Below are 143,416 nucleotides of genomic sequence, written 5' to 3'. Positions count from 1 at the left end.
TGTGACATATCCAGGTATCCAACCAGAGAGGTGTGGGCAGTGCCAGAGTCCATCCAGGGCCTCCACTGTGGGAAGCAGAGACCACGTTATCAAGAATTCTAGTCTGATCAACATAGTTTTATGACAGTTTGGCCAGGTAGAGGAGAGAACTTACCAGCATCCTGAGTCTAGAATTGCCAGATAAAAATCCAGGATGTCCAGTTGAACTTGAATTTAGCCATTTTAAACTACTGTCAACATTATAGATATACTCGGAGTTCCCATCGTGGCTCAGTGGTTAACGAATCCGACTGGGAACCATGAGGTTGCGGGTTCGCTCCCTGGACTTGCTCAGTGGGTTAAGGATCCATTGTTGCCATGAGCTGTGGTGTAGGTCGCAGACATGGCTTGGATCCTGTGTTGCTGTGGCTGTGGTGTAGGCTGGCAGCTACAGCTCCGATTGGACCCCTAGCCTGGGAAATCTCTGCGTGCCGCAGGTACGGCTCTAGAAAAGACAAAAAGACCAAAAAAAAAAAAATTATAGATATACTCATATGTCTAATTATGGAGATTGATTATTTTAAAATATTATTTGTTCTTAGTCTGCAATTGAAATTTACCTGGCCATATTTGGACAAAGTTTTACTAAAAATTATCATTTTCTGAATTTTTAATTTAACTGGGTGTTCTGTATTTTTATCTGTAAAATATGTCAAATATGAAAAAGCTCCCTTTTTAATTTTGACTTTACTTTTTCCTTTTCCCTTCATCTTATATTTCCTTTTCTATTCTTCCCCACTCTAAGCACCCAAATTGATGTTATTTAAGTCCATCTAATTTACCATCCATTTATTTTTATATACGTGTAAATTTGAAACAGAATCCTACTGATTTTTTTATTCACATAAATGGAATTGTACTGTCAATCTCACTGGGTTCCTACTTGTTTCCTCAACACTTTCTTTTTGTTTGTTTTGTTTTGTTTTGTTTCTTTTTGGGGCTGTACCTGCAGCATATGGAGGTTCCCCAGGCTAGGCATCAAATTGGAGTGGCAACTGCCAGCCTGTAGCCACAGAAATGCCAGATTGAAGCCACATGTGCAACTTATGCCACAACTTGCGGCATCGCCTGATCCTTAACCCACCAAGAGTGGCCAAGGATCGAGCCCTCATCCTCATAGATACTATGATACTACCTGGATACTATCATACTACAACTCGGGTTCTTAACCCACTGAGCCACAGCAGGAACTCCAATGCTTTCTTCTTGAGATCTATCCATATTACTACATATACATCTAGATTATTAGTTCATTAGTTCTGGATTCTATGTGATATGTCACAGAATGCTTAGACCAGGTTTTACCTAATAGTACCCCAGTAGTTAACACCTAGGTAGCTTCTACCTCCTGGTTCCACAAAATTCTGGGTCAAACTGTGTGCACATTTGATAGATGTCAATCAACGATGTTGTGTGTATTTGCATTTTTCTGGTTATCTTACATTCATGCATGAAAGAGCTTCTCTGGGGGGCATTCTTAGGAATGAACCAGCTGGTTTGTAGGGGATAAACCTGTATGATATTCAAAGTATTTAACAATCAGTCATCAAGATGCAAGCACTAACCTCTCAGAACAAACATAGCCTGTGAGCCATATTGGTGCCCACAAACTGAATATCTGCCTCACATATCCACAAACATGGGTTCATGAGGCACCTAGAGTTGCTCAGAACCAGCTCTGCTAGTCTACACTGCACAGCAGTGCATGAAGCTCCTCTTTTTTTATATGCTGTCTCCATTTGAAACTTTTTTTTTCCAGTCTTTTTAGGGCCACACCACCCTCAGCATATGGAGGTTCCCAGGCTAGGGTCCAATTGGAGCTGTAGCCACCAGCCTATGCCACAGCCACAGAAACGCCAGATCCAAGCCATGTCTGTGACCTACACCACAGCTCATGGCAACGCCAGATCCTTAACCCACTGAGGGAGGTCAGGGATCAAACTTGCATCCTCATGGATACTAGTTGGTTTTGATACCACTGAGCCATGACAGGAATGCCTTTCTTTTTACTTTGCTGTTGTTCCTGTTGTTTGTTTGTCTTTTTAGGGCTGCACCTGTGGCACATGGGTATTCCCAGGCTAGGGATTTAATTGAAGCTACAGCTGCTGGCCTATGCTACAGCCACAGCAATGCAGGATCCGAGCTGCATCTGTGACCTACACCACAGCTCATGGCAATGCCGGATCCTTAACCCAGTGAGCAAGACCAGGGATCGAACCTGCATCCTCATAGTTACTAGTCAGATTCGTTTCCACCGAGCCATGACGGGAACTCCCTCTTTTTACTTTTTAAATGTGGCCATTAGAAAAAAAAATTAAGGAGTTTACTTTTTTAAGTAAAAGAAATATAAAGATTGTCATATGAATCAAAGTCTGTGTTTATATAATGTGTGTGCATTGCACTCCCTGGAGAAAGAAAATGCTCGTTCTCTCTTCTTACTCTTTCATGCTTGCGCATGAGGAAGTTCCTAGGCCAGAGATCAAACCCTCACCACAGCAGTGACAACGCCAGGTCCTTAACCATTAGGCTTCCAGAGAACTCCAAAATGCTGACTCTCTAGTTCAACTAATGAACCCCGACCTGCCTGGCTACCCAGAAATTCCATCTCAGTCATGTTTGGGGAGGCCCTCCTCTCTCCAGGTTTTGCAAAAGTCTTTGGGACCTTGTGCAATCAAGAACATTTGGGGAGAGACTCTCTGATTATGAGCTCACACTGGTCTCCGCCAGGTCCACTGCCCCAGCCTGTCTTGATGGTGGCATTTATATTGCCTTGGAGCCAAGCTTAAGCACAGGGGGTCGTGGCCCAGGTGGAACGTCTCTGTACCTGTGGGGCCAGAACTCTCTCTGCTCAGCCCATCCGAGGCCTTGCCAGTCCATTTATCTGGAACACATAACATCTCTCGGTCCTACCAATCCTAACCTCTGAGCAAGCTCTCAGGTCCTCCTCTCCCTTCCTGCTAAGGGCTGCCCCTCCCAGCCCCAGGAAACCTTTCCTCTTCGACCATCCCACTCTGATCACCCAGGAGAACCCAAGTTTGGGGCAGGGGTGGCTCTGATTTAAGGGGGCGTGGAAACTTCTGCTCTGGGCACCCTCTCAGAATGAAGAAGGGGAAACTCCACAACGACGAGAACAAAACCACAAAATTAATATCTCACTAAATGATCACTAATACGCACACCTTCACACGCCTTAGACAAAGCTTTAAGGTGACTGAGTTTATTTTCCTTTTAATTAAGAGATCCCATTTGTTCGGCCAGCAAATTGGGCCACCGGCAGACAACGTATACTGCCGACGGTATGCTCTGATCTCGGTCCCAACCCCCAAAGGACTAAGGTCTCCCTAGCTGCTGGCTTGGTTGTTTTAGGAGTCATTTAAATTCCTCGAAGATGAATCGGCAACACTGGCCCCATAGTGTGAAGACATTCCCGCAGAAGGTGCACAAAGAAAGGAAAATACTCCAAAGCCCACGCTTTGCCCCTCACAGTCTTTCTTACACTTGGAAAAGATCCTTTCTCTCCTTCCTCCTCGTTTTGGGTCACAGCTGTTTATTTTAGAGCACAAGGTCACTGTCAAGGAACAGCGGAACAACCCTGGTGATTTTTCCTGTGACGTGGGGCCAAGGCTGGGGCCAAGGCTACAAACCAGGACTTTACTCTGAGATGGAAAGATGTTTTCTGGAGGCCTCTGTACAGAGGAGGGTGTCTTGATTGCTCAGGAGATGACTTTATGCCTTTTTTTATGAAAGAAAGGAGGAAAATCAAACTTGACCGAGAGAAGAGCAGGAGAAGGTGAGTGGCGTTCCCGGCTGGAAAAACATGAATGCTTCAGGCTTGTCAGAGCTGGCCACGAATCGCCATCCAGAGGGAAACACAGATACACTGAAACAGGTCTTCGGGAGGAAAACGAATTGATACAAGAGGCTACCCCTTTAGAAGGGATGGCGTGGGAGCCATGGAAGGGGCCGTAAAGGTTGTCAAGGAGAAGTTAGGCTTATCTATATTGCCTTAAGGTTCAGGATGATTATATTCATGCGATCCTTGTGTAATTAAAATTAATGTTTCAAAGTTTGATTTAACAGAAAAAACTCTGTGAGACTTGGAGTTGTAAACTTTGGCTTTTTTTTTTTTTTTTTTTTTTTAGGGCCACACCCATGGCATCTGGAGGTTCCCAGGCTAGGAAGCAAATCTGAGCTACAGCTGCTGGCCTACACCACAGCCACAGCAACGCCAGATCCAAGTCGCATCTGCCACCTATATCACAGCTCACGGCAACGCTGGGTCCTTAACCTACTGAGCAAGGCCAGGGATCACACCTGAAACCTCATGGTTCCTAGTCGGATTCGTTTCCACTGTGCCACAACGGGAACTCCTGGAGTTGTAAATTTTGGATTTGAGACTTATCTTTTCTACTTAGAGATGTTCTGCCATCTTTTTTTTTTCTTTTTTTTTTTTGAGAAATCATTGTATGCCAAGGAATATGCCAGGCACTGAATGTACAAAGATGAAGAAAAAGAGTCATTGTCCTAAAGTCTAAGAACATGACTTATGTAGATCTCAATTTACTTAACTCTAAAATGGGTATGATAATTTCTACTTCAAAGGGTTGTCAAGAATATTAAATGAAAGTATGGAAATATACTTCTGTTAACTATAAAACACTACAGAAATGCTTTTTTTTTTTTAATTGGCTGCACCCGCAGTTTGTGAAAGTTCCCAGACCAGGGATCCAACCCGTGCCACAGCAGCAACCTGAGTCACAGCAGTGACAACACCAGATCCTTAACTTGCTGAGCCACCGGGGACCCCCACAAATGTTTTCTATAGATTTACTGCAGTCCTTGTTCAAAGGAGGGTTTGTGGAGTTCCCATTATGGCTCAGTGGTAATGAACCTGACTAGTATCCATGAGGTCATGGGTTCAATCCCTGGCCTTGGTCAGTGGGTTAAGGATCCGGTGTTGCCGTGAGCTTTGGTGTAGGTCGCAGATTTGGCTTGGATCATGCTTTGCTGTGGCTGTGGTGTAGGTCAGCAGCTGCAGCTCTGATTCAACCCGTTAGCCTGGGAGTTTCCATATGCCAAGGATGTGATCCTAAAAAAAAAAGGAAGGTTTGAGACCGTACCTTATGATTACATCTTTTCTTTTTTTTTGGAGTTCCCGCTGTGGTGCAACTGGATTGGTGGTGTCTTTGAACTCCTGAAATGCAGGTTTGAGTCCCCAGCCGGGCACAGAGGACTAAGGAACTCCATAGGCCTAGGGGATATGGAACAAAAAAGAAAAATAAAAACTTTTCTCTTTTTTAATTGAATAATTTTTGAAACAATAAAAAATTTAATAAAGAAGTTGGAAAGGAGCTGCAAAGAATGCCGATACCTTCGCTCTCAGAGTCTATGGTATGTGTTTCCCCCAAACACAGACATTTCCTCATGCAACCACATTAAAACTGTAAAATGGAAAATGAATACCACTACTCAGAGACCCCCATGCGAGTTTCACCAATTGTCCTTTATACCAAACAGGATCCAGCTCAGAATCATATCCTCTACTTAGATGTCAAGTCTCATTAGATACCTTAAAGCTGGGACACTTCTTTGATTTTTCTTTTTCCTTTTTTTTTTTTTTTTTTTTTTTTTGCTTTTTAGGGCTTCACACATGGCATATGGAAGTTCCTAGGCTAGGGGATCAAATTGGAACTACAACTGCCAGGCTACACCACAACCACAGCAATGCCAGATCCCAGCCACGTCGGCAACTATACCACAGCTCACGACAACAGCAGATCCCCCATCCACTAAGGAGGCCAGGGATCAAACTTGAATCCTTGTGGATAAGAGTTGGGTTTGTTTGCGCTGTGCCACCATGGGAACTCTGGTTTTTCCTTGCCTTTAATGATCTTGACATTTTTTTAAAGATTACAGGCATTTATTTTATAGACTGTCCTCCCTCGATATGGATTTGACTGATATTTCCTCCTGATTCTTTTTTTTTTTTTTTTTTTTTTTGGTCTTTTTAGGGCCCAACCCTCAGCATATGGAGGTACCCAGCCTAGGGGTCGAATCAGAGCTGCAGCCACCTGCCTATGCCATAGCCACAGCCACATCAGATCCCAGCTGCGTCTGCAACCTACACCACAGCGCACAGTAATGCCAGATCTTAACCCACTGAGCAAGGCCAGGGATCGAACCTGCGTCCTCATGGATACTAGTCAGATTCGTTTCCATTGAGCCACGACGGGAACTCCCTCCTTGTGATTCTATCCAGGCTTTGCCTCATTGGCAGGAATACTAATGAAGCAGTGCTGAGTTCTCATTGCATCCTATCAGGTGGAGCATCATTGAGTTCTATCCCTTTATTGATGATGTTCACTTTAATCTCTTGATTAAGGTGGTGTCTGCCAGGGTTTTATTCTTTTTCCTTTGGTCACTGGTTAAGTATGATGTAGAGAGGTACTTTAACACGATGCTTCTCATGACATTTTCAAATTATTCTGATGTTGACTGAGATCTATATGGACGCATAGTTTCCCATTTTATTTTATTTTTTTTCTTTTTCAGGCAGCACCCATGGCATACGGAGGTTCCCAGGCACAGGTGAGGGGTCGAATTGGAGCTGTAGCTGCAGGTCTACACGCCACAGCCACAGCCACGTAGGACCTGAGCCGCGTCTGTGACCCACACCACAGCTCACGACAACGTGGATCCTTAACCCACTGAGTGAGGCCAGGGATCGAACCTGTGTCTTCATGGATACTATGCAGATTTGTTTCCACCGAGCCGCAACAGGAACTCCACGTTCTTTAATTTAGAATAGTGTTTTCAAGGTGTATCCATGGTGCAGCATGTGTCATGATTTTATTCATTGTTATAGTTGAACGATTTGCCATTGTGTGGATATTCTGCCTTTTGTCTAACTATTGACCTGTTAATGGACAGTTGGCTGTTTTCACTTTTTTGGCTATTATGAATAAAATGCTGCAACGATCATCATTTATAGGTTTTTAGGTAAACATGTTTTTTTATTTTCTTGAGTACTACCTAGGTATGCAATTTCTGCATCATCGGATAATTCTGTATTTTATTTTTTGAAGAACTGCCAAAATGTTTTCCGAACTATCTGCATAATTTTCCTTTCTCACCAGCAAGGTAGCAGCAGGGCTTCAGTTTCTCCACATCTTCCCCAAACAGTTATTGTCTGTTTTTTTTTTTTTTTTTTTTTTTAATTACAGTCAGAATGACTACAATAGTGGCTGTGAAGTGGTATCTCTGTCATTCTGGTTTATGTTTTGCTAACAGCTAATGCTATTAAATATCTTTTCATGTGCTTATTGGGCAGTTATCTATCTTTGGGAAAATGTCTATTTAAATCCTTTTCCCATTTTTTCGACTAAGTTATTTGTCTTTTTACTGTTGAATTACAAGTGTTTTGTCTGTTCTAGGTACTAGACCCTTATCAGATGTAGAATTTGCAGATTATTTTTCCTCTTCTGTGGGTTGTCTTTTCACTTTTGTGAGGTGTCGTTGAGAGAGGTATACTCTGAAGGGCTCCAGCCTTACTGGCTGCCTAGCTGCTGGTTTTCACTGAGACTGTGAGCTGTTAATTTTCAAGGCTACCACAGCTGGAGAGAGAGAGATGAGGATAGTACATATTAAAACACCATAAAGCTTATTGTTCTTACCAAGATTTAGTCATTTTCTTTTAAAAAAAAAAATTTAGGACCACACCTATGACATATGTAAGTTCCCAGGCTAGGGGTCAAATTGGAGCTGCAGCTTCTGTCCTAAGCTACAGCCATAACAACACTGCATCTGAACCACATCTGCAACCTACACTGCAGCTTGCAGCAACACTGTATCCTTAACCCACTGAGCGAGAGACCTCATGTCGGGTTCATTACCACTGAGTCATGACGGGAACTCCCAGAAACCAATTTTAATGACGCCTTGATTCTAGCCTCCTAGCCTCCAGAATTCTGAGAAAATAAATTTCTGCAATTTGAGCCCCTCAGTCTGTGGTATTCTATTATGCCAGTTTAATATAACTTCTTTTTTCTTTTTTTCTTTTTTAGTCTTTTTATCTTTTCTAGGGCGGAACCAGAGGCATATGGAGGTTCCCAGACTAGGCGTCTAATCGGAGCTATAGCCACCGGCCTACACCACAGCCACAGCAACGCGGGATCCGAGCCACATCTGGGACCTACACCACACTCACAGCAGTGCCAGATCCTTAACCCACTGATCGAGGCCAGGGATTGAACCCACAACCTCATGGTTCCTAGTTGGATTCGGTAACCACTGAGCCGCAGCGGGAACTCCAGATTTTTTTTTAAAGATGCTCCTGGGAATGATCCAGAAGACAGCAAAAGGAGTGATGCTATAGAAAAAAAGAGAATCACCTGTGCAATGTCCCTGACCAGACCCAAGGGGATGGACTCTTGTCCACAAGGGGAAGGGTTGGCAGAAACACAGAAGTTCATCCATGGAAACAAGATGGGAGGCAGAAAATGTGGGGGTAGATCCCGGTGGGTGGGAAGAGGGGTAGCAGGAGACAAGGGAAGTTCTCCTCTGATTGATTCAGTATCTCAATGAATGAGCAACAAGGGGCACAGTTGACAGTAAGGATAGGGAGGAGATGGTGGTTTAAGGAGAGAGCAGAAGGTGTGAACTAGCCATTCTGGAGGGGGAGAATGATGGACTAAGGACATTGCAGGTCCTTGCCTGGCAGCATTAGAGCCCCATTGGAAGATCATGGTCAGCATGGTGATATGTTTTTCTCCAGCCATGTTCAGCTTCACTGAAGCAGGCAGAGAATAGGTAGAGAATTGGATATTATCAAGGAGTCAAATGATGGTAATAACTGATCACAGAATTGGAGCTGGGGAAGGAGAGGGGTAAGGATAGGACATTAGGGGCCATGAAATGTTGGTAAGACCACGGGTGGTTCTAACTTCTAAGGAATGTCCCAGTTGGATCCAAAAGGGAGTGAGCTAGAGAACAAGAAATGGCAGCTAGAGAGTTGTATGCATGAAATTGATACCGTGGTTCATTGGTAAAGACAAAATGTGGTCAGGTGAGTAAGGGCTGAGATTGGGTGGAAGTCAAGATCATGGGAGGAGGTGTGGTCAGGAAACCAAGAGCCCTGGGGCTTGGAAATATCATCCACACATACGTTGCCATCATATGAACTCGGACTGAGTCGGAACAAGCAGCAGTGAGCCAGGAGCCCAGATCGCTGGGAAATGCGGGGCCATAAGCCAGAAGTTAGTGGGAGACAGTGGCCATGAGGAGCAGTAGAATGCAGACTGTGATGACACGAGGTCACAAACAAAGAGGTCTTGGAGTTCCCATTGTGGCTCAGCAGTAAGGAACCTGACTAGGATCCATGAGGACATAGGTTCGATCCCTGGCCTCACTCAGTGGGTTAAAGATCTGGTATTGCCAGGATCTGACATTGCAATGAGCTGTGCTGTAGGTCACAGAGGTGGCTGGGATCTTGTCGCTGTGGCTGTGGTGTAGGCTGACAGCTACAGCTCCCATTCGACCCCTACCCTGGCAACTCCCAGGTGCCTTGGGTACAGCTCTAAAAAAAAGAAAAAAAAAAAAAAAAGCAAATAGGTCTTGGATGAGGGGCGGGAGAAGGGTCTGCACGTGGCAGTCAGGATTCAGAGGAAAGCTGGAAGACGGTGGCTCCCTTCCAGGCCTGGCAGCATAAGGATGATGGGAGGAAAAGTAACCACAGGTCCAGAGGGCGGGCAGCAGGGGCAACAGTGTCCCAAGGGGGAGTGAGGGTCTTGTGAGAGCACGTGTGATGGGAGCTTCGTGGAAGAAGTCAAGATACAGGGATTTTTTTTTTTTTTTTTTTAATGGCCGCATCCGAGACACGTGGAAGTTCTTGGGCCAGGGGTTGAATCCAAGCCACAGCTGCCACCTATGCCGCAACTATGGCAATACTGGATCCTTAACCCACTGCAGTGAACCAGGGTTCAAACCCATGCCTCCACAGCAACCCAAGCCACTGTAGCTGGATTCTTAACCCACTGTGTCACAGTGGGAATTCCAAGATAGCGGGATTCAACCATGAATTCCAGAAGGCACAGTGGGAGGTTTGGGGAGTTGGGGAGGGTAGAAAAGGAGACAGACTTGGGCATGAGAAAGTCTTTTGGAGACTGATGAGCCCAAGATGGGGGGCGGGGGGAACCTGGGAGTCTGGGGTCCCAGTGGTTATCGACAAACACCAGGATAAAGGGCCTTGGGGGATAAGTCCTGGGGCTCAAGGCAGATCACGGAGGCCAGGTAGGAAAGTCGAGAGAGGGGCAGGTCAGGTGTCTGGGGCTCCCTCTTTCTGAGAGGGCCAGATGTCAGCAAAGGAGGACTCTAATTCAGCATGGTGTAGTGGTTAGAGTCCTGCTTCAGGAGCCAGATTCCCTCAGATTGCCTCCTTGCCGCCCCCTCGCCAGCCTTGTAATGTCACTTCACCTCTCTGTGCCCTAGCTTCCCACTCACAGGGTAGAAATGATACTTATCTCCTAGGTGTGTGGTGAGGAGTGAGTGACTAACCCACACAAACCTGCTGAAAAAAGGTAGCTCTTATGAGAGCCACGTGCTCCAGCTCCCATAAAGCCAGGCCACCCCTGGACTGAAATCAAATCAAGAAATACTCTTTCTTTGCGGGCTGTGCTAGCTTAAGTTCCACTTTCTGACTCTTATGACCAAAAGATTCTGGCACGACACTATTTTTGTAAAAAGGAGGAACAAAGCTGACTCCATATTGGATCTATTTCTTTTTACTTTACAAGGTAATCACTAAAGGGATGTTGCCAATGGGCCTAAATTCTACAGAGTGGCTCATGTCTGCGAATTCTGCCCCCCAGATAATGAGCATCAAGCAAAAATACCTTTGTTTAGCTCACTGGAAATATCCCGACCAGGCTCACCTGTGAATGGCTATAGGAACTAAAAAATTAACACATCCCCTCTGGAGGCTGACTGGAACCAGGAAATGTTTGGCTTTACTCCCTCCCACCTACCCCCCATCCCCCCTTATCTTGTGCTTTTTAAGGCCACACCTACGGCATATGGAATTTTCCTGGCTAGGGGTCGAATCAGAGCTGCAGCTACCGGCCTACACCACAGCCACAGCAACACCTGATCCCTGACCAACTGAGTGAGACGAGGGATTGAACCTGCATCTTCACGGATACTAGTCAGATTCGTTTCTGTTTTGCCACAATGGGAACTCCTCTCCCTCCCCTTTTAGTATAAAAGAAGCCTGAATTCTAACTCAGGGAAGATGGTTCTTTCAGACACAAGTCCACCATCTTCTTGGTCTACTGGCTTTCTGAATAAAGTCTCTATATTTCTTTTATTTTTTGGCTTTTGTCCTTTTAGGGCCGCACCCGCGGCATATGGAGGTTCACAGGCTAGGGGTCTAATCGGAATTGTTGCTGCCGGTCTATACCAGAGCCATAGCAACACCAGATCCGAGCTGCGTCTGCAACCAACACCACAGCTCACGGCAATGCCAAATCCTTAACCCACTGAGCGAGGCCAGGGATCGAACCTGCAACCTCCTGGTTCCCAGTCGGATTCGTTTCTACTGCGCCACGACGGGAACTCCTAAAGTCTCTACTTCTTGCCCCAATATCTTGTGTTTCCTTTCATAGGCCAATCATGGGGCAAGCTTGTATTTACCAATCACTGAACTTAGTAACATTTGATCTCCACTAGGCAGATAAGGAAACTAAGAATCAGAGAGGTTAAGTTGGTTGCTCAGAGACACACAACAAAGAGTTGAACACGGATCAGTCTGACCTGCAGTCTGCTCAAAAACACCCAGACCCCCACTGACTCAAAGCCCAAGTGCCCAGGACTCTCCATTATTTCTAATGGAGTGTCTTCCCCCCGGGGGGACCCTGCAAAGCTAGGACTGGACATTTAGGGCTGGTTTGGCCACACCTTACCTTTCGGCAGAGCTCCCTAGAGAGCAGTTTAATGAGTCACAGGCCATGCCCAGGAGGTTTAATTTTCACACGGCCCAGTGGTCCAGATCCCAGGATCATGCTGGAATGTGGCGAGCAGAGGACAAGTAGAGAGGGATTTTAATAGGCACACATTGTTAACAAGACTCCAGTAGCCAGGACAGCATGAGGCAAAGGAGGCAAGAGCCCCAGGATTTAATCTCAAGAAAGGGATGCCAAGTTACATGCCCATACTCTCCCCACCACCTACGACCTCCATCCTCTGCAGGTGTAACACATGATATTGCACTTCGGTTATGTGCTTCGCAGATAATTCATTTCTTAAAAATGGAAGGTTTGCGGCAACCCTGGGTCAAGCAATTCTATCCGCACCATTTTTCCAACAGTGGTTTTTCTGGGTTTTTTTTTTTTTTTTTTTTTTTTTTTTGGTCTATTTAGGGCCGCACCCACAGCATATGGAGGTTCCCAGGCTAGGGGTCAAATCAGAGCTACAGCTGCCAGCCTAGGCCACAGCCACAGCAACGCAGAATCTGAGCTGTGTCTGCGACCTACACCACAGCTCACAGCAACACTGGATCCTTAACCCACTGAGTGAGGCCAGGGATTGAACCAGCAACCTCCTGGTTCCTAGTCAGATTCGTTTCCTCTGCATCATGACGGGACCTCCCCAACAGTGTTTTTTGTTTCGTTTTCTTTTCTTTTTTTTTTTTTTTTTTTTGTCTTTTTGCCATTTTCTTGGGCTGCTCCCGCGGCATATGGAGGTTCCCAGGCTAGGGGTCGAATTGGAGCTGTAGCCACCGACCTACGCCAGAGCCACAGCAACTCGGGATCCAAGCCGCGTCTGCAACCTACACCACAGTTCACAGTAACACCGTATCCTTAACCCACTGAGCAAGGCCAGGGATCGAACCCACAATCTCATGGTTCCTAGTCGGATTCGTTAACCACTGAGCCACCACGGGAAATCCTTTGTTTCGTTTTCGCTTTTTACAGCCGAACTCGTGGCATATGGAAGTTCCCAGGCTAGGGGTCAAAGCAGAGCTATAGCTGCTGGCCTACACTACAGCCACAGCAACATGGGGTCCGAGCCCCATCTGTGACTTACATCATAGCTCACGAGAGTACTGGATCCTTAACCCACTGAGCAAGGCCAGGGATCGAGCCTGAGTCTTCACGGATACTAGTTGGTTTCATTACGGCTGAGCCACAATGGGAACACCCCAACCGTGTTATTTTTTAATTAAGTTATGTGCATTGTTTTTCTTAGACATAATGCTATTGCATTGTGCTTAATAGACCACAGCAGAGTGTAAACATAACTTTTATACCACTAGGGAACCAAAAGTTCATGTGACTCACTCTATTATCATATTGGTTTTATTACAGTGGTCTGGAACTGAACCCCCAATATCTCCAATTCTTCCTTTATTATTCTATCTTCATTTCTTTTCCTTTTTTCTTTCTACTTCTCCTCTTTCCACAAACATTTTGGAATCATTTACAGAAAATATATAAAAGTGAAGTATAAATACAAAGATAAAACAGCAGACTTCAGGACTAGGTAAACTGTTAACTAGACGTAGGGGAGAGGATGGTCTGCAGCACCACATGCCAAACGTGATATTCCACAGTTGCCATGGTTGAGATCCCTGGTGGCCAAAGCAAAATGGGAAACTGTAATTATGTAGTTCAAAATATCTGAGTCATGTGGACAGGCAAATGAGGAGACAAAGCTTTTCCTAGCACTTAGGCCCAAAAGAAAATTTTCATACATGTATACAAGTGACACTGACTAGTGTCATGCATAGGTGTCCCTGGCTACATCCTGGCTACATCCTTGAATGTACATGCAGTAAGAGGTTTCTTAAGTCTATTTCTTGGAGTATCCTTTGAAGAAGCCAACAAAACAACCCCAAAATACAACTCAGTGAAAGCCTTTAGAAAGCAGAGTCAGATACAGCTTTCTAGGGAGTTCCCTTGTGGCACAGGAAATTAAGGATCTAGCGTTGTCACTGCTGCAGCCCAGATTGCTGCTGTGGCACGGTTTCAATCCCTGGCCCAGGAAATTCCGCTATAGGTGCAGCAAAAAAATTACAACGTTCTAATGGCTTAGCTTGATCCAGTAGCATTTCCCAAACTGTGTTCCTTAGACCCCTAGACTTATGCATAGCATTAGTAAGTGTTCTGGAGTTCCCACTGTGGCCCAGTGGGTTAAGAACCTGCAGTAGTCTCTGTGAGGATGCAGGTTCGATCCCTGGCCTCGCTCAGTGGATTAAGGATCCAGCATTGCCACAAGCTGCAGCAGAGTTTGCAGATGTAGCTCAGATCTGGTGTTGCTATGGCCGTGGCGTAGGCCTGCAGGTGCTGCTCCAATCCGACCCCTTGCCCAGGAACCTCCATATGCCCAGGTGCAGCCATAAAAAAGAAAAAAAAAATTTAAATAAGTGTTCTGTAAGAAAAGAGTTCCACATAAATTGGAGATAAAATCAGGATTAACCAAAATCAAGCAAGTTTTTCTAGCAGCATGTAATACTCACACGTCTATGAGAATCTCTGGTTTCAGGTGAAGGATGCGTTATTTCCTAAATTCATCTATGGAAGTCGCCTCTCTGCCTACCCCCAGTTTTCTCAGGAGAACCTTTTAGAAACTCACAGAAAGCGGGACAATTTGAGAAATGTTGATCTGGTGGCATGGATGAGCTAAATTCCTCCAAATCAAACAGCTCTCAGCCAGGCATTTGACAAAGTTCACCATCTGAGAGGCTGAAGCCAATGGTAACTGACATGGCCCAGACTTCAAGTCTCCGTATACGCTCGTGGTGAGATAAGAATGCCTCTTCCTTCGACTCCTCTTTTCCAGGGCTCATATTCTTAGTCCCAACAACTAGAGGCCAGGAAAGAGCTTAAGAGGATGAAGATGAGACCCTTTCACAACCTGTGAGCTGTTCCATCTCCTCCGAGGGGACCAGGCATGGGCTCCCCGGGGGCCTGGACCAGCAGCAAAGGTCGGGTTCCCTGTGCCCACCAGCTCAGCCACCTGGAATCGAGGGAGCTTTTGAGGGAATGCAGTCTCAAAGACACACCAGATGGGTCCCAGCAGAGAGTCAGAAGGGGGTCAATGGAGAATTCCAAGTTGAAGGGTTACCTAGAGCTAGCCAGATGGCTGGGGGAGAGGGACAGGAAAGGAAGTTTAAACGCGGCAGTGAAAAACGGGTCTAGACTCTAGAATCATTCCAAATTCAAAGACAGTGTGGTCTTCAGGGCTCATTATCTGATTTCTATAATCCCAGGCATAATCACATTGGGATAATCCTGAGTCAGACAGAAGTGGTCTCATCTATTGCTCATCTGCTGATAGGTCCAAATTTCATGGCTTAAATCAGGTTCATAAACAACTCAGCATAGATCCAAGTTTGGGACCTGAACCGGTAGGCGCTCCTTAGCCAAAAAGGTAGCTTGAGAAGATGTCATATATACTGCAACTTCGAAAGGACCGGCTATAAAAAGTGCATGTGCAAGGATGCTGGTCATAGGACTGTGAGTAATGGTGCCAAATGGGAAAAAAAACCTTAAATATGCCATTCATAGAAACTGATTAACAAAAATATAATACATAACAGAATACCATACGACCTTCATGAAGGATTTGAAGTATGCTTATTCATCTGGAAAAAGATGTATGGAAAACCATTCTTTAAAAATGAAGATTACCAAAATATAAAGAGCAGGGTCCCATTTTAATGGGGCGGGGGGAACAGTTTTGCCTAAGTGTGCACAGAAAGAAGTCTAAAGAGAGATATCCAAAATTAAAACAGATTCTTAGGCGTTCCTGTCATGGCTCAGTGGAAACGAATCTGGCTAGCATCCACAAGGACGCAGGTTTGAAACCTGTCCTCTCTCAGTGGGTTAAGGATCTGGTGTTACTGTGAGCTGTGGTGTAAGTCACAGACGCAGCTTGGATCTGACATGGCTGTGGCTGTGGCTGTGGCCAGCAGCTACAGTTCCAATTCGACCCCTAGCCTGGGAACTGCATGTGTGGCCCTAAAAAGCAAACAAACAAAGCAAAAACAGAAAACAGATTTTCTATGGGCTGAGAGATTGCGGACAACTGATGTCTTTTTCTTTATGCTCAGCAGTGATTTCCCTTTTTTTTTTTTTTCACAATAAGCATGGATTTTTTTTAAATTCAATGGATTTTATTACATTTTTAGTTGTACAATGATCATCCCAACCCAATTTTATAGCATTTCCATTCCAAACCCCCAGCCCACCCCCGCCCCCACCTCCAACCTGTCTCCTTTGGAAACCAGAAGTTTTTCAAAGTCTGCGAGTCAGTATCTGTTATGCAAAGCATGGCTTTTTTTTACATAAGTTTTTTGGCTGCATCTGTGGCATGCGGAATTTCCCTGACCAGGGAACAGACTTACACCACACCAGTAACCAGAACCACTGCAGTGACGACCCTAGGTCCTTAGCCCACTGAGTCACCAGAGAACTCCCCATAATTATTTTTTTTAAAGCAGTGGGAAAAGAGCTATTTTCAACCTCCTGTGGTTGGTGCCTGAAGCCCTCACTTTTTCCCTTGCACCATCTCTGCCCCTCTGTCCATATCTACATCATCCTGTTATTGTCATTTTGGTTCCAAGTCCTGTTTCCTCCCTCTGCTTGACCAGTCAGTCCACCCTCAGACACACAGACACTTTAAGAAGGATGGAGACATAGCCACTTTGGTTCTAGGGAGCCCAGAGGCAGGAATTCTGGAGTGAGAGTGTGAGCTAAGACATCAGCTACCTGGGACAAGGAGGGGAGCTGGGTGGTGATAGGGTATTTGGCTGGGACATGGCCCTCTGGGGCCACTGGAGTGTGGAACGAGGGTGAGTTGGCCAAGATCAGAGGCCAGGCAAGGATCAGGCAGTTTGACCTCATGACATCACTGCTCTCTTACACCTTCGCCTCTGAGGTTGATACACAGCCTAAAGCTCACATAGGAAATGTCTTTGGGAGTTCTTATCATGGCCCAGCGGAAACAAATCTGACTAGTATCCATGAAGCTGCAGGTTCGATCCCCAGCCTTGCTCAGTGGATTAAGGATCTGGCTTTGCCGTGAGCTATGGTGTAGGCTGTAGACGTGGCTTGGATCTGGCATTGCTGCTGCTGTAGTGTAGGCTGGCAGCTGTAGCTCCGATTGGACCCCTAGCCTGGGAACCTCTGTATGCCTTGGGCATGGCCCTAAAAAAAAAAAGAAAAAAAGAAAAAGAAACGTCTTTGTAGGACATAGGTTACCTGCACCGTGGGATTCCCAAGGTGGTCCATCAGGAGACCAGGCTCTGGTTTCCCCGCTGGCAGCAGGCTACGAAATTCTAACCTCCCTGAGGCTATGTTTCTCAAACTCCTTACACCCCTGGGGCTGGGCGAAGCCACAGGATGGAAGAAACTGCTTTTCAAAGGGAAAAAATAAAAAGTTCTACTGAATATTAATGAGTTCATATTTGTACAGTAATGAATACATTTTTGAAGATTTGGAAAAACTCTAAATTTTTGAATTCTAGCATCACAAGCACAAATATGACAGAAGAATGAATAACCTAGATGAAGGCAACATTTTTTAAGCTCCAGACACATTTCCTACCCCCCCCCATAGATCTGCCTCAGGCTATGCTCCAGATCCTGCCCACTTTCACTTCTCTTTCAGAGGCACTGGCTAAACACATCACCAGTGTCTTATCTCTGTGTTCCCAGCTAAGATCAATTACATTGAGGTCAGTTACATAGCAAGGTGTATAAATTACTAAGTCTCCCCTGAGCAGTGTCTTAGGTAATCTCCCACAATTTCCTACAGTGTAATTGTTTCCGTTTTATCAAACGAAAAACCAAGCTTCAGTGAAGTTGCAAAGACTCGCCTAAGGTGACTCAGTGAAGGGACAGGAGTGGAATGTCTAACTAAAAGCCAGTGCAGGAGATAGTTAAATCAAGTCATCTTTAAGAAACAAAGTAGCTGGAGTTCCTGCAGTGGCACAAGGGATTGGCAGCATCTCTGCAGTGCCAGGATGCAGGCTTGATCCCTGGCCCAGCAAAGTGGGTTAAATGATCTGGTGTTGCCCCAGCTGTGGCAGAGGTTGCAACAGCAGCTCAGATCTGATCTCTGGCCTGAGAACTCCATAGGCCATGAGGTAGCCAAAAAAAGAATAAAAATTGGGGTGGATTTTATATGTTATTATAATTTTAAAAGTCCAAAGAGCTCTGGCTTCAGGTATGGTTGGATCCAGGCATTCAATGTCATGAGGCCTTTTTCGGATACTTACTTTATTTTTCTTTTGTGCTGCATGCTGTGGATCCTAACAGCTCCAGTGTTCCATCGTCTATCTTGGAAACCCAGCAGTAAGAGAAACTTGTCAGTCCTTCCAACAGAAGACCCAGAATTAAATTTCATTAGTTTGACTTCGATCACATACCTATGTTGAAATCAATTTTCATAGCTGGGGGGGGTGGAAGACGCTGATTGGTCTGCACTGAATCACATCATCTCACCTCTTTCACAGAGCTGGGAACCTGGGAACCGTACAAATGAGATGGGGAGCCAGTGGTTCTGAAAGGAGAACAGGCCACTGTAGAAGGAGAGATGGATGCTGGGCAGGGGGGAAGACGGATGCCCAGGGATAGACCTGGACGCCCTTCAGCTTGATCGGGGGAAAACAGAATGGAAAGAAACACCTGATTGGTAAGCTGAAGGCTGAGGAAGAGAAGAGAAGTGATGGTGGGGACAGAGGATGGGGAATTGGAGTTCAGAGACGGGGGATCCAGGGAAGGGTAAAGCAAAAGAGCAGAGCTACCCCTTGGAGTGGGGGAAAGCGCTGAGTCAGGAGAGCTGGGCTCTGTGGATCTCAGCAGGTGAGGAGCAGCAAAGGATGGTGCAGCTCATCCTTTGGGATTCAGTGTGGCCCCAGTGAGGCATTATTTTGAAGAAATCGACTGTGTCATCCCCCTAGACATTCAGGGCAAGGTAAGGGAATCTCATTTTCTTTCTTTTCTTTTCTTTTTTTTTTAATTAAGAAACTTTTTTTTTTTTTTCTTTTTTGACCACCCTGCAGCATATGGAGTTCCTGGACCAGGAATCAGATCCAAGCTGTAGTTTCGATCTAAGCCGTAGTTTGATCTGCGGCAACGCCAGATCCTTAACCCACTATGCCCGGCTGGGGATCGAATCTGTGTCCAGCGCTCCCAAGATGCCACCGATCCCATTGCACCACAGTGGGAACACTAATGTTTATTTTTTTATTAAAGTATAGTTGATATACAATGTCATGTTTGTTTCTGGTGCACAGCAAAGTGATTCATTTATATGTATTCTTTTTCAGATTCTTTTCCACTAGGGGAAGCACACTTTCCTAACCACCCCACCACGTATATCTCTCAGTCCCACATGAGTCCTGTTACCTGGCATGTCAGCTGCCTGAAGGCCAATCACCTCCACACCAGTGGATGAGACTGAGTTCCTGGGCCCAGGAGGCCAGGAACCTGACCTTGGACGCTAGCAGATTCCATGGGGTCTTGGTCCTACAGAAGGCCCGTTGGCGGCCACCAGCAGGCCTGCCCGGACCACACCCTGCCTTTGCTTCCATGCCTCGGCAGCACATTCCTTGCAGGGCTGTACCAGGATGCAGGGAGATGGCAGGTAAGGACTCTGTCATGTGGCTTAGCTCCTAGCAGGCCCAAATAAACAGCAGCTGTTTTTATTACAGTTGGGTATGCAGTGTGCCTGGCACACTATTATTAGGTATGTGAAGTGCACAGCAGGAGGGCAATGAGATGCTTGGGACTCGATAACGGTTAATACAAGTCATGACTCTAAAGGAACGGATGGCAGTAGCAGATGCTAAACACCTGTGGGTGGTTTGGGTTTTACTATGTGTGGCTGGACTTTCTCCCCCAGCTACTCAGGATACTTTTCCCATCACTTCTCTCTTCTTCACGAGGCCACCTGCTTGCAAATGTGTTCAAAGCCCAAATGAAATGTTTTCTGCCATCCCGACATCCAGCTGGTTTTGTCTGAAACCCACCAGTGCAGGTCCACCTGTGTTCAAATCGTGATGATGTTTGTCAACTGTGCACGTTCTGAGATCCCATCCAGACCTTGCTGAATCTCCATCGCTGGGGCTGAGACCTAGAAATCTGCATCTTAAAAAGTTCCTGGGTCGGGTGGGAGAGGGGCGGGATTCTAAACATCCCAAAGCTCACAAGCCCTGGTCCCCAGGGCACTCATAAGGCACAGGCCCCAACAGGAAAATCCTGATTCATGCCCTGGCCCTGCCCCCTTGGCCCTTCTATCAGGCAATTCAAAGTCTCCAGGCCCGCAAGTTACTGATTAACCCTGGGTTTCAAGGAAAGAAATAATAATAACTGAAGGGACAACGTGAGCCAAGAAACAAGCTGAGCAGCCCTGGGAGAGTGGAGCCAGACGGCTGATGACGAGAAGGAAAAGAGACTTGAGACGCCCAGCCTGAGGTCAGACCACATCCACGTCCCACGGACAGCAGCGGACACTCCCTGTCAATGTTCAGGCCCTGAGCTGCTGCGTCCCAGTGGCCACCGTGCCCAGAATGGCCAGCACTGGGTTTCCGCAGCAGCCCCAGCTTCTCTCCAAAGAAGCCACCACCTCCAACACCGAGGGCCCCGCTGGGGGTCATCGTGGCTCCACAGATTGCGACCTGGAGTGCCTGGTGTGCCGGGAGCCCTACAGCAGTGCCCGGCCACCAAAGCTCCTGGGCTGCCAGCATGCTTTCTGTGCTGTCTGCCTGAAGCTGCTGCTGTACGTGCAGGATGACACCTGGTCCATCACCTGCCCACTGTGCCGCCAGTCCACTGCCGTCCCCGGGGGCCTCGTCTGTACCCTGCGTGACCAGGAGGCCGTGCTGGGGCGGCTGGCCCGGCCAGGCCCCGAGGTGCGGCTCTGTCCTCAGGGGCTGGCAAATGGGGCCACCTTGACTGCAGGACACCCCAGCTTAGCAGAAGATGAGCAGGACGTGGCGAGTGCCAACAGCATGGCAGCCCGGCGCCTGGCGCACACCTGCTCCTCCTGGTCTTGCTCATCGCCCTCATCCTGCCCTTCATCTACCCAGGCGTCATCCGATGGGTGCTCAGCTTCCTCGTCGCCCTGGCCCTGCTGCTGTCTATGATTTTTTGCTGTCACCCCAACAGCCAGGGCAACTGCTGCTGGCCCTCCGCCAGGACCCTCTTCTGCAGAGAGCGGAAACACAGAGAGATCGCCTCCATTGCCTGAGCACGCTCTGACGGGTGGTCCCTGCACCACCTTCTGCCTCTGCGGCCCGCTTACTGGCACAGGGAACAGGGTAAGGGGCTACACCTCTGACCGGCTCCCTTGGGAGATGAAAGCAGGACTTGCAAGCCAAAGCCAGAATGGCTGTCTTGGGTCAAGAACTGTGTGCTTGGACGACAGACTTTTGCCGGCCCAGGCTACAGCACAGCTAGCTGGGGATGAAGGAGGGGACACAAGGGACTTGAATGCCTCAAGGGGGGAGGATCCTCTTCCTCTTTTCCCAATGCTCCTGGTTTGCACCTTGATGAAAGTATTGCAGATATTGATGTTATTGCAGAACAAATAGAACAGAACTTTTTTTTTTTTTGCAATTTATGTATCTGGCCTTTTCTTGGTTTGCTTTGGTTTGGTTGGGGGGGGTGCAGTTTGTTATATTTCTGGCTGGTGTGCATTTCCCTCCTGGAAAGCCAGAGCCCACAGGAAGTCCTCCCGAGTCCCCCGATTCTGCCTGTCTCATGCCCATCCCACCTCCCCAAAGGTCCTGGTGGTTCAGATCTCTCTTTAGACTGCCCCCAAGGATGAAGGGAGAGAATTGTGTGCAGGACTGGTACCTCTGCTGCGGCGGGGTGGGTGACCACCTTTGGTTGGCAAGCTGGGGAGGACTGGAGAGGACACAAGTGGATCTGGGAATTTATTCCCAGCAGCTCCACCAGGATTTCTCAGCTCCATGTCATCAGAAAATCTCAGGGTTACAAGGAATCCCCCCACCCCCGCCCACCAGGGGTCCAGCTGCCCATCTGATGCATACAGCCCCACACTCTTGAACCAAAACTTTATGGGTGTTGATTTCTTCATTATTGCATCTCAGTGCCCATCTGAGCTTTTGCCATAAAGATAAGAGGCTCCATAAATGCAACGGTCCTCTCCAATAACCCCACCTTTCCTGCCTCCCCCTGAGAGTCCTGGTCATCTGAAAGGCTTATATGTCTTCTCTCCACCATTTCTGCTCCATAAAGAGAGGAAGCTTCTGCAAGAGGGATTGACCTTCTATGGCTGCCAAGGTCAGGCATCAGCCATGGGGGACCCATGGAGTGCAGGGGAGTGAAAGGTGAGAAATGTCACGTTTTTTTCTTCCAAAGACCCCATAATTGGGAAGCAGACCGAAACCTCGGACAGGCTCGCTGGGCACAATCCATTGTCCCTCCCGCCCCCCTTTCTTTCTGGTGGAATGACAGGTGCAGGCTGGATGCTTGTTCAGGGCGATGGTACCTTTGCCAGGAAAGGATGGGAGAATACCACCACCACATCACGGGGAGGGAGGGATCATTGGCCCTGGCCCAGTGGTTGGGTGTGTGTTGCTGAGCAATGCCTTTCAGCTCTCTGCGCCTCATTTCCCCAAAATGAGCTAGTAGGACTGGATTATTCCTAAGTCCCCTGAAGCAAAGAAGCTGAGGGCACTGCTGGGTCCCTACACAATGAGCATGAGTCACATCCCCTGTGGAGTCCCACAAAGAAAAGTCAAAATATGCCATTAGCTGTTCTTGCAATCTGAAAAAAAAAGGAAAAAGGTCTTACTTTTTTGGGGATGGGGGCTGCACCTATGCCATGCAAAAGTCCCCTGCCCATGCCACAGCTGTAACCAGAGCCACAGCAGTGACCACACCAGATCCTTAACCCGCTGAGCCGAAAGGGAACTCCTTTCTTTTTCCTATAAGGTACTTCCAGGGCAACTTTGTGACATCCACGCTATTGGCCTTACTAATTCCTGGTGCTGGAAGGGCGAGTGGCCAATGCGTGTGGGCTTACCTGTGCTGACGTCTCAAGCCAAGGCCAAGGGGCCTGGAGAACACCCTGTCTCCCTGGGATGAATAAATGACGAGAATTATTTGGCATTTCCAGACCTGGCCTCAGGCATGTGCAGTTTGGGATGGTTGCCAGCATGACAGGGAATGACCTTCTCTCCTCGTTCCCCTCCACTCCCACCCATCTAGTTCTTGGACCCTCCAGCAAGCAGATAACTTCCACCGAGGTTTCAGTTACAAATGACAACACCCATCTACCAAAGCAATGGTGGATTCATGTTTCCTGAGTGCTCACTATGTGCCAAGCATTGCATTAACCACTTTTTTTAATTTATTTTTTATTTTTTTGTCTTTTCTAGGGCCGCACCCGTGGCATATGGAGGTTCCCAGGCTAGGGGTCAGATTGGAGCTACAGCCGCCAGCCTACACCACAGCCACAGCAATTCAGGATCCGAGCCGCGTCTGCGACCTACACCACAGCTCACAGCAACACTGGACCCTTAACCCACTGAGCAAGGCCAGGGATTGAACCTGCAACCTCATGGTTCCTAGTCGGATTCATTAACCACTGAGCCATGACGGGAACTCCTTCTTTATGTCCATTGTCTAGCCAAGTCTTCATAACAACCTTATGACATAGAGACCATCTTGCCAATGAAGAGATAGGATCAGAGAGATGAATTCATCTGCCTAAGGTTACACAGCCAGCCACAGCCAGAGCCCCCAGGAAATCAATTCAGGGTTCTTTCTGCTCCAACATGCTGCCTCCTTTGTCTGCCATTCCAGAACAACCCGGAAGCTGGTCACTGCTTGGGGGCTTGTGTGGGAGAATAGGAGACTAACCTGAGAAGCCTGCAAATATCAGTAGTCAGGGGCTCAGAGAGGCCAAAGAATTCTAGAATCTGTTGTCTATGCTAAGAGAAAGAAAAGAGAGTGATGAAATGAAATGGCTTTCCTGATTTTTACCACCCCTTCCCAGCCTCCTTGAAGTGTGCCCTTTGTCCCCATGGGGCCAAGATGTTCTGACACTTCTGTCCCATTATCTTAAAGCCCATCCAGTCCTGGGTACCTTCTGGCTCCTGCCAGTGCTGGGACAGAGAGCACCAGAGGCCAGTTTGGGCCAGGGCTGCCCTGGAGAGGAGCAGAGGAAATAGGCACTGCTGCAAACAGGTGCGAGTGGAAGAAACTAGAGAGGCAGGGAGTTCTCGCTGTGGCAAAATGGGATTGGCGGCAGCATCTTGGGAGTTAAATCAATGCCAAGTTTGCTCCCCAGCCCAGCACAGTGGGTTAAGGATACGGCCTTGCCACAGCTGCGGCATAGTTGCAACTGCAGCTTGAATCTGATCCCTGAACTCCTTATGCTGTGGGGTGGCGAAGAAAGAGAGAGAGAGAGGGAGGGAGGGGAGAGAGAGAGAGAGAGAGAGAGAGAGAGAGAGAAGAGAGAGAGGGAAAGAGAGAAAGAGAAAGGAAGGAAGGAAGGAAGAAAAGAAAGAAAGGAAGGAAGGAAGGAAGGAAAGAAAGAAGGAAGGAAGGAAGGAAAGAAAAAGGAAAGAAAGAAAAAGGAAGGAAAGAAAGAGAAGGAAAGGAAGGAAGGAAGAAAGAAGGAAAGAAAAAAGGAAAGAAAGAGCGGAAGAGAGAAGAAAGGAGAGAGAGAGAGAGAGAGGGAGGGAAGCAGGGAGGAAGGAAGGAAGAAGAGAGGCAGGCCAAGGTTCTGACTCAGTATGTGACCAGTAGAAGCCATAGAATTTCTCTGAGCCTTAATTCGCTCCCCAGTAAAGTGGGGGAGGATGCCACGCCCCTCCCGGGCCTCCACAAGGATTCATAATGCTACCGGACGAGACTCCCAGGTCCCAACAGGCTGCCTTTACCATCAGTCCTTAACCCCCTTGGGTGAGCAGGTTCCCCAGGGCCTGCAGGGTTTGACAGAGAGCAGGGGGCCAGCCTGGGGATGGGATGGAGAAGCCAGTGAGAGTGGGACCCTTGTCCAGGGTGGGCCAACGTGGTGGAGAACTCTGTGCTTAGGTCCTAAGGAGGGAGAGGAAGTGTGAGGAGAGCCCAAGTTTCATCCCCATCAGCCCATCTCACTAGTCGTGGCCTTGGAGTCGGACTGAGTTGGCTTGAATTCTATTCTCACCGCTTAGAAGTCACCGTGCCTCTCTGCGTCTCAGATTCCTTGGCCATGAAACAGGTTGGAAGACGTATCTCATAGGGTTGTGGGGGAATTAGTGAAATAATCCCTGGAAGAGCACTTGGGATGCTAAGGAGGTAAAGAAGGAAGGGAGAGGACAAGGACAGAGAGATAGGCTGGGTTTTAGAAAGCCCTTCTAGGAATAATGAGAACAGACAGACCCACCCTATTTTATTCAATCTTTTTTTTTCTTTTTTTCTTTTTTTCTTTTTAGGGCTAGCACCTGTGGCGTAATGGAAAGGGGTCTAATCAGAACTGTAGCTGCAGGCCTACACCACAGCCACAGCAACACCAGATCCGAGCTGCATCTGTGATCAAGGCCCCAGCTTGCAGCCACATCGGATCCTCAACCCACTGATCGAGGCCAGGGATGGAACCCACCTCCTCATAGATGCTACGTCGGGTTCTTAACCCACTGAGCCGCAATAGGAGCCCCTATTCAATCTTATTAATAAGGAAACATTAAAACCTGGATGCTAGAATTTACCCGTTCCATCATCAGCTTCCACATCCGCAATGTTTTCAGTAATATAAGAAAACAATAGTGGCTAACATGATTTGAATGCACAGTGTGAAGTGCATTACATAGTTAACACATAAGTTATAAAGTAGGTTATGATTACCTCCAAATTACCAGCAGCGATGCTGAGGCACAGAGAGGTTAAGTAACTGGCTCAGCGAGGCAGCGCTGGCGCCAAGAGCAGACTGCAGAAGTCCAACTGCAGAGCTGAGACTTTGAGGCATGTTGCAGTGTCAGATGAAACAGTCCCAGCACATTGCAAGTGCTCACGGTATGTGGGCCTCCTGGCCTGAGGGTGGAGAATGAAGAAGAGATGGGATCCCCCCACTTTGGGTGGGAACTCAGAGAGTGCCTATGGCAGAAGATCGTGGGAGTTCGCCTGTCCCATTACCCACAGCCCTGTTCTCAGCTCACCCTCCAGCACCTGTTCATCTTTGGGACTTCTTTTCAAATGACTGGAGGAAGTTTTCCAGTTTTTGCTGGAACAATTAATTCTTTGTGGCAATGGAAAACATTTCCAGGAATAAGGGACCTTCTTGCAATCTCTCAGGCTCTGGGAAAGGCCAAGCGCACATTCAAAGAGAAATGAGATCTGGGCTCTTGAATCTGCCTGGAGCTATTCTTACGAATTTTAAATTATGGTCTGAGGAGTTCCCGTCGTGGCGCAGTGGTTAACGAATCCGACTAGGAACCATGGGGTTGCGGGTTCGGTCCCTGCCCTTGCTCAGTGGGTTAACGATCCGGCGTTGCCGTGAGCTGTGGTGTAGGTTGCAGACACGGCTCGGATCCCGCGTTGCTGTGGCTCTGGCGTAGGCCGGTGGCTACAGCTCCAATTCAACCCCTGGCCTGGGAACCTCCATATGCTGCAGGAGCGGCCCAAGATAGCAACAACAACAACAACAACAACAAAAAAAAAGACAAAAAAGACAAAAAGCCAAAAAAAAAAAAAAAAAAAAAAAAACCCAAAAAATAAATAAATAAATAAATTATGGTCTGAGAAACCTGAAGTCACTTTTGTTTTCTTTTTAGGCACGAATCCAAGCCATATGGAAGTTCCAGTCTAGCGGTCAAATTGGAGTTACAGCTGCTGGCCTACACCACAGCCACAGCAACGAGGGATCCAAGCCTCATCTGCCACCTGCACCACAGCTCACGGCAATGCCAGATCCTTAACCCACTGAGAGAGGCCTCATGGATACTAGTCAGATTTGTTTCTGTTGAGCCACAGTGGGAACTCCTGAAGTCACTTTATTTTTTTATCTTTAAATTTTTTTTTGTCTTTTCACCTTTTCTAGGGCCACTCCTGCGGCATATGGAGGTTCCTAGGCGAGCGGTCAAATTGGAGCTGTAGCCTCTGGCCTATGCCAGAGCCCCAGCAACGCCAGATCCAAGCGTGTCTGCAACCTACACCACAGCTCATGGCAACGCCAGATCCTTAACCCACTGAGCAAGGCCAGGGATCGAACCCACAACCTCATGGTTCCTAGTCAGATTCGTTAACCACTGAGCCATGATGGGAACTCCCTGCAGTCACTTTTTTTAAGGGAGAATATTTCTTGGGTCAGGAGAGAACTCTGAAAAATTCAGGACCCCATGGAATCTAAAATCTAGCCATGAATTTATTCAACAAATATTTATTGAGGTTCTGCTCTGTGCCAGGTACTAGACAAGGTATTTAATCTTATTTGATAAAGAACCTTGATAAAGAAGGAAAATTAATAAGTGCAAAGCACTGTTATATGTCGCAAAAGCTATGTCAAAGCCTAACCCACACTATCTCAGAATGTGACCTTATTTGGAAATAGGGTTTTACGAAGATAATTAAAATGAGGTCATTGGGAGTGGGTCCTAATCCAATAGGACTGGTGTCCTTATAAAAAGGGTAAGTTTAGACGTGTAGACAAACACATGTGAAGAAAGACAGCAGAAGGTACACAGCAAGAACACAGCCACATGAAGGTGAAGGCAGCAACCAGGGTTATGTTTCTATAAACCAAGGAATGCCAACGATGACCAGAAAACAACCAGAATGGAGGAGAGAGTCCCAGAATAGATTCTCCCTCAGGGCTCTCAGCAGGAAGCAACCTGGCTGACACCTTGATCTTGGATTTGTAGCCTCCAGAACTGTGTGAGAAAAGAAGTTTTTGTTGCCTAAGGGACAAGGGATTGTGACACCTGCATCTGCAGTCCTAGGAACCAATACAGCATTTATCCTATGCTGGTGCTTGCCCCAGGTCCCTTGGCAGGGCTACTTCGAGTTCAGGTAATAAACTTGACCAGAGTCTTGTAGCATATATGTAGCAATGTCAAGCTCAAAGTCAAGTCTGATTGATTCCCAAGATCAAGTCCTACTCCCATTTGGTAGATGTGAAATCGAGGCTCAGAAAAACCCTATGATTTCCCCCCAAACAGTGCCCAATGTAGAGTTGGAATCAGAGTCCACAGTTCCGAAATTATCCTTAGTCTTTGCAACAACCATGTGAGAATTACTGAATCATTATTCCCATTTCACAGATTAAAGAGTCAAAACCCAAGTCATTGAGATCCCTGGCCTTAAGGTTAGAAGCAATTGAGTAACGTACCAGAATTTGAACCTACTTTTTGACTCTAAAGCGGTGTCTGCATTTCCTACTGCCCTACGCTGCTCTCTGGCAGCCTGTCTGCATTGAGAAGCAGGAAGGCATGTCTTGAGGAACCCACCATAAGAGCGTGTTTGCTCAAAGTCAACGGGACAATAGTGAACATTGTCTTCTTTCTTTTGACTGTCTTATATTTAGCTGTCCCCCCATGCCCCCTACCTCCATCCCCCTTACTGAGGAAACGGCCCTGTGGCTAATCTTTTCGAGGGGAGACTTCCACCACCGACCACTACTCCAGCTGGGAAACGTGGTCCTTCCTCTACCCACTTCTTCAGAGGCATCTCTATCTCATACATATCACCTCTTCAGAGGCATACATATCACATGCTATAGATTATATGATCTTTGCAAAAACTGGAATCTGGGGCTAGTGATAAAGGTGAGATGAAATGTTTATCTCACCTTTATCACTAGGTTTTTTGGGTTTTTGTGTGTGTGTGTGTGTGTCTTTCTAGGGCCGCACCCGCAGCATATGGAGGTTCCAAGGCTAAGGGTCCAATCGGAGCTGTTGCCTCCAGTCTACACCACAGCCACAGCAACACCAGATCTGAGCAGCGTCTACAACCTACACCATAGATCATGGCAACGCCAGATCCTTAACCTGCTGAGTGAGGCCAGGGATCGAACCCGATACCTCATGGTTCCTAGTCGGATGCGTTTCCACTGTGCCACGACGGGAACTCCCAGAGATGAATGTTTTAAAGTGGCAGCAACAGAGCAGATTGTCCCCAAAGCTCTAGTCCTTGAGCCATTTATTCATTGAGTGAACCCTCAGGTCCCTTCCCTACAATTATTATTGTTTTTCTTTAGCCAGCCAAAATCATTTTCTGTTGCTTGCAGCCCATATTCCTGATACAGGAGCTGTATCAGGAATACAGAAGCTGACCAAGTTTCTGGTTGCTAAAAATTCCCATGATGAATCTCAGCCCCTCCGAAGCCTGGGAAAGGAAAGCTGCAATGCCGCAGCCCAGGAATGGGAGCCCTCTTGCACCCCTGCCCCCAGTGCTCCTGAGAGCCAGCCTGACTTTGCAGTGAGGCTGCCCTGATGTCAGACCCCGGAGGGTGGTACCTGGGTCAGTTCTGCTCAGATAGGGGGGTCAGACAGGAAAACATGGCACTGGATCTCAGGCCAGCCACTGTTGGAGGAGGCTAGGCTCCTGTCTATTGACTTCATAATCCCCAGAAGAAGCGAATTCTGGATTTGCAAAGACATCCAGCCAGAGGCCCTGCACCAGACAACAGCCCCCAAAGTGGCTGTGGGTGCAGCAGTTCCAAAAGAGCTACAGCAATCACGTTGGCTAATGTTTGTCAAGTTGCTTACTACATTCAGGCTACGGTTCAGAAGAGCTCCTGGTGCCAACTTAACCCTTTTGTTCCTCACAACACGTCTATGATTCATTTAGCGAGGCATTTGACACGTCATCTCAATGCATCAACCCAAAGCCCCTATTCAGGTAGGAAGCGGAGGCATAAAGAAGGTAAGTCATTTGCTTGAGTGGCAGAGCTGGGGTTTGAAAGCAGGCAGAGCAACCAAGCTCTGAGCCTTCTCAGTCACTGCTCTTCTCAGCCCCTCCTCCGCCCTCCCTCTCCCTTCCTTCCTCACCTTACCTGCACCCACTGAAACAAACCAGGAAAAAAACAGGGCCAAGTCTTACCATTTATTCTCTGCGTGACCTTGGGGGTGCTATCTGTCTTCCTTGAACCTTAGGGTCCTTGTTTGGAAAGGCAGGCTAATCAAGCCTACAGATAGAGGTTTTTGTGAAAATTTGATGAGATAATGTGCAAAACTCCTGGCGTAATTTCCAACCCATGGTAGATTCTCACTCATCCCAGTCAACCTGTCAACAACACCCATCAACAGGTGTGTTTCAGCACCTATTATTCACCTGGCAAGTGGGGGAGGCAAAGAAATACAGTGGAAGAAATGGTCCTTACCACACCCCTCCATCAGCCTCTGCCTAGCTAGGGAAACAAGATATACACATATACACTAGAACGACCCCAGCGGGTGGACTCACACAATATCAGACGGGAGAGCTCTAGAGGAGAAAGAGGTTCTGACTGGAAAGAGGCACCCAGTGGGGCTTCTGGAATGCTGGTCATTTCTTGTTTCTTTTTTCTTGCCCCCCCCCTTTCTTTTTCTTTTTTTTTTTTTTTAGTGGCCACACCCACAGCTATGGAAGTTCCCAAGCCAGGAATTGAATCTGAGCTGCTTCAGCAAATGCTGGATCCTTTAATCCACCATGCCAGGCTGGGGATCAAATCTGAGCTGCTGCAGTCGGATTCTTAACCTGCTGTGCCTTGGTGGGAACTCCATGTTCTATTTCTTAATTTAGGTGGTAGTTACATAGGTGAGTGTATATTTTCTAATTATTTATCAACATTGTCCACATCTTACATGTGCCTTTCTGTACGTATTTCATAGTGAAAAAAAATATCACTTTAAGCCTCACCTAACAATGCTCTAAAGTCTAAGTAACTTGAGGGTAAAGGCTGGGCATCAGACTGGTCCCCAGTGCTAATCTCACACTGGGATGCCTGCCCAGTCCACACCAAACTCAGGGTTTTGGAGCTTTGTGGGTTGCTCTGGAGGCAGTCTGTCTGTTTTGAATCTTGACTCTGCTACTTACTGGCTGCTATGTAGGCCAACCTCTCTGATCCTCATTTCTGCATCTATAAAATGGAGAAATAGTCATGGAGTTATGGGCATCGAAAGAGACCACTTGTAGAGACCCTTTAGCACAGTGTAACCAGCACACGACATGCGCAAGAAACACCCCCTGTCCAAGTTAGGCAAAAAGATGAATATATTGGCTTGTTCAACCAAATGGTGGCCAAAGCAGGTTCCTGTTGGGCCTTGGCAATGATGAAACGAAGGCATGTGCCTTCGTTAAGACGTTTTCTCTCCATTTCCATTTCCTTCTCTGTATTTGGTCTCGTTCTCTCCAACCAGCTTCTTCCACGACTTTGGAAAGTTGACCAGCTCCTACTCATGTCTTCCTAGCTTCACCTCCAGAAAGAAAGGAACAGACTTTCTTCCTTTTGTTAAATGATTAAAAAAAAAAATACCAAGGAAGGACTCTGGTCACCTTGGGTCACATGCCCTCCTCTGTGACCAGCAGGGCTGTGATTGGCAGCCCCAGGAGAATCTTATGATTGGGCAGAAGGACCTCACACAAAAGAGGATGCAATTCACAGAAGAATGAGGGGCGATGAGCAGACAGAGAGTAGTTGATCACCCTGCAGAGAGGCTAGGTGAGAAGCAGGTGTGTGAACCAATCTCCAGCCCACCACAGCTAATTAGAGGTGAACTCCAACTTGATTGGGGCCCTCTTTGAGGGGCTTGCCTCCTCCCCACCCAATCTCAGTCCAAGTGGGTTCTGATAGTAATTATACTATTTTTGCCTTTTGTGGGTAGAGTATGTATCCCAAACCTGCTGATCAAAGCATCATGTCCCCTGGCCACAGAGTCTGGTTCAAAGCTAAACCAATGAGAGCTCTACCCAGGAATATTATTGAAGCTACCTGGAGGAAGTGTTTTCTCTGCCAGAGCTGCTAAACTGGTAGACTGTTTCGCTGGACTTTCCAGTGACCATCTTGCCAACCAAAGGAAGTCTTTTCCTATGGGTGAAGCCAACCCAGTGATAAGAGTTTCCTAATCGTATACTTTGAGTACCTAGATCTGGCCATGCCTGAAACCTGATTTCTTCTGGACTTTTCAACAGTTCCATGACTTAACAAAGTTCCTTTCTTTGCTTAAACAATTTTGACTGTGCTGTTTCATTTGTAGGCAAAGGAGCCCTGAACCATTTGTGGATGCTTGAGTCCCGAGGTCACATAGAGTGAAAGCTAAGATAGCCATTATGGAGCCAGCTGCATGTCAAAGTAGGAAGCTGGGAGTGAGCTGATACTCACAGAGGCAGACAAGAGGGTGGCCTTGTGGCCTCTGAGAGGCAAAGAGAGAAGTCTCCCAGGTCCTGACTCCCCAACTCACCAATCTCAGTGAGGTCTGGCTCTTTGCCTGTCCCACCTGTCCATGACGCTGCCTGTCACTTCCTTCAATATCCCTCCCTTAAATAAGCTAGCTACCCAGAGGATGCTGAGAGCTCCGCATCCCTTCCCCTAAGACCTAGTGCTCCATGGGGCTTACAACCTCCATTGAATGTTAAATGGAAGAGCGCCCCAGGGAAGGACATGGCCTCTGTGAATTCCTAGGGAAGACTCCAGGAAGGGGGTTTGGGGAGCCAGGGCAAGCCTCAGGAAGGATACAGGCTGGGTTCTGAAGCAAAGGTTTGATTTGAATAACCGGAAAGAACAGGATGAATGAGAGCATTGCCAGAAGAGTGGGGAAAAAGCATGGAAGTTGGAAAATGCATAGCAGGTTCCGGGGAAGAGAGTGGGCCTGTCAAGATCAGGAATAGCGAGTTCCCATTGTGGCGCAGCAGAAACGGATCTGACTGGGAACCCCAAGGATGCAGGTTCTATCCTGGTCTCTTCAGTGGGTTAAGGATCCGGCGTTGCCATGAGCTGTGGTGTAGGTTGCAAACGTGACTCAGATCTGGCGTGGCTGTGGCTGTGGCGTAGGCCGGCAGCTGTAGTTCTGATTCGACCCCTAGCCTGGGAACCTCCATACGCTACAGGTGCGGCCCTAAAAAGCAAAAAAAAAAAAAAAAAAAAAAAAGATCAGGAATATGTCAGGAACAGGGAAGAAGGCTGGGCCTGATGGTGGAGGGGTCTTATACGCCAGGCTGTGGACTCCCTCCTGCATGTGTGAAAGGCTTCGCTTGGAAATGTTCAGTTACCTAGCAGCCCTCATATTCTAAAATAGCCATAGCAGACTTGCCGGCTGATCCCGAGGGGGAAGCCTGTGGCTGTGACAGGAAAAGATGTGTCCACTGGGGGTGGGCATGGCGGGGAGTGGGGTACCGCGGGAATGGTGTCAAGAGTTATGGCTTTGCCCTATGATGGACCTTGAACAAAATTTCCTTGGGACTTGGCCTCAAACAGCTCGCATCCCTGTGTGAGGGGATGCAGGAGTTTCAACAGTACTAATAGAGATATGCATTCATTCATTCACTCACTCACTCATTCAATAACTATTTATTGAACACCTAACCCTATGGGGCCCTATATTCACTAGCCATTGGGTCAGGCCCCAGGGAGATGAGGGTCACTAAGATCTAAGACCCCTGGCCCTACGGAGCTTACCCTGGAGCAAACACCTGCTCAATGGCCTTTCCACCTCTGCCCTCAGAGAAACCTGGTTTTGTCTGTGCAGCAATGTGTCCAGTCAATACTGGTGAGAGTAGACTCTGTTCTGGGTCCCACCCTTTAGAGGGCCCTGTGGCCTCCTGCAGCTATGCCCATCCTGATGGATAGAGGAGTCTACAAGGCCAAGAGGATGGGCCCACCTAAGGCCTCTGCATGCCTAGTACCCCAATATTCCCTGTCCAAACAGCCCCAAGCCCACTTCCAGCCTATAGGAGGGAGCACTTCCTTGACCCACATCCCTAAGGAGTGGCCCAGGGGCAGCTGTTTGCAAGAGGGGTAGGCAGAACCTGGATGCGTGGGCTGGAGTATCCACACACCTGCGTGTAAGACCTTAAGTGGCACAGGATGGAACTGGAGATGGAAAGGAAGGAAGATGGCCAGGGAGCCAGGATCCACGAGCCACATGCTGGCGTGGAAGTCCGAAAAGCTGAAGGATTCTACATTCACACCTGATCTACCACAAGCTTTTAAAGGTGTGTCTGTCAGGCTGGAAGATCAGATTATGTTTTATTTACCACTTTGTGTTCTTGCCCCTATCTCTGCAAAGACCTGGACTGTTCCTGCCCTGGGGATCTGAGCCAGTCCCCTCTGCCAAATTCCTGGCTTTCCCAGATTCCTTGCAGTCAGGGGTGGTCATGTGACCCCAACGTGTGATCCACATTTCTGGGAAATCATTTGCACCTTGACCATGGGAGAGGAACCCAGGAGGCAAGGCTCATGAGGAGAGCTCCCCTTTTTTCTGCTCTTGAGCACGAGTGCTAAAGGATGCTTGCCACTGAGGGAGCCATCCTTGGGCCATAGGATAATACAGTGAAAGACGACAGCCAACATGCTGGTGATGATGAAAGATGGAAGGGGCTTAGACCTTGCGCTTTGGGGCCGACTGGATTTTATGTGCCATAAATCATCATTGTCATTCCGATTTGGGCCACACATTTGACACAGCAATGAGCAGTCATCCTAAAGGAAATGTGCCTTCTAATGACTAGTGGGGGAAACCAGTTTGGCTGGTGACCATCTTGCCAGCCAGGGGGAGAATTTTTCCACAGATGAAGTTAACCCAGGGGAAAATTTTTTGCTGTATTTACATACCATTTTGCTGTATTTACATACCATTTTTACTATCACTGTTTTTTTGAAGTAATCTCATTTTGCTTCGTGTTTTTAATATTGTATCAGGAGTTCCTTTTGTGGCTCAGCAGATTAATGACCCAACATCGTCTCTGTGATGATGCAGGTCCAAACCTGGCCTTGCTCAGTGGGTTAAGGATGTGGCGTTGCCTCAAGCTGCAGTGTAGATCACAGATGCAGCTTGGATCCAGTGTTGCCATGGCTGTGGTGTAGGCTGCAGCTGCGGCTCTTATTCGACCCCTGGCCCAGGAACTTCCATATGCCACAGGTGTGACCATAAAAAGAAAAAAATAATAAAAAATAAAATAAAAGGAACCATATCACTGTCATAAATTTTTTAAAAGGATCATTTGCCATCATAGAAAGTAATAAAAGAATTCTCTCATGGCACCGTGGGTTAAGGATCCAGCATTGTCATTGGAGCAGCTAGGGTTGCTGCTGTGGCGCAGGTTCTATCCCTGGTCCAAGAATTTCTACATGCTGCAGGTGTGGCTTTAAAAAAAAAAAGGTAGTAAAAGATATATATATATATATATATATATACACATATATATATATAATTTTTTTTTTTTTAACGGCCACACCTGTGGTGTCTGAAAGTTCCCAGGCTAGGGGTCGAATCAGAGCTGTAGCCGGCCTACACCACAGCTACAGAAATGTGGGATCCAAGCTGAGTCTGCAGTCTACACCACAGCTCATGGCAACGCCTGATCCTTAACCCACTGAGTGAGGCCAGGGATCGAAACTGCATCCTCAAGGAGACTAAACAGATTTGTTTCCGCTGAACCATGACAGGAACTGCTAAAAGATTTTAAAAATGAAAACAAAAAATAAATAACACTAAGTGCAGAGTGGTATCCCAGACTGGATTCTGGACTGTAAAAGGACATTAGAAGAAAAATCAATGAATAAAGTCTGTAACTTAGTTAATAGTATATACCAGTGTTGGTTTCTCAGTCTTGAAAAAAAGTACAATGGTTATTATGTAAGATGTTAACACTGGGGAGTTTAATTAACAGCCTTGATTTTTAGTTTATAAGAAACCAATAAAAACTGTACCTCAAAAAAAGGAGTTTTCTGGTGGCCTAGCAGTTAAGGACTTGGTGTTGTCATGGCTGTGGCTCAGATCACTGCTGTGGCTCAGGCTCAGTCCCTGGCCTGGGAATTTCTACATGCTGTGGGCACAGCCAAAAAAACCCAAAAAATTGTACCTTATAAAAAAAAAGATTCAGGGCATCGACCTGTGTTCTCAGTAGAATGAAGATGGAAGGGGGTAACTTTCTCATGTATGATTCAAGGTGATTTAATGTAAGTTCATGTACCAACTAAAAAGATATCACGAACCACCAGTGATATGGATTTCATGCATATCCATATCTTATTTTTTGGCCATTCCCACAGCATTCCTGGGCCAGGGATGGGACCCATGCCACAGTACCCACCAGAGCCCTAGCAGTGACAATGCCAGATCCTTAACCTGATGTAGCACCAGGGAACCCCAACTAGAAAATATCAGATCAGGGGCAAGTGCCAAGCCTTCTCAGATGAGAAGCAGATAGGGGTCGTCACTCAAGTCTCATAAGAGATAAGGCAGAGAACTACAAAGTGATTACCTAACACACAAGAACAATGAGGGAAAATATTAACCCAAGTGGCTTTGACCCTAAATGGCTGTTGCTAACCCAATCCTAGTTGATGGTCCCATTAGATGTTCAGTTCTTTGGGTCAAAGACTGCCTTGGAAACACAAACAAGAAATTGCTCAGCAATGTAACAATATCCATGGCAACCAGAAACCATCCACAGCACTCTCCACCCTGGCCTTCCTCTGCAGGTGTGTCCGGTCTGTCCCCATGGTAGCCCTGTTTATTTCTGAGCGTTGTTAGGAAAGAAGTGACCATAAACGATCTTCTGGGTCATTCGGTCTCAAGTTCAGAACAACGGCATCACAAGGATACTCTACAGGAAGGGATGTGACACCATCCCCAGAACTCAGTACCATTCAACAAACACCCATGCCAGGCCAGCCCCAACTCACATTCTGGGAGAACTGACATTGTGTGACATAGAGAAGGAGTTTCTTTTGCTGGGGAGCCATCGTCCAAACTCATCTCAATATCTTTGAACCTGTATTGATGGTTGAGCCTGTGGGATGGGAGGATAGCAGAATCATCGAGATCTGGGGTTAAATCCAGGCTCTGCCATCTTGTACCTCAGTGATCTTGGCCAAGTTTTTTTTTTTTTTTTTTTTTTTTTTTTTTGTCTTTTTGTTGTTGTTGCTATCTCTTGGGCCGCTTCCGCGACATATGGAGGTTCCCAGGCTAGGGGTTGAATCGGAGCTGTAGCCACCGGCCTACGCCAGAGCCACAGCAACGTGGGATCCGAGCCGCGTCTGCAACCTACACCACAGCTCACAGCAACGCCGGATCGTTAACCCACTGAGCAAGGGCAGGGACCGAACCCGCGACCTCATGGTTCCTAGTCGGATTCGTTAACCACTGCGCCACGACGGGAACTCCATTGGCCAAGTTTTTAACACCTCCTGAACCTGAGTCCCTTCCTCTGGGAAGTGGGGCCAATAATAGTATAAACTGGGAGCTCTCTTGTGGTGCAATAGGTTCAGGATCTGTCGTTGTCACTGCAGTGGCTTGGGTTGCTGCTGTGGTACGGATTTAATCCCTGGCCTGGGAACTTCCACATGCCTCAGGCACAAGCAAAAGAAAAAAAAAATATGTATATATATAATGCATACGATTAAAAAGGATTAAATGGTATACAATAGATATGGGACATGAAGAGCCAGCCGCAAGGATAATAGTCCTTGAACAATATTTATGGTTATTTCTCTAATTTCTGGGAGAATCAAATCCAATCATTTAGTTGTTCCAAACCTGATTGAGGGAGTTCCCGTCGTGGCGCACAGTGGTTAACGAATCCGACTAGGAACCATGAGGTTGCGGGTTTGATCCCTGCCCTTGCTCAGTGGGTTAACCATCTGGCGTTGCCATGAGCTGTGGTGTAGGTTGCAGATGCGGCTCGGATCCCACGTTGCTGTGGCTCTGGCGTAGGCCGGCAGCTACAACTCCGATTAGACCCCTAGCCTGGGAACCTCCATATGCCACGGGAGCGGCCCAAGAAATGGCAAAAAAAACCCTGATTGATCATCAGAATCATAGGGAACTTCTTAAAATTTAAATTCCTAGGCTTCCACCCCCCTGAGAAATTCTAAATTGAGTGGTCTGGGGCAGGATACAAGAACTTACGTCCTCACGAAACACTTTTATTGTGCTTAGCCCATAGCAGGCACTCCATAAATACAGGTCCCTTCCCCAGCCTGGGCTATTGGGACAGCTTCCTAATTGGTTGCCTGTGTCCACTCTAATCCCCTATTCTCCAACACCAAATCTCGAAGGCCTACACCCAGAGGGTAATACACTTCCTCCACCTCTCCTTCCCGTAGCTTTGCTTACAGATTGGGTCCTGGGTGCTGTTCAGTGAGGGGGCAATGGGGCGAAGTTTGGGCACTGAGCATGGCTGTAACTGATCCACTGTCCAGAGTCAAGAGGGTGTAACACAGGGTCTTTCACAGAACTAGAGATAGGGTAAGGCTGTTGTAGAGAGTGGTGCCTGGTCCAACAAAGCCTACCTGGCTGGAAAGGGCCATCAGACACTGAGCAAAGGAGGGCTGCCTGGAGGTTTTCTGTGGGCATCCACTTTCATGCGGTTATTAAGACTGCGTCTTGACAAGGCTCACGTGCTCAGATATAACACCCTATGCCCCTGAAGGATGAACTCTATTAACTCATTTGCCCCTCACAATGCCCAGTCGGTAGGTGGAACTGCACTTCTTGGTCCTGAGTGGCCAGTGGGGAGATGAGACACTGTGGCCTAGAGCATTCCATGAGGAGTATGAGTTATGGGCTTTGCACTGGAAGCTGGTCTCTGACCCCGGCCTTGTCCGTTCATGGTACTGGGTTGTCTTCACCTGGAGGAAGAGTAATAACCTTTTGGCCACAATGATCCAAGCTCTGGCTCTGGCGCTTATCATTATTAGCTCTGTGGCTTCTGCAGCCGTGACCTGAGCCTCAGTTTCCTTCTCCTGTAGAACAGGTATGATGGAGGAGTTCCCGTTGTGGCTCAGCAGGTTTAGATTCAGACATAGTGTCCATGAAGATGCAGGGTCTATCCCTGGCCTCATTCAGTGGGAAGGAACTGGCAGTTGCTGTAAGTTGTGGAGCTGGGATCTGGCTGTTGCTGTGGCGTCGGCCTGCAGCAGCAGGTCTGATTCAACCCCTAGCCTGGGAACTTCTATATGCCGCAGGTGCGGCTATTTTAAAAAGAAAAAAAGAAAGAAAAGAAAAAAAGCCTTTTTTTTTTTTTAAGAAGAGGTGTGATAGAATTCAAAAGATTACTAGAGAAGTTACATCCATTTGTGCATTCATTGTGTGATCCTGAGCACCTACCAAGTGCCAGCACAGTCCCTGGGGTTGGGCACACAGCAAAGCCATCTCCAGGTTTTTAAACTGCAAACAGGATGATCAAGAAAATAATTCCTCAGAGTGAGAAGTACTACCGTTGAAATAGAACCGAACTGGAGGCCTGGTGTGGAATTCCCTGGCATTTAGAACAGTAGTTGACACATAGTAGGTGCTCAGGGAGTATTTTTCTATGACTGAACGTTCCCCGGGGGTCAGGGAAGACTCCTAGATGCCACCTTGAGTGAGTCCCAGGCGCAGAGCTGGGGCACAGCGCCAGGCATGTCAAACGCAAAAGCGCTACCTCGGCGTTAAAGAAAGAAAACTCAGGGAGAACATGGATATCTCAACACCCTGTAAACTTCACAGTGCTGTCTGCACATGCGGGAAAGCTGGTTCTTTCACATAATTTACTTTTGACGAATTGCAGCCGGGTGACCGGTGGCGAGCAGTTTCCGCAGAGCCGAACCTGCCAGGGTGCTGGCGTCCCGGCGCCTTCCGGGACGGCGAACAGACTCGTAAACTGAGTTTCGCTCCGGGCTGGCCCGGCACTTCCTGCGGCCGGCGCCCCTGCGGCGGGGTGGTGGCGGGGTGAGCGGGTTGGAACTCGCAGCTCGAAGACAGGAGTCCGGAGCCCGGAAGGACCAGGCGCGCGCGGGGCGGGCAGCGCGGCGGCTGGACCGGCCTGCACCCGGGCGGAGGGAGGGGGTGAGCGAGGGGCGGGGCCGGGGGCGGGGCGGGCATTCGATCCGCTTCGCCTTCGCCTTCACCTCCGCCGCCACCTCCAGGTAAGGGGCCCGCTCCGGCCCGGGCCGCTCCCCGCCGCCAACGCGCCGTCTCCGCGCGGGCAGCCCCCGCCCGGGCCGCTGGCCCTTTGCCCCCACCCCGCCCTCCGCGCTGACGGTCCCGGAGTCGAGGCCGCCCGGTGGTTGCTTATTTTCCTTGCGAGCCGGAAGTGCCCTGAGGAATCCCGCGCGCACATGGGGAAACTGAGACCAGCGTCTCCTGCCTCCCTCGAGAAGGGAGGACGCTGTTCCGGACCAGGGAGGGAAGGGACTTGCCCAAGGTCACAGGCCTGGGCTTCCCCTTGGCCCACGCAGCCCCTCCAGTGTCTCTTAACCCCCCTCCCTGCCCATACAGCTCCCTGAGCTCATAGCAGAAACTGAGAATTCCAAGGGAGCTGGGGGGATAACCTCTGGAGAAAAGCCCAGGCCCCAAGATTACAGGGTCTGCCCCCTCATCCTGACCCCTGGTGTCAGAGGAGGAAGTACTAACTGTTGGGGTGGATTTTACACTCAGGTAAGCAGAGGTTCAGAGAGCTGAAAGTATTTCCCCTAGACCACGCAGCTAAGAAGGAGATCAGCCTCAGGCCGTGGGTGAGTGGCCTCCAGAGTCTGACCCAGTGCCTGGTTCAGAGTAGGCCTTCACCATGTTCTCTGCACAGAGTGGCGTAGGGAGTCAGCAGCACAGCTGGGCTGCACGTGGGACCTTGGTCCAGAGACTGCTGCATAACATGGAGTCAGTACTTCTCCTCTCTGTAACTCAGTGTTCATTTCAGGCAGAAAAGTGAAACCCCTTTAAGCTTTGGGGGCATCCATCCATTCATTCATTCTATAAATATTTATTGAATGCCTACTGCATGTCAGTATGTACACTGTTTAGGCTCTGAGGGTACAGCAGTCAACAAGACCAGCGCTGCCCTGGGAGGGTGAGGGGGTGGAGGAGGTACATTGCAGAGAGTGGAATGAAACACTGCCCTTCTGTCTAGAGGGAGTGGGGAGGGCTGGGCCAAGAGGGAGACCATTGAAATCTTCCCAACTGGCGGAGCATGAGCAGAGGGCAGAGAGAGTAAACCTCACAGCCTCAATCCCTCTGAGCCTTGGGCATTCATGGGCCTTGTTTGAGATGTTCTGTCAGCCTGAGCTTCCCCCACCTTCACTCTGGGCTAGGTGGGTAGAGAGTGGACCAAAGAAAGCCCTAAACTGACCTCAGAGCCTGGAAACCTAGCTGTGTGATCTTGGGCATGTCATTCTGCCTCTCCAGGCCTGTTTTCTTATCATACAATGGGGGTTGTAATACTTCATGGCATTGATGATGCCAACATACTTTGTGAATGGTAAAGCAGGATCCAGCGTGCGGCCCAAGTCAGAGGCCTTGCCAAATCCAGCATAAGCAAGGGTGCAGTATTTATTCAGAGCGTATTTATTTAAATAAATACCTGTTGAAAGCCTGTGACGGCTCTCAGTAAGGAAATGTACAAGGGACTTCTCTTGTGGCACAGCGGGTTAAGGATCCAGCATTGTCACTGTAGCAGCCTGGGTCGCTATCGTGGCATGGGTTTGATCCCCGGCCCCAGGAACTTTCACATGCTGCAGGTGTGGCCAAAAAAAGGGGAAATGTAAGAGGCAGAGGGAGGGTGGCTGAGTTCGGGGCAAGGAGCCTGAAGAGTGCTGGCATCACAGTCAGCATTTCAGCTTTGGCAACACCTGCCATCACATACATGTACTGCATCAGACAGATCTTGCTTTATGTAAAACTGTATTGTCTTTCATTGAAAAAAAACTGTGAGGGGTTCCCATTGTGGCTCAGCAGGTTAAGAACCTGACTAGTACCCATGAGGATGGGGGTTCAGTATCTGGCCTTGCTCAGTGGGTTGAGGATCCAGCGTTACTGCAAGCTGCAGTGTAGGTTGCAGATGCAGCTTGGATCCCACGTGCTGTGGCTGTGGAGTGGGCCCAGGAACTTCCATTGCTGAAAGTGCGGCTATAAAAATAAAAATTAATTAATTAAAAAAATGTGGAGCCACTTCTTAGTTGTGGGGGGAGGTGTTCATTCATTCTCTCACCTACTCTGCCAGGCACTGTTCTAGGAGACAGCAGAGAACAAGAGAAAAGCCACTGCCATCATGGAGCTTTCTCTATTGAGGGAGACAGACCACAAACAAATCTGTAATCCATTATCACGTGGTGACAAATTCGATCAAGAAAAGTCATGCAGGGAAGTGCCCGTCATGGCTCAGTGGTAAAAAACCAACTAGTATCCATGAGGATGGGGGTTCAATCCCTGGCCTTGTTCAGTGGGTTAAGGATCCGGTGTTGCTCTGAGCTGTGGTGTAGGTCACAGACACAGCTCTGATCCTTTGTTGCTCTGGTTGTGGTATAGGCTGGCAGCTGTAGCTCCAATTGGATCCCTAGCCTGGGAACTTCCATATGCAGCAAGCACGGCCCTAAAAAAAAAAAAAAAAAAAAAAGAAAGAAAAGTCACGCAGGGTCTGGTGGAAGGAGGCGGTGATGGCACCTGCTATCTTGGACCTGAATGAATAAGACAGCTCTGCTGGGGAGGTGGGGGAAGCACAGATCACCGGAGCATCAGCCACTCCCACCCTGACCTTCCTAGTCGGGGAGATGGGCACATAAGCAACCAGCCCTTATACCTGAGAGGAGATGAGGCATCCCAGAGAAAGTGGGGGCTTCAGAGGTGCCAGGCTGGACAAAGCCAGGAAGCCTCATGGCAGCCCCTGAGGCCCTTTAGTAAAGTGGATTAGAACTTGGGTTTGAAGTCACATGTGCCTAGGCAGGTCTGTTCTGATCCTGCCATTTGCCAGCTGTATGGCCCTCACCTCCGTGAACCTCAGTTTTCTCATCTGTGAGATGGGGACAGTGTCAGTCTCTTCTTCGAAAGGTTGGTGTGAGGCTGAAATGGGATCAGGAGAGAAAGCCCCCAGGAGAGCTTTACAGATTTTTGTTTTTTAAACTGTGCTTTTGAGGAAGGGCACCTCTTGGATATGAGGACCTACCCCGAGAAAAAACCAGCATGAGCTGAGGCCCAAGGCGGGAAAGCCAGTGTGGGCTAGAGGCAGCCATGGTTAGTTTGGGGGAAGGCTGGCTGGAAGACGGGAAGTGGAGGAAGTAAGGTTAGAGGCAGGTTGGACCCATCCCAGAGGTAATTGGGGCTGGGGTCGTTCCAGAACCAAACTGGGTCCATTTGCCACCACGTGACAATGGATTACAGATTTGTTTGTTTATGGTCTGTCTCTCTCAGTAGAGAAAGCTCCCTGATGGCAGTGGCTTTTCTCATGTTCTCTGCTGTCTCCTAGAACTCTGCCAGGCAGAGTATGTGAGAGAATGAATGAACACCTGCCCCCACAACTAAGTGGCTTCTGTGTTTTTTTAATTAATTTTTATTTTTATAGCCGCACTTTCAGCACGTGGAAGGTCCCGGGCTAGGGGTCAAAATCTGAGCTTCAGCTGCAGGCCCATCCCACAGCCACAGCAATGCGGGATCCAAGCCGAATCTACTGACAATCTACATCCAAGCCAATCTCCTGACACTGGCTTGTGGTAAAGGAAAGCACAGCACTCATTGTGAGGCTCCAGACAGGGAGTCCAGGACAGCCAATGCTCAAAAAAACCCAAACTCCCTGATGAGTTTCAGGAAATTTTTTTTTTTTTTGTCTTTTTGTCTTTTTGGGGCCACACCTCCAGCATGTGGAAGTTCCCAGGCTAGGGGTCCCATTGGAGCTGTAGCTGCTGGCCTACACCACAGCCACAGCAACACAGGATCTGAGCTGCATCTGCGACCTACGCCACAGCTCATGGCAACGCCGGATCCTTAACCCATTGAGCGAGGCCAGGGATGGAACCTACAACCTCATGGTTCCTAGTTGGATTTGTTTCCCCTGCACCATGATGGGAACTCCAAAATTTATCGTCTTAACCACTTTTAAGTGTGCAGTTCACTAGTGTTAGATATAATCACACTGTTTTGCAGGCCATCTCTGAACCATTTTAACTTGCAAATCTGAAACTCGGTGCCTACTACATAACGACTCCCCATTCCCCCCAACCCCCAGCCCCTGGCAACCCCGACTCAACTTTCTGTCTCTATGATGTTGACAACTCTTAAGTACCTCATATAAGTAGAGTCTTCTGTGACTGATTGATTTCACTTAGCCTAATGTCCTGAAGTTTCATTCATGTTGTCATGGGTCAGAATCCTCTTCCTTTTTAAAGGCTGAATAATATTCCATTGTATACATAACACATTTCATTTGTCCATTCATCCATGGGTGGACACTGGGGTTGCCTTCACATTTTAGCTATTTTGAATAATGCTGCTATGAACATGGGCATACAAATATCTTTTTGAAACCCTGCTTTTGATTCTTATGGATATGTAGTCAGAAGTGGCATTTACGGTGGAAATTTGGAGGTATGGCATTGGTGGCTCCCCATAGTGTCTCCTCTGGTCCAGGAGAGTGAGGGAGGTCCCTGGGGCCCTGTGGAGCAGTTTACAGCTGGTGGGTGTCAAATGAACCATCAATGACGTTGCCATTTCTCCCCTTTCTTTCTCAGACAGATTTGCCTCTTGATTTTTTGTGTGTGTGTTTTTTTTAAGGCCACACATGCAGTATATGAAGTTTCCAGGCTAGGGGTTGAACCAGACCTGCAGCTGCTGGCCTACACCACAGCCATAGTAACGTAGAATCCTAGCTGCGTCTGTGACCTACACCACAGCTCATGGCAATGCAGATCCTTAACCCACTAAGCAAGGCCAGGGATCAAACCCACATCCTCTTGGATACTAGTTGGGTTCGTTACTGCTGAGACACAATGGAAACCCTCTTGAATTATTTTTTAATTATCCCTAGTGGAAACCACCATTCATTCACCAAGTGTTTGTAAGTGCCTCCTATGCTTACATGTGGGGAGAGGAAGATAGACAATAAGCAATAAACACAAACAAGTAAAAGATATAGTATGTCAACCAGTGATGCGTGCTGTGGACCAAGCAGAAAGCCAGTTAAAAGGGATCAGGGAGTTCCCTGGTGGCATAGTGGTTAAGGACTTGGCATTGTCACTGTTGTGGCTCAGATTTTTGATACCTGGCTCAGGAATTTCCAAATGTCACAGACATGGCCAAAAATAAAATAAAATAAAATAAAATAAAATAAGAGGGTTCATGATGAGAGGCTGGGGGCAGCCTGGCTTCCCTGAGCTGTAAAATTTGAGCAAAGACCAGAAGGAGGTAAGGGAGTTGGCCGTATGGTTATCTGAGGGAACAGCATTCCCAGCAGAGGGAACAGCCAATGCAAAGGCCTTGAGGTGGGAGCGTGCCTGGTGGGGTCCAGGAGCAGCAAGGAGGATGATGGGTCTGGAGCAGAATGAATGAAGGGGAGAAGAGAAAGAGGAGGGCGGGTTGCACATGGCCCAGTCACCATTGTAAGGACAGTGACTGTGAGTGAGAAGGGAGTGGCTGAAGGTTTGGAGCAGGGAAGGGACATGATCTGACTGTAGGTGGAAGTGGACCCTTAGATGCTGTGCGGCTGATAGATTGCTAGGGGCAAAGGCAGGAGGAAGCGGAGGGGTGAGGGCAGCGTGCACTGGGATGCGAGTGGGAGAAGAAAAGTGCAATGGCAAATGTGGGCAAAATGTCACTCGGCCTGGGTATCCACCTGATAGCACACTGTCACCTGCCCCACCACCCCGCCCATCCTCCAGGCTGCTGAAGTGAGGTTGGGATGGGAACTTGCCCTCTGTGCCAACATCCCTTTTTTCCTTCTGGTCTAGAGTAGGATTGTCCAAAACCCTGTGGGTTCTTCTGTGTTGGAACTGCTGCCATGGAGACCTCCTGAGATGCTGCATTTACCACTGGCCTCCAGTTTAACTTCCAGATAGAGGTACAGAATGAATGGGTTTGTCTCCTAAAATGCTGAGAGTGGAGGGAGGGAGTAAGCTGGGCCGGCCTAGAATCCCCCTTTCTAGGACCATGTCAGATTGTCTTATCCTGTGGTGTTAACTTTGGGCCACGATCTTCAGAGTTTCTGGCTCAAGAACAGTGCTGTAGCTCTATTTGTGATAAAAGAGTTCTTCAGCCAGATGCTTTTCCTTCTCCTTGGTCCCAGAATAATTAGTCCTCCGCCTGCCTTTGACACTGCAGCTATCTCTCTAGTAATGTCTCTTTCACTGTACTGCAGACGCATTGAAATGTTCAGCAGTGGCCAGTTAACTGAGAAGAAGAGGAAGAGAGTGAGAAAAAGAGCATCATTCACCACTACCAACGTCTCACTCCCCCCGCCCCCGACCAACACACACACACACACACCCCAAATTTGACCCTGGCCTTTACTGACTACTCCAAGTTAAAAAAAAAAAAAAAAAAAAAAAAAAGCCACAGCAGGCTGGTGTGTAAGCAAAACAAAAGAAGCTCATTATTACCCGTGACCTTCTAAAGACCCAGGTCATGGAGTTTTAAGGAGGAGTGAAAAGATTTTCAAGGATGACATTTAATTTTCTCCTTGGTGCTGACCTTGGAACTTTCATGTCCCCAAGAAGAAATCCCATTGTGTCATTTATGTTCAAAAGCAATGCAGGGGTTCCCATCGTGGCTCAGTGGTTAACGACTAGGAACCATGAGGTTGCGGGTTCAATCCCTGGCCTTGCTCAGTGGGTTAAGGATCCGGCGTTGCCGTGAGCTGTGGTGTAGGTCACAGACGTGGCTTGGATCCCACGTTGCTGTGGCTCTGGCGTAGGCCGGTGGCTACAGCTCCAATTCGACCCCTAACCTGGAACCTCTGATTTGACCCCTAGCCTGGGAACCTCCATATGCCGAGGGAGCGGCCCAAGAAATGGCAAAAAGACAAAAAACAAAAACAAAAGCAATACATACCTGTAGCATAAAATTGGGGAAATCCAGAAAAGTCCCTCCTGTCTCCCCTTTCAGAGGTCATTGTTGAGGCTATTCTTCCAGACATTTTCCTTCTCTGCATCTTTTTAACATGGTTGGACTCATGGCTTGAGTCACCTGGTTTGTAGTCAGAGCACATTCTCAGGCCTCGTCAGTAGATAACACCCGGGGGAGGGCGTTATCACTGCTAACATTAAAACGGCACAGAAGCTTGAAGAAGCAGGAGCTATTCTAGTTCCTTGAACATGGAAAATGACGCTTTAAAATGGAGCTCAGATTATTTGAAGTTTGGGATTCCCTGGGTAATTCCAGACACTTGGCCCTTGTTCCATCTTGCTTCCCCATCTGATGCTTGATGGGAGTGTAAGCATAGGAGTGCCTTTCGGGAGAGAATAACCAGGAAAATCTAGTGCTTACTTAAGCCTGAAAACTAGTTCATCCATTTGTTCATGTCACAAGCACTCCCTCTGTGGTAGGTAAGGGGCTGGGCCCCAGCATACAGATACGGAGGCAGTCGGGTGCCTGCCCTTTACTGCCAGGTTAACCGAGGAGCGGGTGCAGCACCCACAGCTCAGGGTATGAGAGCTTTGGTCAAACCATGCAAAGCACCAGGGCTGCGCCCAGTGAGTGGTAGCTTCTTGCAAACCTGCCGGGCAAAGGCCCAGAAGAGTGGAAGTAGGAGTTCGATGCCTCTGATGCCCCAGGCTGACCCATCCTTCTCCCCAACAGGCCTCCAGACCCCTATGGACCCACGGGGTTGGTTTTTCTGGTTTGCTCCTCCAGGGCAATTTGCGTAATTTTCTGAAGAACCTTCAAGAAGCTGAACAGCCTGTTTTCAGACTTAGAGAGAGGGGAGGTCCATGGTTGTTTCTTGAAATCTGGGTAAGTATTATTTATGATTTCTTTCTCTTCAGAACCCTCGTCATTATAGTAAATGGTCTTCATTTAAACATTGTGAGTTTATGGATTGTCTGTCTACCCCGATAGAATATATCTCCTGGTGGCAGGTGGTGGTCTGTCTGTCTTAGTCACCGCTGCCTCCAGCCCGTGAGACAGCACCAGGTACATAGTTATTGTACAAATCTGGTACATGTTTATTAAATTAATGAACTGCTTAGTTTGGGGTGGAGGCAAATAGTTACTTTGAGTTTACTTAGAACTTAAGGTTTTCAAATTCTGTAGAGACATCCCACTGCTTTTTTCTTTTTAACTTTTTATTTAAAAATAATTATAGATTCCGAGTTCCCTGGTGGCCTAGTGGCTAAGGATCCGACATTGTCACTGCCATGGTGTGGGTCTTCTGGCCTGGGAACTTCTGCATGCCACAGCCATGGCCAAAAAATTACTTAATTAATTACAATAATTATAGCTTCAGAGGCAGTTGCTAAATCATACCGAGAGGTCCAGGGTACCCTCATTGAGCTCCCTGCATGGCCATTGCCTTCCTGGTTAAGTCTGGCTCCTTAGCTTCAAGGACTTGGTCCTACAGGGTGTAGCCCCTGGAAGCTTCCCCTTCAGCCTCATTTCTTCTCTCCCACCCTCCTCACCCACCCATTTCCCAAGCCCTGGCTGCACGGAGCATCCCTTTGGTTCTTCAAAGCATCCGCTCCCTTCCCTCTCTGGGACTTGACACATGCCATCCCCTCTACTGAGAACATTCTCTTCCCAATCCCCCACCCTGGTCCAATGTCTTCCAGTTCTGGGTTCCAGGCTCCCCTCTTTGTATCCCCCTATCTACATCTCCTCCGTCACAGCATTCATCCTGCTGGTTTGTCTTTGTCTGTTTACGTGTCTGTCTCTGCCACAGCCTTGGAATACCCTCTCCCATCCTCCTGTCCCTTGCTTCCTGCAGGCCTCTGCTGGAATGGACCTTTCACCTGCATACCGCTGTCTCCCGTCTCCTATGTGATCACCTCATATCCTCTTCACCCTGATTGTCCTTCCCCATCGATCACTTCCCAGCCCAATGTGTATTTATTTATTTAGTGGCCCGTTAAGAGCATGGCTCCTACATCCTGACTGCCTAAGTTCTGCCACTTAATAGCGCTGTGATCTTGGCCAAGTTACTTAAATTATTATCATCACGATGTAATGGCGTGTTCTTGCCTGTCTCCCACCAGAATATAAGCCCTTGAGAGCAGGGCATTTGTCGGTATTGTCCCCAGATCTGCCCCAAGGCCCAAAACAGGACATCACACATCATCTACCCTCTTCATTCATCCAGCCAGTAGTTATGGAATGCCTGCGACGCTCCAGGGCCTGCTCAGAAAGCTAGGCTACAGCAGTGACAAAACAACCAGAAGCCTGCCTCGGGAAGCTCACATTCTACTTGTTTACACAAGTGAACAAGTAACTTTAAACTATATTTTTTAAGACAGGAGTAAGTATTGTGGAACAGGGTGCTGGGATAAAGATGCAGTATAGCTTGGCCTGGAGGATCAGGGAAGGCCTTTCTGAAGAGGTGACTCTGAGGCTGAGGCTAGTACGATGTGAAGCTCAGGAGAAGAGTGTCCCAAGCCAGGGGAAGAGTAGGTGCAAAGGCCCAGAAGGAAGACCAGCTGTTTATTTGAAAGGCAGAAATGCAGCCAGCATGATTATAGTGCAATGACAAGTCAGCGGGGGGCGGGGGGGGGGGCATGAGCTGCAGTTTAGAGGCAGGCAGGAGCCAGATCAGGACTCTGTAGACGATCATAAAGGGATTGGTATTCCTCCTGGGGCCGTGGGAGGCCTTCAGAGGCCTCTAAGTAGGTGAGTGACATGATTGCTGTATATGACAACAAGGCCACTTGGGCTACTGTGTAGAGAATGAATTATAGGGCATCAAGAGTATATTTTGTTGGGAGTTCCCATCGTGGCTTAGTGGTTAACAAACCCGACTAGGATCCATGAGGACGAAGGTTCAATCCCTAGCCTTGCCGCTGGGTTAAGGATCCAGTGTTGCCATGAGCTGTGATGTAGGTCCCAGACGAGTCTCAGATCCCATGTTGCTGTGGCTGTGATGTAGGCCAGCCGCTGCAGCTCCAATTTCACCCCTAGCCTGGGAACTTCCATATGCTGCGAGTGCAGCCCTAAAAAGCAAAATATATATATATATATATATACATGTATATATATATATATATATTTGTTGAATGAGTGAATGAATGACTTTGGCCTGAGCTGAGCTCTTTATGCACTCAGCACACCCACCCCCCTCCCCTGTGGTTAGAAACAGGCCAGCTTGTGCTTCTCTGATTAGGAGGCTGTTTACTCTTGACCTGAGAACTGCCAGGGGTCTCCCTAGATACCAGCCCAATGAAATCCATCTTGGGCTTTTCTGGGTAATAGGAGCAATTACCCCAGCTGCCAAATGGCACGGAGCTGATTAGAGATAGTGAAGCTTGCAAAGGCTGCTGACATCAAGGCCAGGGGCTGCTGCAATGATGTCCTCAGTTTGTGGCTTGTTGCTGTCCCTTTTGTACACTTCCCAGGTCTACACTGATCCTCTGATCCAGGGGAATCTACTACAAACAGATCTCCAGCTTGGGTTCCTGGAGCAACTATTGGAACCCAGTCTTGCTGGGTGACATTGGGCAAGGTCTTAACCTCTCTGGACCTCAGTTTCTTCATGTGAAACAAGAGGAGGAGACTCCCTGGGCTGGTGTAGAGGAGAGAGCATGAGGTTTGGAGTCAAACCAAAGTCTGACTGTGTCACTGGGGAAATCGCTTGGCCTCTCTAGCTTTCCCATGCTTATAGTTCTAGGAAAGAATCATAACACCTCACATCCTACTTAACCTTACATGGTAGTGAGAATTAAATGGATTTAAAGTGTCTATAAACTGCCACATGCTGTACAGATGTCGGTTTGTTGCTTTTAACAACCTTGGGGTTACTTTGAGAAGCTGATGCAGTTAGTTATGAACAAACTTTTAAATTATTCCTCCATAGGGACTTCCTGTCTTGGCACAGTGGAAATGAATCTGAGTAGGAACCATGAGATTGTGGGTTCGATCCCTGGCCTCCCTCAATGGGTTAAGGATCTGGTGTTGCCATGAGCTTGGTGTAGGTCACAGATGCGGCTCAGATCTGGCATTGCTGTGGCTCTGAAGTAGGCTGGCAGCTGTAGTTCTGATTAGACCCCTAGCCTGGGAACCTCCATATGCCACGTGTGCAGCCCTAAAAGGACAAAAGACAAAAATAAATAAATAAATTACTTCTCCATAGAAGTAATATTTTGAGAACAAAAATTTTCATTGCTCAGCTGGGAAAGAACAAATTTATAGGCCAAAGTGTGGAATATGGATACTCGAGGAGAAATCTGTTGGCCATAAGACAAGTGTTTAAAACAGAGGGGTGGAGTTCCCTTCATGACTCAGCAGTTCACAAACTCGACTAGGGTCCATGTGGATGTGGTTCGAACCCTGGCTGCGCTCAGGGGGTTAAGGATCCAGCGTGGCCGTGAGCTGTGATGTAGGGCGCAGACGTAGCTCAGATCCCGTGTTGCTGTGGCTGTAGCGTAGGCCAGCAGCTGCAGCTCTGGCAATGCCAGATCCTTAACCCACTGAGCAAGACCAGGGAACAAACCTACAACCTCATGTTCCTAGTCGGATTTGTTAACCATTGAGCCGTTGTGGGAGCCCCAATAATGTTCCCTGTTATAATATTATTTATACACCTTTGTTGTAGGCCAAGCACTGTGCTGAGCGTGTTATTTGTTTGCTGATTTTTTTATGCATTTCTTTTTTTAAGTAAACATTTGTATAACATGAGCCCTATGCCAGGCTTGTTCTAAGTACTTCAGAAACGCTAACCTGCACGGTCGTGTTGTTTGTTGCTAACACAGATCTTCCAGACGTAGTCCCATTTGTAGGTGAAGGAATCTCAGTGCAGAGACAGTGAGCTGCCTGAGGTCGCACATCTGTTAGATGGAGGCACATGGATTCACACCCTGTCTGTCTGGTCCTGAGTCTGCACTGATACCCACAGTGTCCTTGGCCACGGCTGGAACCCTTCCCAGTGCCTGCTCCTAGGGCCCTTGGATGCCTGGCTAGGCTTGTCCCCTCCTCACGCTAAAAAAGGGAGGGAGGACGGGAAGAGAGGAGGGAGCAAGGCCTTCTTTGACTCCTTCCTTTCACCGAAGTCTAACGGACAGCGAGCACGCAAATCTTAAGTACATAACTCATGAATTTTTAAATATATTTATACCCACGTGATCACCACCTGCGTCAAGGTATAGAACATTTCCATCTCCCGGAAGCTGCTCTATACCCCTTCTGAGCCAATATTCCCTCCCACCAGCCACCTTTCCTCTGATTTTTATCTCTATAACTTGGTTTGACCTGTTCTTCAAGTTGAGATACATTTAATCCTGCAGTATATACTCTCTCATGAATGACCAGCTGCTTACCATCGAGATTCACTCCTGTTGTGGTCGTTGGCCAAACTTCATTCTTTTTCATTGCTGTTTAATATTCCATAATGTGACAAGGGCATCGTTTGTCCATTCGACTATGTGTGAACATGTGGGTTGTTTCCTGGTTGGGGCTATTCTGAATGCAGCTTCCGTGAGCATTCGTGTACAGGTCTTTGGGTGGACATAAACCCTCATTTCTCAGGAGTAGGATTGCTAGGGCCTAGGGAAAAACCTCTGTTTAACTTTAGTGGATCAAGTCAAACCATTTTCCACCTGGTTGTACCAATTTACCCTCCCAGCAGCAGTGTCTGAAAGTTCTATTTGCTCCCTATTCTCTTAGTACTGTGAGTCTTTTTTGTTTTAACCGCTCTGATAGGTGAATGGTAGTATCTCATTGGATTTTTAATTTCCATTTCCTGATAACTAATTTACACTTGCACCAGTAGTACATGGAAGGTCTTTTTGTCCCTTATCTTCAACAACACTTGGCATTGTTAGTCTTTTTTTTTTTTTTTTTTTTGCTTTTCAGGGCTGTACCTGTGGTATATAGAAGTTCCCAGGCTAGGGAGCTGCAGCCCTCACCCTATGCCACAGCCACAGCCACACAGGATCCAAGCCGTATCTGCGACTAGTCCACAGCTCACAGCAATGCCAGATCCTTAACCTACTGAGCGAGGCCAGAGATCAAACCCTCCTCCTCATGGGTTCGTAACCTGCTGAGCCACAATGGGAACTCCCTGTTAGTCTTTTATTTTTAGCTGTCTGATGGGTAAGTAGCTATGTCTCATTGGGTTTTTTTTTTTTTTTTTTTGCTTAATAAATTTTATTACATTTATTCACATTATGTACAACAATCATCACAACCAAACCCTACAGCCTGTCCATCCCAAACCCTCAGTACCTCCCTGCACGCCCCTCATTGGGTTTTAATTTCTGCTTCTTTGATGACTAATGATGTTGAACACCTCTGCCTGTGCTCGTTGGCCTTGGGATCTCTTTTGTGAAGTACCTGTTCGAGTAAATTTTCTTTTTTCTCTTTGTTAGTGACTTGTAGGAGTTACTTTTATACTATGGATATAAATCCTTTGTTGATATACACATTAAAATATTCTCCCTAGTCTCTTAAAGGTGATCAATAGACATTCTTAATTTTTTTTTTTAAACGGCCGCACCCATGGCACACGGATGTTCCAAATCGAAGAGTCGAGTTGGAGCTGTCACTGCCCGCCTGTGCCACAGCCATGGCAACACCAGTTCTGAGCAGCATCTGTGATCTACACCACAGCTGAGCGAGGCCAGGAATGGAACCCACATCCTCACAGACACTATATTGGGTTCTTAACCCTCTGAGCCACCACAGGAACTCCTAGACATTCTTAATTTTAATGAGGGCTAATTTATCAGTTTTTGCTTTCATGATTGGTAGTTTTTGTGTCCCATTCAAGTAAGCTTTGCGTACCCCTTGAAAGCATTTTTCACAGGGATTTTTTTCCTGCAGCGCTGGAGATGGGCACACAGGACCGACTGAGCCGGAGGCTGCAGGTGGCCGAGCCAGGTGTGGAGGGGGAGCCACATCTGCCCACAGGCCAGGAACTGACCGAGGCCAACCGTTTCGCTTATGCCGCCCTCTGTGGCATCTCCCTGTCCCAGCTATTTCCAGAACCTGAGCAAAGGTGAGTGCCTTTATTTCACAGAAGGAAAGTCAGGCTTCTTCAGGGAAACAGTTCTTGGCAGCCAAGCAGCCTGCCAGGTATCACCAGACACCTCAATGAGGAGAAAGCCATTGTCCTCACCTTAACGGAGCATACAACCTGGTATGGGGATGGGACATCCCTCATGTAGTGCCCCTCATTTGTACCTTCACTAAGCATTTAAGGAACACCTCCTGTTTCACCAGGCACCATTTGAAGTACATGGAACGTGTTCATGAGCAAGACAAACAGGCAGACCCTATCCCTGCCCTGGAATATGACACCTCCTAATGGGGGGTAAAATACTATGCATTCAGACAACATGCATTTAGTGAGCACCTACTGTGTGCTGAGTGTGGTGCAAGGCACTGTGGAGAAAATAAAGAGGCACATGGCCTGGCTCCTGCCCTCCTGGTGTTTACAATCTGGAGCAGGGGGCAGGAAGGGCAGGTCGCTCAGATGACTGGTTTTAGTGGTGATTGGATGGGCCACGTTCCATGATGGGTGGCAGGTTTGGTGACAGCGTTAATATCTGCCGCTGCTGAGACCTCGCATGGGCATTTCAATCACATCTTTGGAGTTGGAATAGTGGAGTTGCTAAGAGCTTGGGCTTGGCCTTCAAGGCCTTCAAGGATTCTGGGAGAGAGAGTTTAGAGGCCAGTTAGGAGGCTGGTGGAGTTGTTTGGAGAAACCAGGACAGTGACCAAGAGATAGAGGGACACAGGCATTCTCAGGGAGAGTGCACTTGACTTGGGGACAGGTTGGAGGCTTTGGACAGAACAGGGAGGGATTGACTTTGGCCCCCAAGTCTAGGTGGGGAGGAGTCTGAGGGGGACCGAGATGAGATGCAAGGGTTGGGGGGCAGGAAGTGACAAAAAGTTTTTGCATCTGCAGTGTTTGCAAGAACTGCCATCAACCACCTGCAATGGTCTCTAATGAGTAAACTTCCCGTGCCTGGGTCTTAGCTGTTTCTTGGTGTTTTTTAGACTTGTTTGTTTGTTTGTTCTATGGCTGCCCCTGTGGCATATGGAAATTCCCAGGCTAGGGATTGAATCCAAGCCACAGCTATGGCAACACCAGATCCTTTAACCCACTGCACCAGGCCAGGGATCAAACCCTCACCTCTGCAGTGGACCTGAGCTTCTGCAGTCAGACTCTTAACCCACTGAGCCACAGCAGGAACTCCTTAGCTGGGTTTTTTGTTTGTTTGTTTTTTAATTTGTTTCTTTTTTTATCTTTGTCTCTCTTTCTGGACTGAACACTTGAGAGCATTCATCTCCCTGGAGGTCACCTCCAGGGAGCCTTGCCCAGATCCTACTCGCCACCCAGACAGGGGGCTTCTCCTTCTGTCTGTCCAGTGGCCTGTCACCACGACCACCACACTACACTGTAACTCTTCTCACACCTGCTACCCCTCCAGTTTGAGCTCCTGTGGGGCAGGAGCTGCCTTGTTCATCTCTGAATTCCCAGTGCCTTGCACACAGCTTGGCATAGCAAACACACTCAGTAAAGTTTTGTCAAAAGAAGGGGGTGGATAAATGCTGGCTTTATTAGCAGACGAGACATTAAACTCCAAGGCTTTGAACTTGGATTTGGGTTCAAATCCTACCCCTGCTCCTTTCTAGTTACATATTACCTTGGGCAGGTTATTTAACTTCCCTAAGTGTCGGTGTCTTCACTTATAGAATGGGGCTATGATACCTACCCTGCAGGGTGATTACAAGAATTAAACGAGATAAGTGTAGGTAAACCACATTGCATAGTGTTTGGCCTATGGTAGGTACTCTGTAAATGGCGGTACTTGCTAACTCCATGACTTATTTTATTTGTCTCAATTTCCTTATTTGTAGAGACAATTCTGGAACTTACCTCTACCAGTTAGGCTACTTTTGGGCTTCAAGTAGCAGGACATCATACTAAAAGATATTTAAACACTAAGATATTTGTTTTTCTCACTTAAGAAATTAAAAGGAAGAGAGTTCCAGAGTTGAAACAGTACCTCAAAAAGCCTTTGGATTGGTTTCTGTGGAGTTCTCTTGGCCTTCTCCCACCTAATCACAAAAGGGCTGCCGCAGCACCATACATCACACCCTTATAGAACAAGGCCTGAGGCTGGAAAGAAGAGGACAGGGATTCTCATCTTCTCTTCACATCTCATCAGGGAGAAGCTCTTTCCCAGAATACAGAAGGCTTCCCCTTTTGTGTCATTGACCAGATTCAGTCAAGTGCTGTAGCCTTGCCTACAAGGGAGGCAGGGGGAAAAATAGAGGCACTTGCTGTTTTCTGTCTCCATCATGGGAGGAGGTTTCTGCTGGCCATGAAGAAGGGACTGGGGAATCACCGTTGCTGGGAAACGGCCATCCATCAGAGAGGGTGGGCCCGAGGTAGGACCATGTTGATGGCCCCACAGAGCCTGGCACAGAGCTACACCAAATGAACATGAGATGTTCTCGTTGTTAATAATGAACCACGTTCTCTGTCTAGAGGCTAGAATATATCTCGTTGGCTCTTCTGTTCCTGAGCCAGCCAGGTCCCCTTTCCTCTCTCCCTGCTCTGTCCCATACCTGTGCCTTACTTAGGAAGCCTCTATCTTTCCAGAAGCTTCCTGATAAATCCCTACTTGATAAGCTGATTGATAGAAGAGGGAAGAGCTTTGTGTACTTTGTTCATAAACAAATGTTAACGATTTGGACTTGGTGCCAGGTCTGTGCCGGACACCTCCTGGGCGGGCACATAGGACAGTTGTTCAGTTTTCCCCCCAAAATCCAAGCCTGGTCCCTGGCACTCCTGGCTGCGGCTTAGCCAGAAGCATTTACCCTGGGGCCGTTTCCTCCCTGAAGCTCCCGTGCGTGCGGTGTATGCTACCTCCTTCCACATGGTTGCTCTCCATCCTCTTAGACCCCAAACACGTTTTAAAACCAACCCTAATCCTAACCCTAACCCCAACCTCTTTTTCTGTCCCACGTATACTCTTGGTTTCAGAAATCTTTAGAAAACTGCAATGGTTTGTCTATATGGGGCATAAAGGCAAGCCTTTAATATATTTCTTTCGGAGTTCCTGTCGTGGTGCAGTGGTTGACAAATCCGACTAGGAACCATGGGGTTGCAGGTTCGATCCCTGGCCCTGCTCAGTGGGTTAAGGATCTGGTGTTGCCGTGAACTGTGGTGTAGGTCGCAGATGCAGCTCGGATCCTGCGTTGCTGTGACTCTGGCGTGGGCCGGCAGCTGCAGCTCCGATTAGACCCCTAGCCTGGGAACCTCCATATGCCATGGGAGTGGCCCTAGAAAAGGCAAAGGGACAGAAAAAATATTTCTTTCTTTTCTATGCGGTACTGTCACAGGTGCTGGTGCTTACAGTTAAGTCTTTATTAAACGTTGAGGTATTCATGGTGTGGAATAGGAGTCCGCAAACTTCCTGTAAAGGACCCGATGTTTTAGTCTTGCGGACCCTGTGGTCTCTGTTGCAGTCACTCAACTTAGCTGTCACAGCCTCAGAGCCACCAGGGGCCCGAATGTAAGGGGTGGGCTGCGCTGTGTCCCAGTAAAACTTGATTTCCCCTCAAAAGGGCTGCAACCCCCTGGCGTAGTTTCCTGACCTCTGGTGAGTAGGAGGAACTTTGGAATGGGAGTCAGGAGCCCCGGACTCCTGGTGAAACTTTGTTTTTTCCCAGAGAGGAGACCCCGGTGAGATATTTAATGGCCGAGGCCCAGGGGCTCCATCTCAAGGCGCAGCAAGGATGAGAGGGGATATTGACGCAGTGGCTTCGCTGTTGCCCAGCGCTCGGTGGGCGCCAAGGAACCTCATCATGGGAGAGAGGCTGGCTCTGCAGTGGTTAAGCACAGCCTCTGGAGTCACAGATGTGGGCTTGAACCCTGGCGCTGTCACTGAACCTCTCAGGGTCTGTGTAGAATGAAGGTGAAAATGGTACCTCCCTCCCCCGTGGGGCTCTAGTGGGAAGTGAATGAGTCTGTGTGTGTAAAGTATTAAGCACAGGGGCTGACAGATGGTCACTTTGTAATTGCCATTTATTGTCATTGTTGCTGTTCATGGTCATATATTTCAACTAGACCACCAACCGCCTTTGAAGCGCTCGCCACGCCCCTGCCACTTTACAAAGCTATTCCTTATTTAACAGATGGACCGTCTGGCACGTTACATATACACTTGTGAATTCATTTGTTCATTCAAAGAAACACCCATATAGGGCTTTATATGTGCCAGGTTTGGTTCTAAGTACATGACAGCTGTTCATTTAGTTAATCCTTCTGCAGCCCCGTGAAGTAGGTGTCATCATTATCGCCACCGTTTCACACATAAAGCAACTGAGGCCCAGAGAGGCCCCGTAACTAGCCTGAGATCCCACAGCTAGTGGCAGAGCTGGGATGTGAACCAGAGTTCATGCTCTCTACCCCTCCACTCCGGGTATGAGATGCTTCTCTGCACCTAAGGCCTTCCTCAGGGACACAGGGCCCGGCCATGCTGCTGCCCTTGGCCCTGAGCCCTTTCTGCATCTCCGTTTACCCCTAAGGAGCGCTCCGTTCCCTTAGTCATCCCTGTCCCCTGTACACGCCCACGTGTCATCCAGGTGATGCCAATAGTGACAGTGGGGTAAGTTAACAATAATTGTAATAGCAGTAGCTAACATTTATTGTGGGTTATCGTGTGCCAGGCGCTATTACCATGTCATTTAATCTTTCCAGCCAATCTGTGAAGCAGGGCCTATTATCATCCTCATTTTACAGCAGAGGGAAAGGAAGCTCAGGGAGGTAAAATAAGGGCAGGAAGCCAGTCTGGGAGGCGGCCAAGACTCCCCCAGGGGGTCAGACGGTGGAGCCCGACTCAGCCCCCTTCTCCACGGCCTCCCTTGGTCTCCTTGCAGAGAAAACAGTGATGCTCCCTAACATGAGCGGAGTGTCTACTACATGCCAAGCCCAGCTCAGGGCACTCTACAGGCATCATCCCATTTCTTCCTCAAACAGTTTGATGAAATTGGCCTCTTTGATGCATTTGCAGATCAGGACACTAAGGCACAGAGCGATCAAGTGACTTTCTCTGCCTCCCTCAGATGTCCTTCAGGAATGAAGGACGTTCCCTCAGCTGCCGAGAGGGCTGCCAACTTGGCTCTGCTGAAGAGGCAGCTCTCAAGGGTCTCCCACCCTCACTCTTCCTACAGGGTCAGCATCACAGCTCCACTGCTCCCCCACAAAGTCCCGCCTCCCCTCTGCCTTTTCACAGGCTTTGGCCCCAGAGGAATCCCCAGTAATTATATTGGAGCTGCTCCTGGGGACCTGGACCAAAACAGCAGTGGGGATAGGATTCAAATCTGGGTCCACCGCTGCCGTCAGGGCCCCGGCCTACAGAGATCTCTCCCCTTGGCCTTTGTCCACAGCAGCTCTAAGGAAAGGGTTGGGTGAGCTGCCTGGGATCCATGGGGACTGGAGCAGCTGGTGCAAGCAGGGAGCCTCCTGAGGTCACCCCTGCCGCCAGGGAGCTCTGCTTGTTTCTGGGAAGCCTATTCTCTTCACTGGTCTAATCACCCCCAATCTGACTCCCTCCTCTGTATCCCCCAGCCACCACTTGCTGTCACCAATGGTGGCTTTGAATCAAAGCCTGGTAGGGACTCTGTCAGAGTCCCCAAGATGCCATGTGCTCTCTGTGGCTCCTGGGGTCCCCTCTCCCCTGGAGAGCCCCAGTCCTCTTCCACCTAGGGACTCCCACTCCCATGGGACTTAACCCAAAGGCCTACTGTGGATAGAGACCCCTTGGTAGTGGTAAGCACGGCTGGAGGACAGACTTCCTTTTGCACTTTATCTCTTTCCACAGCAGCTGACGTGTTTCCAGAGAGCAGGTACTTGGCCATTTCCAACAGCAAATCTCCTTCTGTGGGAAGAACTTTCTAGTTGCTGCCCCTCCCCTCACAGTCCAGTTTGGGGGCTCCTTCTCTGGACTCATCAGGGTTCAGTTCCTGCCTCTGACCTAGGATATCCCTCAGCACTAGGGCCCTCCGAGTCTCTGTCCCACTGTGAGCTCCTTGAAGGAGGCCGTGTCGTGCTCATTTTATTTATTTATTTATTTTATGGCCACACCTGCGGTATGTGGAAGTTCCCAGGCTAGGAGTCGAATTAGAGCTGGAGCTGCCAGCCTATGCCATGGCCACAGCAATGAAGGATCCGAGCTGTGTCTGCAACCTATGCCCCACCTGGTGGCTATGCCAGATCCTTAACCCACTGAGCGAGGCCAGGGATTGAACCCACATCCTCATGGATACTATGTCAGGTTCTTAACTGGCTGAGCCACAACAGGAACCCCCTTGTTCATTTTTGATTTCCACCCCCCAGCACAGCCCTGGGTGCAGCCTGGGCTCAGGGCATATGGTCAGTAACTTCTGGTTGCTCTCGTTCCTGTGGTTTATCAGCCCCTGTGGTCAGTTTTGATGGAGGAAGAAGCTCAAATCCACACACCTGCCATCAGGTTTGGGCTCCTTCTGTGCCATGGCCGCAATCACTGTGGTTCTTTCTAAGTGCCAGCTCTTCGCATCCTTGAACACAACCCATCTCAATTTCCCAACAGCCTTGTGAGATGCACGGTGCGGGTTCTCAGCTGTGTCTGTCTTTCAGATCCTTCTGCTCGGAGTTCGTGGCCGGTTTGGTGAAGTGGCTGGAGTTGTCTGAAGCCGTCTTGCCAACCATGACTGCTTTTGCCAGCGGCCTGGGAGGCGAAGGAGCAGACATGTTTGCTCAGATTTTATTGAAGGACCCCATCCTGGAGGACAGCCCACTGCTGATCACTCAGGTACACCCACGCCCTGGGGTAGCTGCAGGGGAAGGAGAACAAGATTTCCTTTCCAAGTCACCCTGACAATGGCTTCTAGGGGGATCGGCTAAAAGATTAAATATTTCCCCATAACGTCATATGATGGTGATGATCCTAGCTAATATTGAATTATCATTATTGACTAGTTTTGATTTAATTTATTACTTAAACAGTGCTTATTATATGCTAGTACCTTTTTTAAATGTGGACTCAGGAGTCCCTGTCGTGGTTCAGTGGTTAACGAACCCGACTAGGAACCATGAGGTTGTGGGTTTGATCCCTGGACTTGCTCAGTGGTTAAGGATCCAGCATTGCCGTGAACTGGGGTGTAGGTCAAAGACGTGGCTCAGATCCTGTGTTGCTGTGGCTATGGCGTAGGCCGGCAGCTACAACTCCGATTCAACCCTTAGCCTGGGAACCTCCACGTGCTGTGGGTGCAGCCCTAAAAAGACAAAAGATAAAAAAATAAAAAATAAATAAATAAATAAATAAATGTGGACTCAATTCTCAAAGCAACTTTATTAGGTAAGTAGGGTGATCACCTCCCCCCCTTTCTTTGTCTTTTTAGGGCCACACCCGAGGCTTGTGGAGGTTCCCAGGCTAGGGTCTAATCGGAGCTACAGTTGCCGGCTTGCACCACAGCCACAGCAACACGTGATCTAAGCCACGTCTGTGACCTACACCACAGCTTATGGCAGCACCAAATCCTTAACCCACTGAGCAAGGCCAGGGATCGAACTGGCATCCTCATGAATACTAGTTGGATTCATTTCTGTTGCACCATGACAGGAACTCCTACCCCCATTTTATAGATGAGAAAACTGAGGCACAGAAAGGTTAGCGTACTTGCTCAAGGTCACACAGCTGATTCGAACCTTGGCGGTCTGACTCCAGAGCCCGTGCTCCGGCCTGCTAAGCTGTGGTGCCTCCTTTTGTTTTTTTGTTTTTTTTTTTTTTGTCTTTTGTTGTTGTTGCTATCTCTTGGGCCGCTTCCGCGGCATATGGAGGTTCCCAGGCTAGGGGTTGAATTGGAGCTGTAGCCACCGGCCCACGCCAGAGCCACAGCAACGCGGGATCCGAGCCGCGTCTGCAACCTACACCACAGCTCACGGCAACGCCGGATCGTTAACCCACTGAGCAAGGGCAGGGACCGAACCCGCGACCTCATGGTTCCTAGTCGGATTCGTTAACCACTGTGCCACGACGGGAACTCCTGGTGCCTCCTTTTGGAAGTGGCAACTTTGCCGTGTGTCCCTGGGTGTGTCACTCACCTGCTCTGTGTGCATTTAAAGCAGACAGAAGCTTGACACAGCCTCTTGTTGGGTCAAGTGAGCAGATTTAAAACAGCCCTTCCCCTCCTTCCTCTGACTCCCTGACACTCTCACACGTTTATTTAGTTATCTGCTTCCTTGTTTGTCTGGCTCACCACCAGAATGTAGGGCAGAGGTATTTTGTCTGCCTCGTTCTCCCACTTATTAAGAGTCAATAAATATTTGTCAAGTGAGTGGGCCGGTTACATATCAACCTATTGCTAATTTCTATTGCTTTTCCCTCAGGACCTTCTGAGCTTCTCACTCAAGGATGGTGAGTTGATTTTCTATGTTCTGTAAATTATGGCCACACATCTGCACCAGTGGTCGGTGTTACCCCTGTGATCCCATCCCCCGTGACCTTTTTGGAAGAAAGGAAAGGGAGGAGTTCCTATTGTGGCTCAGTGAGTTAAGAACCCAACTAGTATCCAAGAAGACGTGGGTTTTATCGCTGGCCTCACTCAGTAGGTTAAAAACCGGTGCTGCTGTGAGCTGCAGTGTGGGTTGCAGATGCGACTTTGATCTGGTGTGGCTTTGGCTGTGGCTGTGGCGTAGGCCAGCAGCTGTAGCTCCAGTTGGATCCCTAGCCAAGGAACTTCCATATGCCACGGGTGAGGCCCTAAAAAAACGTAAGAAAGGGAAGGGAACCCAGTAGAGCTGGGGAGCCGGGGAGCTCTCCGTTCATGCCAAGAGCATGCTTGGTGCTTCTTAGTGGTTTTACTCATTCCTCACAATGCCCTGTGGTTTCACCTTCGGAGTAGCTCTGAATCGGCTCTTGCCCTCTGACATGTGTGCTGATGGCAAGCAGAGAGGAGGAACACGAAACTGAAAATGAAATCCCAGCAGCCTCCACACCGTGTGATAAGGGAGGTCTCGCCAACTCCCCACCAGAGCCCTGGCTCGTGGGGAATGGGAGGGCTAGGAAGAGGTGGAAGAACTGAATTTTAAGAGCAGGAACAGCATGTGAAGGAGATGTGGCAGGAAAGAGCTCTTGGAGGAAGGTCACTGGGGCAGGAGCCTAGAGGGCTCAACGCGTTCACAAGATCCCAGGCGGTTCCGTGTAGTTTATCGTCAGAGAAGTGCAGCTCTAAGGCCCAAACCCCAACATGTGTTTTTGGCCAAACTCTATCCAAACAAAACATTTTAACTATCTCAGAGCTGAATGGGAGTCCAGGGGTGATGGCCCAGCACCTGCTTTCAGGCAGATGTGGCCTGAACTCACATTTCTGTTTCACTGACATGGCTGAGTTGCGGTCTGAGGATGCGGTGGGGCTGGTCTGATAATGCTCAGTTGCATCGCTCCCCCCTGCCCCCCGCTTTTTAAGGCCACATGCGCAGAATATGGAGGTTCCCAGGTTAGGGGTCAAATTGGAGCTGCAGCTGCTGGCCACAGCCACAGCCACAGCAATGCAAGATCCGAGCCATATCTGCGACCTACGCCATAGCTCATGGCAGTGCCGGATCCTTAACCCACTGAGCGAGTCCAGGGATCGAATCCGAGTCCTCATGGATACTAGTTGGATTTGTGACCCCCGAGCCACAATGGGAACTCCCAGTTGCATCACTTTTATTATTCAAACAAAAGTAAGGTAAGTATAACAATAGCCAGTCCTCCTGGGTGCCCTTGGAGTGAGGGGCAGCATTCACACAGAGGTCTAAGGCTCAGGTTGCTGGAGAGCAGGGCAGCCTGTCGGCACTGACACTATCACCTTATAATCATTAGAAGGTCTGAGTGCCGGTTCTTGAGTGCTTGCTGTGTGCCCAGCCTGATGCCAAGGCCTGCACAGGCATAGAGCCCTCTTGGCCCCCTGAAGGGTGCTAGAGGCCATCGTTCCCATTTTGCAGACTTGAGACTCACATAGCCATGATCACCTTGGATGAGCTTCTCATATTTCCAGGTGGAGCAAATGAGGCCCAGAGAGGGGAAGGGGCTTTCCTGGAAGCACACAGCGGCAGAGGCAGCCTGGGACTCAGAACCAGGTCTCCAGCCTCCCAGGCCAGCTCTGTCCTGCTGCCTTACCACTGGGGAGAAGAAGTTACCACAGTGCTTCTGTGTCTGCCTGACTCTCCCTTTCCTCATCTAGAGGGTATAATTCATCCCAGCCTGCTTCCTGCCCCCACCTGCCAATCACAAGCCCTCCTGAGTTCCCATGAACACCCAGGACACCTTAACTTACCCCCCTTTGCTGTGGGCGACGTTGGCCTGGCTCTCGCAGAATAGAGTGGGTTTGAAACAGCCTAATGTCATCTCCTGAGCCTTCACGCCCTCCTGGGGCATTCTCATGAACAGCCTCTAAGCCAGCATTGCCTTTTCAATTTCTCTTGAGAATAGCCACCACTTATTAAGCACCTGTTAATGCTGGTTACTGTACCCAGCCCTTGTCACCCTCACAGCCATCCTTTAATATAGGTGCTCCCACTTGACAGATGAGCAAACTGAGACTCAGGGAGTTGAAATAGCTGACCTAAGCTGGTAAGTGGTAGAGCCACATTCTTTTTTTTTTTTTTTTTCTTTCACCCTCCTGCAGTATGTGGAAATTCCTGGGCCAGGGATCGAACCCACGCCATAGCAGCAACCCAAGCTGCTGCAGTGACAACACCAGATCCTTAACCTGCTGAACCATAAGGGAACTCCTAGACATCCTAAAACAAGTGCTGTTGATGAAAACCTTAGTAGACTTTACCTACGAGGGTTGGGGATGTAGAAGCATCCCCATGGGAATGATAATACCTCGTTTCTGTGAATACCAGTCTCTGCGAACATCTGAGGGTTGGCTCTGGTTTTTCTGAAAGCCCCACCAGGTGCCAGCATCTACAAACAGGAACAGTTTCAGGGGCAGACCAGGACCTAATGGGAGCAGATGTTAGGTCTCCAGTGTTCCCCAGAGGGTCAGAGGTGGGTAGCCCCTCAAACCATCTAGGCCACCCTCTCAGCAGACACAGGCAGAGCTCAGAGATATTGTAGGTTCAGTTCCCAAGCACCACAGTAAAGCAAATCACGATGAGGTGAGTCACACGAATGTTTTTGGTTTCTCAGTGCATATAAATTTATATTTATACCATACTAGAATCTATTAAGTGTACAATAACACTATGTCTAAAAATATATACAGGCATTCCCATCGTGGCTCAGTGGAAACGAATCTGACTAGTATCCATGAGGACACGGGTTCAACCCCTGGCCTTGCTCAGCGAGTTAAGGAACCGGTGTTGCCAGGAGCTGTGGTGTAGGTCACAGACGCAGCTCAGATCTGGCATTGCTGTGGCTGCGAAGTAGGCCAGCGGCTACAGCTCCGATTCGACCCCTAGTTTGGCAACCTCCATATGCTGTGGGTGTGGCCCTAAAAAGCAAATTAATTAATTAATTAAAATAAAAATATATGCATACCTTAATTTTCAAATAATGCTGTTGGTTGGACTAGACCGTGATGGAAGATAAGAAAAAGAATGTGTATATATATGTGTATGACCGGGTCAATTTGCTGTACGGCAGAAATTGGCACAACATTAGAAATCAACTATCCTTTAATAAAAAAAATAAATTTTAAAAATGTTAAAAAATGAAAGAATGCTGGTGGGAAAATGGTGCCAGTAGATTTGCCAGATGCAGTGTTGCCACAGACCTTCAGTTTGTTTGTTGTTGTTGTTGTTGTTTGTCTTTCTGCCATTTCTTGGGCTGCTCCCGCAGCATATGGAGGTTCCCAGGCTAGGGGTCTAGTTGGAGCTGTAGCTGCCAGCCTACACCAGAGCTACAGCAACGCAGGATCCAAGCCGCATCTGCGACCTACACCACAGCTCACGGCAACGCCAGATCCTCTACCCACTGAGCAAGGGCAGGGATTGAACCCACAACCTCATGGTTCCTAGTCGGATTCGTTAACCACTACACCACGACGGGAACTCCTGTTGTTGTTGTTGAAGTCTGTCTCTGCAAAGTGCAATAAAACAAGATCTGCCTGTAGATGAGAAAATGAGGCCTAGAGTGGGTGTGGCTTGCTACCAGTTGTCATGTCCAACCTTACCCTTATTAATGAAGAACCAGAGACCAAGGACTGGGGGCATTGGGAGATCAGCTTGCCTGGTGATACAATTCAAGCTCTACTTGGCAAGTTGCCGAATGTCTCTGGGCCTCGGTTTTCTAGGGTATCAAATGGGAACAACAGTACTCCATGTCTTAGGCCAGTGGTGAGGATTAAACAACTCCCGATAAAGTGCTCAGAACAGAGCTGGCCCGCAGGAAGCAGGCTGTGAGTGCCCTGGCCATGGTGGTGGTGGTGAAATGGGAACACTGGGAACCAGGTAACCGATTCTCATCCAATCCCTGAGGCTCTCAGTTGTGTGACCTCGATCGCGTCACTTCACTTCGCTGAACTGCAATTTCAGATACACCTGAGAGAGGCAAGAGCCAGATGCTGCTTGAAAGCGAAGCAAAACAGAACTGTCTCTGGTTCTAAGAACACAGTTCAGGATCTTGTAAGGAGAAAGTCAGTGTCATAGTTGGGCCAATTTTTCAAGTCCTTTTCCAGAAGTTCCATGAGGGTAGGGCCCTTGTCTGGCTTGTTGACCCACCACATCCCAGCGTCTAGAACACCGGTGGACACGTGGTGGGCATATGGTATGTGTTGGGTGGTGGATGGAGGGAGGGAGGGAGGGACAAATAGAAGGAAGGGTGGAGCACGAGCCAGATACTAGCAGAGTGGTCTGTCCGAACTTGAGGTTTAGACTCTCCTCGTCCACAGAGACCAATGGAGTAGGGCACAGCAGCGGGGCGGTTCTGTCTGCGCTGCTGGATTTCTCTCTGGGTGTGAGGGTGATTAATTAGTCACAGAATCAGCCTGAGAAATCAACATGAAAAGCTGCATTTCGCAGAACTTCCTGGAAGGCTGACCTTTACTGACAGCATTGGGATCTTAGTCACAAAACGATGCCAGCTGGGTGGAATTTTTTCTGCGTGCTAATCATTTTCTTCTCGTCCAATAACAACCCATCAAGCTCTTGCCCACGCAGCTGGAAAAATAAGCCTTTGATATGTTGAAGCTTAAACTGAATCTGAGCTGACTCTAAACCAGCTTTCTCCGAGTTCCCTGATGGCAGGGTAGGTTAAGGATCTGGTGTCACTGCTGTGGCACGGGTTTGATCCTAGGCCCACGAACTTCCACCTGATGCAGGTATGGCCAAAAATATGTAAAAAATAAAATAAAATAAAAATACACCAGACAATGCCATTTAAAAAAATTTTTTTTAAATAAACCAGGTTTCTCAACCAGGGCACTATTGACATTTAGAATTGCCTGATTCTTTGTTGGGCCACCTGGGGCCTTATAGGAGGTTTAGTCATATCCCCAGCCTCTACTCACGAGATTTCAGTAGCACTTCCTGAGTTGAGACGACCAGAAATGTCTCCAGGGAGTTCCCGTTGTAGCTCAGTGGTTAACGAATCTGACTAGGAACCTTGAGGTTGCAGGTTCGATTCCTGGCCTCACTCAGTGGGTTAAGGATCCGGCGTTGCCGTGAGCTGTGGTGTATGTTACAGACTCAGCTCAGATCCCACGTTGCTGTGGCTCTGGCATAGGCTGACATCTACAGCTCCGATTTGACCCCTAGCCTGGGAACCTCCGTGTGCCATGGCAAGCAGCCCTAGAAAAGGCAAACACACACACACAAAACAGAAATGTCTCCAGATGACATTGCCAAGTATCCTCCGGGGGGAAAACGTCCCTGGTTAAGAACCATTGATCTAGGACCCCAGATTTGGGCATGGCAGGGGAGGCCGGTTTATTCGTAGTTGGTAATCTTTCTAAGTTACCTCGTTGCTTTTCTAGGTCTTATACAGAGACTGTTGATTATTGCATCATATATAAATCCTCAGAGCAACTGCTGGAATAGATACTGTTATCCCCACTGATAGGAAATTAGGCTGAGGAGGTTATGTAAGTATCCCAAGGTTACACTTCAGAGTTTCGAAACTCCATTTAAGGCAGCGAGTCTCAGGGTGAACTCTGCATTGGTGCCCAGGAGGCTTAAACAGAATCATGGTTCTTGCCCTCTGTACTCTGAATCCAAAGATAGCATCAACTCCAGGCCTCGGAGCCCGAGGAGGCACAGGCCGCGTGAGGCACAGCAATCTCCACCGCAAACTTGGCTCCACTCTCTGACCTGGTCTTTATTACTGAATTGCAAACCCTACCACCCCAATGAATCAGGAAGTTCTGAGAAGTTGGTCTTTGGCCGCAGTGAAATGCAAACATTGTCACCAGCTTCCTAGTTCTCCATCAGAATCCTCAAGATTCATAAAGCCTGTTCTCAGTATTGAAATTGGCTCATTCCTCCATTCAGCAAATAAGAATGGAGCCCACCATATGTGCCAAGCCCTCTGCTTTGAAAGTTTCTTACTCTGCCTACACCCATTTTTCCCTCTCGTGCAAAATGAGGCATCATACGGAGTTCGCACTATAGCACAGTGTGTCAAAGGTCTGGCATTGGCAGCTGCAGCTCAGATTCGATCCCTGGCCCAGAAACTTCCATAAGCTGCAGATGTGGCCAAAAACAAAGCGGAGCGGGGTCGGGGGTATAATACCAGCTTCCCAGGACTATTGGGAGAATTAGCAGTCTCGAATGCCAACTTCTGGAGTGATGCCCAGTGACTGGTAAGAGCACTGTGGGTGCTGGTTTCCTTCCATGCAGAGGTGATATGAGGAGGAGTCATTGTAATCACATCACTCCAGGCATGAGTGCACCCAGACCTACTCAGACCAGGACCTAGCTGGTTAGAACAACAAGTGCAAAGGCCCTGGGGCAAGAATGAGCTTAGCTTCTTAATGAGACAGATACTCGTGCATGAAACAGGGACCAACAGAAAGTGAGATGGGAAAGAGTGGCAGGAAGGGGTCAGATAATGAACAGCCTTGCAGACCAGGGGAAGAAATGTGGAATGAATTCTAAGGGCACTGAGGGGTTTTACGTTGGGGGAGAGAACCCCAGTCAGATGTGTGACTTTATCCTTCAAGCTGCTATGTGGCAAATATAGTGTGGAGGCAAGAGCGAAAGATGAGAAGCCAGGGAGATGGCTGGTCCTTGAAGGGCAATGGCAGTCGTGGTGGCTGTGGCCGGCGATGGCAGCAAAGATGGAGAACCATGGCCTGACTCGGGGTTCATGTTGGAGGTGTGGCTGTCAGCGTGAGCTGGTGAATTGGATGTCTGGGAAGGGGTGGCAGGAAACAGGAAAGATGCCCGGACTTTGGGCCTGAGCCCTGCCTGCCTCACATAGCACCGCAGCTCCAAGTGCAACAGCCGGCTGTCAAGGTCCTTGAAATGACCCTTAAATGAGGCTAACGTTCCAGAGTCCTGTGCCTGCGAGTACGTTGGAAGCTTAATCACCTGTGTACCTGGCAGTCTTTTTCCCGAAACTGAATCACTGCAGCCTTGACCAATGGAGTATGAATTAGTGGCTGATTAGAATTGCCACCAATTAATCACCATGGCCAAGGCTTATTAATTTCTACAGCTCTGTTATGACCTGCATGCCGTAGAATGATCCTGAGAGAAAGCAGGTGCCTTTGTTCATGGCCCTTTAGCTCCACGTGTCCCAAGACACGACACGCTGTCTGTTTCCCTGGCACGTAGACAGTGCTTCATCTCAGGACGCAGCGAGGGCAGCCGGGCAAAAGCTGCCCTATCGCGGCTCACTCTGAGCCCCTAGTTCAAGAAAGGAATTGATTTATTTTGCAGAAGCTGAGGTAGTTGAAGCCAGTACAACTTTAGTATAAAATTATTGTACAGCTTTGCAGACACCCACCAAAGGAGGCCAATTCTGCAGTGTCCATTAAAGGCCTGTCGTGGGCCCAGAGCCCTCTGCTTTTTTTTGTTTTTTGGGGTTTTTTTTTTTTTTTTTTTTTTTTTTTTTTGGCTACACCCACAGTGTACAAAAGTTCCCAGACCAGGGATCGAACCCCAGCCACAGCAGTGACAATACTGAGTCCTTAACCCCTAGGCAGCTGGGGAACTCCTTTCTCCTTGAAACTTCGAAAGGTGGCTCTTACGATTTCCACTTCCACCCAAGCAAGGATGAGCTCTGCCCAAAGTTAAACACACAAATAGAATTCATACCCAGGTATGCTGGGTTATTGATTGAACATTTATTCTTTGTGCCGCGTGCTCTTCTAAGGACTGGTGTTTATACTTCAGGGGAAGAGACAAACAAAAGTCAATAGATACGATATCAGAGCAGGGCAATGTGGAATGAAAGGCAGGGTGAAGGGGTCAAGTGCTGGGGCAGGGGGGTGGGGTCAGGGAGGCCTCCCTGGGCAGGAGGCATTTGTGTGGAGACTTGCATGAAGAGGAAGGGTCCCACAGGAAGATCTGGGGAACGAGTCTTCCTGGTAGTGGGAACAGCAAGGGCAAAGGCTCCAGAGAAGGAACATTCTAGAAGGCAAGGTCACAGCGTTGGCCAGGGGCCCTTTGAAGGTCGTGTTGGAGTTGGATTTGGTTCTGATCAGGACATCACCTCCTTAACAGCTTTGGGATGTGAAAAACTGATCTTGCTGATGTGGCTGGTGACAGACGCCGCCTTGCTTCTGATTCATCTTTTTAATGGTTGCACACTGTTCTGTCTGGGAAGCTGTGCTCTTGTTCAGCTGACTGTGCTCAGGGGCTTGTGCATCGAGGGTATGGGTTATGGTTATGCTTCCTAGGGTTTGGGTTACATCTGTTGCCCTGCTGTTAACATCTGTCTTTCGACCCTGAACTGATTCCCTGCTCATTCTCTCTCTCTCTCTCTTTCGAGGGCGCTATGACGCACGGGCCCGTGTCCTCATTTGCCGCGTAACCTCCCTCCTCCGCGTGCCCCTGGAGGAGCTGGATCTCCTGGAAGAGACGTTCCTTGAGAGCCTGAAGGAAACCAAAGAGAAGGAATCTGAGTAAGGGAGCCCTGTGACCCCGGCCCCGCCCATCTGGAATGGAGGATTTCCACTTTTCAGATGCCCCCACCCCACCCCCCATTTAGAGACAGCGCAGTGCCCTTGTGGCTCAGCAAGTTAAGAACCTGACTAGTACCCATGAAGATACAGGTTCGATCCCCAGCCTTGCTCAGCGGGTTAAGGATCCGGCATTGCCGTGAGCTGCAGTGTTTGCAGATGCAGCTCAGATCCCGTATTGCTATAGCTATGGTGTAGGCCTGCAGTTGCAATTCCAGTTTAGCCCCCAGCCTGAGAATGTCTGTAAGCCGAATGTGCAGCCCTAGAAAGAAAGAAAAAAAAGAGAGAGAGAGAAATGGTGCATTGAGATGATATGAGCGCTGCACGGAGAGTCCCAGTGCAGCCCTGATTCGCTGTGTGGCCTTAGCTAGTCACTTCCCCTCTCTGGGTCTCCTCTTTATTTGTAGGAAGAGATTGGATGATTGCTAATGGCCATGAGTCTGTAACTTTAACATTTTGTGGCCCCAACGCCTCACTCCTCTTTAGCTCCTGTGACACCTTGTCCATGGGCCAGAGTGGCCTGGGTTCAAATCCCACCTCTGACCTTTTTGACCTTGGGCAGGTGTTCCCCCTCTTCTCTAAGCTACAATATTCTCATCTGTAAAATAGGAATAAGAGGAGTTCCCATTGTGTCTCAGCAGGTTAAGATAGTCTACATAAGGATGCAGGTTCAACCCCTGGCCTTGCTCAGTGAGTTAAGGATCTGGCATTGCTACAAGCTTCAGTGCAGGCTGCAGATGCAGCTGGGATCTGGTGTTGCTATGACTGTGGTGTAGGCCACAGCTATAGCTCCAATTCGATCCCTAGCCTGAGAAATTACATAAGCTGCAGGTGCGGCTATATAAAGAAAAAAGAAGAGGGAGGAGTTCCTTTCCTTGCTCAGTGGAAATGAACCTGACCATGAGGACGCAGGTTCTATCCCTGGCCTCACTCAATGGGTTAAGAATCTGGCATTGCCATGAGCTGTGGTGTAGGCCAGCGGCTACTGCTCCGTCCAATCCAACCCCTGGCCTGGGAACCTCCATAGGCCTCAAGTGCTGCCCTAAGAAGACTAAAAACAAAAAACAAAGAAAAAAGAAGAGAGAGAGAAAATGAGAAGAGCATCCTTGGAAAGCTCTCTGGCAATCTAGTGGTTAGGACTCAGTGCTTTCACCACTGTGGCCCAGGTTCACTGCCTGTTCTGGTAACTGAGATCCCACATTAAGCCACTGCACCCTATAGTGGTAAAAAAAGAATGGCTTCCTCCTAAGATCATTGTGGAAGACAAATGCCGTCATATTAACAGGCACTTGGCCCAGGGCTGGCACGTAGCAAGCGCGCCGTACGAGTGAGCCCTTCCCTTCCCCCATGGGCCCCCGCACCTGCCAGTTGGCCAGCAGCTTTGCTGTCGGTGTATGGTCAGGTGTATGTGAGGGAAATTGTCTGGGTAACTTGGTCAGAGCTCAGCTCTTTGCAGAACACTTCACACAGCATCTAATCCCTGGGTAATAAATCGATCCTAGTCACTGCCTAATTGCATCTCCCGGCCTTGGGTTTTGTTCCGGCCACACAGGCTGTCTTTGAGCAGCCAGGCTGGGCCAGTTCAGCCCAGCTGGGAATTTAGCTCTGAAGCCAGACCTGGAGCCGCCCTCGCACCAGGGTTTGTAGGACAAAGGGAGGGGGTGGTTTCCTTGAGAAAGGAGGAAACTTGATCTGTTGAAATAACCTGAAAATAGTCTTGTTTTGACTCCCAGAGCTGTGTCAATAAAGAGACACCTGGGTCCAGGCCAGTTAACACAGTCACAGGGACTGCCCAGGACCTTGGTCTCTACTGGACGTGTGTGGTATTTCAGGTATGCCTTGAAATGAAGGAGAGTATTGTTTGGAAATCGATTGTCAGGAAGAAACACGTTTCCCAGAGGCTGTGTTCTGCTGTCACCAGTAATGCCAGATCAGGGAAGATGCAGAACAGCCCAGCTCTGCCGCTGACCCAGCTCTGCCCATGTGCTCCTAAGTCTCCATGTGGTCCTGGGCACGTTGCTTTCCCTCTCTGGGCACCTGCGTCAGGTTTTTCACCTGTGCAAGTAGAGGATCAAATTATACATAGGTTTCTTTTCACTCGGGTTTTATATTTCTGCAAGGTGAGCTTCTCACTCAGCACCCCAGGGTGATCCTTTGCACCTGGGATTCTGGGTGTGATGTACCACCTTTCTGTTCTCGGGTCCCCACATGAGCCCGGAGGCCACCTGAGCATCTCCTATGTCTTGGGTGACTTCACTTCTCCGAGCCTCAGCTTCTTCATCTCTAACCCAGGGAGAGTGGTGGTATCTCCATCAGAGGGCCGCCGAGAAGATTAAATTAATCAATACATATCAAAAGCTTGGAACAGGAGTTCCCTTTGTGGCTCAGGGGAAACGAATCTGACTAGTATCCATGTAGGACGCAGGTTTGATCCCTGGCCTCACTCAGTGGGTTAAGAATCCAGTGTTGCCGTGGGCTGTGGTGCAGGTCACAGACATAGCTCAGATCTGGCATGGCTGTGGCCGTGGCATAGGCCAGTGGCTACATCTCCGATGGGACCCCCAGCCTGGGAACCTCCATATGCTACGGGAGTGGCCCTAAAAAGACAAAAAAAAAAAAAGCTCCTGGTACGTCATAAACACTAGCGAATGTGGTGTTGGAGGTGGATACCAATCCTGTTGTAATAACACGGTCAGCATCTCGCCTTCATTGAGTGCTTTCTAGATGCAGGCACAAGATGTCATCTCATTTGGTGCTCATTACAGTCCCCTGAGGCTTTTGTGGAGGAAGAAACAGAACCTCAGGAGGGTGACGTAACTTGCCCAGGGTCACCCAGCCGGTCCATGGCACCGTCTGATTCAACCATCTTACCCAGTCTGAACGTCACTTACCGCAGCCCACATGCATGGTTGGCCATCCCAGGTCCCCTCCTTAATTCTGAAGAAAGCAGTAAAGATAATTCTTTTATGGGGCTTTCTGAACTTTTCTTCAAGATGTATCTCTAAACTCCTCAGAGATAAGAGTGCCCTCTCTACCACTGGAGAAGGCAATTTAAAAAAAAAAAAAAAAAGATAAGGGTGGTGGTGATGACGTAAGGGCAAGGAACACCCTCTCACGGGAGATCTGGTGACAGTGATGGAAATTCCTTCATGGAACCATGAGCTGGGCAGTGTGGGTGTCTTTGCTCTTCACGGGGTATCTGTGACTGCAGCCTGGGATTTGGCCACATCCACATTCCTGGCTTCAGCCTCTGCTTTGGAAGGTTGACACGGAATGCCAGCTCAAGGTCACTTCTGGCATCCTAGGTCATGAGGGTGGTGCTGGGTCAGCAGGCAAAGTCAGTAACAGGATCGGGGCTTCATCTGAATTTACTGTCATGCTCAGAATTCTCCCTTCCAGACATAGGAAGAAGTGGCATCATAGATGTCACTCAGAACCAGCCTCTCCTCTTATGCTTTAGATGTTAAAATTCAGTCAGACAATTGAAGTTATTGCAGGAATGAAATGTTGTGATAATTAATGATTAATGAGAAAGCTATTCATTTTATGTACAAAGCAGTGATTAAGAGCATTCAAGTACTTAAATAAATAAGGAGAGTGATTGGCAGTTCAGATATACATTAAGAGAAAGCACCTTAGCTAAATGCTCTAGGGAAACTATTGTATTGTTTTTGATTCAGCAAGTGTTTATAAACATAAATAATGACACAAAGCAGAATACTAGAGATTAGAGTATATCACCCAGAGTTCCCCTGTTGGCGCAGCAGGTTAAGGACCTGCGTGTCACTGCTGTGGCTCAGGTCACAGCTGCGTCGTGGATTCAGTTCCAGTCCTGGAACTTTTGCATGCCATGGGTGCAGCCAAAAAAGCAAAAAACAAAAACAAACAAACCAAAAAACAATGCTAGAGTATATCATCCAAGCTTTGTAAAATTGATCTGATATACTGGCATTCATCCCTTTCAATAAAACAGCTAAATTTACTCTTTAGTTATTTTATTTCCTTTAGGTTATGAGTTTCCCCTTCCATGAACACAGCGAAAAGTGATGTCTGGCATCACAGATGTGCAGGTGTCACTGCAGGAACAATCTAGAAGCCGACAATGCTAAGAAACATCAAGGATACCAACCCAAGAATTTGACTATGTTCTTAGTAATAAGTTTCTACTAATCATGAAAATTTTATGATATTCTAGATTTGTTCTAATATCCCGGAAGTTTCATTCTTGGTGGTGATTGACCTTGACCCTGCTAATATTTTATTTCGCCCAGATATCTATTCCATCCTCTGTTTTTACATAGAAATGGACAGTGAGTGGAGACTAGATCACTGCAGCTAGATGTTCACTTCCAATCCTTATTGGAATAGTAGATTTTTTTTGGTGGTGGGGGGATCACACCCATGGCATGCAGAAGTTCCTGGGCCAGAGATGGAACCCAAGCCACAGCAATGACAACACCAGATCCTTAATCACTAGGCCACCAGGAAGTCCAGGTGAGTCTTTTCAAGAAATGTCTTCTGAGCCGCATCCAGGTGCCAATCCTAGGGCCACCTGCTGCAGGTGGCATGCAGGAAAGCTTGATCTCTGTCCTGAAGCTTCGCCCCTGCCATTCTCAAAGTTGAGATAAACTGGAGAGCTTGTTAAGGTAGTTTCCTTACTCTTATGCCCAGAGCCTCAGGCCCAGGAAATAGTGCTTTTAACAGCCATCTCCCTGGGGATTCTGATGCACTTGATCTGGATCAAGTTCCCCTCATGGCTCAGTGGTAACAAAACTGACTAGTATCCGTAAGGATGTGGGTTCGACTCCTGGCCTCACTCAGTGGGTTAAAGATCCAGTGGCTACAGACCTGATTCGATGACCCCCAGCCTGGGAATTTCCGCAGCGTGGCCCTAAAAAGCAAAAGACAAAAACAAACAAGCGAACAAACAAAAAAGACTGAGAGATCAACTTTGAAAATCAGTGGTCTAGAATTCCAGGCTAATAACAGTACAGAGGGTTAGAGACTCCTGGATCAGGGCCCTTAGGCAGGCTTGGGGCTCAAGCAGGCTTCCTGGAGAAGAGAGCTCCGGAGGTGACTTGGGAACAATTAGTAATATTTAGCCGGATAAAGGAAGGCGAGAAGGTACTTGGCAGCCAAGGGTCAGCAGGAACACAGGACTGAGGTGCAGACAATGTGCCTGTCGCTGTTCAGTGTTTCTGGAGGGTGATGTGTCACGAATTGATGTGTCACGATGAGACCGTGAAGGGGCCGGCTCCCAGGGGGCTGAGCATCCTGCTGGAGAGGTGACCCTGTCTTCAAGCTAGGGAGGGCCAGAAGCGAGGGAGAGAGGGAGGCAGGCAGGCAGTTATATTTTCCTGCTTGACACTGGTCACACGGTGGTGCTGTCGTCATCCTCCCTTTTCTGGTGTCCAAATGAGAAAATTGAGGCTTGGAAAAATCAGGTGAGCCAGCAAGCTCATGGCAGAGCTGGGCTCAGACACCTCTACCCCAGATGTGCAGACTCTTTCCCAGGCAGTGCTTGTTGCGTGAGACGCTGTTGCTTCACGGAGCCAGCTGCTCGTGGGGCCGCGTGTTCCTCTCGGGTATAGCCCTCAGCTGGAATTTTTCCCTCAGGCCTTGAACTCTGCTGAAAGCAACTGATTTCCAGCTTTCCTATTTGCCCTGCATGGTGCTAGCAATTAAGGGCCAAAGTATGTCTCCAGCCCGGACTTAGGAGGAAATTATCGTAACCATGGAAGGAATGATAAAAGCAACAAACAGACTGAATGATTACAATACGCCAGTCATCACGTGTGGACTATCTCACTTCGCCCTTCCGATAACCATGGAAATTCAGGGCTATTTTTTTTTTTTTTTTTTTTTTAATGGCTGCACCCACACCATATGGACGTTCCCAGGCCAGGGACTGAATACAAGCCACAGCTGCAACCTACACCACAGCTGTAGCAACACTGGATCCTTAACCACTGTGCCACAGTGGGAATTCCCAGGGCTATTATTATCTCCACTTCATGGATGAGGAAACTCACAGACGGGACAAGTAATTTGTGCAAAATCCCAAGGTTAGTAAGTGGCTCTGTCCAACAGGACAAGCTAAGTTTCACTGCAATAGCAAGTGACCTCCATGTCTCAGTGGCTTGCAACAGCAAAGGCACAATTTCTTGCAGATTGGCTGTGCTTTAGACCATGCTGTCTTCGTTCTGGGTCCCAGGTTGACAGAGTGACTGCTATCAGGAGCGTTGCTGGTCTCAGGGCAGAGCAAAAAGAGGCTTATCAGGCCCCTGTACCAACTCTTTTCAAAATTTTGCTGAGGAGGCGTTCCCGTCGTGGCTCAGCGGAAACAAATCTGACTAGTATTCACAAGGACGTAGGTTCAGTCCACTCAGTGGGTTAAGGATCCAGCGTCGCCGTGAGCTGTGGTGTAGATTGCAGACATGGCTCAGATCCCATGTTGCTGGGGCTGTGGCATAGGCTGCAGCTGTAGCTCCGATTTAACTCCTAGCCTGGGAACCTACATATGCCACAGACACGGCCCTAAAAAGACAAACAAAAAAAATATTTTGCTGGAAGTGACAGGTGTACCTTCCACCTACTGGCTAAAGGCAGCCGTGGGGCCACTCAGTTCAGTAGGACAGAGCTGGAGAACCTTTCCATAGGGAGGCCCAGTGCAGGAGGGATAACCGGACGTTGATCCAGTGGATGGTGACACACCGCCACAGCCGAGGGAGGATTCAAGCCTTGTTTACAGGGTTGGTATCGTCAGAACCCTCACCCTCACCACCATCCTGCCTTCCGCCTTGCTAGATGCATGTGATTCGGCCTCATCCCACACATCTGATGGCGTGGGTTTCCAGCATGGGAGCAGCACCTGTGATCCTGGACCACTGGCTTCCGCTTCTCTGCAGTGAAGCCACTGAGAAGGGCTGAGGGGTACCCCCAAGACGCGCTTAAGGAAAAGTTGGTTGAGGGGAATAGGCAGACAACCAAAAAGCAAAAATGGTCCCCGAATGCCCATCTTAAATTCCCTTGCTTTTCAGTACCTGGAGGATGAATGTTTCACTGTCACATGTGGCTCAGGAGGGGAAATAGGAAGGAAACAATTCTGGTTGAATACTGCCTTTTCTGCCCACTGACACACAGCACCCACTGCTATTCGTGCTCCATAAAAGTTTGTGGATTGCGTGGATGAAGAAGGAATGAATTTAATCTTTTTTTTTTTTTTTTTTTTTTTTTGGCTTCTGAAGGCCACACCCACGGCATTTGGAGGTTCCCAGGCTAGGGGTCGAATTGGAGCTACAACTGCCAGCCTACACCACAGCCACAGCCACACCAGGTCCAAGCCACGTCTGTGACCTATACCGCAGCTCATGACAATGCCAGATCCTTAACCCACTGAGCGAGGGCAGGGATCCAACCCGAAACCTCATGGTTCCTAGTTGGATTCATTTCTGCTGCACCACAACAGAAACTCCTGAATGTAATCTTTACCAACCAGCAGCCTTCTGAGGGAGATGTTATTATCTCCATTTTACAAAAGGGGGAATTGAGTTTCCAGGAAACTGAGTTTCATGGTATCAGCCACTGTTTTGGTCCCCTCTCAAAGAGCCAGCTGTCATGCTCTGTGCTCATAGCTGACTAGTATCCCTGAGGACGCAGGTTTGATCCCTGGCCTCGCTCAGTGGGTTAAGGATCCAGCTTAACCCACTCCTTGCTGATCCCCACAACCACTCGGGGTGGGGGGTACTGTCAACTAAAAAAATACAACCTGAAAGTTGAGAGTTAAGTTTTATTTCGGGTGAAATTAGAATTAAGCTCGGGAGACAGCATCTCAGGTCATCCCGAGAATCTGCTCCGAGGAGGCAAGGGGGGAAGTTAGGATATAGGAGTTTTTGCAACAAAGGGAAGGTAGTAGGACCAAAAGATTTACACAGAACTGGATTTACCGAAGAAGATTTACAGAAAACCCGTTTCTAGGGGAAGAGGTAAAGGCTGGGGGGCTTACCAGAATCACTCCTTTGACAGGCACCTCAGCTGTGGGCCAGTTTTCTTTGTTTCTTCCCTGAGTTCCCTCAGGGCTCACCGGCCCACCCTTGGGAGCGGCTGTTTTCACAGAAAACCGTGACATCTATTGTTTTGCCCACTAACTACAGCCCGGGAGGCAGTATTTAGATGGCTCTGAAATACCGCCCCAGAGAGGAAAGGGGGAATCTGACGCTGTAAGTGATGATGGTGAGGGGAGGTGCCTGCAGCCATGTACACACTTTGCAGAAGTTTGCTGCTGGTTTCGTGAAGGTTACTGCTAGTCACAGACACTAGTCATCATTGACGGATTTTAGTGTTTTTCTAGATATGAGGAGATGCACAAATTGGGCTCATAAAATCTCCTAAAAATATCTGACTATCTGAAGACCTGTTCTGCCCGTTTTCCAGGAGCACAGAGTACCTCCTTGCTGGTCTCCGCCTTGAGCTCCGCTCAGGGGTTTCTGTGGGTCCCCCCAGGTCGGAACCGCAGTGGCTTGTGTTTTACTCCATGTAGAGGCGGATGGCAAGTGCCAAACTTCAGTGCACAGTACTGACCTCGTCTGTGATATGCAGCAAGGAATAAAACTGCTTCTAGGATAAGATAACCCATATGAAGCGCAATGCACAGTGGCAGGGATGTTGGAAGTCCGCAATAAATATTAACTTTTATTATCATCGTCATCTGGCATCACTCTCTACATCGAGCCGTTGTCCAAACTCCAAGTTCAGTTCAGAGTTCGCAGTGTTGATCACCCCACCGTCCCGCCCTCATCTGTCCCGCTCCTGATTGCCCCAATGCATTTGAGGGCCCAATCATCGACAGATCGGAAAACTGGGCTAACTCCCCTGGGCCGTTCTCAGGACTCTCCTTACCTCAGTTCACTCTGCTTCCCTTCTGCTCCACTTTATCACTTTTAAACTTCAAGTCTAAACAATTCTGGCTGTTGCCTCACAGTATGGACATTTCTCTAGTCCATCTTTGAATGGATTATTCTGAGGGAAGCTGGTTTCCAAATGTCCCGGGGGAGGGGGGGAAGGAGATGAGCTCTGGTGGGGGAGGGAAAGGAAAGGAAGGCGTGAGAGGATAGAGCCTGTGACTCTTATCTGCTACTCATTCTGGGTCCATCTACGTAAAGATACTTTTGTGCTTCTTTTGCCATTATTATTATTATTTTTTTTTGTCTTTTCATTATTCAAATTGCAACCCTGTTAGGATGGATCCGTTGGGTAAGTAGCACATCCCACCTACTGGGATTCCCCAGCCGGGTTTTAGAATGTTTTCAGCTTTTTAAGACCGTCGATGGCCCCAGGGTAACCCTGGTACCTTGTGACAGAGAACCCAGCCCTGAGCGCAGCTTGGGGGTTGGTGAGGAAAGGGGGTGTCGGGAGACCCCTGGCCCAGCCAGCCCTCAAGGTCAACAACCTCTCCTCCCCCAGAACGGCCGAGGCCTCCCGGAAGAAGAGAGAAAACAGGCGGAAGTGGAAGCGCTACCTCCTGATAGGCCTGGCCACCGTGGGAGGCGGGACAGTGATCGGTAAGGCCCACTTGAGATGAGCTGGTGGCACACGGCCAGGGCAGGGGGAGGGAGGGCTGATGCCAGGCTGAGAGGGACACTGGGGAGAGTAGGGGCCTCAGTGGGTTGGGGCCCCCAGCAGGCACATGGTAGGCGTGTTCACTCGTGTCATCAGGAGGCTCCGTGGAAGGCAGTGGGCGGCTGGTGAAGGAAGAACCCGAGCAGGCCACGTCCCCACTCCCTCCTCTACCCACCACGGGCTGCTTTCCTTACAGGCGTGACCGGGGGTCTGGCTGCCCCTCTTGTGGCTGCTGGAGCCGCGACAATCATTGGCAGCGCCGGGGCAGCGGCTCTGGGCTCAGCGGCTGGCATCGCGGTCATGACCTCGCTGTTCGGTGCAGCTGGAGCTGGCCTGACAGGTACGGCTGCAAAGGAGGGGTGGGCTGTGAGGGGCTTTCAGCCTGGGTAGCCCGGCTCCTTAAGGGACAAGCCCAGATTCTCAACAGTGATGACGCCCCAGGGGATGGAGGAGGAAGACGAAGGCTTTTCTCGCTCCAAGTCCCAGCACTGCCAGCACTTATAGCCGGCTTTCTAGAGAACTGGGTGGATAGCCTGGCGTGGGTGAGGGAAGGCCGAGTTTGAGATGACTTCATCCCACATCCATCTTCCCATCCATCTGCACCTGGTGTAGACTTAAGAAGGGTCTGATCCAACTCATTGCCACTATCTTGGAAGATTCCAGGCAGGCCACCTCAGAGACACTTGAGCTTCCTCATGTGAGAGAACACATGGCTACCCTGGCTTTACCAGTGTCACCTGGGGGAGCTTTTCCAAATCATGTGTGTCGATAGCCCCCCCCAGTCACACACAGAGTTTCCTGTTCTGCTCCCCAAGTGGCAGGTTGTTTCCCACAGTGAGAATCTTGGTCAGTTCAAACCACTTTAACCAAGAGGGGTGTGTTATACTCAGGAAGTTTATGGGCCTGAAAAAGAGATAGTGCCCACTGCACCAGGACAGAGCAGTGGTTATGAACTTGGGCTCTGAGTTCCAGCCCCAGCCCTGCCCCTCGGGGACTTGCCAGCCCTGGAAGCCTCTTATCTTCATCTGTAACCAGGGACAGTAATGGCACCAACCAGTTTGTCGAGGGACAGGGTGTGTGGTTGGCATTGACAGTGTGTGAGTGCACAGAGCCACGCTGACTAACCCAGGGTCCCCAGTCACCCCCGTTCTCATTTTTGTACCTGGGTCTTTAGGCTACAAGATGAAGAAGCGCGTCGGGGCCATTGAAGAGTTCACATTTCTGCCTCTGACGGAGGCAGGCAGCTCCATATCACCATTGCCATCACGGGGTGGCTGGCATCCGGCAAATACCGTGAGGACCAGGGGCAGAAAAGGATGAGGAGGGGGTGGGTGTTGGCCAAGCTGGGTCAGATCCTGGCCTAGGCTTTTGCCTGTGTATGTCTTTATGGGCTGGGAGGAGAGCCCCATTTTTCAGAGGAGGAAACTGAGGCTCAGAGAGGTGAGACAACTTCATCCCACATCCGTCTTGCCATCCATCGTCTCTCCATCCACCTGTCTATCCACCCACCCGCCCATCTATCCCTCCATCCATCCAGTCACCCACCCATCCACGTCCACCTGTCTATCCATCCATCAGTCCACCCACCCATCCACTCATCAATCAGTCCATCCTTTCATCAGTATTTACAGGGTACTGTGCATAGCGAGTGCCAGATACTGAACCAGGCCCTGGGAATTCAGTGGTGAGCAGCACAGTCACGGCCTCTGCTCCCATGAACATATGGTCCAGGCAGAAGACAGATCATTGAGCACGTAATCACAGGGGAGCTTTGTGGATGGCACAGTAGGGGAAGCCCAGAGCGTTTGGGGATCGAGGGAAAAGTTCTAGAGGAAGAAACATTTAGGCTAAGGACTGCCTGGGGATTAGCCAGCTAAAGGAGAAAGCAGTGAATACGAAGCCAAAGAGCAGTTCCTAGAAAAGCCTTCTGTTGCAAAAGAAGCACAGCAAAGAGCTGGAAGGCAGGAGTGGGCAGGGCCAGATCACACAGGTACACGTGAGCAAAGAAGTTTAGATTTATCCTCAGCACTAGTTGACGATGGCAAAGGCCTTTCAACACGAAAATGAGAAATTAATACCTCTTGGCTGTGTAACCTCAAAGCAATCTGATTCACCTCTCTGTGCCTCGGCTGCTTCATCTGTAAAGTAGAACAAATTATTCTTGCCTTTCAGGGTGCTTCAGGTAGTGTGTCGGAGGCACCTGGTTTTGAGGGGCATTGCACAGACATCAGTTCCCTTTGCTGCTCTAATTTGAATGTGTGTTCTTTGGGGGGATTCTAGCCAGGATGGCATCGAGGACTAAGGCCATGTCTGCTTCCTGCCAGCTCACTTTTGCAAGTGCCCAGTGTGAGGCTCAGCAATCAGGTCATCACTCAGAGAGAGGGCAGGGTGGTTCTAAGTGACTCAGAAGGAAGCAAGTGAGAAAATGCCCAGGCTCGACAAAAAAAAAAAAAAAGTTCCCGTCATGGCTTAGTGGTAAGGAACCTGACTGGTATCCATGAGGATGTGGGTTTGATCCCTGGCCCTGCTCCGTGGGTTAAGGATTCGGTGCTGTCATGAGCTCCGGTATAGGTTGCAGATGCGACTTGGATCCTGCATTGCAGTGGCTGTGGTGTAGGCAGGCAGCTACAGCTCCAACTTGTTCCCTAGCCTGGGAATCTCCATTGCCACAGGTGCAGCCCTGAAAAGACAAAAAAAAAAAAAAAAAAGGAAAGAAAAGAGAATGCCCAGGCTCAGTTTAGAGGCCAGAGTCTTACTGGCATGTGCCCGCCATGGCTTCCCTGTGCAGCGGTCCCCACCATTGACTGAGCACCGAACACATGGCCACCCCACGTCAGGCATTTCCCCCCACACTAGGAACTTGATGTACGTTCGCCCCCTATGACCCTCACATCCTCCCCTGAGATGGGGGCTGTCCTGATCTGGCAGAAAAGGAAACCTAGAGGGTCACGTGGCCTGACAAGTGGCAGGTATAAGATTCGAACCGAGGTCTCCTGACTCAAAGTTCATGGGTCTCTTCATTTGTTTCATGACACTGTCCACAGTGTGGAACAACCAAGACAGAAGGAGGGGAGTCTAATTGAAGGCATGCGCAGTCCTGACCAGTATGGAAAGCCAGTGTTTAAGCCCCATTCCTGGGTTGGCCTCAGGTCAAAGTCAAGTTCATTTTGGGGGAGAGGAAATTGTCTTCAGGATTCACTCCCCAGGTGGAAGGGGTGGTTACGAGGAATGTAACCCAGCTAGGTGAAGTTCAGGAGGGAAGTGAGTCACCCGTCCTGCCTCCTTGACATCCAGGAAAGAAGCCTTGTATCATCCAGGCCAGCTTCTCATGTGACAGGAATAATTGGACTTTCTTCGGTCCACCCTTTTATTAAATAGGATTGTGTGTAATAATGATAATGACTTTGAAGCGCACCACTAACCCAGGCACTTTGCAGGCATCAGCTCACTTGGTCCCTCACTCCAAGCTGCCAGGTGGGTGATCACCCCCATTTTACAGAGGAGAAAACCGAGGCTGATGAGGGCTGCCAAGAGTCAGGCGGCTGGCTTGTCAGGGACTGGAGCACGACTCAGCCCCCTTCTCTCTGGCTCTATTGCCCATGTTCCTGGCCACAGGGTGATAGAATGCAGTACAGCACTTTACAGTGTATAGAATGCTTTTCGTGCAGCCTCTCATGTGATCCCCACGGCAGCTGTGAGTCACATGCCACTGTTCCTTTCTAAAAATTGGAGAAACAGAGACTCCAAAGGGCAGCATGCTTTGCTGTGAGTCTTGCAACCAAGAAGCTGCAGAGCTGGGTCCAGAGCCTGGGCCAGCATCACAGACACACACACACACACACACACACAACACACACACACAGAGTCTGTGCGGCCGGCATCCTCTCCTGGACACATATGCACACACACACTGTGCCCACATCCTCTCCCAGGCACATGCACACACGTGCACACACACACACACACACAATCCGTGCCCACATCCTCTCCTGGGCACATACACACATACAATCTGTGCCCACATCCTCTCCTGGGGCTGGACGCCTCCTCCCCCATCCCTAGAGACAGTTAATCCCTGAGCTGCCGCAGAGCAGTGACAGGCCCGGCAGAAGGGAGAGCAGTCCCTGGTCCTCTGGCATCAGCAGCGCACCCTCAGGTGGGGTGAAGCCTCTGGGTCGGGCAGGTCAAGGCATCTGGCTGAGCCAGAGCCCCAAGGCCCTGGAAGTGGATTCCACTCTTCATTCATTCATCCTGTTTTCACGAGGCTTTGGGAATCGAGCACTTGGCAAGACAGACTTTGGGAGAGACATGCGCTAAACAGACAGTGCAGAAATAAAAGGATAATTGCAGACTGGTGAGGACTCGCGGTGAAAAGTGCAGGGTGCATCTGACCCATCGGAAGGACCAGGAAGCTTCCCCATGGCTGAGGCCCGTGAGCTAGAAGCTCAGAGACAGGTCAGGGTGGAAGGTCAGGGGGGCCACAGGCAGAAGTGCACGGGGCCCCTCCGTGCTCCCACGGCCCAAAAACAAAGGGCTCCATGGTGTTTACCCAGCCCTCCCCGGCCTGAGAGCTCTATCTGTGTGGCTTAGTCTTTCTGCTATAAAATGGGGGCTAATTGGGAGCCCATTTCAGAGGCTGAATCAGAGACTCTGTGGGAAAGCCCTTGGCATGAGCTGCTCAGCCCTTAGAAGCTCCTCACCAAACATTTCCTGCAGTGATCATTGTGTCCTCAGGGTCAAGCTCCAGGCCTGACATAGTCTAGTGCCCATTTAGTATTTGTAGAGCACATGAACGAATGATAAATATTAGTCTCCCCACTGCATAGTGACACAGAGTGGAGCTTAGCATGGGATAGTGACCAATGGTGCCCAAGGTCGCCCAGCTGCTAATAAATACAGGAGTTGGGTCTCAAACCCCAGCCTGCTGACTCACAGGGCAGCCCTGTGCTCCGTCTGGGAGCCCGTCTGCCCTGCTGTCAGCTGCCACTCATGGCAGGGGATGGATGGGCTTCTTGTCTCCCCCAGGGTGAGTGGGCCCCGTCGCTGTCTGGGAAGATGGGGTGGAGCCTCCTCTATCGCAGACAGGGAGACCCCAGCTCCCTGTGTTCTCCGCAGGCACCTTCAGCGCCCCGTGGGCTGCCCTGGCCCACAGCCGCGAGCAGTACTGCCTGGCCTGGGAGGCCAAGTACCTGATGGAGCTCGGCAATGCCCTGGAGACCATCCTCAGTGGTCTTGCCAACATGGTGGCCCAGGAGGCCCTAAAGTACACGGTACTGTCCGGTAAGCCTCCCCTCTCCCCCCCTGGCAGCATCCCCACGGCTCCTTCACATGCCCGAGGGCCCCAGTGAGCCAGGCACTGTGCTGGTCCCTAGGAACACAGGTGAAGGCTGCATGTGGAAAGTCCATGGTCTTTGTAGGGAGGAGACAGATAAACAGCCACTCGCAGGATCACCTAGTGTATGGGTCAGCAATTGCTGCATAACAAGCCACCCCATCATCCAGTGACTTAAAATAGCATTCATCAGAGTAGCTCGGGAGTGTTGAGGCTTCACTTGGCTAATCTTTGCTGGGCCTGCTCACGCATCTGTGGGTCAGCTGACTATCCACTGATCCAGGCCAGCCTTGCCTGGAGCAATGAGGACGACTCAGCTCTGCTCCATCTGCCTCTCCTCCTGTGGGGAAGGCAGGCTAGCCCACACCCATGGTAGACGTGCATAGGAGACACAAGGCCATTTCAAGCCTCGCATCCAGTAACATCTTCCTGGCCAAAGCGAGTCACATGGCTGAGCCTTGCATGGATGGGCAGGGGCAGGGGCACTGCAGAGTTAGGAGGCCAAGTAGAAGGATGCAGGATGGAATGACACATTGGGGCCATTACTATTTAGCAATTTGATAACACTTGGAAGTCCTACAGATTCTTAGAGACCCTGCCTGCGTTCGCTGGGGCATCCATTAAGCAGCCAATCACTTCCCTAGAACACCCTCCCCACTCCCCACTACCATTGCCTTCATCACTGATGCTCTTCTCCCCAGGCATTGTGGCTGCCCTGACCTGGCCAGCCTCACTCCTCTCTGTCGCCAGTGTCATTGACAACCCCTGGGGCGTGTGTCTCCATCGGTCAGCAGAGGTTGGCAAACACCTGGCCCACATCCTGCTCTCCCGCAGCAGGTACCTGGGAATAGCGGGGGCTGGGCACGAGGAAGCAGGGAAGCGAGGGGACTGACCTGTGCACAGACGTCATACCTAAGACTGACCCACATGGAGGTGGCCCAGGGGCTTTGGGGGAGTGCATGCTCTTCACTGCTCCTCCAGTTCAAGTTGCAAGTGTCCTAGGATGGACCAGTAGGAATTAGAGGCTATGTGCATACGGGGATGGAATAGCAGAGTATCCGCAGGTGTGGATGAAGCCAGGCGTTAGGGCTCCCCTCTGAGCAGATCTCCCGTGGTCCAAATACCCTATAAAATGGCTAGGGGTCCATCCACATTCCAGACAGTCAGAGGTGGGAAAGTAGAAGTCAAGGGCCTTTCAGATCCCTTGGCCAAGACTCAGCCTGGTGGCCAGACTTGGCTGCAGGGCAGGTGGGGAGACTCCGTTTCTGGCGGGGTAGCTGTGGGCCCAGCAAAACTCAGGATCTGTTACCACAAACAAAGGGAGAACGGGTGTTGCGTGATGCCTGACAGCGTTTGCCACAGAGTTTCTGCAGAACTGGGAGGCTGCGGAGTGGAGGGTTTCCCCCCGGAGTAATGGTACAGGCATTGGCACAAAAACAAGGAAAAGGACTAGAGCGTGGAGACCGCTGGGAGTTTTGGAACCCACCTGCCCCTGCCCTCTCCCTCCACGTAGAACTTGTACCCAAAGACCCCATGTGACTTTCTCTATAAGTTCCTTAGCCAGGACGTCCGTCTTTACTTCAAACTGGCCTCCTCCTCTTATAGTTTAAGGCCAATATTTATGTCCCCCCTTCCTGTCTAGGAACAGAACAGTTGTCTCCCCTCTCCCCCCATGTCACTCCTTGCCTTCTTCCGTAGCACACCTGGGGGTACCTCCTGGCGCCCAAAGGGCCCCACTTCACTGCGGTCATTTGCCACAGGTAGATGGGGAAGGAGAGACGACGGCCAGGTAATAGTTGGACACGAAAGGGAATTAACCCAGCCAGATGCTGCCCGAGACCTTGGAAGCAGCCAGTTCCCGAGGCAGGTGCCCTCCTGCATAAATGAGGGCCCTGACTCTCGCGACTGAGATGTTTTTCTAGAATTGGCTCGTACCCAGCCCCCAATACTTGTGTCCTTTCTCCCACAGGGCCAGCGGCCTGTCACCTTGATCGGCTTCAGCCTGGGAGCCAGAGTCATCTACTTCTGTCTGCAGGAGATGGCTCAAGAGAAAGGTAAGGCTGGCTTATTGTCACAGCTGAAAACCCCTCCCAAGTCTGTCCCCTGGGCCAGAGGTTCTGCACCAGATGTCTTGAGGCTTGTGACTGTTCCCAGCTCTTAGTTAAAAGTTTAAAATAGTTTGAAAAAAGGAGTTCCTGTTGTGGCCCAGCAGGTTAAGGATCCAGCGTTGTCACTGCTGTGGCTGAGGTCATTGTTGTGGCGTGAGTTTGATCCCTGGCCCTTGAACTTCCATGTGCCACAGGTGCGGCTGAAAAAAAAATTTTTTTTTAAAGAGAGAGGGAGTTCTCACTGTGGCTCAGTGGGTTAAGGACCCAGTGTTGTCTCTGTAAGGATGTGGGTTTGATTCCTGGCCTCGCTCCGTGGGTTAAGGATCCAGCCTTGCTGCAAGCTGTAGCGTAAGTCACAGATGGGGCTTGGGCTTGGATCTGGTGTTGCTGTGGCTGCAGCTCCAGTTCCACCCCTGGCTTGAGAATGTCCATATGCTGTAGGTGCGTTCATAAAAAGAAAAAAAAGTTTGAAGAATACACAATAGTTAAGTAATTTGGGAAATTGTGTATTTCTTCTATGCCTAAATGGGAGTGGATGTGAGACAGTCCCACAATAATGACAATGGCCTTTGTGTTCCAACATGAGTTCTTGGGTGGGGGGGTGAGGGAATGGAGGAGTCTGAGATTGGGGTGTTGGCTGGGCACGTTCCCTCTGAGGTTCTAGCTGGGTAAAGGGCCTCTTCCAGCTTCTGGCAGCAACCGGCATCCCCCGTGTTCCTTTGCCTACAGATGCAACACCCCAGTTTCCACCTTCATCTTCAGGTCACCTTCGCCTTGGTATCTTGTCACCCTAAGGACAGTGTCCAGGATGACCTCATCTCAGAATCCCTCACTAATTACATTTGCATAATTTAACTCCATCTGCAAAGATGCCTGTTAAGGTCTTTGTAAGGTCTCACTCAGAGGTTCCCAGTGGACCCATCTCTGGGGGGAGCCAGCATTCAACGGACTATAGACACCTCGGGGAGTGTGTGCCATTTGAGTGTACACTTTCAATGTGGAGGCAGCAGCAGGCTTGATGCCCCTGCCCTGGGCTCAGGTGGGTGAGCCTCTGGTTCAGAATGCCAGTTTGGGACAGATGTGTCAGCAGGGGGTACCACCCATAGGAGGCGGGGAGGGGCAGAGCTGGGAGCATTTGGGGTGGTAGAGGCTCACCCCTCTCCTGCTGGAGCACAGAGCAGCCCTTCTCTGGATGGGAGGAGTGACAAAGAATTTCAATGGTCTTTAATCTTCCTCACATTCCACTAGCCAAAGCAGGTGACAGCCAAGCCCTGGGTCCATGGGTGGGGCAGTGCATCCCGTCCACAGTGGAGGAGGAGGGGAGCAAGTACTTGCCAAATGGTGATCCAGACTCTGACTCTGGGGTAAAGGAGGGCATGGGCTTTGCCGTCAGTAGAGACCTGGGTCTGAGTCCTGCCTCTGGTCAGATGGGCAGCCTGGGTTGAGCAGGGACGCAGCCTCCCTGGGCATCTGTCTCTCACTTGCAACAAGAGGTTCACGGCACCTCTGGGCGGTAGCAAAGGCCAGAGAGCGGGGAGGTTGCAGCGGCTCAGTGCTGGGGCCCAGTCAACGCATCCTCTGGTGGACTTCAGGCTGGGGTATCTCTGCTGGTTCTGGGGGGGCTGCCCACACCCCTGCTCTCTCAAGCTGCTCCTTTAGGAGGCCCCTGGGAAGTTGTCATCCTTCGCGCTGTCATCATTGTGCTCCTTCGCTTGTCATCCTCCCGCCTCCACCACCCAGGCAGCAGACCACCTGCCAGGATCCTCCTTACCTGAATGGCGGGGTCTTATTCACCCGACCAGCTCTCAATTCAGAGGAGGAAGGCGTGTCTTTGGCTCTAATTAGCATAAATTACATGTTAACCTCAGGTCATTAATACAAGCCAAGGCTTCAGTTCCCCTCATGAACAAATCGAACTAATTACCATCGACCATGTGGACATGACAATCGCAAGTGAGGTCGCCCATCAGCTGCCTCCAGAATGTGAGGCTGGAAACTGGTGCGAGGGAGGCAGGTGGTTGTGGAGACACGGAGATGCTCCTGCATCATGGCCTTTGGGGGGATGGTTCCCACAGCAGCGCCCTTCCCGCCTCTTTCCTGGTTACTGCTCCCTGCCCTGGATCTTTAGGGCCCACTGACAAGAGCTGGGCTTTGGTATCAGGCAGACCTGAATCTGGGTCCCAGCTTTGTCTCTGATAAGTTGTGGGACCTTAGGCAAGTCACTTAACCTCTCTGAGCCTCAGCTGCCCACCTGAACATTGGGCTTCGTACACTTACCTGGAAGGCTTTTTGAGAGATTAAAATGAGGCAATGAAGAGTTCCCATCATGGCTCAGCAGAAACGAATCTGACTAGTATCCATGAGGATGTAGGTTCGAACCCTCGCTCAGTGGGTTAAGGATTTTGTGTTGCCGTGAGATGTGGTGTAGGTCACAGATGCAGCTCGGATCTGACGTTGCTGTGGCTGTGGTGTAGGCTGGGAGCTACAGCCCCAATTTGACCCCTAGCCTTGGAACCTCCATAGGCCACAGGGGTGGCCCTAAAAAGCAAAAATAAAATAAAATAAGGCAATAAATATGAAAGTACCTGCCACAGTTTGGGTTCACCAGTAAACGCTTCTTCCTCTAAACTCTATAATCTGAAGACCTACTATGCACAGGGAACTATGGTGAGAGTTGTTTCGAGAGAGGCACTTGTCTGCTTTCTGGCCCACACATTAGACCATAAACTCCAGGTGGGTGGGGTCTGCCTGTCCCCTCCTCCCCCCATCTCCCTGGCACCCCAACCGCATATTTAGGTCTCCCAGCGACCCCAGGAGGCTGTTATTCTCCCTGTTTCAGGGGTGAGAAAGCTGAGGCTTCGAGAGGCAGCCACCTGGGTCCAAGGAGCAGAGCTGGGATTCTCCCCAGGGTGTCGAGGCTCCAGGGCCCTGACCGCTGTGCTATACTTTGGGCACAGGATCCAGACCTTGAACAATGGGCAGGATCATCTAGAGGACCTCGAGGGGAGGGCATTCCAGAGGGTTCTCGGGGGGAGGGCAAAGGGAGGGCTCTCGGGGTGCCTGGAAACGTTGCCTCTAGTGTTTCTGCAGCCCATGAAAGGGGGCCAAGGTGGAATGTGGGAAATGATTAGGGCAGGAGCCTGGCACAGGTCTCTAATGCCAGGCTGGGGTGTTGGAACCAACTAGCTAAACGCTTGCCCTCTGAATTGTGCAGCAAATGAACAGTTGAGCAGGTCCTGCCGAGGGAGCCGCTGGGGTGAGGTCAGCACTGGGTCTGCCTGAGTGCACACACGTGCACACCGAGATACCCCCCCACACACATACACACTCACACACATACACACTAGCACACACGACAGCAGCTCAGCCAACCTCAAGGGCCTCTGACACCCCCCACCTTGTTTTCTAGATCAAGTGCAGATTTTGAAAATAGAATAAAAGAAACTAGAATGGGAAAATTCCCAAATAGTAAGAATTTGGTAGGAATCTGAATAGAAGTCCAGCAGTCAAAGACACAGTTGGTTTTCTACCCATGCGTTCACCTTCCAGAGGAGGCCAGAAGATTCTGAACAAGAGTCTCTCTTCCTGATCAGCCTGATAGTTTTCCTGCTTAATGACATTCTGTCCCACCAGCGTCTGCACAGTAGGTGAGAGAGGACTCTCATAACCCTTTGCCTTGGCTTTCTTCGAGATACTTCGAGAGGAGTCCCTGCTGTGGCTCAGTGGGTTAAGAACCTGACATAGTGTCTGTGAGGATGCAGGTTCAATCAGTAGGTTGAACTTCACTCAGTAAGTTAGGGATCCAGGGATGCCGAAAGTTGTGGCATAGGACACAGATGTGGCTTGGAGTTGGTATTGCTGTGGCTATGGTATAGGCCCCGGCTGCAGCTCAGAATTGGCCCTAGCCCAGGAACTTCCATATGCTGCAGGTGCAGCCATTAAAAAAATTTTTTTAATAAAATAAATTTTAAAAAAAGAAGTTCCTATTGTGGCTCAGCAGTAACAAACCTGACTGGTATCCATGAGGACGTGCATTCAATCCCTGTCCTTGCTCAGTGGGTTCAGGATCTGGTGTTGCCATGAGCTGAGATGTGGATCACAGATGTGTTTGGATCCCACATTGCTGTGTCTGTGGCGTAGGCCGGTGGCTACAGTTCCAATTCACCCCCTCGCCTGGGAACTTACATTTGCCATGGATGCAGCCCTAAAAAGACAAAAACTAAAATAAATAAAATAAAAACACAGCACAGGCCAAGCCATTTAACCCTCTCCACCCCGCCGGCCACCTCCAGCTGGAAGGGGAACCCCTGGCACCAGGCCTCAGAGCCGTTTGTATCCCCCCGTTTCCCTTTTCCTTTCCAGAGAGAGAGAGGGACCTCCTGGTGGTTCATAGAAATGAGAAGCTGGAAACAAAACACTGACCCAAAGAGGGAACTGAGAGGTCCTGAACCCAGAGAGCTGGGCCCTGGGGCAGGCCTCCCTGATGATCCCTGGGGGCCTGGGCCCAAGACCACCCGGACCGAGTAAAACGAATAGAAACACAGATACACACTCACACGCCTGCGTGTTGGCACATTCACCCTCCAGCACGGCCCTCATCTGTTCCCAGGTCCTCTTTCCAGCCACGCAGTGAGCCTCTGGCCTCCAGAACTTTACAACTTACCACCCAGGCCCTACCCATCAACAGGTGGGAGCCAGACACAGCTGGAAGGACGTCACAGATGCAGGCCTTTGCGGTCACCAGAGGATGGGCCCACACCGCTCTTCCCCCACCCAAGATGATCCCAGCTCGGATGCTGCAGATATGCAGGCTCTGAAGTCAGGGCATCTGGTTTGAATCCCACAGCCACTGCTAGGGGAGTCACCGAACCTCTCTGAACTCAGGTGACTCGTGTGAACCACAGCAAATGGTGATAGTATTGCCATCGGGGTTTTAAGACTTAAATGCAATAGGGCATATAAATGCTGGCATGTAAGAGCCTGGTAATTCTTGCTGTGCATGTGTACTGTGCTAAGCTCTGCCTCAAGCTTTATAAAAGGGAGCTGGACCTAGTGGAGGAAAAATCAGCCTCCCACCAGAGTCGGGGCCCACAGTTTCTGTTCCTTTCCATTCCTGCACCTGCTCCCCATCCCTTCTGTGACAGCCCCCTCCCAAGTCCTTGCCTTGTGTTACTGACAGGGCACCATCAGGTCTCCAGCTGGCTGTGGTCATAAATGAATTACTCACCCTTTGCCCGGAACTGCTGTTTCACATCTAATTCACTCCAGCTCGGCTCTCTGGTTTCAGGCAGCCCTGCTTGCTTAACAACTAATTAATCTGCAAGAGGAGGAGACCCTCTCCTCATTGCAGAAAAGCTGTCATTATCTGAGGTAGGGGAATGGAAAAGAGGAATTACTCCAAGGTGGATGAATCCACCAATTGTTTTCTGGCTTCCCTTGAGATGGAGTAATGAAATGTAGCAGTAAATCCCACAGAGTTACCCAGGGCATAGAAGCCTCCAGCCAGCCTCCCCACCCCACCCCCATCCCCCACTCCCTCCTAGCTGCAACCTTCCTTTATCCCCGCCCCCCAAGAAAAACTGCCTGTAGCATGTACTGTTCTTCATCTTCCTTTTTGGGTGGTGTCGCAAACAGCAGAAGGTTCCTGCTTGAGGGATGTGCCACCTTTCACAAGCTGCCCCCCATCCAGGCCGGCCTTCCCTCGGGCTCAGTGTAGGCAGCTTCCCTTTTAATAGGTGTCTAGACTGCAAGCCCCTCGAGGGCAGGGATCGTACCTGACCAGCCTTGTGCCTCCTGTGCCTGAGATAAAGCCAACAGAGAGTGCATGCGCTATAAGTGAATTGTCTGACGTTATAGACAGTAGCAGTCAGGACAGGCTAGGTTATGCTGCAGTGACAAAACAACCCCCCAAATCTTAGCAGTATAATGCAGCAAAGGTTCATTTCTCACTCATGCTGCCTGTCCACTGTGGGTGCGCAGGGGGCTCTGATGTCTGTAGTCCCTCAGAGATCCAGCCCGATGGAAGCTCTCTCAGTAGAAGATAGAGATTGTGGTGAGTTGCACACTGGTCTTAAAACACTTTCGCCTGGAAGTAACACCTCCTTTTCACTTTATTGGCCAAAAGCAAAGCACATGGATCTGACCATCATCCTGGAAGGCCAGTGAATGTATTCCGACCACGTGCTCGGAAGGCAGAGCGCCAAACTCGGTAGGGAATAGCCCCCGCAACTGCCATATGCACCTTATGTCCACCGCAGGGGCTTCATGTATCCATAAAAATAACCCTGAGTAGCAGGCTTCATTCCCCATGCACACTCGGTTCGCAGACAGGAGACCTTACTTGGATTCTGGCCTCTGTGATTAGTTCTCAGCTAAAGCCTCAGGTTCTTTTTCCGCAAAATAGGGACCTTCCAGTCTTCTCCCTACCTTGCCTCTCAGCCTGGAGGCCAGAAGTACACCTTGAGGGAAAGCCAGGGTGGGGCAGGCCCTGAGGATGCTGGGGTGAGGGCCCCAGTGATGGATAGTGCCCAGGAGCTCGGCCAAGGGGCCCCACACAGACAGAAGCAGGAACGCTACCCAGGAAAGCACTAACCTGCAGAGGACCAGAGCAGAGGGCAGTTTAGAGCTGGGTCCAGTCTGGCAGGAGCAGGCGCCAGGCAGACAACGCTCTGAGCCATGTTGATGGCGATTGGCTCCAGACCGTGTCCAGGGCCCAGAGAATCAGGGGAGATGACCTGGTGAAAATGCCTTGAAAGCATAGAGCTGTCCACAAATGCGGGTGACTGTCACAGAGATGGCAGTGGTAGCAACAGCCACCCCCAGCGAAAGCCTAGCTCTCTGCCTGTTTCTTGCTTAGGGATTTACATACATTCTCCTCAGCCCTCACAACAACCCCATGAGACAGGTGACCTGCTCCCATTTCTCAGATAAGACTGAGATTTAGAGAAAGGTTGAGTCGGTTTCCCTAGAGCTAGGATTTTGATAGCTTTCTCTGACTCCAGAAGTCCTATTTATATTATTTTGGGCCCCTCCTGGCTGCATGTTTTTCAGATCGAACTTTCCCAATTCAAAATCAAATTCACTCCATTAATTTGTCTTCACGGAGTACCTACTGTGTGCCAGGCACAATGCTGGGCTTTGGGGAGATGGAAACAGACTAGCCTCTGGTACAGCCCCTGACCTCATGGAGCTGTTTGTTAAATAATCTGACATGAGTTGGGGTCTTGCAGAATGGCTGTGAGGGTCGGCGGGGATGGAGGTCGCACAGAGTAGAGGCTCAGTAAAAGGACCTCTTACTGTTCTTTCATGCCAAGTTCTAGGGCAGCTGCCCCGTTGAGGCCGTCATCCTTAATCTGAGCATCCTGCCCATAAGTACTTGGCTGAGGAAACAGAAAGAGTCCCGGAAGCCAGCCCCCAGGACACAGTCAGATGCTCAGCAAAGCTTCCATGCCTGCTCTGCTCCTCCCACAGCCCGGGCAGGTGGTTTGCGTTTGCAGGGGCACCTGTGGGGGGGGGGGGGCAGAGGGCTGGACCTAGTTCTACCTGAAATGCGTACATTCGTGTGTGTGTGTATACCTGTGCATGCGTGTGTGTGCATCTTCCCAGATATCGTCACGGCATCTGCCGAGCTTTCTCCATCAGTCATCAGATTCTCAGAGCAGTCTTGCGACATGTTCAGAGGTGCCCAGGCTGGGTGGGAAGGACTGACTTCCAGTGGGAATCCCTCGCCTTCTGGCTGAGTATTTGAATGCTTTGCATGGCTGAAGAATCTTCTCTTCATGCAGAAATAGACTCAGATTCAACTGGGGTTTGCTGAGACTCCCTCCTCCCTGCTGCTCATGTGATTGATGCAGTCTAATCATCAGGCTTATCTTCAGTCATCTTGCCAGCTAACAATCACTAGGCACGTTATGTACCAGGCACAGCTAAACACCTTACACGCCTCATTTTATTTAATCCTCACAATAATCCTAATCCATTTTGCAGATAAGGAAACTGAGGCTTACGAAGGGGAAGTAATTAGCCCATGGTTATAGGATTAGTAATGGTGCAACTGGAATTTGGATCCACAATGCCTCACCCATGCTCTTTTTCATGGCATGTTCTCATTATTACATATGCCCCAGGATGGGACAATGATCTCCATTTTACAGCCAAGGCTCAGCGTAAAGCAAAGCAGTGGCCCAAGGGGTCCATTCGGATTTTTTTTTTTTTTTTCTTTTTGGAAGTTCCCAGGCTAGGGCTCAAGTTGGAGCTGCAGCTGCCGGCCTGTGCCACAGCCACAGCAACTCAGGATCCTAGCCACATCTGCAGCTTACGCCACAGCTCACGGGAATGCCAGATCCTTAACCCACTGAGTGAGGCCAAGGACTGAACCCGCATCCTCATGGATACTAGTCAGATTCGTTTGCACTACACCATAACGGGAACCCCCATTAGGATTTTTTGGTTGCAGGTCCTGAGATTTCCACCAACTGCTCTTCCTTCAGCCAGAGCTGCTCTCTGCCCAGGAAGGAAGACGGGGGTTCAGGGTGACTCCTGTCCACTTAGGTCCGGCATCCTGTGCCTTTACCCCTCTTCTCACTGTCCAGAGTGCTCCCCCACTCCCGCCCCCAGGCGTGGAGCCAGCTCAGATCCGTCCCTCACCTTGTGGCTCGAAAGTTCCCTCCTCCTCCGTACTCCGCACAGAAGGGAGACTCACACTCAGGAGCCTTTAGGAAAGAAAAGCTGTTTCTTAAAAAAGGTGTGTAGACTAGGACTTCAGAAGGCCTAGCTTGCCAAACTACACACACATACACACACGTGCACACACACAAACACACACGGAGTTCTTAAAGGGAAACACACTCAGTATCACCAAGGTTACTGAGTTTTCATCACTTCATCAGTCTGTTCTTGATGGAAAAGCAGCCATTTTTCTCCTGGGTTATTATTTCCTTTTTTTTTTAAACTCAATGAATTTTATTACATTTATAGTTGTACAACAATCATCATAACCAATTTCCTAGCATTTCCATCCCAAACCCCCAGCCCACACTCCCCCCACCTCCACCTCCCAACCTGTCTCCTTTGGAAACCATAAGTTTTTCAAAGTCCGTGAGTCAGTATCTGCTCTGCAAAGAAGTTCATTGTATCCTTTTTTTAGATTCCACATGTAAGTGATAGCATATGATATTGGTGTCTCACTGTCTAACTTCACTTAGCATGATAACTTCTAGGTCCATCCATTTGCTGCGAATGCCATTATTTCTTTACTTTTTATGGCTCAGTAATATTCCATTGTGTATATGTGCCATATCTTCCTTATCCACTCATCTGTCAGTGGACATTTAGGTTGCCTCCATGTCTTGGCTATTGTATATAGTGCTGCAGTGAACATTGGAATACATGTGTCTTTTCGAGTCATGGTTTTTCTCTGGATAGATGCCCAGGAGTGGGATTGCTGGATCAAATGGTAATTCTATTTTTAGTTTTCTGAGGAATCTCCATACTGTTTTCCATAGTGGTTGCACCAGTTTACATTCCCACCAACACTGCAAGAGAGTTCCCTTTTCTCCACACCCTCTCCAGCATTTATTGTTTGTAGATTTTTTGATGATGGCCATTCTGGCTGGTATAATGTAGTACCTCACAGTAGTTTTGATTTGCATTTCTCTAATAATTAGCGATGTTGAACATCTTTTCATGTGTTCTTTTGCCATCTGTATGTCTTCTTTGGAGAATTGTCTGTTTAGACCTTCTGCCCATTTTTCTATGGGGTTGTTTGTTTTTTTGGTATTGAGCTGAAGAAGGTGTTTATAAATTTTGGAGATTAATCCCTTGTCAGTTGCTTCATTTGCAAATATTTTCTCACATTCTATAGGCTGTCCTTTTTTTTTTTTTTTTTTTGTCTTTTTGCCTTTTTTCTAGGGCTGCTTCCCTAGGCATGTGGAGGTTCCCAGGCTAGGGATCTAATCAGAGCTGTAGCTGCTGGCCTACGCCAGAACCACAGTAACGTGGGATCCGAGCTGCATCTGTGACCTACACCACAGCTCACCACAATGCTGGATCCTCAACCCACTGAGCAAGGCCAGGGATTGCATCCGAGACCTCATGGTTCCTAGTCAAATTCGTTAACCACTGCGCTACGACGGGAACTCCTGTGGGCTGTCTTTTTGTTTTGTTTAGGGTTTCCTTTGCTCTGAAGAAACTTTTAAGTTTAATTAAGTCCCATTTGTTTATTTTTGTTGTTGTCGTCATTACTCTAGGAGGTAGATCTAAGAAGGTGTTGCTGTGGTTGATGTCTATGTTTTCTAGGTGTTGAGTCTATGTTTTCCTCTAAGAGTTTATAGTGTCAGGTCTTATATTTAGGTCTTTAATCCATTTTGAGTTTATTTTCATGTATGGTGTTAGGAAGTGTTCTGATTTCGTTCTTCTACATGTAGCTGTCCAGTTTTCCCTGGACCACTTATTGAAGGGACTGTATTTCCTCCATTGTATATTCTTGCCTTCTTTGTCATAGATTAGTTGACTATAGGTGCATGGATTTAATTCTGGGCTTTCTATCCTGTTCCAGTGATCTATAGTTCTGTTTTTGTACCAATACCATGCAGTTTTGATGACTGTAGCTTTGTAGTATAGTCTGAAGTCAGGGAGCCTGATTCCGTCCTGAGGTTATTATTTCTCATGAAGCCACAGGGACGCAGCATCTCCAGACATCAGGACTCCAAACACTGGGAAAGGCATCTCAGGAGGGAGTCAGCAGCTTATGGGAAACACTCCTTCACGGAAGGAACTAGTGCTGGACAAGGTGACCCCCTTCTTGCTTTATCTCACAGGGTTGAGCATGAGTTTGGGTTTGGCATGAGTGTCGGTCACCACAGATGGGATTTCCCTGCTGATGTCTGATGGTGACAGTTTTATTAACTCTGATCCTCACAACATCCTCATGAGGCAGGCATTCGATTCGCCACATTTGACAGAGTGGACAAGGACACTGAGACCCAGAGAGTAGAAAGGATTTTCCCAAAGTCAGCTGGGAGGTGGCAGAGCTGAAATTTGCACCCAGCCTGACCCTCAGTCTGGGTCCCTCTGCTACATTCGGCCACCCCCTGCTCCTTCCCCACCCTTTACCCAGCTGTCTGTCTCTGTACTCATGGCTTTGGCTCAGGCACTGTCTCTTTTGCTCACCTCCATGTCACCAGCTCCCAGGACTTGGCACAGATGAGGTACCTGATGAACATCAGTAGTTGATTCATTAGCAAGGGACATGAAAGCCAGGAAGTTAGCTCCAAGTGCCACCTCCAGAGACCAACGCCGAGGCTTTTGGGTGGAGAAAGGCTTGAGCCACCTCAGCACTGTGGATCCCACAGCCCCTAAGACCTGGGCCAGCTGGGCATCCTGTTACCAGACCTTCTGGTACCCCAGGACCCTCCACTCCCAGACTTCTGGCAGGCGTGGTCAGCAGTGTATGCATAGCCATGCAGTGGCCCTGCCCACCCAAAACCAAGACAAAATCTACACCTGCCAAACGCTGGGGCTTTTGGGCAGGAAATGAACGTGGCCAGAACTACCAGCGATGAACCATCCACTTCCAGCAATGGTCCACCTGCCAGCCGACCAGATGCATTTGCTTTGGGAGTGACCGGTCCTCTGACCAAGGGCGTTTCTGGCCCCAGGAGGTGGCAGGAGAGGAGGGGACCATGCCTGATGCCAAGTACTCACTGAGAGACTCTGGGCCCACAGTGCAGTGTTCATTTGTCCATGTGTTTCCTTGAAAAGGTTTCCAAAATTGAGTCGTTGGACAGAGAGCTTAATTCCAACTGACTCTTAGTAGCAGAGCCAGGAAATGGCCACACGAACTGAGAAATCAGTTCTGCTTCAGTTATGTGTGCATCGATTCTCCTCTTCATTCCCAGAAGATGTGAGGGGAATTAATTAGTGACATCACCTATGGTCTCTGGCTGGTGGCCCTGTCCATGCTGTTGGCGAGACATCACGAGAGAAGGCAGCTGACCTGTTTGCGTTTTCACTCAACTGCTAAAAGCCTGCAGAGCCTGCCATGCTCTGAGCCCCGGGGCCCACTCATTACATCAGTCCCGCTCCCCCGTTCCCTCTCCATCTATAAGCAGGCTCCTTGTATCTTCAAGATGCAATGTATTGTGACCTGAGTTCAGATCCAGGCTCTGCTAGTTACTGTCTAGGTGCCCTCAGGCAGACCACTTCACCTCTGAGCTTCAGGCCGATTAATAAAATGGGGACTGAGACCCCTTGGGCTGGCTCTGGACTTAATCATTACCACTTATTAAATGCTTGCTGTGCACCAAGCACGCTGCTACATGGTTTGTGTATTTTCTCTCCTCTAATATGCAGACACCCCTAAGAGGTTGGTATGGAGGTTCCTCTTTTGCCAGGGAAGAGGTTGAGAGCAGGGACTGTGTCTATTTTCTCCCCCCTTGTGTCAGCAGCACCTGGCCTGGGACTTGGCAGAGAAGATGTATGTATGGAGGGCCCGGCACCCAACTCCAGCCGGTCTGGCCGCACAGCTGGCCTCTCAGTCCAGTGCAGGTGACCACACGGTGCTTGGCATGACATGGGAGGCCCTTTCTCCCTCTCTCCGTCAGCTTTTCTGGATGGATTTTCCAGGGCTGTGGTGTTCACTGCCTTTGAGCTTACTAAGACTAACATCTTCAGATCGGCAGCTCCCAGGAGAGGAATGGAGCAAAACATGGGATTCATTTGCTGCTTTAATCTAAACTAATAGGGTTTGGTTTGGGGGTTCCTGTGTGGCACACCGGGTTAAGACGTGCTTGGTGTCTGACTGGCTAAGATCATTGTTCGGCAGTGGCTTACAGTCTTGAAAACATGAGACAGTTGTAAAGGGTATTAACACTCAGTATAATCCCAGTGTGATGATCAGAGGCGCTCCTGAGACATCACCTTGGGATCAGAAAGTTCATCTTTTGTCCCATAAACACGGGACATTGTGGATTCCTAGACTGAGGGTTCCGATGGACACGTGGAATCACCTGGTGCAGACCTTTACACACCCAGCATCGCCTTGACATCCTCCATTAGCCGCCTCTCCTGGCACCTGCTTACTTGCTTCCAGGGACAGGAGACTTACTACTCTGCCCAGGGTGGTTAGGGACTTAGGAACGGATGGATTTGATCTGAGAGTCGGTGGCTCATGGGCTGTGTGACATCAGGCCCTGCTCAGAGAGTCAGTTAAGGATGCTTATGTTCACATATTTCCAGGGAGGCCCCTAGCCCCTCAGCAGAGCCCCCAGGGCTTCAGTGCCTGGGTGGCCCAGGTCTGCTCCTAGGCTTTTCAGAAACATGATTTTACCCATTTTGAAGCCAGAGCCGATCAGAGTCCCATGAAGCAGATTCACAAGAGATGGTGTTGGGAACGGAATGCTGATTTCAGGCCATCAGTAATTGTCACTTTCAAGGAGATGCAGTTGCTGTCCCTGCTCACTGTCAAGAGCTTGTGGGGAAGTAAAGTATCTGCCTAAGCTTCTCTCCACAGAGGGGGAGGGCATCCTTCTTTCCCTGGCCACGTGAGCCCTGATGGCCATGGGAGTCCCTCCCAGTCTCACGGACAGATCCCCTCTCCAGAACCCCTCTCAGCCCCCGCCCCCTTGACCTCCCCCTCCCTCAGAATTTTGTATAAACAGGTCCTGTCAGGAGTTCCCCTTGTGGCTCAGCAAGTTACCAACCCGACTGGTATCCATGAGGATGGGGGTTTGGTCCCTGGCCTCTCTCAGTGGGTCAAGGATCTGACGTTGCCGTGAGCTGGGGTGTGGCTGTGGCCTAGGTGGGCAGCTCCACTCCAATTCGACCCCTGGCCTGGGAACCTCCATATGCTGCAGGTGTGGCCCTAAAAAGCAAACAAACAAACAAAAAACACAGGTCCTGTGCTAGAGAAATCTAGACCCTCTGCAGGGAGGGCACACCCCTGTGGGGTTTGGGGATTCCAGCAGGGGGAGAAAGCACCCCAGCTCTCCTTAATTTACGTATTAATAAGCCTTCTCAGTTCACAGCCTTCTTGTGATGGAAACTGTTGGGGTTTTTTCCTTGTATCTCAGATGTCTGTGACCATCATGCCTGCTTGGCCAATGTGACCAAAACCGTTGTCTTTTAGAACATTGCCAGGCCTGGTTGGCAGAACAGAAGATTAGAACATTCCTGCCCTGTGGGTCCTGTGTTCCCCCACTATGTGTTTCAGTGACAGCATCTGAGTTGGAGGCCCCCGGTCCTTGCCACCCCAGCACAAATGTGCCCTTGTGAACTCTGACCTTTCAGGTCTTTAATACATTCTTTTTTTTTTTTTTTTTTTTTGCTTTTTAGGGCCACACCCTTGGCATATGGAGGTTCATAGCTATAGCCACTGGCCTACACCAGAGGCACAGCAACACTGGATCCTTAACCCACTAAGCAAGGCCAGGGATCGAACCCACGTCCTCATGGATGCTACTAGGATTTGTTAACCACTGAGCCACAACAGGAACTCCAATGGTTCTTTATCCTTTATTTCTTCCTTCTTTGGTTCACTCATTTACCCAGACATGCATTTATTTATTTAGGCAAAGCCCGTTTGCAGGACTTCTCAGGAAATACAGATAAATATCAAACATCAGGACCACACAGAAGGCATGAACCATTTGGGAAGCCCCAGTGAAGGAGAGTGGACCCTGCAGCCAGGCCTGGACCTGAATCCCAGCTCTGTCACTTACTAGCTGAGCACATGTACCGAAGTCCCTGTGCCTCAGTCTCCTCATGTGCGAAATGGGTCTAGTAATACCTTCTTCAGTGGATGATTGAAAGCATTAAGTAGGGAACTGTGTGGAAGGCACTTAGCAGAAGGCTGGTGAATAGTAGGCATTTATCAACCGCTGTCTTTGTCACTGTCACTGTCATTATCGTATTTTCCCTTATTACCCAGTTGCTATAACTGAGCCGTGAATTTAGCCACCCACGTCCTAGCAATCAAAACAAAAACAGCCTCTCACTTCCCTGAGGGGACCTGGAGATGCCAGCACCACAGGTAACGAGGCCTTCCATTTGAGCCTGACTCACTTTCTGAGGGTTGTGCCCTCTCCTTTCAGGAGTTAAGTGCTCAAGCTCAGGCTTAATTAGCCATCCGAGCCTCAAACAGCTCAGCCTTTGCTCAGCTAGACAAGTTACCTACCAGGAGCCGTGGGCACGGCCTCGTGGCTGGGAATGACCTTTCCAGGGTGCTGCCTAATTGTCAGGAAGGTGGTGGCAGGGGTGTCAGCAGGACACCCAGGCTGGAGATAATGATTTCTTTGGCTTTGAGCACCTGGGACTTGGAAGAATGTTAATTGGGCGACAAGTCCCAAGTTGGGTTTTCATTTGGGTGATTTTACATTCTCTCATTTAGCAGTTGCTGGAGATTGAGGCTCCAGGGGACTGTTGTCGAACCTGGCTCATGCCTTAGAGAGTGGTGGAAAACGTGGTTTTAATTCATCCTGCCATATTTCTCTGCAGAAGTTTAAGGGAGAATAGCTGCTCATCTCCAGAATAAGAAGCCATCCTTCCAAGGTGGCAATGGGGGTGGGGGGGGTGGAGCTGTTTATTGAGCACCTCCTATGTGCCAGTTTGGACCAGAATCCACCTCAGTCTTCCCAGTCACCTTGGGAGGTGTGGCATTATGACACCTGGAAGCAGGTGCTGCATTTTCCACGTTTACAGAGGGAGAACCAGATGCTCAGGGAGATTATATGATTTGTTCAAGGGCACACATAGCCAGGAATGAGCAAATCTGGGATTCTTGTCCAGGTGCATCTGACTCTGAACCACTTCCCACTGACCCTTCTTTTATGCTGCCTCTTATGATAAGCTTGCTGCCCTCGAATTGCCTATAATCTAGGTAAGAGAATGGCTACCAACCTTAATACAGGTAGAGAACAGTGTCAAATGCTTCACTGCAAGGGCCTAGACATTAAGCAGTTCAGAGGAGGGAGCTTTTCCCTCCAGGGGGCAGGGCAGGCTTCAAGGAAGAGGCAGCGGGCGTTAAGGAACAGATAAGCCTTGAGAGGCTGTGAGGAAAACAGGAGGCCTTAGAGCCAGGAGCTGGCAACAACAAAGATCCAAAGAGGAAGGTGAACTGTTGGGTGCGGGGGGGGAGCATGCAGGCAACCTGAGCCGAGGTTTCTGCTGGGAACTCGGGAGAAGTAAGATGGGAGAAATGGGACAGGGTCCAGACAGAACTCAGGGCTTGACCTGCCGAGCAGAAAGCAGAGACTTGGCTCTGACTTGAGTCTTTCGTGTCAGTGTTTTCACTTGGGGTATTTATTTATCCATCGATCTGACCATCTAGCCATCGCTCAGATGTCTGCTGAGGACCTGCCATGTGCCAGGACCTGTGCAGGGCACAGAGGGGGCAGAGGTCAGCCAGACCCCATCGGCACCTGCCAGGATCTAGGATGGAAAGGGACGCCCTTCTGAGCATGTTCCCTGCTCCACCCCCAGCACCCTGCCTGCAGCTGTGCAACCCCCCCCCCCAACCTCTGCTGGTCCTGGAGGTCTGTCTTAGCTCTCATTCGCTTCCCAGAGGCCAGGGTCTCCAGTCCCCAGTTCAGCCCAGCCTTGGACGCCAGACGACAGGGTTGGTTGAACTGCACCCAGTGAAGCCAGTTGATGGAGTGCCCTTCCTGCCAGGCCCTTCCCAGGAAGTGTCTCTTTGATCATCACAGCCAACCTGCATGGGCCTGAGGCCTCCCTGCCCCACAAGGGTCCTGGACCCATTAATTTTACAGCAAGTGTTTCCCCGGCTTGTCCAGGCTGTATGGCTAGTAAAAGGCAGGGTCAGGGCTTCCCTCAGGGACCCCAGGGAGCAGCGGGTGCTCGGAGGTGTGGTGAGCCCACCCCTTCCTGGAAGGTGGCCTTCCAGGAAGGCCCTGGAGCATTTGGGGTCACCACAGCACCACCTTGCGGTGACTTTCTGGGCACACATTTCGCAAGCCCAGCATGGAGTGGGTTTCCAGCAAGTGCTTCCACCTGCTGCCTTTGCTGCCTTTCATTGAGGACTTATCAGAACTGAGCAGCTGCTCCCGCTTCCTGAGAAATTTCCACATCACCAGCTACATCCTTTTTGTTTGCATTTATTATGCGTCAAAGACACAAAGAGGGGGAGGAAGAAATATTTACTAATTACCTGCTGGAACGGGGTGTTTCCAGGCATCATCCCACGGAACCTTCTCAGCAGCCCTGCAGGTCAGCAATTCTTGGGCCATTTTCCAGATGAGGAAATGGAGAGGCGTGGTCTGGCCCGGCTCCCATGGCCAGGTAATGCAGGGCCCCTTCCGACCCCTGTTCGCATCAGAGCAGAAGCTCTGCCCTCCGAAGCATGGCTGGACTTTCTGGTAGCAGCTGCCTAGAGTGTGCGGTTATTTCAGTGAACTTGCTTTTCCCAGATGAAAATCAGGAGGAAATGGTCTGAAAAAGAATTTCTTGTAAGAAAAGAAAGAAAAATTGGATCCCATTAGTGATGTCACCTTTTTTCTTAATGACCCAAACTGAAAAGATCAGGCTCCTATGGCACAATTTTCTAAAAGATGGAAGGGAACTTGGATGGGATTGTCCTTGAAAATGCCACCGCCTCCCAGAGGTCCCTGGGAGGCCCCTGCCGTGTAGCAAACCCACGTGGAGAGTGTCATTGGCAGAGAAGAGGAAGAGCAGTGACCACATCCATGATGTGTCTCCAGTTATCCCACCAGGAACCTGGGCTCAGGAGCTCTATGGACGCACATTCATGCTCAGAGGGACATTCAGAGATGCAGGCTGCTGCCAGATCCGGACTGCTTCACAGTCTGGGGCTCCACCTTTGACGGGGCTCTTCATGCAGGGAGATGGCGGAGTTTGTCATCGAGGCTGACTACCACCTGCAGCTTTATCAGTGAGCTTTGCCCGCCTGTGCCTCACCTGCAATCGCTGTGCCATCTGTTTCAGGAATGGAATGAGGAGTTGTAAAGCTTGGGAGGAGGTAAGAGGAAGCAACCACAGGGAAATTTTATTTTACACCTAGACCCAGTCACATTAATTACCCAGGCGAAACAGGACCACCTTTTCAAAGAACTGCTGTCCAGAAGCAAGCCTGACGTTGCAGTCCAGAGACCATCAAAAGCACACTGGACTCAGACTTGCTAAACTATAGCCAGTGCCATGGACACCGGCACGTTGTGACCCTTAGGAGGATGATAATGACCCCTGTGGATTGATGGTCAGGTTCCCGACCACAGGCATCATCACACAGGTTTGTTGGTCGGGTCATTTCCATGTAGCGTGGGGATTCCAATTTCATGTCGTTACTTAAATTTATTTTATAAGGAACTATTACCTCAACTGGAAACTCAGTATTGTCATACATGAAAGGAATCATTAAAAAATTAAAATAAGAGTTCCCATTGTGGCTCGGTGGGTTAAGAACCTGACATCGTGCCCATCCAGATGCAAGTTAGATCCTTTGCCTCGCTCAGTGAGTTAAGTATCTGGCATTGCCGCAACATTGGGTGTCGATACGGCTAGGATCGGCATTACTGTGGCTATGATGTAGACTGGCGGCTACAGCTCTAATTCAACCCCTGGCCCAGGAACTTCCATATGATGCAGGTATGGCCCTAAAAAGGAAAAAGTAAAATAAAACATAAAACAGTGCAGGGAGTTCCATCATGGCTCAGTGATAATGAACCTGCCTGGTATTCATGAAGACTCAGGTTCAATCCCCGGCCTCTCTCAGTGGGTTGAGGATCCAGCATTGCCTTGAGCTGTAGCGTAGGTCACAGATGTGGCTCAGATCTGGTGTGGCTGTGGCTGTGGTGTAGGCCGGCAGCTGCAGCCTCTGATTCACCCCCTAGCCTGGGAACTTCCATGTGCCACAGGTGTGGCCATAAAAAGACAAAAAATAAATAAATAAAATAATGCAATTAAGATCTAACATGATGATATTCTAAGCCTGGGAACAGGCTTTTCTTTTTTTTTTCCCCCACTCTTTAAAAGCCATTTATTCATAATTATTCGGCACTTATTACCTCTTGCTCTTAATTATTTTCTGTGAATAAGCTGAAAGACACTCCCCAGTGGGTGACATAGACAAGTAAATTAACAATAGAAGCTTCCACAGAATTCAATGAAAATAAAGTGTAGAGCCATCCAGAAGAGTCCAAATGAGTCTTCACTCCACCACTCCAAGGTGATAGGAAGAAAAGAAAACTGAGTGCCAAGACGTGTATAAGTGCCTTGGCGTTAGGGATCCTAGGTCATGAGGAACTGCAGGAAGTTGGATATGATTAGAAGAATTGATATGATTAAAAGAACTGATATGGTTAGAAGAATGTGTGCAAGATGAGTATCAGTTGATAGATGAGCCCGGAGAAGTGCTCAGGACTTATCTGTATCTCATACAACAGAGGTCAAGGTTTACGTCAAGGACAGGAGCCAGTGACATCTTTTTGTCAAGGGAGTATCAGTCCGAGTTGTAAGAACAGGCTTTTCTTTTTAAAAGCCTGTCCTTTTTTCTTTTAAGAGGGAGATGACTCACATACAATGGAGAAACATTAGAATTATACTAGCAATTTCTGGAGCAGTCATAGTGTGAACTAGCCTGAAAATTCTTCCACTACAAATACTCCAGAAATGCTAAATAAACTATATAGCAAATACCTCTTTAAATGCTTAGCTGAGCTCCCGAAAAGTAGAGGAAATCAGAGGAACCAGGAGGAGCAGAAGGGCGAGTAATGAGCATGTTGCCCTGACTGGAGGGGGAGTATGTCTCCTTGGGGGGTTCCCAGACATGGAGCCATACCTCACTTGGGCTTAGGGTTCAGGTTTTTTTTGTTTGTTTGTTTGTTTTAATTCTCAACCACCCCGCGGCATGTGGAGCCTAAGCCAGGGATCAGATCCGAGTGGCAGTTGCCACCTACACCAGAGCTATGGCAACACCATATCCTTTAACCCCCTTTGCTGGGCTGGAGACTGAACCTGCATCCTAGCGCTGAAGAGTCGCCGCCAATCCTGTTCCGCCACAGCGGGAACTCCTCAAATGTATACTACCTGCATGATCTAAGAATTCCCACCATCAAAATATTGACACCAGACTACTCCAGAGAAAAATAGATCCTTAATCCAAACCACACAGATTCCCACTGAAGAGCAGCTTGAACGATGAGCTCAAATTCTAGACTTAAAAGACACGGGGTGGGGGAACACAGCGGGGGAAACCCACCATGTAGGAAAGTTACAGACAAACATCAGGATTAGTCCCTCAGTCTAAAAGAGCAGCCTGGAGAAGCAGCCCCCTCAAAAAATAAGGTTTGGAGTTCCCACTGTGGCGCAATGGGACCAGCAGCTTCTCTGCAGCACCAGGACTCAGGTTCTGGCCCCAATCCAGCATGGTGGGTTAAAAGGATCTGGTGTTACTGCAGCTGTGGCATTTACCCTCAGATTGGGAAGCTGAGGTTATGAGCTGGGATGTGGGCTGATTGCCACAACTCTCCATCAAAAAAGAAGAGCGGCATGTTTCACGGGGACCCCTCTTTCCTTTTCTTTGCAGTATCATTTCATGCACTTGGTTTGGTAGATGGTCCCAAGATTACCAAAGCAGAAAGCCATGCGCCTGTGGCCCAGTGCACACGTCAGAATATTAATCTATTTTAGGTGTCTCTTGGATCAACCAAATTGGAACTATTTCATCTTGGCAAGTTGTATTGTTCTGATTTTGATATACCATTTTAGAAGATGTCACCGTTATCAGGGGTTTTGACTCAAGATTATATTTGATCACAAAAGGAAGTGGGACAGAAGAGGAGGAGAGAAAATGTAGGAGTAACTGAACTCCACTCTGCCCTTTAACTATGTGTAACCTTGGGCAAATTACATAATGCCTTCCCATCATAAAATGGGAGCAGTCATGCTCCCCTCCTAGGAGCATCCTGCAAAGTAAATGAAATGAAGCCCCTTGTGATGCAGCAGGTTAAGGATCCAGCATTGCCACTGCAGTGGCTCAGGGGGCTGCTGTGGCCCAGATTTGACCCGGGGCCCGGGAACTTCCTCATGCCACAGGCATGGCCAAAAAAAAAAAAAAGGTAAATGAAATGAGATATGCATAAAGCACTTAGCCTATCCTGGGGTAAGCCGCAGTGATGCTGCTGCTGCTAAAGAAAAGGAGGGGGATTAAGAAATAGAATACCACAACTCGGCGTTTAAAAACAAAAGCAAAAACCACTTTGCAGCAGGATCTCTCTCTCCAGTTTCATTTCCAGCCCCTTTGAAGTTAGACCAACATGACTGCCCATGACATTTGAAGAATAAAACCAAGGCAGAAGAGTTTGTCAAGGGAGCTCCCATTGTGGTTCAGCAGTAGGGAACCCGACTAGTATCCATGAGGACACAGGTTCGATCCCTGGCCTCTCTCAGTGGGTTAAGGATCCTTCGTTGCTGTGGCTGTGGCAGAGGCTGGCATCCACAGCTCTAATTTGAACCCTGGCCTGGGAGTTTCCATGTGCCACAGGTGCAGCGCTAAAAAGACCAAAAAAAAAAAAAAAAAAAAAAAGGTTGTCCATAAGCTCAGATATGTTTGAACATCCTGACCCTTGAATTTCTAAACTCCCACTTGGCTGAAAACTATTTCTGGGCTGTCACTAGATGTCGGCTGAAATGCAGAACAGATTGTCATCCGGTCAACTGGCTCTTTCATCTCTGTCATTGCAGGCACCCCATTTGATGTGATTTCTTTTCCTTCCATGGAATCGCTTCTACATGCTTTGTCCTCAGACAGACCCGGCTTTAGCCCCCACACCAGAGAGAGGGGTGGAAGGCGAAGAGAGGTCAGGCATGCAGATTAATTTCCAGGGTCCTGGGATGCTAGTAAGAGCCTTACCACTTGGCCAAATGAAAGCCACAGAATCAAAAGGAAAAGATGAAGGCTTCTGCCTTCCCTAAAGAATTCATCCCAACTCCTTATAATATAAACAGGTTCCCTTAAACGATTCTTTCCAGTGTAAACCTCATTGCACTGGGGGACCAGGGGGTGGGGGACAGTCAAAGCTTTTCTTTTTCCATCTTCCTTTCCTCCTGGTCCTCCCACCCCTCCTCTCCCCCCACCCCGGCTGCTTCTGGGTGCTTATCATGCGTGCGTATGTGTATCTTTGGAGTGGATTTTGCTTAGATGCAGGTCATATCATTTTCTTCAAGGTCTGTTTTCTGGACCCGTAGTCAGGAGATAATTTCCACCTTCGTTTCCCACCTTATCACTCGCTGCACACACGACCCCCCGCCAGGAGGGGAAAATCCTCCTTCTTTTTTGCCTCTCAAACTTTGGTCCTTGCAGCCCAGGAGCATCTCATTATTGACAGTGCGATAGGCCTGCGGGAGTGTGTGATGCTGCCTTTCCAGCCGTTGAAGGAGATTTTTGTGTAACTCCCAGAAGAGGCTGTTCGGAAGTACCTGGGAAGTGCTGCCTGGGTCTGCCTCACTCTCAGAAAGCTCACCAAATGGAACAGACAAAGTGAAGCAGGGCCAGGGGGCGGGGGTGGTGTTTATTCCCCGTGACAAAGGGTCCCCCCTCCTTGTACACAGGGATTCTCTGTGGGACTCTGAAAGCACCGGCCATACTTGGTATATTTTAAGAATGTGAAATTTGACGAAAGCTCAATTTGTATATAGTTTTCAAGACCAAGGCTGTTGTATAAAAGGGATGCTTGCTGTCGTGAAGAACGGCCCGTTCTCAGCCCATGTAGGGATTTTTGTTTGTTTTTGCTTTTAGGGCTATGCCCGAGGCGTATGGAAATTCCCAGGGTAGGGTCGAATCGGAGCCACAGCTGCCCTCCTATACCACAGCCACAGCAATGCAGGATCCGAGCCAAGGACCTGTATGTACCACAGCTCACAGCAATGCCAGATCCTTAACCTACTGAGCGAGGCCAGGGATCGAACTCACATCCTCATGGATACTAGCCAGATTCATTTCTGCCGAGCCATGACGGGAACTCCCTGTTTATTTGTTTTTAAAAAGCCTAGACAGTCTCCAGACTGCAAGAAGTGCAGGTGGTGAAAGTGTCTTGTCAGAAATCTGGCATGAAGTACTGAAGGCATGATAAGAGCAGTTGACAAGATAGAAACTGATTTATCTAAATTCTGACTGATAAAAGTGAGGATGGTTGCACAACAGCGTGGATATACTTAATGCTACTGAACTGTACGCTTCGAAGTAGCTATGATGGAGAGTCCTCCACTATGTGTATTTTATCACAAGTTGAAACATTTTTAAGTTGAGTGCGGAAAATGTTTAGCCATCGTTCACAGCTCTGCAGCTGCTTCTCTCCAGAGGCTCTGCTCTGAAGGGGACCAGTGCTACTGCCTACCACCACCACGTGCCTGGCATCACCACTTTTCAGCACTAACTCCTGCAATAGTGGCTACAGTTAGTGGCCGGCTAGCAGTGGGCACAGTGACTATAACGGCCGCGCCACCGCCAAAGACAGTGCTTCATGCTACCATTTCTACCCCGTCGCCAAACCGATCATCTGCCTGGGCATAACAGTGGGCACCACTGGCCAAGCCGTGGGCCAAACCCCACCCTGAACATACAACCTCACTCCAGCCCTGGGAAATCGTATTCCTGTCCCCATTATACAGATGAGGAAGCTGAGGTTCCAAGTTATTAAATAGCTTACTTCAGTTCACCCAATGGCAAAAGCAGGATTTGAACACAGATTTCTCTTGTGCCAAAGGTCAAGCCACTTCCCCTGGATTGCCAATTCCCAACCTTTTGTGCAATGGGCCCTTTCTGTTGTTGTTGTCGTCGTCATCATCTTTTTTGGCCACACCCAAGCTGGTGGAAGTTCCTGGGCCAGGGATTGAACCTGTGCCACGGCAATGACCCAAACTAATACAGACTACACCAGAACCTTTTTTTTTTTTTTTGCTTTTTAGGACCACACCCAAGGCATATGGAAGTTCCCGGGCTAGGGGTTAAATCGGAGCTGCAGCTGCCAGCCTATACCAGCACAGCAATGCCAGATTCAAGCCGCATCTGTGACCTACACTACAGCTCATGGCAACACCGGATCCTTAACCCACTGAGCAAGGCCAGGGATTGAACCCTCGTCCTCATGGATGCTAGTTGGGTTCCTTTCCGCTGAGCCACCACAGGAACTCCTACACAGGATGCTTAACCCTCTGTGCAAGGGAACTCCCACACAGGTCCTTTCTAATGGTGAACATGTCACAGCCTTGCAAATGGTAGTCACACTCTCAGTGCCTCCTGGTTGAGAGAGTAGATAATGAACAAAAGCTACCTGAATGCAGGAAACCTGGGAGTTGCAACAGCACCTGATACAGTCTTAGAATCATGACACCAGCTGTGTGAGACAGGAGGCATTTAATTGGCTGACAGTGGTTTATACTCGTGCAATTTCTGAGACCCTCAGAGTCGCTCTGGATCTTTGCCCCCAGAGGTGGCACACCCTGAGCTGCCCCGTGAAGCATCGAGCCTCCTGCTATGTAAGCCAAACCCAAGGGATTCTGTTACTGCAGCTGATGTCAGATGCTTCTTAGCAGATGTCTCCATGAGCCTCTGGCCCTGCCCTCACTGAACCCAGATGTCAGAAGAAGAGACAGACAAACAAGTGGCATGTGGGACTTCTTGCTGTGGCTCAGCAGGTTAAGAACCCGACTAGTATCCTTGAGGGTGCAGGTTTGATCCCTGGCCTCGCTCAGTGGGTTAAGGATCTGGTGTTGCCACAAGATGTAGCATAGCTCCCAGATGCGGTTCAGCTCCCACATTTCGGTGGCTGTAGCGTAGGCCAGCAGCTTCAGCTCAGATTTGACCCCCAGCCAGGAGACTTCTATATGCCAAAAAAAACCAAGTGAGAGGTGACCAGAAGAAAAATACAGCCGGGTCAGGGGGGCAGAGTGATGGAGGAAGAGGATGCAGTGCTTGTGCCCCACTATTCTGTGGGTCTAGAACAGTGCTTCTCAGAGTGTGGTGCTCCCAGCTGTCCGTGAACTGTCAGTTACCAGTCTGCAAGGAGATCAGAGAAACGCTGGTTCTCTGTTTCTGTCCTTACAGGACAGACAGCCCATGGACCAGCCCTCATCCCCTTTCTCCCCCTTCTCCTCTCACGCCCCCCTTCCTGCCAGGCTGTGCAGACCCCAGGAAACCCATTGCAGAAGAAGGCTCTGGTGTCTCCTGCCTGGCACATGCAGTGAGCCAGGGACCTTCAGTTCCTTCTGAAGGGAGACACCCCATCTGAGTTCACGGCCAGTTGTGAGCTTCATGGTTGTTGGAAATAGACCTGGTTTCCACCTTGGGCTGTGTCACTTACTAGCCATGTGATCTTGCAAATGTCTTGGGTTTTCCTTAACTCTAAAATGGGAGTAATGGATGGAGTTTCCGTCAGGCTCAGCAGAAAGAAATCTGACTAGCATCCATGAGGACACAGGTTCCATCCCCGGCCTTGCTCAGTAGATTTAGGATCTGATGTTTCCATGAGCTGCAGTGCAGGTCACTGACATGGCTCAGATCTGGCGTTGCTATGGCTGTGCTGTAGGCCAACAGCTACAGCTCCGATTCGACTCCTAGCCTGGGAACTTCCATACGCCACAGGTGTGGCCCTGAAAAGCAAAAAATAAATTAAAATAAAACAAAATAAAATGGGAATAACGATGGCACAGCCAGTTAAGGATCCAGCATCGTCACTACCATGACACGGTTGTGGTTCAGGTTCAATCCCTGGTCCCAGAACTTCCTTATGCTGCAGACGCAGCCGTAATGAATGAATGAACTAAAATGGGAATAATGGTGCTTTGTAGAAATAGATCAGGTGCCAGAGAGCTGGACCTGGGGCCTGGAGCTCAGTAAATGGAAGCCGTTGTGACTATGTGTGCATGAGTATGTGTTTGCATATGTACACGTTTGTGCCCATGCCTGAGTGTGTGCCCGTCTGCGTGACATCCATGTCCCCTGCTGCTACTGCAGAATCCCTCTCGGAGCCCACGGTGGCCAGGGCCGCTGATGGTCTCTTCCGGGTCTCTCTCCAGATTGTCACGGGATCATCGAGGATGTCGTCCTGCTCGGTGCGCCCGTGGAAGGAGAAGCCAAGCACTGGGAGCCTTTCCGGAAGGTGGTATCTGGAAGAATCATCAATGGCTACTGCAGGTCTGTCCATTCCCCGTGCCCCTGGGGAGGTGACAGCCCTCACTGAGCACCTAAAGTGCCCTAGTCCCCATGCTGGGGACATGGGTGTTTTGAGGCCTGGCCCTCATCCTGGAGGAGCCCAGGAACTAGTGGGACACTGGCTCTGTTAGGAGCAAGCCCTGGGCCAGGTGTTCTGACCTGGGCAGCATCTGTCCCCACAGGGGAAAGAGCCTGAGCAGGATTCCCCGTGTCTGGCCCGAGACCCATTTATAGGATGACGGGAGAGGCCAGACTAGCCACCCCGATCTGGGGGAAGAGGGACGTGGGTGAGTGGGATGGGACTGAAAAGCGAAGATTGAGCTCTGCACCCTGACTAAGGTGCTCGTGTTGTGCGTTATTTACCAGCACAGGAAGGGAGGGTGGGAACGTCCAGGCCAGGCTCGGAGAGCCATGTCCGGGGCGGGGCTGACAGTCTCGGGGGAGCCAGCGCCCACATGAATACTAATCGGGTTCGTTAACCACCGAGCCACGATGGGAACTCTTAATTTTTTTTAAAGGACAATTTTTAAAAAACAAAAAGAATGGACACAAGTTTGATATCACACGGTCCTCGGTTAAAATCTTGGCTTCCCCATTTACCTCTCTGTTTGTCTTTGGGCAAACAAATCTGTTTTTGTGTTTTTGTTTTTGTTTTGTTTTTTTCTTTTTAGGGGCGCACCCACGGCATATGGAGGTTCCCAGGCTAGGAATCAAATCGGAGCTGTAGCTGCCAGCCACAGCCACAGCCACAGCAACGCGGGATCTGAGCAGCGTCTGCGACCCACACCACAGCTCATGGCAAGGCCACATCCTTAACCCACTGAGTGAGACCAGGAATCGAACCCACAACCTCATGGTTCCTAATGGGATTCGTTTCCATTGCACCATGATGGGAACTCCTGGACAAACAAATCTGAATCTCAGTATTCTTACGTATAAAATGGGAATTTTCCCTCCTGCACAGGGATTCTAGGGAGATGAAATGAGATTAGAGAGGCTCGGGGCTGGCACTTAGTAGGTGCCCAATAAACGAGAGCAATTATAATTATTATTCCTGGGCACACTCACAGCACACGATTTTTTTGGTGCCATTGTAAACAGCAAAGGGAAGGAATTAAAATTGCATGTGTGTCATGTGAAAGCAGTGAAATCTTATTAAACCCATCCGTTCTGCTGAGAACCTAAGGCTAATAAGCTTGGTTTGCCATGATTTTGTGAGAGCCTGAGCCATCTCTCTGGAGAGAAGGGGGGAGGAGGAAGGAGAGAAGAGGGGAGAGAGGTACAGACCAAACAATAACTATAATTTAATGTCTTGGTTAAATTAAGCACCAACCAGGAATCCATATTCTTGGCCCCCAAAGAATATGGTTTCATTCCATGAACCTACTTAAAGGTAAAAAGTGGAGTGAGGGGTGGGGGAGCTTCAGGCCAACACCCCCAAACTATAGACACTTGTAAATTTATAATGTACATTAATAAAGCTCTTTGCAAGTCCATTCACTTTCTTGGGCTTTCACGAATTCCCCGGAAACCAGCCCCAGTGAGCGGTGCTGTGCCCTGTTGTCCTTGAGGAAACCGAAGCTCAGAGAAGGTCAAGTGCCTCACCAAGGTCACACAGCCGAGCCACGAGGTGAACTCAGGCGCACCTGTCTCCCTCCGCAGTGGGGACCTCATGGGGTCCTGCCGTGGTCTCTGCTCCAGTACCATGCAGCGTGGGGGGGACTCCTGCCCACAAGTGGCCCCAGGCCCATGAGCAGCCAAGACACCCCTTCAACAGGCCAAGTTGTGTGGTTCGTGCATCAGCACAGCCTGGAGGGAGGGCCGTGGTGGCCTGGCTTGCAGGGCACCACCCCCAGGGGGTTCCTGCTTCAGCACAGGCTGTAGGATACAGGACTGAGGCACAGTCCTGCCCTCAGCAAGCTCTCTGCCTAGAAGAGGCCAAGACTCGGGAAGGGACACACAGGGGACATGGGGCAAATGTCACAAAAGGAGCACACACCAGGGAGTTCCCATTGTGGCTCAGCAGGTTACAAACCCAACAAGTAACCACAAGGATGTGGGTTCGATCCCTGGCCTCTCTCAGAGGGTTAAGGATCCAGCATTGCCGTGAGCTTCCGTGTAGGAACGGCCCTAAAAAAAAAAAAGAACTTCAGTTTCCTCATTCATTCATCAGCGGATATTCATCCATCACTCCCCAGCACTGTTCTCTGCTCCGAGAGCAGCAGGGAAGAAGCGGCCTCCCTGGGGCTGCCCTGGCCCCAGGCGGGGCTCCCACCATTGAGCATGTGTGCAGTTAGGCCCCGGTTTCCCGCAGAAGCTCCAGCCCCAGCAGGCTTCCCGGGCCAGCAGGGCCCTCCTGGCATTCGGGCTCTTCCGAGGCCCACGTCTTCCTTCTTCTCAGGTCCGTCCCTTCTCCACCCGCAGGGGGGACTGGCTGCTGAGCTTCGTGTACCGCACGTCCTCCGTGCAGCTCCGCGTGGCCGGCCTGCAGCCCGTGCTGCTGGACAGGAGGGTGGAGAACGTGGACCTGTCCTCCGTGGTGAGTACTGCCTGTGCCTACTGAAGCTGGGGAGGTGGCACTTGGTTACTCCAGCCCAGCGACCTGGGTGCCAGGGACAGTGGCCCCAGCCCAGTCCATCCCAGAGGAGGGAGATGGTAGAATTTGCTTGGGAAGCGGTAACTCCTATTCACAGGCACCATCCTTGACCCAGGGCATCGTCACCAGGCCCTTTGCACACATCATCTCTAACCTACACACAGCCTCTGGGACAGGCACTGTTATCCCCATTTCACAGATTAGGAAACTGAGGCTTAGAAAAGTTTCCATCACACAACTAGCAACTACTAGCCTGGATCTGAACGTCCAGAGCCCCTGCCCTTGCCCCTCCGCTACAGCCCTCCCGCCACTCCTTTCCCCACTGCCTCCCCGCCCCCGAAACTCTCCCAGTGCAGATTACAAGTCAGGACAGTCCGATTCTCCTGAAAGTAACCGGAACAACCAGCAGACATAAATGGAGGCTTTCAGGCTGGACCAGAGCAGAACCCCCTGATTGCCAGGCTGTGAAACCATGGGATACAGAGCAGAGAAAGTGTGTTCCAAGGTCCCCTGCCTTGGAATCATCTGGAGAGTTTGTTGAAAAGCCAGATCCCAGGGTCCCCTTGCCCAGACCTCCTAAATCAGACTCTAGGAGTGGAGCCTGCAAGTCTGCATTTTAAACGTACTTATCAAGGATCCTCATACATCACAGACCGAGCAGAGCTGCAGATGCAGATGCTAAAGAGAATTCTTGTTGAGGATGGGGTGGAAGGGGGGCCCACCTGGGCAGACAAACAAACCTAGTTTGAGTTTCTAGATCCATCTGTCAGGCTTGAAGGAATCTGGTCCATCTGCCACACATCTGTCATAGGGAGTTAATAGCTTCGTGTATGGACAGCCACCTGATACCATGCTCTGCCCTAAGCTTTTTGCAGCATCCATGTCCCCACTGTACAGATGAGGACACTGAGACTTTGAGAAACTGAGGGACTTGCCCAGAGCCACACAGCAGGAACACGGCAGAGCAGGACTCAAACTCGGCCTGAAGCCAGCGGGCATCGCCCCTGGTTGGGTAGCTGTGAGAACCAATGGGACAGGTGCCTGCTTCCAGGAGGGTGAGGATGGTGAGAGCTGCAGTTACGTCCTCAGGCAAACTCAGCCAATGTAAGTCCTTGTGATGCAAGGTCCCGCAAGAATAGGAACTTGGGTTTCCGGTTATCACAGTACTGGCGGCCGTTTATCAAGTGCCAGGCACTTCCCAAGCGTAACCCAGTTTCCCCAGATTCCATATAACCATAGTTTGGGCCAGCCACACCATCCAACCCGAAAGCAAACAGACCAGGACCCTCCCTTGGACCCCCAGGCTTCTGAAAACTCCCCTGGGGAGGGGCACTCTGAGGATCCTAGCTTCTCCCTTCTGCTGCAAGAGCAGCCTAGCCCAACGACCCCTCCCTACACACACAAACACACACACACACATGCACACGCACACACACTGCACCTTGTTATGGCGGGGCTGGGGGAGCTGGGTGCCCTGACCCACCCCCACCAGCACATCTAACACCAGGTTGCATGTTTATTGAATCTTGACTGAGGGTTGAAGAGAGCACAGGGGGATTCCAGCATAAAAACTTAAAACCTGAACGTTATTAGGCATTGCGACCACTGAAGCCCATGGGCCATGACCTTGCCCCAAGGGCCCCTGCCGCTCATGCTGCTTGTCACCATATGGCTGAGGCCAGCCTGTACTCGCTTATATCTTTGCTCCTCCAGACTCCCAGGACCATAGCTCACAATTCCTAACCCACCAGAGGAACACAAATAAGGCGGCCCTGTGCCTTCCTAACTGGCAGCTTTGGAGGCTGGTGTTGGTCCAAGAATAAGAGTTTCTAGATTCATCCACCCATTTAACTCCTAGTTAAACAGGCAGTCTTTCCAGGGCGGAAAGGAGCTTCAACCTCTAGAGCCATCTCTTTAGATCATCCTTGTCCCTGATAGATGTGCTTCGTGTGGTGACACCTCCTAGTCGTGCTCCACCTACTGTGCAGCATCCCCAAGTCACAGACGGGAAAACTGAGGCCGAAGAGAATAGACTCACCCAGGCAGAGAGTCATGGATCCGGTCTCTGGAACCAGGATCAGAGCCTTGCTGTCCACCTCCTGGGGGTGAGGAAAGTCTGGTAACAAGACCAGGAAACCACCGGATTCTTCACCTCCTGGCCCATATCCGGGGGTCTCTATCCTATTTGAGGGTCCCTGTGCCCTGATGGGGTGAAGGGGAGAAGTGGCTTGATGCCTCACCAGCACAAGGTCACCCTCCACCACAGAACTCAAGGGTGAAAAGGAACAGCTTGAAAGAAAGTTTTCACCCTGGAAGCCCTGAATGGGGTACGGTGGAAAGAGTACGGCCTTTGGTGCCAGAGAGCCTGGCTTAAAATCCCGCCTCTGCCGCTGGTATACTGGCTGTGTGACCTTAAGCCAGTGACTTAACTTCTCTGTGCCCCAGTTTCCTTATCCTAGAAACAAAGGCAATCCCTTACCTTCCAGGGCTGCACAAGCGCTGTGCTTGGTAAGCAGTAGGCCCTGGTTGAGTGCTCCTTGCCGCCTCTCCTGCCCGGGTCTCTACCTTCAGTTCCGCATCCAGGGCCCGCAGCTTCAGGGATTCCTCTCCCGCTCAGGCCGCCTTTCTGGCAGCTTCCCAGCATTTGCCTAATCATAGCTCTTTATCATATTAGGAGCACATCACAAAAAGCAGTGCTTTCCTCTTCTGGGTAATTAGAGGTAATTAGCAGTGCCTTTGTGCTGCCCTCCTGTTTTCCTTGAAAATTCTTGCGGGAGGAGAGGTTGCTGGCAAGAGAGCCCCCATTGCTGCTGTCTGGAAGCACAGACCGGAGACTGCAGGGCCTGCCCCTCCCCACTGGACCGCCATGGCGGGGCCCTCTGGGCTTCAGAAGCAGCCACTTGACATAAACGTAGTCTGCGGTGGCTCCTGGCCTCAGGACAAGCCTGAGCAGGAGTGAGCCAGGGGCAGGCCCTGTTGCAGGCAGAGGGCATCTCAGGTGAACGAAGCAGGCCAAGGCCAGACTGCCTGCCTGCCTTTTAGTCCCTCCTGTGTGGGGCCTGGGTCGCAACAGGTGGGGAATTCTGCCCCCTCAGGGACCAATCATGAGGCTTCTTGGGGGGCACCATCTTGGTCTCCCAAAAAACATGCCAGTTGGTGTCTATAAATTAGCACCAAATTTGGCACAATAATAATAAAGCAAGAGCCCACATGCCAGACACGATGCATGGCTTATAGATCTTATGTCCCTTGATCCACTTAGCCATCCTGTGAAGTAGGGTTAATAACCCCATTGTGCAGATACAGAAACTGAGGCTGCAGGAGGGGTGTTGCAGGAGGCTGCAGGAGGGGTGAGTGGCAAAGCCCGATGAACCCGGGCACCTACCTCCGAGCCTGGGCTCTTAACCATTGCATTCACACTGCCTGCATTTACACGTCACTTTGGCTTCCAGTCGGGGACCTCCAGCTCAAGGACAGTGAGGCTGTGACATGTGTTATCCCATTGCATCCTCACAACTAGCCCACGTGGTGTACCTATCTTTACTAGCCCCATTTTACGGAGGAGGAAACTGAGGCCTGAGAGATAAAGGCACCCCAAGGGGCCTGATCAGCTTGGGAATTGTTGGGCAGGCAGAGGCGGGTGGCAGCAGCCTTGGTCTGGGCCAGTTGAAGTGTCCTGCGCGGCAGGAAGCGGGAAGTGCTGAGGCCCCTTCATCCCGGGCAGATCTAGTAACCCTGAGCGACCACAACGTGTGGGGGCTGGACAGGGGAGGAGGGTGAGTTAGGAGTGGCCCCTGTTCTTCCTCAGCTCACACTCAGAGCACAAACAGTGAGTGCCACCAAGGAGAATCCCCACAGAGGGTCCCTAGCCAGCACAGGGAGGTCAAAGTGGCTTCTCACCACCAGGGGACATCTAACTCACATCTGGGCAGGTGTCAGATTTCAACCAAAAAAAAAAAGCCAGGGAGATGGTCTTGGGCTGCAATCGTTATCCAACATCAGCCACGCCAGAATGTTCCACTGCTAAGAGATTCTTTTCCTACCCATCTCAGTCCGGCTCTCCCCTCTCTCTGGCTAACTGTAAAATTGGAATTCTGCCAGCCAGTTCTCCCTCTGGGTCTTTGCAGAATGGCAGCTCAGAGGCTGGGGTTGGCTAAGACCTGGACCAAGTCATAGCCAAGAAGGGCCAGAGCAGCGCAGTCTAGGGCAGCTGCCCAGTGGAATTTCCGTCTGGAATCAGCTGTAACCAGTGGCCGCAAACACCTCCCTTCCTTCCTGTCCTGTCTGCCTCCACCCAACCCCAGTACCAGCCCTCTACTAACATTAAAATGGTATAGGGAGGCCATCCTTGTCTGTCCCTGTGTTTCTAGGTTTCTGCTGGCCAGAATTCAGATGTGATGGCTAGAGCTTCAGCAGCCATCTTGAGTTCACAAATGGTCAGCCAGGCTAACTTCCTACCTTCTATCCCTCCTTCCAAGAAAACTAAAGGAATTCATATTTATGGAACACCTACTTTGTGCCAAGTGCCATGGCTTGTGGTTGTATTATTTCCACCAATCCAGTGAGATGGGTATCACTAATTCTAATTGGCTAATGTCCCTATACAAGTGTTTTGGGTCATAGAGTGGACAGAATCATTCCTACGAAGTCCCAGGCTCCAAACCTCTTGTAGTGGACACTCGAGGTATGAGGTGTCATAATCCTCACATTACAGATGGGGAAGCTGGGGTTCAGGACTTTGTAAGGACTCGCCCAGTTACTATAAGAGACAGAGCCAAGGCTGGGACCCCCATGTCTCTGATTCCAAACTTAGGTTCTTTCTAGCGCCAGGAGGCCACTAACGTCTTGGAAGGATGCAGCCCCACCTTGACCTCCACCTTGAGCCAGGGAGCTGCAAAGTCCCGTATATGTGCATACATGCGTCTGTTTTTACTGAACCCCGTTTAAAAATATTTGTAAAGAAAGGAACAAGAAGGAGGCAGATTCTGGTTGTGAGAAGATAGCAAAACTGTAGAATTGTCTTTTGTGTTCTTGAAAGGTCTATGGAATAACCCATAATCCGTATGATTTGTGATTCAAATGGAAATGCAGATGTTCCCAGCCGAGCTTTTGTGTTATTTCCTAAGATTGCAAGCACAAGCCTCCCCAGCATTTTCCTGTCTTTTTGAACAACCACTTTCCTCTTCAGCCTTGGAAGATTGTTCTGTCTTGTGCTTGGCTTTGGCACTAAAACAGGCCCCCTAGGCTGTCTTTGGAGAGCGCAAGGCTCCACTTCAGGGAGGAGATTAGGGCGACACAGCCTCCACACTCAGCATCCAAGCACAGCACCCGAGTCTGCTCTTCACAGGCTGTGTGTCATTAAACCAGCATCCTTCTCTGGGTGTCTCTTTCTTCATCTCTAAGATAAGAATGATTTTTTTTTCTTTTTTTTAGGGCCACACCTGCATAATGTGGAGGAGCATATGGAAGTTCCCAGGTTAGGGAACTAGTGCTAGCCTCTGCCACACCCACATGGGATCTGAGCCCATCTGCTACCTATGCCACAGCTCACAACCACAATGGATCCTTAACCCACTGAGTGAGGCCAGGGATCGAACCTGAATCCTCATGGATACTAGTCAGATTTGTTTCTGCTGAGCCACAGTAGAAATTCCAAGAATGATTTTTTAAAGTCTCCTTCGCCACACACCCAATTTTCTCTGAGGAGAACAGCGTGGGTTCAGATCCCAGCTCTGACACCTGTGGGACCTTGGCCAGGTCACTTTACCTCTCTGCCTCAATTGCTTCACCTCCTGTCAAAGGAGTTTATCCGATAAGTTCATTTCCTACAATGTATTGAGGACCTACTATGTGTCACCATTGTCCATTATCACAGTCAGACATCAGGCATTCTAATCACACCCCTATTTTTCACTCGCTGACGCATAGCCCAGCATGAAAATAGAGGAGTCTCTCTTCTCTCAGGAAGAGGGCCGGCACTTCTGAGTTCTTGACCTTTGTCTTAGTGAAGATTCTGTCCATAACATGAAGTGGCTTAAACACACAAGAGGTGATGCTGTCCCATAGGGAGTGGCCAGAAGAGGCAGTTCAAGCCTGATGTGGTGGCTCTACCGCATTCAGGGGCAAAATTCCTATCTTGCTATTCTGCCATCCTTCATGAGCCAACTCACGGCTCATGATGGCTGCCAAAGCCCTGGCCATCTTGTCTGAATTCCAGCCAGCAGGAAAGAAGAAATGGGGTGAAAAGGGAAGCACTCCCCCTTTTAAAAGACTTCCAAGGAGCACCACATAACACTGCCGCTTCATCTCATGGGCCAAAACTTGTCACAACACTGCACTTGGTAGCAAGGGGGCTGGAGAATGGACCTAGCTATAAATTGGAGTTCTTCTGACTGAGGAGAAAGGGGAGGAGTGAATTATAGAAAGTACCTGGTAGTCTTTCTAGCTGTAGCTCTATTTTCAATTCGGGGGCTTTTCCAGGGGGACCCCTTGCAGCAGCCCTCTGATGTAACTACTCTTATTGTCCCCGTTTTATAGCTGAGGCAGGTAGAGGTCAGAGGGAAACAGGGGCTGGCCCAAAGTCCCACAGCAGGTGAGCCGCAGGGCCCTTCCACTGTAACCTAAGGCTGCAGGCAGAGAATGGGAACATCCACTCCCACTTTCTATCAGGAAGCTCTTCCCTGCCCCAGAGGAGCCAGATTTTGTAGAGAAGCTTCTTTATTTAATAATTTCTAGATGGAACTAGAGATGCTCATACTAAGTGAAAGAGAAAGACAAATACCGTATGATATCACTTATACCTGGAATCTAATATATGGGCACAAATGAACCTTTCCACAAAAAGAAACTCATGGACTCGGAGAACAGATTTGTGGTTGCCAAGGGAGAGGGGGAGGGGGGAGTGGGATGGAGTGGGAGTCTGGGGTTAATAGGTGCAAACTGTTGCCTTTGGAGTGGATAAGCCATGAGATCCTGCTGAATAGCACTGGGAACTCTATCTAGTCACTTATGATGGAGCCTGATGGAGGATAATGTGAGAAAAAGAATGTATCTATGTATGTGTGACTGGTTCACTTTGCAGTACAGTAGAAAATTGTCAGAACACTGTAAACCAGCTATAATGGAAAAAATAAAAATGATTTAAAAATAATAATCATAATAAATTCTAGAGCAGCCTTGAACCCAGAGGCATCTCACCCACCTTAGACTTGAGAGTCATTGAGGGTTGGAATCATGGCTGAAGTCATTGGTGGGCTGAAGGTGCCGAGAGAGGGAGAGGGACAGCTAGGCTCTGTCCACCCACCGTGGTCCTCACCCACTGTCTTCCTGCAGGTCAGCGGCCACTTGGACTACGCCAAGCAGATGGACGTCATCCTGAAGGCCGTGGGCATCCGCACCAAGCCAGCCTGGGACGAGAAGGGACTCTCGCTGGCCCCAGGTAGCCTGTCCCAAGAGAAGCCTCACCAGGCAGCAGCCACCTCCTTATCAGATAAGACCACCAACCAGGATGGACAAACCCAGGGTCCTACACCGGGAGACACCCCCAAAGCAGCCACATCCCCTGACCCCAGCCAAGCTCAAGTGCCAGAAGGTCTGGACGAGTCTGAAGGGGCCTCCCTTCCTGCTGCTGCCAGCCCCACTGAGAGCCCCCATACCTGCAGCCATGGCATGGGCCCCAACCCCCTGGGCTGCCCTGACTGTGCCAGTGAGACCCAGGAGCCCTGTCCAGGGCTGGACTGACCCCAGAAGAGTCACTGTCCCAGATTCTACATGCAGCACTCTCTTACCCCACTCTGCCGGGCTCCTCATGTGAGCTCTGGAGATGCACAGTGTTGGCCAGTGCCTTTCCTTAATTGGAGAGACTGGTATTGGAAGGAGGGGGAGTTATTAGAGACACTGTCCCCTCCCTGAGGAAGCGAGGCCAGAGCTGTGCAGAGAACCAAACCCCGGGCCTCCTGAACTTTGGGTCAGAGCTGTGGGGTCTGGTTGCCCATAAGGAGGCCCAGGGGCTCTCTGGAGCCTGAGGCCCCCACCCTGCCACACCCCCCAGCCTCAGATGTCTGCTCTTCCATCCACTCTCCAGGGCTGCTCACCAGCCCACAGGCCCCACTGATGCACCTAAAGAGCAGGTACAGGTGGGGAGCGAGCAGCTTATTCCCTGCTCTTAGGAGGCCAGTGAGATCTACCACGTACAGCTGTGCAGGCTGTGCACTGCCCAACTACAAGGCATCCATCAGGTAGCCGGAATGTGAAGGGTGCCCCTCAGAGTTATGGCCCTGGATATAATTGTTTCAGAGCATGGTGGGAAAATGCTGAATCAGCATGCAGTGTGGACAAAGACTGAGCCTGGTGATGAGAATGAATTATACAGGGGAAGGATTTCCTGCAGCAGGAACAGAGGTTATGATGATTATAATAATAATAATAATAGCTACCATTTATTGAGTATTTATCATGTACAGAGGGCTTACATGGATTGTCTCAGTTGATCTTCACAACAACCCTATGAGGTAGGTACTATTATCTTCATTTTCACTTGTAGGCCCAGAGAGGTTAGGTAACTTGCTCAAGATCACACAGATGATCAGTCTCAAACTCCAGTCAGTCAACCTCCAGAGCCCAAGGTCTTAATCACAGCATCTGCACCCATGGGAACCTTCCCCTTTGGGCCTCCCACTGTCCCTGAATGACAGGGCCAGAGGCAGTCTCCCCCCCCCCCCATTGTGCAAATGGGGAAACCAAGGCCCAGGCAGGGGACATATTGACAAGTTCCAGAGGAGGCAGTGAGGAGGGGTGGTGGCGGAGGCAGGGCAATTAGAGCATTGGAGCCAAAATGGTTCTCAGGGGTACATGTGTTCACTCAACAAATATTTACAGAGTACGTGCTGCTGCTGTTCCAAACAGCTCACGTCACCCATGGAAAACAGGCCCTGGGAGAGGAAGTGATGTTACCGAGGTCCCAAAGCAAATCCAGGACAGAGTCTGGACTAGAAGAACCAGGACACCTGCACTGAGTCTCTTCCCGCTCTGACCCATCAAGCCGAAGCCACAGGTGGTCACTGTCTTAGCTGGTGTTTACCGAGAGTCCACTGGGGTGGGCCTAGGCATAGGTGGGGAGCCCCACCAAGCACCGTGGTCCCTCTACAGCCAGCGGCCTGGTCAGAGTGGAGTCTAATCAGCACCAAGGAGAGCGCAGGGCTGCCAGTAGAGCCCCTGGGCGTTTGGGTTGATGGAGCTTGGGGAAGGCGGGTGATGGGGCGGGGTAAAAAAAACCTCAGGCTGGAAAGGAACCTACGGCAAGTAAACTAGGGAACCAAGAGTCCTGCCTCAGGAAAAAAACAAAAAAGAAGTGCCAGGGTCCACCTGCCTGCCGAAGGGCACTGGCTCACACTGGCCCACACCAGGGACAGCTCCTCTACCCTCTGCTGACCCAATAGCCACCACTTCTGCTTCCCTCACTGACCCCAGGGGAGGCCCGAAGGAGGGGGGTGAGGGTTGGGTCTCCCCATCAGCAGGTTCCCTTCTAAGCCCAAGGAAGCCTAGGGTAGAGAACCCCACCCCTGGTGTTGAGCAAGAACCCACCGGCTGCCCCTTTGCCCCCAGGAGAGACAATGCAGCAGCCTGGGAGCCAGGATGGGAGCCGCAGACATCTAGAACAGGGAGCTGGGGAGCCAGAGGCAGGTTGTGGCATCTGAGCAGGGCTGAAGAGGAGGAAAAGAACAGCCAGAGGTCAGGGAGCCAGATGGCCAGGAACTAAAAGCAGGGACCACCCAGTGACCACCTGCCGAGTGCTGGGCATTCTGTGCCCATTATTCTAATTCTCATGACACCCTTTGAGGCAGGCATCATTAGCCACTTTGAACGTGGAATAACAGGCTCAGAGAGGTGAAGAAATTTGTTTTAGGGCTGCTATGTAATGAAGCAGAGGTTCAGATTTATGCCTGCCTGACTCCCAGACCAAGACATTTTCTGTGCAGCCAGAGAGTCCTGAGAGGCTGGCTGGTCCAAAGACCTTCGCGCAAACCATCCTCAGGGTTAAGATCACCCTGAGCCAACGCATCTCAAACCGTCATGTGCACGCGATTCACCTGGGATTCAGCAGGTCTGGGGTGGGACAGAGGTATGCGTCTTGAACAGATTCCCAGGATCTGGTGCTGATACTGGTGGCCCATGGACCCCCCTTTGAGGGGCAAGGGATTTGGCCCAGCACTAAGCCACCTCTGTGGACAGAGGCATCCCTCCCATGCAGTCTGACAGAACGGGCAAAGGAGCTGATCCTCTTCATCCCAACCTGGACCAAGAGGTCCTCATCTCCACTCCCGGGAGCCCTCCAAGCTCTACACGCCTCCACAAGTTACGCTCAGCAGTGGGGCGTCCTGGAGAGACCTGTGTCCAAGCCTGCTATTACCCCTCCAGGTAGGAGGCCTGCAGTGGGCAGGAGGAGCTGGCCCGGGGCATCCCCCCGGAGCTCAGGGGCTCCCGAGAACCCTGGAGCCTCCTGGCTTTAGCCAAGAGCTGCTCCAAGGCCTCAAGGACTTGGTCCCATCCTGTCCAGCTCCCTACAGACCAACTCCCAGTCCAGGTCAGTTCGTGGGGGAACCCCGCGGATGTAACCGCAGCTCAGGCTCCACGGGGTCCACGTTGAAGACGTTGACTGCGGTAGTGGCCTTGGCAGGCAGTGGGGGGTCCCGGGCGGCCTCTCCAGGCAGCAGCAGCTGGGCTGTGAACTGCGGGCCTGAGGAGCCGCCTGTGCCTGAGTCCGAGTCCAAGTCCAAGTTCGTTGGCAGGGGCAGTGGCAGCACGTGCTGCAGGCTCAGGCCCGGCCGTGGGCCGCTGTGAGAGGTGCGCATGGAGGGCGAGGCAAGGCTGGCCTGGTGCTCCCGGGGGCAGCGGGGACATGGCATGAACCTGCCCAGGGCCCGCTTGAAGTCCCGCATGAAGAGTGGGTAGATGATGGGGTTCATGGTGCTGTTACAGTAACCCAGCCACGTGAGGCCATCGAAGAGGCCTGGGGAGACGCAGTCACACACGGCCTAGATGGGACAGGCACATAAGCACCTACACCGTGAGAGGCAGCCTGCCCTCCTCCCTCCTGGCTCTGGGCTGGGGTGGGGTTCAGGGCCTCCCCAGCAAGGCATGGACTCACCTGCCCCCTGTGGTGGCATTACCTGGGCTATGTTGGCCACGAAGAAGGGCAGCCAGGTCACAAAGAACATGCCCAGCAGGATGCCCAGCGTCAGGCTGGCCTTCAAGGCCTTCCTGCTGTGCTTGGTGGCCAGACGCCTGCTGTCAGCTGACTCCACTCCTGGGCGTGGGGTCCTGGGCACCTGTTGAAAGGAAGGCGCATGAGTCAGTGAAGGAAGAATCGCTGTCTGACCCTATTCCCCAGCCACAGACTGAGCCTAATCTTAATTCTAGACTGAGCCCTAGTACCAGTAATAAACTGAGCCCCGATCCTTGAATGAGCCCCGATTGCAGTCCTAGACTGAGGCCTGACCCTAACACCAGACTGAACCTTGACCCTGGCTCCATACTGAGCCTTGCTCGTGACCCTGAGCCCTGATGTCTGGCAGAGATTGAGCCCTACATAGCCAAGGTCTCAAATTGAGCCTCAACCCTGGACCAGACTGAGCCCTGATCCCAGAAATAGACTGAGCTTTGGTCCTGATCCTGCACTGATCCCTGACCCTTGACCCAGCACTTCCCAAGGAGCTCTAGGAAGTAGGTGAGATGTCCTAGGTGCTGGTACTCGGTCATGTGTGTTGGCCAATATCAGATATTGACCTTCACAGGGAGTGTGGGTCCTGGATTTGTGTGTGAGGCAGTGTTGTCCTGCACTGCACTTTGGCACCGCAAAAACTAGCTGCAACGGAACAGTACTGGACAAGAGGACAATTGCTGTGCAGCGCTTGGCACTCTCTTTGCCTACAGATTCTCTTCGTATTTTGGAGTGATGGTTTTGCCTGCACCACTACTCTCATGCTCCACAAAATAAAGTGCATTTTTTTTGGTCTCTTTAGGGCCACACCCATGGCATATGGAGGTTCCCATGGGGTCAAATCAAAGCTGTAGCTGCCGGCCGACGCCAGAGCCACAGCAACGTGGGATCTGAGCTGCGTCTGCAACCTGCACCACAGCTCACGGCAACATGGGATCCTTAACCCACTGAGCAAGGCCAGGGATCAAACCTGCATCCTCATGGATACTCGTCAGATTCGTTTCCGTTGAACCACAACGGGAATTCCAATAAAGTGCATTTTTAAAAATGTGTGCCCCAAACAAATGTCTGCAATTAAAATATTATAAATTACTATGGATGCAAATGACCTTGACATTTTATGAGACTGAAGTGCTACCTATTGTGCTAGTGAGGCATCTGACCTTGGCATTTTAAACAGATTTTGCCATGGACTGACAGGCATCTGCTTTCCCACATGTGGACTCCATAGGCAGGAGCTGGGGACAGGAGGAGGAGAAAGGAGCTGCCCCTCGGGAGACATGGCCTGGGGGTTAGGATGTGCCTTTGCAAATGTCTTAGAGACAGGGAGTCCCAGGATATTAAAAAGCTCTCTAAACCAGGTGGTCTGTTAGCTCAGCTATTCCTCCTAACTTTTTCAATGTCATGAGCCTGTTGAGACTCTAATGAAATCTACAGAACTACTCTCCAGAAAATAAAAACATAAATTTATATACATACACACACACACACACAGAACAACGTTTCCACGTGTCCAGAGGGTTCAGAGACCACCGTGAAGTCCATCCATTAAATCCCTAGGGGTCCATGAAAGCTGCAATGTGAAGCCTTCCCCAAACCATGTGCTGTAATCAATTTGGATTTTCATATATCTGACTTACAAAATCAAAATTCACCTATATTGACAATTTAAATACTAGTATGTAGAAGTCCACACAATTTACTGAATTATGGAAATGTGTGTGTGTGTGTGTGTGTGTGTGTGTGTGTGTTCCCTGGGGAATACACCCAGTCTTTGAAAGCCAGGCATTTCCCCCGAATATTTCCTTTTTTTTTTTTTTTTTTTTTTTTTTGCTTTTTATGGCTGTGTCCACATACGTAAGTTCCCAGGCTAGGTGTTGAATTGGAGCCCTAGTTGCGACAGCAATGCCAGATCCAAGCTGTGTCTGCAACCTACACTGCAGCTCATGGCAATGCTGGATCCTTAACCCACTGAGCAAGGCCAGGAATTGAACCTCATGGATACTAGTTCAGTTCATTTCCCCTGAGCCACAGTGGGAACTCCCCCCACCCCAACATTTCCTAAGTGGCGTGAGAGCTCAGCTTAGCTTTTGAGACAACCAGAGGTAGACGGGGCAGGGGAAGATGTAACAGTCGGAAGGAGGCAGGAAGGGAACCAGATGCCCAGGCAACCCTCGCAGATGGAAAGGGGGTGGAGGAAGCAAAACCAAGATATGTCAGGCCCTAGAGCACTAGAGTCAAACCCCCACCCTGCTGTCAAGCGTGGGAACTCCCCTCCCAGCCCTGTTCTCTCCCAGCCTTCTCAAGGTAGCAGGCTTGGTTCCTGTCCATGGTGCTGAAATGCCAGCTGCACACTATCTTTCTATAGGATCTGGAATGGTGGTGGGCAACAGAGGGGAGATGAGGCCCACTGTAACTCCCATCCTTCATGTATATGTCCAGGTAAAATCTGGTTGGACAAATATCAAGGACAAATTCATGCCAAGCATCCTAAAAGAGGCCCTTGATGTCTCTCCTCTGTCTTGGTGGGACAGCATTGTGCAGAGGCAAGAGCTAGGCTTTTAAGACAAGTAATCTGGCTTCACATCATGCCTCGACCTCTTACTCACTCGGTGATCTTGAGTCTGTTTCCACGTCTGTAAAATGAGAGAAAATACTCAGCTTACGGAATTGCTCTGTGGCTGTGGAGAATAAATGCATGCGCGGTGCCCGACATAGAATAAGTGCTAGTTACATAGCAGCTGTGATATTGACTCAGTGTTATGTGTATGAGGTTGGGGAAGTTTTCAGCACCCTCAAAAGCCCTGTCCTGGAGTTCTCTGATGGCCTAGCCAGTAAGAACCCAGTGTTGTCACTGTTGTGGCATGGGGTTGATCTCTGGCCCAGAAACTTCCACCTGACTTAGGTGCAGCCAAAAAAAAAAAAAAAAGCCCTGTCTTTCTGCCTCAGCTCAGGCTTTCTGAAGCAGCACGGAGTCAGGAAGGACAAATGCTCAGACTCACTATGCTGCAGCAAAGGAGAAAAAGAGGATCTGTTTTTCTATCTCATTTTCTCTTCTCCAGAGGGGACTCTATATGGTTTCTATGGCCCCACCATGGTCAACCTGGAGGGAGATACTCCTGCTTCCCCAAAAGAATCTCCTAAGATCTGCCATGACTTTGTCTTTTTGCTATTTCTTTGGGCCGCTCCCGCGGCACATGGAGGTTCCCAGGCTAGGGGTCGAATCGGAGCTGTAGCCACCAGCCTACGCCAGAGCCACAGCAATGCGGGATCCGAGCCGCATCTGCAACCTACACCACAGCTCACGGCAACGCCGGATCTTCAACCCACTGAGCAAGGGCAGGGACTGAACCCGCAACCTCATGGTTCCTAGTCGGATTCATTAACCACTGCGCCACGACGGGAACTCCTGCCATGACTTTGAATTGCTGCCACTAATGGGGATAGACATACGGGAAGGAGGGAGATTATGTCCCCAGAAGGGCCCAGCCACACAAGTACCCCATGGCCCCTAATGACCTGGGGAGGGGTAAGAGATGGCTTCCATCTTGCCAGAGCTCTAGGGCACCAAGGCCCTCAGGGAGCTATGTTGGAGGCAATTATCAGGGAAGGGGCTCCAGAGGTGTTAAAGATGATCTGAGCATCCCTCTGTGGTCTTCCTGGGAACAAACTCGCATTTTTCTTTCTCTTCTCCCCCAAAGACTTGACCCAAGGGCATAGAAAAGAAGGAAGAGAGAAGGAATTGAGGCTCAGAGAGGGTATGAGACCTTCCCAAGATCATTGTGCCAGTACAAGTCCTTGAAGCAAAGCACTAGTGATCACAACTTATCATCATCACTTACTGAGTACTTACTATGCGTCTGCACCTGATATTCATTCTGCCATTCAGTCTTTATGGGAGGAAGGTATTATGATCCCCATATAGCTGATGAGGTTCAGAGAGGCACAGTAAGTTGCCAGGAGTCACACAGCAGATAAATATCAGGGAATCAAAGTCATCTCTGGCTCCCAGAAACTGCACTTTTTTACTTCACTACACTGCTTCCGTTTTGGAGGATAGCAACCCCAAGTAAAACCCCACCACTGTCAGCAGGAGGCCTTCATGGAACAGAAGCCAATGGCAACCAGCAGCACATACCCCAGGGTATGGCTGAAGCCAGCCTCACCCATCCCACTTCTCTTGGTTCTGTAGCCACCTCATGGCCCCTGATGGCATGTTCTGTACTTTTCATGTCCCTAATATATGTCCTTGGCATTTGCCACTGTCAGAGGGCAGTCACTGGAGGACAATTGGTCAGTGCCCTTCCCAGGAGGCAATTCCCCTTACAGGTTCCTGTATTCATAAATACCCTTACCTGTGTCTGTATACTCGGCACAGACAAGAATGTGCACCACAGCACCATTCGTGACAGGAAAAAAGAGAAATGGCCCAAAAGTCCATCAAGAGGAAAGTGGTTAAATAAACTCCAGGATGTTCCCACTATAGAATTCAACACAGATGTTTAAGAGAATGAATGAATCAATCGAATGGAAAGATCGCCATGACACATTATCAAGTGATAACAGCAGGTTTCAGTTCAAGAGATACGGTGTAATTCCCTTTGTTTAAGAGCAAAGCACTAAGTTTCTTTAGGTACATAAACAAGCATGAAGACACACAGAAAAAGAACAGGGGAGGCATTAAGAAGAGTGTCTCTGAGAGTGGATTAGATGGGTGTCTGGGGTCTTTTACTTTATTGATCCATTTTCATTTTTTTTTAATTTTTGTGTTTTTAGGGCCACACCTGTGGCATATGGCAGTTCCCAGGATAGGGGTCAAATTGGAGCTGTAGCTGCCGACCTACACCACAGCTCACAGCAATGCCGGATCCTTAACCCACTGAGCAATGCCAGGGATAGAACCTGCGACCTCATGGATACAAGTCAGATTTGTTTCCGCTGAGCCACAACGGGAACTCCAATACATTTTCATTTTAAAGTGTACTTATGTATTCCCTTGTGTAATTTCAAATGTGTACCATCACCTAATCATAGTCATAAAGGCTGTAAGATAGACTCTGAAGCCAAACTGCCTGGTTTAAATCGTGGTTCTGTTATTAACTAGCTGAGTGACCATAAGCAGGGCGCTTCACTTCTCTATGCCTCAAACTCAGCTTTTTCATCTGCAAAATGGTCATTGTCATGGCATCCACTGTGTGGCATTGTAGTAAGGATTAAATAAGATCATAGGGATGCCCTGGTAGCCTAGGAGGTTGAGGATCCAGCTTGTCACTGCTGTGGCTCAGGTTTGATCCCTGGCCTGGGAACTTCCATGTGCTGAGGGCACAGCAAGATGGATAGATAGATAGATAGATAGATAGATAGATAGATGAAAGTTACTTGAATAGTGCCTGCCACATAGGAAGTACCATATGAGTATTATTGCTGTTTGTTTATGTTCACCTCAGCTCTTTGATAATGATGATGAAGCTGCTGATGGCAGCGAGGGTGATTACACCCCTAGAAAGCTTCAAAGGGGTGGTGAGCTCCCCTGAACCATGCGTTTTACCACCAAGCAGACAGGACAGGAATGATCATTTGTCCAGGGGCTACTGTGTACCAGGTTTACATAAATCATCTCATTGATTCTTCGAACAGCCTGGAATGATAAATAGCATTATCCCCAGGTGGAGAGAGGTGGATGACTTGTCCAAAGTCATCCAGCTGCGATGGGAAAGAGGCAGGATGGGCACCCATGCGCAGCCATATGCACAAACTCCTACACCCTGCCCCGGCTGCACCAGGCCGCCTCTTTCTGAGCAGCAGCCAAGGCTGTCATGCTCGGCTCTGCGCCTCTGCCAGCAGCTCCCACTCAGCCCCCTCCTCCCCCTCCGAGATATTTCTGTGATCACAGCCTCCTCCTCTGAGGAGGAAGCAGAGATGGAGGGAAGATGGATCGCTGGGACAGCATGATGCAAAGCTGGGTGACGGAGGGTGAAAAAAAAAGCTGGGGGAGGAGGACAAGGAGGAGAAATTGATGGGCGAGAAGGAAGAGGGGGATGGGGTACAGAAGGAAGGAAGAGGGTGGGGAGAGATGGCACCGAGGGAGCAGGGAGGCAGGGGGAAAAGATGAGGTGGAGGGCAAGACGATGGGGAGAGGGTTCTGACCACAGAGACACCGGAGTCCTGGCAGAGAGAGAAAGAGACCAAGAAGCAGACACTCCCAGCTGGGCCTCCTGCTGCTGCTCCCCATCAGGCTGAGCTCCCACACTGGTCCCTCTGGATTCCCCCAAGGATGAGCTACCATCCCCACCTGGGCACCCACTTTTCACACACACACACACACACACACCACACACCCTGACACCATCTCACTGACACCACCACCACCTCTCATGCCCCCTCTCCATCCCAGCCCACGGCTCCTGCCTCCCCTCTAAGCACCACCCCTTTCTCACCAGCCCCTGGGACAGGAACCCCTGGCCGAAAGTGCTAAACCAACCAGAGGCTTTTTAAAAGCCTGTTCAGGAGTTCCCCTCATGGCTCAGTGGAAATGAACCCGACTAGTATCCATGAGGATGCAGGTTCAATTCCTGGCCTTGCTCAGTGGGTAAAGGATCCGGTGTTGCCGTGAGCTGTGGTGAAAGTCACAGATGTACCTTGGATCCCACATTGCTGTGGCTGTGGCGGAGGCCGGCAGCTACAACTTTGAGTCGACCTCTAGCCTGGGAACCTCCATATGCCACACCTGCAGCCCTGAAAAAAAAAGGCTGTGCACATCAACAGGCAGATGTGGTGGGGAGAGGCAGAGTAGGACGCTCCGGCCGGCTCAGTCCCCATGTTAACGCCCTAGAGGAGCCAGGACATCAGGTGCCCAGCCCCTAACACTCCACAGGGATGCTAGAGGCTGGATCTGAGAGGGAGCTAAGGGTTTGGTGGGGCTAAGAAGACAGGACAGGGTCCTAACACACCCCAAAGCTCTGTTCCTTCTCATCAGTTCCTTTAGGTCCAGGCCTTGAGAGCACCTCCTCTCTAGGCAGGACACTGCTGGCCTCAGGGGCAGACCTCCCCAACCCCAGAGGCTGAGGCAGCCTCCCAGAAGCAGATTCCCCAAGTGCAGGCAATTCTCTGGGTAACGAGGAAATGAGGCTGCATAAAACTCGCTTGGGATCCGGGTGGGTTTAGACGCAAGGGTAATGGTGGAGTCTGACACCTCCTCCTTCCCACCAAGAGAAAGGGCTTTCCAGAAAAGTGGGAGGTATTCGCACAGACACAGTTCTGGCTTGAGAGGCCACCAGTCATTCTGCCTGAGGCAGGGCACTGGCTAAGTGGTCCATGAAGACTTCCCCAGCTTTTGGTTCTGTGACTTCCTTGCTTCAGTTTGCAAATGTGTGCAGGGAGTGATAGACTGAGAATGTTCACCAGGGGAGGCTCTGTAACCCTCATCAAGATAAAATTTCATGAGCAAGTTCTCTCTCTCCAACTAGAACATAGACCCCAAGAGGGCAGGACCTTCTCAGACCCACTCAGCCCCATGCCCACAGCCTAGCATAGTTCCTATGCAAGGGAGTCACTCGACACACTACCAAGAAAGGGAAGCAACCACAGATTAAAAAGTGCATGATCCCGGAGTTCCCGCCATGGCTCAGCAGAAATGAATCTGACTAGCATCCATGAGGACACAGGTTTGACCCCTGGCCTCACTCCGTGGGTTAAGGATCCGGCGTTGCCGTGAGCTGTGGTGTAGGTCATGTTGCTGCGGCTGTAGCGTAGGCCAGTGGCTACAGCTCCGATTTGACCCCTAGCCTGGGGACCTCTCTATGCCCTGCATGCGGCCCTAAAAAGACAAAAATAAATAAATAAATAAAAGGGGCACAATCCCAACTATATACTTCATTAAAACTTATCTTAAATAACTAATAAGATAAAAATCACAACTTTCCCTAAAAGGGAAGGATCCATCTGCTACAAGAACCACAGCTAAAAGAAGAGGGAGAAAAGAGAGCAATGTGGGCTGGGCCGTCAGGGCTCCATGAAGCACCATGCGCCATGCCCTGAACACACACTTATGATGCACCAGGCACTGTTTCAGGGGCTGAGGATGCAGCACTCGACACAAGTCCTCACCCTCATAGAACCTACTTTTCAACAGGAGGAAATAAACAATCACTCAATACAGGGGAAAGACTGTAATATGTCAGGTAGTGGGACTTGCTGCTAAAATAACTCAGGACGTTAGGACTGAGGGGATCTGAGAAGCGTGGCCCTTGCTATTCTTGACCAGGTGATTCGGGAAGACAGCTAAGCAGAGGCCAGAAGAAAGTGATGGAAGTTTGGGGGAAAGGGCACTCCAGGCAGAGGAAGCAGCAAGTGCAAAGGCCCTGAGGCAGGCGTGTGCTCCATGTGCTCAGGAACAGCAAAGGGGGCCGGCGTAGCTGAAAGAGAGTGAAGAGGGTGGCAGAAGGAGAGGAGGCCAGAGAAGGAGCGAAGTAATGACACTACTGGACCTGCATCTTAAAGGGATCCCTCTGGCTGCTGGGTAGGGTTGAAAGGGAGCAAGAATTGGCTCCAGAAGTCAGCGGGTGATCACAGCAATGACCCAGGCATCGTGTTCATTGCAGCACTATTTGTAATAGCCAAGTCATGGAAACAACCTAAATGTCCATCAGCAGAGGAGTGAATAAAGAAGATATGGTACATATACACAATGGAATATTATTCAGCCATTAAAAGGAAAGAAATAACAGCAATTGTAGCAACGTGGATGGACCTAGAAATGATCATGCTAAGTGAAGTCAGTCAGACAATGAGACACCAACATCAAATGCTATCACTGACATGTGGAATCCAAAAAAAGGGCACAATGAACTTCTTTTCAGAACAGATACTGACTCAAACTTTGAAAAACTTAGTTTCCAAATGAGACAGTTTGGGGGGTGGGGGGATACCCTGAGGGTTTAGGATGGAAATGCCTTAAATGTATAATGTATTAATGTATAAATGTAATAAAATTCACTAAGTAAAAACAAACAAAAAAAACCCAGGTATCCGATGAAGGGGCTCAGCTTAGGGTCGAGGGTGTGGCGAGGGTGGGGGGGTGCGGCAGCAATAGAGACAGGACAAGTGGTCAGAGCCCTCAAGTGTCTTGCAAGTAGCGATGAGAGGATGTGCAGTAGGACTAAAGGGGGGTGTCCTGGCTGCCCCCAATTTTCCTGGCCTGGGCAACTCAGACGCAACTAGATGACATGAGGAAGGCAAGGGCTGGACCCTGTCTGGGGCCTGAAAAATCTGGAGTTCTGTCAGAGGCGTGGTCAGTACTCGACCCAGGCTGGAAGTCAGCAGTGTGTAGGTGGTACCCTTAGTCGTGGGATGAGATGAGCTCATGAAGGGAGTTGATGCGGAGAAAAGAGCGAGGGGGGTCGAGGACTGAGATGGGGGAGCTCACGGATGTGGCAGGGCTCTGACCCAGGATGGTGTTCCTGAAGCCAGGACTTTTTGTTGTATTTTATTTTTTTTTTCTTTTTCCCTGCACCCTCAGCATATCAAATTCCTGGGCCGGGGATTGAATCCGAGCCTCAGCGGCTACCTAAGCCACAGCTGCAGCAAGGCTGGATCCTTAACCCACTGCACCAGGCCAGGGGTCAAACTGGCGCCACCACGGAGATAAGCCCAATCATTAATCCTGTGCACCACAGTGGGAACTCAAAGTCAGCATTTTAAGAGCGTGTTACCACCCAAAGGCAGCACGACGCTCAGACGCAGGCCTTGGCATCAGCCAGATATGAGCATGAACCTCCCTAGCCAGCTGTGCGGCCTTGAACTAGTCGCCCCCCCTCACTGACCCTCAGTGTCCCCAGCTGTCAAAGAGGGACAGTAAGTCCTTGCCTCATGGGGTGTTTGGGGGGATTCGCATATGCCCAGCATATGGTGAGCGCTCAGAGGCTGTGGGGCTGCAGCCCTGAGCACCTGGGGGACACCTGCCCAGGTGCTAAGGTCACAGTGTAAGGTTCGATCCTGGTACTGGCCAGTTAGCTTCATAGAAAGAAAATCCATGTGTCACAGGCACCATTGGAACTGAAAATCCAGACCTCGCCCACCCCAGCCTCCCAAGGCCGGCCAAACTCTCCCCTCAGTCACCAGGGCAGAGCTTCCCGGAGTGTGAGCAATGGAGCTGACCTTGGGTGGTAGATGGACACCCCATAAAATAACTGAATCACAGAGTGGGGACACAGGCCTTTATGGCTCCCTCCCAGCGCCCCAGGCTATGTCAAGAGAAAGTCATGTGTCCATGCTGCTGTCCTTAGCATGCCTCCAACATCTAACACAGAGGAAGCAGGCATCAGGCTCAGCCTCGCCAGCCAGCCACGCCGGACCTCAGTCCCGCTGCTGGAGCTCCTGCAGCCTCACTGAGGTCGTGTTTGTGATCACTTCCTATTTGTGACAAGGACACTGATAAGAAGTTCCCTTTCTAAAGAAGTTCATGGAAGGAAAAGCAGTCAGTAAGGTGGTGTTAGGGAAAGGTTAAGCCTCTCTGCACGTGGAGGCCTGAGGGTGGGGGGAGGGGCAGCAAGGCAGATGCCACAGGGTGGTTCCCAAATGCCCGACCTTGGGGAAACACTCCTTTGCAAGAGTGAAGCCAAAGAGAGAGTGTCAATGGCCCAGGCCAGCCGTCCTCCAGCTGAAGAACCAAGTCAGGGTCATGGCCACCTGCTGGGATTCTAGAAGGTTCTCCAGTGAGTATAGCTGGGGGAGGGAGCAGGGCTGCAGCCAAGACCTCCTGTCTACCCAAGACCCTCGTCATCCTAGTTGATGGGCCTCACTGCTGGGGTGACAGGGACAAGCTGCTTTGGGGGACGGCCCACCAGGGTGTTAGCCTCTCAGCCCCCATCCACCTAGTGACCCGAAGGGCAACCCCCTCCTGCAGGTACCTCCTCTACCTGAGGCTGCACTGAGATGAGCCAGGAGAGGACCCCCCACGAACCCCCCCTCCCCCCGGGACCTGCGACTTAATTCTCTGGGGCTCAGGCCTGGTCAGTCTAAACCTCCATCCCTCGGGGGGACAAGAGGACTCGGGCCCCTTGTGACCCCATCCACTCTGGACACTGCAGGGCCATGAGCTAAGAGCACCTACATACACACAAGTAATCAGTAAGCACCTACTATGTGCAGGGGGGATCAAAGCCAACTCAGATACACCTGCCCTCATGGGAGTTTACTCTTGGGGGGGGGGAACAGTGAACTAGGGGTCTGAGAGCAACAGGGTGGGGTGGGATGGGGAGGTCTGCGGACAGGGTGGTCAAGGGTGGCCCCTGGGAAGCCCTGACCTGTAAGCTGAAGAAGAGTCAGATGGGCAAGTGCAGCTCCAGGGGAAGAACATTCCAGGCAGAGGGCACAGCCAGTGCAAAGACCTGAGGGGCGTCCGAAGGGGTGGGGGAGGCGACGGGGTGCATCTGGGGAGGTTGGCCAGCCCGAGACCCTGGGCCAGATCCTGACACGAGGCCTCTCTTTCACTTGAGAGCAATGGGGAGCCACTGCAGGGTTCGAAGCAAGGGAGTCATGTGATGACTTTTTTGGTTTTGTTTGTGGAGAAAATGAATAGGAGGGTGTCTGGAGTGGAGGCAGGGGGAGCCAGCAGAAGACAGTCGAAAGCTCCCAGGTAAGAAGATGTGGTGGGAGTTCCCATTGTGGCACAGCAGAAATGAACTCAACTAGTATCCATGAGGTTTCAGGTTCGATCCCTGGCCTCACTCAGTGGGTTAAGGATCCAGCATTGCTGTGAGCTATCATGGCTCAGATCTGGTGTTGCTGTGGCTGTGGTGTAGGCCAGCAGCTGTAGCTCCAGTTCGACCCTTAGCCTGGGAACTTCCATGTGCTGCAGGTGCGGCCCAAAAAAGAAAAAGAAAAAAGGAAAAAAAAAAAAAAAAAAGACATGGTGGCTTGGGTCAGGAAGGTGGCACTAGAGATGACGCATGTTTAGAAGGCAGCCCCAATAGGCCTTGCTAATGAATCCCATGAACATGAGGGAGAAAATTATTTGTAAGTTTCTGGCTTGTGATGCCATGATGGTGCCATTTGCCATGATGGGGAAGATGAGGGGTGAGCAGGTGGGAACAGCTAGGACACCCTGAATTTGCTGTTGCACATGCTACCTTCCAGAAGTCTGCCCCACATCCTGGAGCATCCTGTGGACAGTTGGGCATCGAGTATGGAGTTCAGAAGAAAGGTGGCAACTGGGAATGGCCACTCGGGGGTCGCCAGCAAGTGTGTATTGTGATAGATGCCCAGGGAGCACCCAGTGGCTGTTCACGCCTCTCTATCCCACAAGCCCGGCTCTCCCTGCATGCCCCAAGTACCTGCAGCGTCTCCAAGGCCTGGCCGGTCATGGCCGTGGTGAGGGAGGCCACCTGCACGGCCTGCTTGCGGGCTGCCAGCAGGATCCTGCAGTAGGTGAAGCAGATGGCACCCGAGGGCAGGAAGAAGGTGAGGCCAGATGCCACGAGGACGAAGGGCAGGCTGGCCAGCAGGCGGCACTGACCTGGGGCGGGTGCCCGCACGCGACCCAGCTCGTGCCAGCCCAGCAGCAGGGGCAGGAAGGAGGCGAGCGCGGCCAGGCTCCAGGCGCTCAGGACCAGGGCCAGGGCGCGCGGGGGCGTCATGCGCAGCTTGTAGCGCAGCGGCGAGAGGATGAGCAGATAGCGGTCCAGGCTGATGAGGCAGAGGTTGAGGATGGAGGCGCTGCAGCACATCACGTCGAAGGCAGCCCAGAGCAGGCAGAGGCCCCGCGCCAGCACCCAGCGCCCATACAGTGCGTTCAGCATGGCCGGCGGCATCACCACCAGCCCCACCATCAGGTCCGACGTGAAGAGCGACACCAGGAAGAAGTTGGACGTGTTCCGCAGCGCGGGCTGCGTGCAGATGAGCACGATGAGCAGTGAGTTGGCAGCCGCCGTCAGCGCGATGACCACACACAGCGCGGCTGCCACCCAGCCGCTGCCCCCGGTTCCGACGGTGGCCCCGACTCCCAGTCGGGGGTGCTGTGGTTGACGGGGCCCTGCGCTAGGACCATGGGGGCAGAGGGCAAGGACGTGAGGCCCAAGAGGGGTCTGGAAGTCGAGTCAGGGTGGGCGGCAAGACAGGGTGAGGAGTCAGCAGGAGCAGAGGCTGGCTGGGCGTCGGCGGTAAGAGACACCCAGGGCGGCAGATGGAAAGACAGGGATGGGGGCTCTGGGTCAGGGGGCGGCAACCCGCGGAGGATGGAGAGGGGTTCTTTGGGAGGTCGCAGGTGTGAGGTAGAGTTGCCTGGACCAAAGGGCTAAGAAGCTCAGGAGGGGCCACCCGAGGAGCAGACTTCCCTAGAGAGGGTGGGCAGCAAGACTGGGCAAGGACGCTGCCGGGAGCAGGGACCTGGGATGTGGGAGCTGGAGTCGAACGGGCGCTTCCAGGCCGTGGGAGTAGGGGGGCACCAGGTGGGGAGCCGTGGTGCTGGGAGGTCGCAGGGTGGGGGCCAAGGGCCAGAGCAAAACCCCTGGTGGGGATGTCAGAGCCAGCGCAGAGGCACCCCGGGCTCGGGAGGACGCGGGCCGGCTGGCGGGAGAGAAGGAGCAGCGGCCGCGCCTCCGCCCCCTCCCCACCCGGCCAAGGGTCGCCGGCCCGGCTCCGGCGTGCGCTCCGTACCTGGGGCGCGGAGCGCCGCTCCGCCGCTGGCGACTGCGGCAGGCGCCGCGGGGCCGGGAGAAGAGGAGGCGGCCACCGCCCGGGCAGGCGCCCAGGAACCCGGGAAGCGCCGCGAGGGGCCGATGCGCGCTGAGGAGCGGTGGCTGCTTCCAGGAGCGCGCGGTCCCCACGCCGCGGAGCCTGCGCCCAGCCCCGCGGTGGGCGGGGAGAGCCGAGCCCGGGCCTTGCAGGCGGGCGGGGTCCCTGGTACCCCGCGGCCTGCGGAGGGACGATCGGAGCGCCCCGGCTGTGCCAAGTCGCCTCCCTGCTGTAGAAACCACCCCGCCGCCCTCCGCATACCCCTCCCAACCCACACGTGGCGCAGGAGGAACTCAGAGGAGGGGGCTGTGGCCTCATCCAAGACTGCTCTCCAGTGAGCGGCTGCCCACCGCAGCGGGGTTACTGCGCTACCAGGAGCCTGCTGGGAGATACTGGGCAGATTGCTTGATATATATGTACATATATACAATATTATGCATATGTACACATATATAATAATATAGAATAACCTACATAATACTTGCTGCAGACCTTTAGTTTAAACAGACGGCTATCTCCTTCTCACGGTCTTTCTGAGCAGAAACCATGGGATCCCTAACAGCACCAGGCTCTCGGGGTGAAGTCCCCCAGCTGCTGGCACTCCCAGTGAACAGACTGGGACTCCCCCAGGCCAGGTGGGATGGAGTAAACGGTCCAGGCGTGGCCCACTGCCCACCCCACCCCCCACCCCAGAAGAGCCTCTGCCTGATTCTTCCCAGGTTGATAAGGTGGATTCAACAGACATTCCTATTTAGCCCCTACTAGGTGTCAGGCACTGCTCTGCCCAATCCGGACACTACAGTGTAAGTAACCAAGACCAATATCCACCTTCGCTGAGTGTACAGTCTACTGAAGGAGATGCATATTAATAAGCATAATAAAGTAGAGTGATAATTGCTGTAGAAAAAAGGGAAATGAGGAAGAATGCAAAGGGAATCTAGAGTGGGACAGGGTGGAGTTCCTGTTGTAGCACAGCGGAAATGAATCCAACTAGGAACCGTGAGGTTGCCAGTTCGATCCCTGACCTTGATCAGTGGGTTAAGGGTCTGGTATAGCTGTGAGTTGTGGCTCAGATCCTGCGTTGCTGTGGCCTGATGTAGGCCAGCAGCTGTAGCTCTGATTCTACCTTCAGCCTGGGAACCTCCATATGTCTTGGGTGCAGCCCCTAAAAAGCCTAAATAAATAAATAAATAAATAAATAAATAAAAAGGTGGGATGGGGTCTTTTTCCTCCACAGTAACAGAAAAATAATACCTCCCATAGTTACATTTTCTGCTATGCTCCAGGGGCTTTATTATATTATTCCTACTGATACAATAATGCTAAGAGGTAGTTGTTAAACTGGGGCTCGAGAGGCCAGAGCCTCACCCAAGGTCACCAGCAGCAAGTGATCAAGTGGAACTGAAACTCGGGTCTGCCCAAAGCCCAAAGCAGAGAAACCTCACAACCCTGCACCCC

General features: G+C 50.1%; 3 protein-coding genes across 3 annotated transcripts; 2 read left to right on the top strand and 1 right to left on the bottom strand.

Moving 5' to 3' along the window:
• RNF186 (ring finger protein 186) lies at positions 20,061–23,427 on the top strand. Its single transcript, XM_021095470.1, is given in 2 exon segments — positions 20,061–21,065; positions 21,068–23,427. Coding segments are annotated over 2 exon segments (678 nt in total). The 5' UTR covers positions 20,061–20,608; the 3' UTR covers positions 21,289–23,427.
• Positions 40,041–125,466, top strand: TMCO4 (transmembrane and coiled-coil domains 4). The gene is given in 17 exon segments (XM_021095469.1): positions 40,041–40,098; positions 45,880–45,989; positions 47,726–47,878; positions 53,888–54,062; positions 60,699–60,873; positions 62,451–62,478; positions 70,987–71,119; positions 80,639–80,736; positions 80,991–81,134; positions 81,969–82,025; positions 82,028–82,087; positions 85,910–86,074; positions 86,828–86,960; positions 88,092–88,180; positions 114,278–114,395; positions 116,838–116,952; positions 124,342–125,466. Coding segments are annotated over 14 exon segments (1,890 nt in total). The 5' UTR covers positions 40,041–40,098; positions 45,880–45,989; positions 47,726–47,878; positions 53,888–53,895; the 3' UTR covers positions 124,750–125,466.
• HTR6 (5-hydroxytryptamine receptor 6) lies at positions 126,908–141,761 on the bottom strand. The gene is given in 4 exon segments (XM_003356173.4): positions 126,908–128,042; positions 128,178–128,336; positions 140,560–141,212; positions 141,215–141,761. Coding segments are annotated over 4 exon segments (1,320 nt in total). The 5' UTR covers positions 141,273–141,761; the 3' UTR covers positions 126,908–127,592.

This window comes from Sus scrofa, chromosome 6 (assembly GCF_000003025.6).
Source record: "Sus scrofa isolate TJ Tabasco breed Duroc chromosome 6, Sscrofa11.1, whole genome shotgun sequence".
Lineage (NCBI taxonomy): Eukaryota > Metazoa > Chordata > Mammalia > Artiodactyla > Suidae > Sus > Sus scrofa.
Note: the sequence above shows the minus strand (reverse complement) of the source record. Positions and strands in the feature narration are given on the sequence as shown.